General features: G+C 54.5%; 7 protein-coding genes across 8 annotated transcripts in view; 3 read left to right on the top strand and 4 right to left on the bottom strand.

Annotated features, from left to right (window-relative positions):
- The first annotated feature begins 2,559 nt into the window (after window positions 1-2,559).
- Window positions 2,560-30,889, top strand: LOC116789679 (1-phosphatidylinositol 4,5-bisphosphate phosphodiesterase gamma-1-like). The gene is made up of 32 exons (XM_032693790.1): window positions 2,560-3,229; window positions 12,552-12,701; window positions 12,787-12,880; window positions 12,994-13,041; window positions 13,843-13,927; window positions 14,060-14,140; window positions 14,235-14,269; window positions 15,308-15,380; window positions 15,466-15,567; window positions 15,660-15,778; window positions 16,573-16,658; window positions 17,249-17,369; window positions 17,447-17,615; window positions 17,877-17,996; window positions 18,176-18,283; window positions 18,377-18,564; window positions 18,728-18,928; window positions 19,048-19,167; window positions 19,381-19,564; window positions 20,025-20,102; window positions 21,795-21,898; window positions 22,122-22,218; window positions 23,199-23,265; window positions 23,776-23,939; window positions 25,533-25,629; window positions 25,729-25,953; window positions 26,865-27,013; window positions 27,177-27,291; window positions 28,038-28,199; window positions 29,276-29,364; window positions 29,477-29,661; window positions 30,202-30,889. Exons 1-32 carry the CDS (start codon window positions 3,010-3,012, stop codon window positions 30,251-30,253), a joined length of 3,888 nt encoding a protein of 1,295 aa, XP_032549681.1. The 5' UTR covers window positions 2,560-3,009; the 3' UTR covers window positions 30,254-30,889.
- Window positions 30,890-32,561: 1,672 nt separating this feature from the next.
- Window positions 32,562-48,943, top strand: LOC116789388 (ubiquitin carboxyl-terminal hydrolase CYLD-like). Its single transcript, XM_032693179.1, has 15 exons — window positions 32,562-32,602; window positions 34,872-35,339; window positions 36,604-36,885; window positions 38,019-38,088; window positions 39,937-40,157; window positions 40,611-40,764; window positions 41,118-41,259; window positions 41,817-41,927; window positions 42,814-42,905; window positions 43,596-43,662; window positions 44,597-44,726; window positions 44,948-45,056; window positions 45,203-45,321; window positions 46,582-46,801; window positions 48,522-48,943. Exons 2-15 carry the CDS (start codon window positions 34,884-34,886, stop codon window positions 48,704-48,706), a joined length of 2,358 nt encoding a protein of 785 aa, XP_032549070.1. The 5' UTR covers window positions 32,562-32,602; window positions 34,872-34,883; the 3' UTR covers window positions 48,707-48,943.
- Window positions 48,944-54,514: 5,571 nt separating this feature from the next.
- On the bottom strand, window positions 54,515-81,775 carry LOC116789412. 2 transcript variants are annotated; one of them, XM_032693217.1, is made up of 12 exons: window positions 81,693-81,775; window positions 78,059-78,086; window positions 76,197-76,209; window positions 72,937-74,012; window positions 68,091-68,214; window positions 63,663-63,734; window positions 60,156-60,260; window positions 59,015-59,105; window positions 58,813-58,919; window positions 56,854-57,096; window positions 55,269-55,463; window positions 54,515-54,616 (listed from the first exon to the last, which is right to left on the bottom strand). In XM_032693217.1, the coding sequence occupies exons 4-12, from the start codon at window positions 74,010-74,012 to the stop codon at window positions 54,578-54,580; spliced, it is 2,052 nt and encodes a 683-aa protein (XP_032549108.1). In that variant the 5' UTR covers window positions 76,197-76,209; window positions 78,059-78,086; window positions 81,693-81,775; the 3' UTR covers window positions 54,515-54,577. The 2 variants fall into 2 exon arrangements, with proteins under 2 accessions (XP_032549108.1, XP_032549118.1); XM_032693227.1 differs by lacking the exon at window positions 60,156-60,260 and having other exon boundaries at window positions 81,693-81,774.
- Window positions 81,776-82,548: 773 nt separating this feature from the next.
- LOC116789514 (tigger transposable element-derived protein 5-like) lies at window positions 82,549-85,194 on the top strand. Its single transcript, XM_032693419.1, has one exon. The coding sequence runs from the start codon at window positions 82,589-82,591 to the stop codon at window positions 84,236-84,238; it is 1,650 nt and encodes a 549-aa protein (XP_032549310.1). The 5' UTR covers window positions 82,549-82,588; the 3' UTR covers window positions 84,239-85,194.
- Window positions 85,195-86,806: 1,612 nt separating this feature from the next.
- LOC116789552 (pyrroline-5-carboxylate reductase 3-like) lies at window positions 86,807-96,277 on the bottom strand. The gene is made up of 6 exons (XM_032693501.1): window positions 96,173-96,277; window positions 93,454-93,518; window positions 90,780-90,959; window positions 90,259-90,471; window positions 90,072-90,164; window positions 86,807-87,151 (listed from the first exon to the last, which is right to left on the bottom strand). The coding sequence occupies exons 1-6, from the start codon at window positions 96,252-96,254 to the stop codon at window positions 86,969-86,971; spliced, it is 816 nt and encodes a 271-aa protein (XP_032549392.1). The 5' UTR covers window positions 96,255-96,277; the 3' UTR covers window positions 86,807-86,968.
- A 6,353-nt stretch (window positions 96,278-102,630) lies between these two features.
- Window positions 102,631-110,643, bottom strand: LOC116789535 (GDP-L-fucose synthase-like). The gene is made up of 11 exons (XM_032693461.1): window positions 110,542-110,643; window positions 108,834-108,983; window positions 107,952-108,066; window positions 107,624-107,752; window positions 107,476-107,549; window positions 107,132-107,265; window positions 106,943-107,007; window positions 105,738-105,804; window positions 105,579-105,658; window positions 105,375-105,474; window positions 102,631-103,152 (listed from the first exon to the last, which is right to left on the bottom strand). The coding sequence occupies exons 2-11, from the start codon at window positions 108,971-108,973 to the stop codon at window positions 103,097-103,099; spliced, it is 960 nt and encodes a 319-aa protein (XP_032549352.1). The 5' UTR covers window positions 108,974-108,983; window positions 110,542-110,643; the 3' UTR covers window positions 102,631-103,096.
- Window positions 110,538-111,552, bottom strand: part of LOC116794938 (zinc finger CCCH domain-containing protein 3-like) — a 51,327-nt gene continuing 50,312 nt past the window's right edge. The window contains 1 exon segment of the mRNA XM_032704170.1: window positions 110,538-110,766. Within this exon segment, the coding sequence (XP_032560061.1) occupies window positions 110,538-110,766 (229 nt within the window).

Below are 111,552 nucleotides of genomic sequence, written 5' to 3'. Positions count from 1 at the left end.
CTTTTCCCCGCTTGGAAAGGTTGAGAAACAAATCCATGCACTGATAAACACTTGGATTAGGAATGTGGTTTGGATGTTCAGCTGGACCGGCACCGCTCGGCAGAGCTTTTCCTGGATTCCGTGTTGATCCAGGGATCTGGATTTGTCCCAGTTTAGTGCAGTTACAGCTCCAACATTCCCACCTTGCAGGACCTGGGGAATCCATGGCTCCTCCACGATGTCCCAACACCTCCTCTGACCTCCATGGAAGAGTCATCCCAGAGTTTTCCAGAAGAACCATGAATTTTGGGACACCGGTATTCCTGGAGGCCCCAGGGGAGTCTCCAGTTCCTCTGCCCCTTCCAGGGACCCACAGGAAGTTTTCCTTTGGGTTATCAGAGGTCACAGAGGAAATTAAACTTCCTTAATTCCTCCTGGGATCAATTTTTCCAGTTGAAGCTCCTCCATGTTTATTGGCACCTCCAGATGGATACAGGTGAATCCATGACTCTTCCTTCCCAGCAGCTCCAATGTCCTAACCCTTCCTCTGACCTCCATGGAAGAGTCATCCCAGAGTTTTCCAGAAAAACCATGAATTTTGGGACACCGGTATTCCTGGAGGCCCCAGGGGAGTCTCCATTTCCTCTGCCCCTTCCAGGGATCCATAGGATTTTGTCCTTTGGGTTATCAGAGGTCACAGAGGAAATTAAACTTCCTTAATTCCTCCTGGGATCAATTTTTCCAGTTGAAGGTCCTCTGTGTTTATTGGCACCTCCTGATGGATCCATGACTCTTCCTTCCCAGCAGCTCCACGATGTCCCAACACCTCCTCTGACCTCCATGGAAGAGTCATCCCAGGGTTTTCCAGGACCACCACAAATTTTGGGTCCTTTGGGGAACACCTGGAGGCCCCAGGGAGTCTCCAGTTCCTCTGCCCCTTCCAAGGATCCACAGGAAGTTTTCCTCTGGGTTATCAGAGGTCACAGAGGAAATTAAACTTCCTTAATTCCTCCTGGGATCAATTTTTCCAGCTGAAGCTCCTCTGTGTTTATTGGCACCTCCCGATGGATCCATGACTCTTCCTTCCCAGCAGCTCCACGATGTCCCAACACCTCCTCTGACCTCCATGGAAAAGTCATTCCAGAGTTTTCCAGGATCACCATGAATTTTGGGTCCTTTGGGGAACACCTGGAGGCCCCAGGGAGTCTCCAGTTCCTCTGCCCCTTCCAGGGATCCGTAGCGTGCTTTACTTTGGGAATTCCTTCCTTACGGCTTCGCTCCGGAGACGCTCAAACCGGTGACACTTAAAACAGAACATTCCTTCTCCTCCCACAGGTTTTGGATGGACATGAGGAGCCAAAACCCAGTTCCCTGTGGAAAAACCACCTCCTATTCCGATGCTCCCTCAGGATGTTCAGTTCCCAGATGGAACAGGGGGCTCCAAAACGGGATTTGCCTGGACATGGAAAACCCAAACACAAGAAGGCACCACCTCTGCTGCTTCTGACCTTGACCCAAAGCTCCTTCTGCTCCAGAGGAGCGGGAAAACAGAAAGGAATTCATGGATAAAACAAGGAAAACAAAACCCCCTTCCCAAGCTCGTTTTCACCTCTGCGTATCCCCGGATTCTTTCGGAAAGGGGAGGTTCGCAGGCAGTGGAAAGGTGGGATCTCTCCCTGCTTCCCAGCCCAGACCCTCAGGGGGTAAAAGCTGTGACGCCGATCCCTATTCCCTTTTTTTCCCCCTCTCTCCAGGTGTTTTTTTCCCCCCACGGCGCTTCCCAACCCTTTTCTCCCCCCCCCCCCAGCTGAGGCGGGACAAACTCATTACAGCGGTGACTCCGCTCCGGCTCCTTCCCGGCGCTTCATTCCCAGATGGGCGGCACGGCGAGGACAACCAGGAGTTATCCCGCTTTCCAGCTGCTTTCCTTTAACCCTTTTATCCCCCCAAAAACCCCAAACCCAACCGCTTTTCCACGCAGGCAGCCCCATCCCGGGGTTGGATGGGGGTGTTGGATCCCCCCCCAAATCCTGTTCCCACGCGGAATTCCTCTAGATGTCACCCTCGGCCGCCTTTTTTTTCCTCTCCTCTCTCGCTCGGGGTTTGCCTTTCTCCAAGATCCTGCTTTTTTTTTTTTTTTTCGAAATTCCTTTCTGAGCTCTTTCCGGCCATGTGTGATTGCCGTTTCCTCCGGGCCTCCATTTCATCCGCCCGAAATTAGGGAGCCGCCAGGGAAAAGGGGGGGCGGCGGCGGGAGGACGGTGGGACAACTCCCCCCTCCACCACCACCACCACCCCCACCCCCGGCACCTCCTTCCCAACCCCGCATCCCGCATCCCAAGCGCCCATCCCGCTGCTCCCAAAGCCGCCCCACCTCCCCTCGACAACCCCTTTCCCACCCCCTTTTCCCCAACCCCGGCCCCGCACTTTTTGGGCTGATTTGGCCTTTTTTTTTGGGGGGGGGGGGTGTGTGATTTTTTTTTTGGGAGGTGATTTGGCTTTTTCGGGGGAATGGGGGTTTTTTAGGGGTTTGGGGGTTTTTTTTGGGGGGAATGGTTTTTTTTTAGGGATTGGGTTTTTTTGGAGGTGGGAGGTTTTTTTTTAGGGTTGAGGGGTTTATTTTTTGGGGGGGGAGGGTTGGGTTTTTTGGGGGGCTGGGTTTTCCCACGGAGGTTCTCCCACCGCCACCATCCAGCGGATGCTTTTCCGCCCTCCCGACGCTCCCGACGTTCCAACGCGAGGCCATCCCGGCGTTGCCCATCTCTTCCCACCGCCGCCACCGCTGGATGCCAACACCGGATCCAGAGCCAGCCTTGGCGAGAAGGTCACGGTGCCTCCAGCCCAGCCTTTTCCTCCTCCTCCTCCTCCTCCTCCTCCTCCTCCTCCTCCTGGCCATCTCCAATCCCGGCCGCCGTCCTTAGAGGAAAAACCCAGGGCAAATCCCAAAATCCCCGGGGAGGTCTCGGCCCTTCGGATCCGTCCCCTCCTGCATGAGCCACCCGCGTTCCCGGCGATGGCCCAGCGCTGAAGATGTCCATGGCCAGGCTCGGCAGCGTCAATGGATTCCTGGAGGACGGCAGGATGGAGGCGGGAGACATGGGCAGGATCCTGCGCTGCCTGGAGATGGGCACCGTCCTCACCTTGTTCTACCAGAAGAAGTCCCAGAGGCCGGAGAGAAGGACCTTCCAGGTGAAGCTGGAGACGCGGCAGATCATCTGGAGCCGCACGCCCGAGAAGGTGGAGGGGGACAGTGAGTATCGGCTCGGGGGGGCCGGGGGGGCGAGGAGATGGGGTGTGGTGGCTGGTTGGGGGGTGCCTGGATGTGGTGGGATGTCCTACCATGGTGGGGTGCCCAGTTGTGGGGTGCCTGGCCATGGTGGGAAGTCCTGCTGTGGAGGGGAAACTGATTTTGGGGTGCCCGGCCATGGTGGGATGTCCTACTGCGGTGGGGTGCCCAGTTGTGGGGTACCTGGACGTGTTGGGGTGTCCTACCGTGGTGGGGTGACTGTCTCTGGGGTACATGGCCATGGTAGGATGTCCTACTATGGTGGGGTGACCGGCTGTGGGGTACCTGGAAGTGTTGGGGTGTCCTACCCGGGTGGGGTGACTGTCTGGGGGGTGCCTGGCCATGGTGGGATTGTCCTACGCTGAAGGGGAAACTGGTTGTGGGGTGCCTGAATGTGTTGGGGTGTCCTACCATGGTGGGGTGACTGTCTGTGGGGTACCTGGCCATGGTGGGATGTCCTACTCTGGAGGGAAAACTGGTTGTGGGGTGCCTGAATGTGTTGGGGTGTCCTACCATGATGGGGTGCCCACTTGTGGGGTGTCTGGTCATGGTGGGGCGGGGAAACTGGTTGTGGGGTGCTTGGGCTTGGGGGGATGTCCTGTTGTGGTGTGGTGACCGGCTGTGTGGCTGTGGTGGGATGTCCTCCTGTGGTGGGGTTGCCCAGTTGTGGGGTGCCTGGCCGTGGTGGGATGTCCTCTCCTGGTGGGGCGACTGGTTTTGGGGTGCCTGGATGTGTTGGGGTGTCCTGCCATGGTGGGGTGACTGGCTGGGGAGTTTCTGGGGCACGGTGGGATATCCTACTGTGATGGGGTGAGCGGCTGTGTGGCCGTGGTGGGATGTCCTGCCATGGTGGGGTTGAGGGGTGCCTGGCCATGATGGGATGTCCTTCTGTGGTGGGGTGGCCAGTTGTGGGGTGCCTGGACGTGTTGGGGTGTCCTACTCTGGTGGGGTGACTGTCTGTGGGGTGCCTGGCCATGGTGGGATGTCCTACGCTGGAGGGGAAACTGATTGTGGGATGCCCGGCCATGGTGGGATGTCCTCCTGTGGTGGGGTGGCCAGTTGTGGGGTACCTGGACGTGTTGGGGTGTCCTACTCTGGTGGGGTGACTGTCTGTGGGATACCCAGCCATGGTGGGGTGTCCTACTGTGGTGACTGGCTGTGGGGTGCCTGGATGTATTGGGGTGTCCTACCATGGTAGGGTACCTGTTCATGGTGTGCCTGGTCATGGTGGGATGTCCTCCTGTGGTGGGGTTGCCCAGTTGTGGGGTGCCTGGCCGTGGTGGGATGTCCTACTGTGGTGGAGTGACCGGCTGTGTGGCTGTGGTGGGATGTCCTGCCATGGTGGGGTGACTGGCTGGGGAGTTTTTGGGGTGTGGTGGGATGTCCTACTGTGGTGGGGTGACCGGCTGTGTGGCTGTGGCGGGATGTCCTACTGTGGTGGGGTGACTGGCTATGGGGTGCCTGGATATGTTGAGGTGTCCTACCATGGTGGGGTGACTGGCTGGGGAGTTTCTGGGGCACGGTGAGATGTCCTACTGTGATGGGGTGAGCGGCTGTGTGGCCGTGGTGGGATGTCCTGCCATGGTGGGGTTGGGGGGTGCCTGGCCATGGTGGGATGTCCTCCTGTGGTGGGGTGGCCAGTTGTGGGGTGCCTGGACGTGTTGGGGTGTCCTACTCTGGTGGGGTGACTGTCTGTGGGGTGCCTGGCCATGGTGGGATGTCCTACGCTGGAGGGGAAACTGATTGTGGGATGCCCGGCCATGGTGGGATGTCCTACTGTGGTGGGGTGCCCAGTTGTGGAGTGCCTGAATGTTTTGGGGTGTCTTACCATGGTGTGGGGTGACTATGGGGTGCCTGGCCATGATGGGATGTCCTGGCATGGTGGCATGACTGGCTGGGGAGTTTTTGGGGTGTGGTGGGATGTCCTGTTGTGGTGGGGTGACTGGTTGTGGGGTGCCTGGCATAATGGGGTGGGATGTCCTACCATGGTGGAGTGACTGTCTGGGGAGTTTTTGGGGTGTGGTGAGATGTCCTACTGTGGTGGGGTGACCAGTTGTGGGGTGCCTGGACGTGGTGGGATGTCCTACTGTGGTGGGGAAACTGTTTGTGGGGTGCCTGGCCATGGTGGGATGTCCTCTCATGGTGGGGTGACTGGTTGTGGGGTCCTGGTCATAGTGGGATGTCCTGCTGTGGTGGGGTGACTGGCTGAAGAGTTTTTGGGATGTGGTGGGATGTCCTACTGTGGTGGGGTGTCCTGGTGTGGTGGGGTTGCCCAGTTGTGGGGTGCCTGGATGTATTGGGGTGTCCTGCCATGGTGGGGTGATTGGCTGGGGAGTTTTTGGGGTGTGGTGGGATGTCCTGGTGTGGTGGGGTGACTGACTGTGGGGTGCCTGGATGTGTTGGGGTGTCCTACCATGGTGGGGTGCCTGGTCATGATGTGCCTGGTCATGGTGGGATGTCGTGCTGTGGTGGGGAAACTGGTTGTGGGGTGCCTGGCCGTGGTGGGATGTTCTTCCATGGTGGGGTGACAGGCTGTGGAGCTGTGGTGGGATGTCCTACTCTGGTGGGGTGACCAGCTCTGGGGTGCTTGGCCAGGGTGAGATGTCCTGTTGTGGTGGGGAAAATAATTGTTGGGTGCCTGGGTGTGGTGGGATGTCCTACTGTCGTGGGGTGACTGTTTGTGGGGTGCCTGGCCATGATGGGATGTCCTATTGTGGTGGGGAAACTGGGGGGTGCCTGACCATGGTGGGATGTCCTACCCTGGTGGGGTGACTGGCTGGGGAGTTTTTGGGGTGTGGTGGGATGTTCTGGTTTGGTGGGGTGCCGGGCCATGGTGGGGGGTCCTGGCATGATGGGATGACTGGTCTTGGGGTGCCTGGATGTGTTGGGAGGTCCTGCCGTGGTGGGGTGCCCATCTGTGGGGTGCTTGGGCATGGTGGGGTGACCGGCTGTGTGGTTGTGGTGGGATGTCCTGCCATGGTGGGGTGACTGGCTGGGGAGTTTTTGGGCATGATGGGATGTCCTAGTGTGGTGGGGTGACTGGTTGTGGGGTTCCTGGGCACGGTGGGATGTCCTACCATGGTGGGGTGACTGGTTGTGGGGTGCCTGGGGTGTCCTGGCATGGTGAGGTGACTGGTTTTGAGGTTCCTGTTCATGGTGGGATGTCCTACCATGGTGGGGTGATGGACTGTGCCAGTGTTGACCGTAGTGGGATGTCCCACTGTAGTGGGGTGTCCATTTGGGGGATGTCTGGACGTGTTGGGATGTCCTACTGTGGTGGGATGACTGGTTGTCAGGTTCCTGGACCTGTTGGGATGTCCTACCTTAGTGGGGTGACTGGTTTTGGGATGCCTGGACCTGCTGGGACATCCTACCATGGTGGGGTGACTGGTTGTGGGATTCTTGGACCTGTTGGGATGTCCTACCTCGGTGGAGTGACTGGTTGTGGGGTTCCTGGACCTGTTGTGATGTCCTACCTTGGTAAGGTGACCGGTTTTGGGGTTCCTGTTCCTGGTGGGATGTCCTACCTTGATGGGGTGACTGGTTGTGGGGTTCCTGGACCTGTTGGGATGTCCTGCCTTGGTGGGGTGACCAGTTTTGGGGTTCCTGTTCATGGTGGGATGTCCTACCGTGGTGGGGTGACTGGTTGTGGGGTTCCTGGACCTGTTGGGATGCCCCGCCATGGTGGCATCTCCATCCCCTATGGAACGTCCTACCATGGGGTGATTCCCATAAAAGCAGGAGCTGCTGGGCTGGGCAACCCTTGCCTCCTCCTTCCCGCCTTGTCCTGGGGGTGAAGCCGCTTCCGTGTGATCCCAAGGGATTTATATCCTCCCTGGCAAGGAGGTAAAGGAGTGGCCGTCACTGTGCCTGCTCACAGTGCTTTTAACCCCAAAACTGGGCTGTTCCCACTGGAGCATCCCTAAAAACCGTCCATACTTGTGGATTCACCGGGCTCTTGGGACGTTCTCCCGCCACTGGGAATTGGTGGAATTCCATGTCTTGGTGCTCGCTACCTCCAGGCTTCAAATGGAGCTTAAAAGAGCCATGGGATGAAAACTTGGGATTGGGGTGACCTGGAGCTCCACCCTCACCTCATCCCACATCCCGTGCAGGGAAGGAACTTGGTTTTGGGATATCACCTCCCCTGGATGATGGCAAAGCCCACCCTGGAGATCTGGGAGGTGCCTTTTCCCTGGAGGGGCTCAGAGGGGCTGATCCCAAGCCGGATTCCGGCCATGGAAAGGCTTTGAGCTGGGAAGGAGGGTGGCAGCAGGAGGAGTGGGATGAGCGATGGGAGGAAGGACACTCGTTCTTGGAAAGGTGGTTTAGATCCTCATGGAGAAGAGCTCGTTATCCAGTCATGGAAATAAGGCATTCCCAGGTCCTTGTTTTTTCTGGGAGCGCCACACACTGCCGGGTTGGGACGTTATGGAAGTGCCGGGATCTCCCGGACCTCACGCCTGCCAGGACCATTTCAAATCCCCCCTTCCAGCCGACATCCCACTGGGAGAGGGATTAGTGGGAAGGGCTGATGTCTCTGTTAGGAATTGTCAGGGCCAGGACATGGATCCAGGCTCTCCCCTGGACTCCCAGGATAATTACATGCTTCGTTAAGTGGCTGATGAACGCGTGTCCAGGCCCAGGATCCATGGCCAGGCCTGAGATCTGTGTCTGGACCTGGAATCTGTGTCCAGACCTGAGATTCGTGTCCAGGCCTGAGATTCGTGTCCAGGCCTGGGATTCGTGTCCAGGCCTGGGATTCGTGTCCAGGCCTGGGATTCATGTCCAGGCCTGGAATCTGTGTCCAGGCCTGGAATCCGTGTCCAGGCCTGGGATGCATGTCGAGGCCTGGGATCTGTGTCCAGGCCTGGAATCCGTATCCAGGCCTGGGATACGTGTCGAGGCCCAGGATCCATGTCTGGGCCCAGAGTCTGTGTCCAGGCCTGAGATACATGTCGAGGCCTGTGATCCATGTCCGGGCCCGGAATCCAGGTCTGGACCCAGAATCCGTGTCCAGGCCCGGGATCCATGTCAAGGACTGGGATCCATGTCAAGGACTGGGATCCATGTCCAGGCCTGGGATCCGTGTCCAGGCCTGGGATCCGTGTCCAGGCCTGGGATCCGTGTCTGGACCCGGAATCTGTGTCTGGACCCAGAATCTGTGTCTGGACCTGGAATCTGTGTCCAGGCCCAGGATCCATGTCCAGACCTGGGATCATGTCCAGTCCTGGAATCCATGTCCAGGCCTGGGATCTGTGCTCAGGCCCAGGATCCGTGTCGGGACCTGGAATCCGTATCCAGGCCTGGGATCTGTATCCGGACCCGGGATCTGTGTCAGGGCCTGGGATCCATGTCCATGGCTGGGATTCCTCTCCATACCTGGGATCTTTGTCTGGACCTGGAATCTGTGTCCAGGCCAGGGATTCATGTCCAGACCTGGGATTTGTGTCCAGGCCTGGGATCTCTGTTCATACCTTTGATCCATGTCTGTTCCTTTATTCTGTGTCTAGGCCTGGGATCTGTGCTCAGGCCCAGGATCCATGTCCAGGCCCGGGATCCATGTCCAGACCTGAGATCACCTGGAACATCACCTCCAAAATTAACCTCATCCTGGAGGTCTCCCAGCTCCTCACCCTCAGCAAATCCCAATTCCCAGCACGGGGAATCTGGCAGAAAACAACCCAAAGAGGATCTTTATAAGAAATTAAAAACAACAGGGGTGAAGGCAGCGTGGAAAATCCAAGAGGATTTTGGAGACGTGACACTTCCAGCCTCCTTAATGCCAAAGAATTAGAAATGGGATTTTTTGGGGGGAGGAGAAAATCCAGGTGGGATTTATCACTGCTGGAGCAGGAGGGATATTTTCTTTCAGGTTTTAAATCCCACCACGGGAATTCCCAGGGGGACACTGTCTCCCAAATTCCCCCCGGAGGGAATTCTGAGCTTCCAGGTGTCCTGGAAGAACGGATGACTGAGGTGGATGTGGCTTGTGCCACGAGAGCTGGGATTTCCCAGCACAACGTTCCTTCCATCCCCTTTTGCCTGAAAAAAATTTCCAGGCCTTCCCTCAGCATCCCTAAAACCCGCTGGGCAGGAGCTGCTCTTCCCACCATTCCAAATCCTCTTTGCCCCGGGAGCTGCTCGCTTTGCATTAGAAAAGAAAAAGGGATTTTCGCAGCTGGAAGCGACTTCCAGGGTGTTTTAATCCTTCCAGAGTGTTTTAATCGCCTTGGGATCCCGGGAGACAATGCTGGGAGGAGTTTGGAGACATAGTTCCGACGTGATCCCTGCAAATCCGCTGCAGATGTGGTTTCCAGGAAGCTCCCGGCTCCGGCTCCCTTGTTTTGTGCAGCCGCTCCCTCTTCCCCTGGTTCTTTGTGGGAATGGGCTCTTTGCCACGGGGAGAGGGATTTGGGGGTGTTGGTGGGTGGAAAAGCAGGAATTCCCTGTGTTCTGGGCTTGTCCCACAGCATGGGAAGCAGGAGAGGGTGGGATTCAGCCCCTCTGCCCTGCTCAGGTGAGACCCCACCTGCAGAGCTGCCTCCAGCCCGGAAATTCCCAACATTAGAAGGATGTGGAGCTGCTGGAGCGAGTCCAGAGGAGGCCACGGAGATGCTCCAAGAGCTGGAACTCTGCTCTGGAGCCAGGCTGAGAGAGCTGGGAATGTCCAGGCTGGAGAAGGAAAACTCCAGGGAGACCTGAGAGCCCCTTGCAGGGCCTAAAGGGGCTCCAGGAGAACTGGAGAGGGACTGGGGATAAGGGATGGAGGGGCAGCACACAGGGAAGGGCTTCCCACTACCAGAGTTAGATGGGATATTGGGAAGGAATTCTTGGCTGTGAGAGTGGTGAGGGGCTGGGCTGGAATTCCCAGAGAAGCTGTGGCTGCCCCGTCCCTGGAAGTGTTCCAGGCCAGGCTGGAGCAATCTGGGATAGTGGGAGGTGTCCATGCCCATGGCAGGGGGTTGGAACTGGATATCTTTCCGCTCCCTTCCCACCCAAACCATCCTGGGATTATTGGCAGCACCCAGAGGTCTGGTCCAAGGCTGGATCCTGGAGGTGTGGAATCCAAGGAATACACCTTTGTGGCCTGTTGGTATCCTCTGACTTCTCCCTTCTCCCTGTGGATGGGCAGGTTTGGGGTTGAGCAGCCATTTTTTAACCCATAAACCCATTTTTCCCCCCCCAAAAAAATCTGCCTGTTTGTCCCAAGGAGAGTTTTCTCCGAGCCCCGGGAGCCCCACGGAGACAACGGGATTTGATTTCTTGGGATCTTGTCCCAGAACAAAGCCCGTGCCGGGCTGCAGAGCCCCCATGTGCCACTTGTGCTAAAATCCCACCCTGATCCATGAAATTTGGCTTGCGATCATCCAGCAAAAAAAAAAAAAAAAACCTGGATAAAGCCTCCAGTGTTTTCTGGAGCTTTTCCGCCAAGAAAAACTCCCCGGCCCCTCTTTTCTTGCTTAATCAGCCCCCATTCCTCCCCCATCCCTTTTCCCTCCCTGCATTCAGCCTTTGCTTTTCCCGCTGTGGATCAGACTCCGTGGGCTCTTCCCCACCACCACGTCCCACATCGGAAGCGCGGCCGGGGCTGGAAATTCTCCGGGAAATGACCCATTTCCTCGGCAGGACAATGCCCAGGCTCGGGGTCCGGCCGCTCTCGGTCACACAAAACCCTTTCCGGTGTCCCTGGCTCATTCCCAGAGTCCAAACCTTTCCCGGGGGAGGGGTGATGGTTGTGGAATCAGGAACAACTTTGGGTGTTATTCCTAATAATATGTTATTATTCTGCTCCCAGTGGGACAAATCCACTGGGAAAACTGGAAGTCTCCCGTGGCGGAGGAAGAGCAGGCTCCGGAAACCCGGCCCTTCCAACGCTGCCGGAGCTTTTTTTAGCGGGATAATGAGGGAGCAGAGCAGCAGGAAAGCAACGCCCTGTGGTCTAAGCTCAAATTGCCACTTTTGGGAAGAGGCTCCAATTAAAAGCTGAGCTCAGCCCATGCCAGGGTCTGCCCTGGGATGGTTGGGATGGGGCAGGATGGACCCAGAGGACGCGTGGCAGCCACAGAGCTGGGAAAAGTGTGGGAAGCACTGTCGGGAGCCACATCCTGGGGATGGGAATCCATGGAGGACACAGGGAGTGGAGGGTCGTCAGGCACATGGAGCTGGTGCTGCAGGGATATCCCATCCTGGGGACACGATTCCTTGGAGGACACACGGCCATGGCACCCATGGTGCTGTCACACAGGCAAGGACACCCCATCCTGGGGATATCCTGGGATACAAATCCATGGAGGACACATGGCCACGGCACCCAAGGAGGGACACCCCATCCCAGGACATCCTGGGATACAAATCCCTGGAGGACACACATTCATGGACCCATGGTGCTGTCACACAGGCAAGGACACCCCATCCTGGGGATATCCTGGGATACAAATCCCTGGAGGACACACATCCATGGAACCCATGGTGCTGTCACACAGGTAGGGACACCCTATCCCAGGACATCCTGGGATACAAATCCATGGAGGACACACGGCCATGGCACCCAAGGAGGGACACCCCATCCCAGGACATCCTGGGGTACAAATCCCTGGAGGACACACATCCATGGAACCCATGGTGCTGTCACACAGGCAGGGGCACCCTATCCCAGGATATCCTGGGATACAGATCCCTGGAGGACACACAGCCATGGCTCCCAAGCAGGGACACCCCATCCCAGGACATCCTGGGATACAAATCCATGGAGGACACACGGCCATGGCACCTGTGGTGCTGTCACACAAGCAGGGACATCCCATCCTGGGGATATCCTGGGATACAAATCCATGGAGGACACACGGCCATGGCACCCGTGGTGCTGTCACACAGGCAGGGACACCCCATGCCAGGACGTCCTGGGACACAAATCCATGGAGGACACACATCCATGGCACCTGTGGTGCTGTCACACAAGCAGGGACACCCCATCCCAGGACATCCTGGGATACAAATCCATGGAGGACACACATCCATGGAACCCATGATGCCATCCCAGCCCAACGGAGACCCCCCCATTCCAGGGATACGATTCCCTGAAGGACGTACCATGCCCCTGGTGCCATCACACATCCCTGGAGGGCCCTGGGGACGTGTCTCCAGGTGGCCACAGCACCCACAATTCCATCACACATTCCCAGGAATGTCCCATCCTGGCAGTCCCACCTCCTGCAGCCTCCCTGAGTCCCTCACACGGATCCACGGCGTCAAGGGCCGCTTCCATGTTCCTCTCTCCCCGCAGTCGACATCCGGGAGATCAAGGAGATCCGCCTGGGGAAGAATTCCCGGGATTTCGAGCGCTACCCCGAGGACGCTCGGAAGTTGGACTTCACCATGTGCTTCATCATCCTCTACGGGATGGACTTTCGGCTGCGGACGCTCAGCGTGGCCGGTGCGTTGGGCTCCCTCCCCTTGGATCCCACCCCCTTCCCGGCATCCCACAGCACCCATCCCTCCTTCTCCTTCTCCTTTTCCAGCTTTCTGCGAGGAGGACATCAACCTCTGGATAACGGGGCTCAACTGGCTGGTGGCTGATACCCAGAGGGCCCAGACCCCGCTGCAGATCGAGAGGTGGGGGAAGCGCCGGCAGATCCCAATTCCCTGTCTGAGGGACAAAAATCCCCCCTGGATTTGCTCCTCCGTGGCGCTGAGCGCTGCGTGTCCGTCCCTTCCTTCTTTCCCAGGTGGCTCCGGAAGCAGTTTGACGGGATGGACCGGGCGCGGGAAGGCAGGTGAGCACCGGCATGGCCTCGAGTTGGGAAGCAGGTGGTGGGTTTGGCAGGACAGGACCAGATTCCTCCGGTTGCATCCCAAAGCTGATGGTTTCATGGGACAAGGGAGCACTGGGTTATTTGGGATACTTGGAGACACGGAAAATCAGAGATTTGGGTGTGAGGGCCACGGGGATCCCGATTTCCGTTGCTTTTCCACCAGTGGCAGGAGAGGCTGGACCGTTAATGCAGCCCAGAAACAACTTCCAAAGGCAGGGAAAACCTCAACTCAAGGGAATTTGCACTTAAATTATGATGGAGATGGGAATGGGCATCATCTCCAGGTGGGATGACGGCCTAGAGAGCCCAATTGGTTCTTGGGATGTGCTTCCTCTCTTTGGCCCTCTGCTCACACTCGTGCCAAACACCACGTGGGACAAGGGAGCACCAGGTTTTTTGGGATGCTTGGAGACACGGAAAATCAGAGATTTGGGTGTGAGGGCCACGGGGATCCCGATTTCCATTACTTTTCCACTAGTGGTCATGGAATCATGGAATGGTTTAGGTGGGAAGAGACCTAAAGGTCATGGAACTCCACTAGACCAGGTTGCTCCAAGCCCTGTCCATCCTGGCCTTCTGCACTTCCTGGGATGGGATATCCATGATTTCCCCAGGTCCTGTACCTGGAGGGTTGCACAGGCCAGGAGGAGGGTGGGATCCCTATGCCAGGCACCAGGATTTGGGGTGGGAACCTTGAGGCTGGGAGCCAAGACCCATCCAGGGGTTGGTTCTCCATCCTGACTCCGTCTCCCGCTCCGGCAGCATCACTGTGAAGGACCTGAAGGCGATGCTGCCCCAGGTGAACTACCGCGTTCCCAACATGAGATTCCTGCGGGATAAACTCGTGGTAAGGACCCCCTGAACACCCCACCCGGGAGGGAGATGGTTTTCCAGCTTTTCCAGGAGGGCTGGAGCCGTCCCGGTGTCCCTGTGTCCGGAGGGGTGGCCCCGCTCTCACCTCCGGCCCCGTCTCCCCCAGGAAGTGGAAGCCAGGAATGAAATGACCTTCTCCCACTTCATCCAGTTCTACAAAAACCTGATGTTTGACGCCCAGAAGTCGGTAAGATCCAGGGATTTGCTTCCCAAGTGTCCCCCAAACCCGTGTGATGTGTCCCCTCCCGGCTAAGCCTCGTCTCCTCCTCCCCTCTTTGCAGGTCATCGAACAGCTGGAGCTCTCCTTCCCTCTGAGGTGAGTTCCTGGGAATGCCATGGCTCCCATCCGGCCAAGATTCCAAGGGTGGGATCCACAGAGTGGGAAATGCAGGGATTGGGCAGAGCAGGGGGTGAGAGAGAGGATGGGAGAGAGGATGGGAGAGGGAAAGGGAGCAGGGATGGAAGCAGGATGGGAAGAGGGATAGGACCAGGGAGGAACAGGGATGGGAGTGGGAAAGGGAGCAGGGATGGGAGCTGGGATGGGAGTGAGGATGGGAACAGCGATAGAGCAGATGAGCAGGAATGGAAATGGGGATGGGAGTGGGAATGAGAGTGGGGATGGGAGTGGGAATGAGAGCAGGGATGAGAAGAGATGGGAGTGGAGTTGGAGTGGAGATTGGAGTGGGAAAGGGAGCAGGGATGGGAGCTGGGATGGGAGTGAGGATGGGAACAGGGATAGAGCAGATGAGCAGGAATGGAGATGGGAGTGGGAATGAGAGTGGGGATGGGAGCAGGGATGAGAAGAGATGGGAGTGGAGTTGGAGTGGAGATTGGAGTGGGAATGGGAGGGGAGCAGGATCAGAGATAGGAGAGGGGTTGAGAGCAGGGATGGGAGTGAGGATCCGAGCAAGGATGGGAGAGGGGATGACAGCGGAGATTGGAGCAGGGATGGGAGCAGGGATGGGAGATGGGATGAGCAGAGCTGAAAGTGGAGATGGGAACAGGAATATGAGGGGTGTGGGAGCAGGGATGGAAGTGGGGCTGAGAGCAGGGATGAGAGGAGGGATGAACGGACAGAGGAGTCGAGGTGGGAGTGGGAATGAGGGGAGTGAAGATGGGAGCAGGGGTAGGAACAGGGATGGACAGCCATGGAAGTGGATGAGGCTGCGAGGGATGTAGGGACATTCCGCCCTGCCCTCCCCATATCCTCGGACAACACTGCACACTCCTGGTGGGAATGGGGCAGGAATAGGGGAGATGAGCTGCAGGTGGGCTCTGGCAGCCTGGGACTCTCCCATGGGATCTATCCCAACTCCTTCTCCCGCTCCTCACTGGTGGCTGATCCGTGTCCCAGGAACGTGGATCGCCCCGAGCTGTGCCAGGTCTCCCTCTACGACTTCCAGAAGTTCCTGCTGCACGACCAGAAGGTGGGATTTCTGCCAGACCCCCGTGGTTTCGGGGCCTCCCGTGGGATGCTCCGGCCCCATAACGACATCCACGTTTGTCTCCCAGGAATCCTGGGCCAGTGACGTGGGCATGGTGCGGGAATACATGTGCACCTACCTCCGGGAGAGCTCCGGCGAGGCGTCGGATCCCTCCTTCCAGCTGGATGAGGTGGGTGCCCCCCACCCAGAACCCACCCAGGGCTGGTCTCCGTGGCCCTGCCAGGCTCTGACTTCTCTGCTTTCCACCCCCTGCTTTCCCAGTTCCTCACGTACCTCTTCTCCAAGGAAAACATGGTGATGGACGCCAAGTACGAGCGCGTGGTGCCCGAGGAGATGAACCACCCCCTGTCCCAGTACTGGATCTCCTCCTCCCACAACACGTGAGGACAGGCTGGGATTTCCTCAGGGGGCGGCCAGGCAGGAAGGGACCTGGGAGTTTGGATGGACAGGAAGCTGAACATGAGCCAGAGTGTGCCCAGGGGGCCAAAAAAGCCAATGGATCCTGGCCTGGATCAGGAAGAGTGTGGCAGCAGGAGCAGGGAAGGGATTCTGCCCCTGTGAGGCCTCACCTCGAGTGCTGTGTCCAGCTCTGGGTCCTCAGCTCAGGAAGGACATGGAGGGGCTGGAGCAGGTGCAGAGAAGAGCAACGAGGCTGGGGAAGGGTCTGGAGCACAATTCCCATGAGGAGGGAGCTGGGGGGGCTGAGCCTGGAGAGGAGGAGGCTCAGGGGAGACCTCCTCACTCTCTGCAACTCCCTGCCAGGAGGGGGGAGCCAGGGGGGGGGGTTGGGCTCTGCTCCCAGGAACCAGCAGTAGGACATGATGGCTGGGTCTTCAGCTGTGCCAGGGGAGATTTAGGTTGGATATTAGGAAGAAATTCTTTCCAGAGAGGGTAATCAGGCACTGGAATGGGCTGCCCAGGGAGGGGGTGGATTCTCCTTCCCTGGAGGTGTTTCAGGTGAGACTGGATGTGGCATCAGTGCCATGGGCTGGGAAGCACAGCGGGGTTGGATCAAGGGTTGATCTTGATGATCTCAGAGGTGCTTTCCAACCCGGCTGATTCTGTGATTCTAAGATTGATTCTGTGACATCCAGGAGTGTCCCACCCCCCCATGATTGATTCTGTGACATCCAGGAGTGTCCCACCCCCCCAACTGCTCCCTGTCTGTCCTCAGGTACCTGACAGGGGATCAGTTCTCCAGTGAGTCCTCCCTGGAAGCATACGCGAGGTGCCTGCGGATGGGCTGCCGCTGCATCGAGTGTGAGTGTCCCCAGCACTTCCCAGGGAGGCTGGAATTCCACCCCAGCACCTCACAGGGAGGCTGGAATTCCACCCCAGCACTTCCCAGGGATGCTGGAATTCCACACCAGCACTTCCCAGGGATGCTGGAATCCCCCCAGCACCTCACAGGAATGCTGGAATTCCCACCTCAGCACCTCACAGGGATGCTGGAATTCCACCCCAACACTTCCCAGGGATGCTGGAATTCCATCTCAGCACCTCACAGGGATGCTGGAAACCCCCAACACCTCACAGGGAGGCTGGAATTCCACCCCAGCGCTTCCCAGGGAGGCTGGAATTCCACCCCAGCACTTCCCAGGGATGCTGAAGCCCCCCCAGCACCTCTCAGGGATGCTAGAATTCCCCCCCCAACACCTCACAAGGATGCTGGAATTCCCACCCCAGCACTTCCCAGGGATGCTGGAACCCCCCCAGCACCTCCTGTCACATCCCTGACCACCTCCTGCTCCCATCCAATGACACCGGAGCGGGGGTCTTCCGTGTCCTTTGGGGGATCCCAGCCCTGCTCCCCAGTGCCGAGGTGTTAACCGGGGTGTCTTCCCACCCAGTGGACTGCTGGGATGGCCCGGATGATCTCCCCATCATCTACCACGGCCACACGCTCACCTCCAAGATCAAGTTCCTGGATGTGCTGCACACCATCAAGGAACACGCCTTCGTCACCTCTGAGTAAGCCCCAAATCCTCCCACGACTCCCAAATCCCACCATTCCCACCATTCCCACCATTCCCACCCGCCTCCTGCAGGTTTCCCATCATCCTGTCCATCGAAGACCACTGCAGCATCGTCCAGCAGAGGAACATGGCCTCCCACTTCAAGAAGGTCTTCGGAGACATGCTCCTCACCAAGCCCGTGGACATCAACGCCGATGAGCTACCCTCACCCACCCAGCTCAAGAAGAAGATCCTGATCAAGGTACACCCCCAAAATCCTGCTTGGCAGGAGGGATGTGAGCGGTGTCGGGCTGGGAGGGGGTGGGGATTCTCCTAAATCTTGGGATTCAGGAGTGTCATCCCTCCGTGATATCCCTCCAGACACCTCTCTGATGTTCTACACTGAGAGGTGGCCGAGGGGAACGGGGGGGGTGGTGGGAAGGGACCTGTGGGAGTTTGATCCCAAGGGTTGGGAGCTCGGTGTGCCGTGGCCGCCGTGTCCCAATCCCTGGGCACTCCCCAGCACAAGAAGCTGGTCGAAGGGAACCTGTACGAGGAGGTCTCCACCGCCAGCTACTCGGAGAACGACATCAGCAACTCCATCAAGAACGGGATCCTCTACCTCGAAGACCCCATTGACCACGTAAGGGAGGAGCTGAGCGGGGCCTGTTGGACCCCTGGGTTTGGGATGGGCATGGAATGGGCTCTCCCAAACCACCAGGATGCTCTGGGGGATGGCAGGGAGCAGAGACCCCCTGTCAAAGCTCCGTCCTTCCATGCGATCCTTCTCCTCACCCCGGGAATGCTCTTCCTCCTCCCCAGACCTGGAGCCCTCATTATTTCGTCCTGACGAGCAACAAGATCTACTACTCGGAGGAGACCTCCCGCTACCAGTTCAATGAGGACGAGGAGGAGGTGGAGCAGAAGGAGGTGTGTGAGGGGCGAGGGGAGAACTCCGTGGGGGGGGGGGAGGCAGAGGATGGCACAAAACCTGTTTTTTGGGGGGGGGGGGTGACCCCACAGGAGTTCAACAACAACGAGCTGCACTTCACGGAGAAGTGGTTCCACGGGAAGCTGGGCGGGGGCCGGGACGGGCGGCAGATCGCGGAGAAGCTGCTGCACGAGTACTGCACCGAGACGGGCGGCAAGGACGGCACCTTCCTGGTGCGCGAGAGCGAGACCTTCGTGGGTGACTACACCCTTTCCTTCTGGTAGGAGCTCCGGAGAAGCAGGATCCCGCTGTTCCCGAGCCACTCTGGCCATCCCACCTGGATAACCTTCTGGTTGATGCGTGGTTTGGTGACCGGAATGGCTTTTCCGGAGTGGGGGGGAAACGCCGCCTTTTTTTGACCCTTTCTCCCCCCGCCGCGCCAGGAGGTCCAGCCGGGTGCAGCACTGCCGGATCCACTCGCGGCAGGAGGCCGGGGCCACCAAGTTCTACCTGACGGACAACCTGGTCTTCGACAGCCTCTACAGCCTCATCTGCCACTACCGGGAGGTGCCGCTGCGCTGCAACGAGTTCGAGATGCGCCTCACCGACCCCGTCCCGCAGCCCAACGCCCACGAGAGCAAAGAGTGAGGAGCGGCCCCACCCAACCCCCACTTCCCTCAGGTCCCCCCCCCCCGGCGCCGGGTGCCCTCTGGGGCACAGGGACGCTGGTGGCAGCCCCCGTGCCCACCTTCTGCCCGGCCAGGTGGTACCACGCCAGCCTGACGCGCCTGCAGGCCGAGCACATGCTGATGCGGGTGCCGCGTGATGGAGCCTTCCTGGTGCGCAAGCGCGGCGAGCCCAACTCCTACGCCATCTCCTTCCGGTGAGCGCGGCCGCCACGAGGCCTCCCGGGCTCAACCGAGCCCTGGAGCTCTCAGGTCGAGTCTGTTGAGACCTCAGGATGTGCAAAGCCCTGCCCATGGGGACGTCCTCGGGACGGTCGCCTCGGTGGCGTCGCCGCCCGCTCGTCCCCGTGGTGGAGACGGGATCTGAGATCCGGCCCTCAAACATCCCCCACCACGTGTCCCGACTCCAGGGCAGAGGGGAAGATCAAGCACTGCCGGATCCAGCAGGAGGGGAGGCTCTTCATGCTGGGCAGCTCGGCCGAGTTCGAGAGCCTGGTGGACCTCATCAGCTACTACGAGAAGCACCCGCTGTACCGCAAGATGAAGCTGCGCTACCCCATCAACGAGGAGACCCTGGAGAAGATGGGCACCACCGTGAGTGCTGCCAGCACGGGGGGTACCAAAAGGGAAGGTTCAGTGCCCCTGTGCCCAGCTCCAGCACCCTTCAGAATTCCGGGGGAAGCCCAAGCAGAACCAGCCGAGCTCGTTCCGCCCACCCCCCATAACTCCCTTCCAACGAGTTTAGGTTGGACATGGGGAAGAAGTTCTTTACAGGGAGAGAGATCAGACCTTGGAATGGGCTGCCCAGGGAGGGGGTGGAGTCCCCATCCCTGGGGGTGTTGAAGCAGAGCCTGGACGTGGCACTCGGTGCCATGGGCTGGGTGCCAAGGTGGGGTTGGGTCTCCCAATGATCTCAGGGGTCTTTTCCAACTCAATTCATTCTGTGAGTCTCAAAGGGATTTTAGGTCCCCCCCCAACCCCCTTGTATCTAACCACACCCCCCTGTAGCCCCTGCCCGCACCCGGGTGACTCCCTTGGGAATTTCTCCCGGCAGGAGCTGGACTATGGAGCCCTGTACGAGGTGCGGACCCCCCACTTCTACGTGGAGGCCAACAAGATGCCCATGGCCAGGGTAAGGGGCCGAGGTGGGGACCTGGGAGGTGGAGGGGGGTGGGACACAATGATTCCAGAGCTGGGGTTCGGGGGTGGTCCCTCCCCAGACCTGCCACATCTCCCACCACCACCAACCAGAGACGTGGGGATGTTTTGCCACGTTTTTGGGACCCTCAAGTGATGCTGGAGCTGGAGCCCTTTCCATCGAGGAACCCCAACAAAGCAGGTTTAGGGTCAGTTCCCAGAAGATGCATTTTCCATCCTTGGAGGTTTTTGGAACTGAGTTGGTCTCAGAGTTAACCCAATCTCCACCCTTGGAGGTTTTTGAGATGAACTGGTGCTGGAGCTGACACAATCTCCATCCTTGGAGATTTTTGGGACTGGATTGGTCCTGGAGCTGACACAATCTCCATCCTTGGAGGTTTTTGAGATGAACTGGTCCTGGAGTTGACACAATCTCCACCTTTGGAGCTTTCTGAGATGAACTGATCCTGGAGTTGACACAATCTCCATCCTTGGAGATTTTTGGGACTGAACTGGTCCTGGAGCTGACACAATCTCCATCCTTGGAGGTTTTTGAGATTAACTGATCCTGGCTCTGACACAATCTCCATCCTTGGAGATTTTTGGGACTGAACTGGTCCTGGAGCTGACACAATCTCCATCCTTGGAGGTTTTTGAGATTAACTGATCCTGGCTCTGACACAATCTCCATCCTTGGAGGTTTTTGGGACTGGTCTGGCTTTGGAGTTGACCCAGTCTCTAGTCCTGGAAGTTTCTGGGACTTGAGGCTTCGTCAGGAACTGTAGTGACAGGACAAGGAATGATGGACACAAATTGAAAGCAGGGAAATTTGGATGAGATAATTGGGAAGAAATTCTTCCCTGTGAGGGTGGTGAGACACTGGAACAGGTTGTCCAGGGAGGCTGTGGATGTCCCAGCTCTGGAAGTGTTCCAAGTCAGGTTGGATGTTCAAAGCCAGGATCCTGCTCCAGCCCAGATCTTTATCCAGAGACTGGGAGATGCTCCTGGCCCCACTCCAGCTTGGACCCTTTTCTGGAAGCTGGAGGATGCTCCCAGTCCTGCTCCAACCCAGACACTTATTCCAGAGGTTGTGGGATGCTCCTGGTCCTGTTCCAGCCCAGATCCTTATCCCAAAGCTGTAGGATGCTGCCAGCCCTGTGCCAGCCCAGACCCTTATCCAGAGGCTATGGGATGTTCCTGGCCCTGCTCCAGCCCAGACCCTTATCCAGAGGCTGGAAAATGCTCCTGGTCCTGCTCCAGCCTAGACCCTTATCCAGAGTCTGTGGGATGCTCCTGGCCCTGCTCCAGCCCAGACCTTTATCCAGAGTCTGGAAAACGCTCCTGGCCCTGCTCCAGCCCAGACCCTTATCCAGAGTCTGTGGGATGCTCACAGCACTGCTCCAACCCCGATCCAGGAGCATCCCACTGTCTCTGGATACGGATCTGGGCTGGAGCAGGACAGTGGGACGCTCCTGGCCCACACCCACCCAGCCCCTTCTCCTTGAAGAACCTACTCTAGCAGGAGACATCCCTACCCATGGCGGGGTGGGCGTGGAACGGGGGCCATTCCAACCCTGTGAGATCCCACGATTTGGGGGCGTGGGACCCTCGGGAGCGCCGAGGCCGGGTCTGGAGGTGCCAGGGGTGGTGCCAGGCGGTGACCGTGTCCCTCCCCGCGGTGTCCCAGTGCACGGTGAAGGCCCTCTACGACTACAAGGCGCAGCGGGAGGATGAGCTGTCGTTCTGCAAGCAGGCCATCATCCACAACGTTGACAAGCAGGACGGCGGCTGGTGAGGACATCACACGCGCCCACGGGTGTCACCACGGGCCGGGAGGTGGAGGGGATGCCCCGGGGGGATCCCCCGGATCATCCCCCCGTGGGTTTTAACCACCTCCTCCTTTTCTGTCCCCTCCCCCAAATCCCTCCTCCGCCCGGCCCCGCACGCAGCTCGGACGCCCCCGGCCCCTTCCCCGAAATCCGTCCGCCCGCCTTGACCCTCTGACCCCTTGCAGGTGGCGCGGGGACTACGGGGGCAAGAAGCAGCTCTGGTTCCCGGCCAACTACGTGGAGGAGATCGTGGGCACCCAAGCGCCCGAGCAGGACGAGGCCGTGAGTGCCACCACCCCCACCGGGGACACCAGAGACGGTCCTGCTCCAGCTCAGATCCTTGTCCAGGGGCTGGGGGATGCTCCTAGTCTTGCTCCAGCCCAGATCCTTCTGGAGTCTGGGGGATGCTCCTGATCCTGCTCCAGCCCAGATCCTTATCTGGAGTCTGGGGGATGATCCTGGTCCTGCTCCAGCCCAGATCCTTATCCAGGGACTGGGGGATGATCCTGGTCCTACTCCAGCCCATATCCTTATCTAGAGTCTTGGGGATGATCCTAGTCCTGCTCCAGCCCAGATCCATATCCAGGGGCTGAGGGATGCTCCCAGTCCTGCTCAAACCCAGATCCATATCCATGGGCTGAGGGATGCTCCCAGTCCTGCTCAAACCCAGACACTTATCGAGAGACTATGGAATGTTCCTGATCCTGCTCCAGCCCAGATCCTTATCCAGGGACTGAGGGATTCTCCCAGCCCTGCTCAAACCCAGACCTTTCTCCAGAGGCTATGGAATGCTCCTGGTCCTACTCCAGCCCAGATCTTTATCGTGAGGCTGAGGGATGCTCATGGTCCAGCTCCAACCCAGACTCTTATCCAGAAACTGGGGGATGTTCCTGATCCTGCTCCAGCCCAGATCCTTATCCTGAGGCTGGGAGATGCTCCTGGCCCCCTTCCAGCTTGGACCCTTCTTTGGAAACTGGAGGATGCTCCCAGCCTTTTGCCAGCCCAGACCCTTTTCCTGAGGCTGGGAGATGCTCCTGGCCCTGCTCCAACCCAGACCCTTATCCAGAGTCATGGGAATGCTCCTGGTCCTGCTCCAACCCAGACCCTTATCCCGTACCCGGATGATACTCCTGGATGTTTTTTCCCATTTTTCCTCAGTTTTGGCTGACTGGGAGACCTGGGTGGTGGCTCCCAAGGGGAACTGTCACCAAGCCTGGCCCCACAGGCCTCCTCCATCTCCCTTATTCCTTCCTCTCTTCCAGTCCTCGGAAAACAGCCCCCTGGGGAACTTCCTGAAGGGATTCATCGACGTCCCGTCCTGCCACGTCGGTGAGTTCCCCTCTCCCTGATCTGGGGGGGTATTACGAGGATTTGGGACTGATTTGTGGGGAATTCTGAGGAGTTGGAACTGATTTCAGGGGAATTCTGAGGTCGGGATTGATTTGGTGGGTCTTCTGAGGAGCTGGGACTGATTTGTGGGGAATTCTGAGGAGCTGGAAATGATTTCAGGGGAATTCGGAGGTTGGGACTGATTTAGGGAATTCAGAGGTTGGGATTGATCTGGGGGGGAATTCCAAGGTTGGAGCCGATTTGGGAGGGAATTCCGAGGAGTTGGGACATCCGGATGATCCGGGGGACATTTCCCCCTGTCTCTGAGCGCGTTTCAGCGTGGAAAGCCGAATCCACACGTTAAAAAAACTCGGGATCCTCGCCGGGAGGACCCGGCCGGGCCGTGGGGGTGCCAGGAGGGGCTGGTGGGCCCGCTGAGGTTTCGTTTGCTCCACAGAGCCATCCCTTGGGAATGCCTCCGAGTAAAGCCCCCCTCTGGTGTCCTTGTAGTGATCTCCAAAGACGGGAGGAGCTCCAAACCATTTGTCTTCACCATCCATTCCCAGCAGATGTCCCACGCCGCCCAATCCCTGGACGTGGCCGCGGACACGCAGGAGGAGCTCAGCGAGTGGGTGGCCAAGATCCGGGAGGCCACGCAGAACGCGGACGCCCGGGTGAGGATGGGAATGGGAATGGGCTGGGATGGGGATGGAGGGGCCCCTTTTCCGTGGGGATTGGCCCCGATGTCTCCAAAGGAGGAGAATTTTGGCTGGGAGCAGCCGGGACTGCGGCGGGAGCGAATGGAATCCTGCTGAGAGTGACTGGGTTGGTGGTGGGAGCAACTGGAATGGTGCTGGAGATAGCTGGGATCATAGTGGGAGTGACTGGAAGTGACTGGGATCATAGTGGGAGTGGTGGGAAGTGACTGGGATCACATTGGGATCATATTGGGATCATACTGGGAGTGACTAGGAGCATACTGGGATCATACTGGGAGTGACTGGAAGTGACTGGGATCACATTGGGATCATACTGGGAGTGACTGGAAGTGACTGGGATCATATTGGGATTGTTCTGGGAGTGGTGGGAAGTGACTGGGATCATATTGGGATCATACTGAGAGTGACTAAGTGACTAGGGTCATACTGGGAGTGACTGGAAGTGACTGGGATCATACTGGAAGTGACTGGAAGTGACTGGGGTCATACTGGGATCATAGTGGGAGTGACTGGAAGGGGCTGGGATCATGCTGGGATCATGCTGGGATCATACTGGGATCATACTGGGAATGACTGTGACTGGGATCCTACTGGGATCATACTGGGAATGATGGGAAGTGACTGGGGTCATACTGGGACCATGCTGGGAGATGTATGACTGGAATTATATTGGAAGCGACTGGAGCCATACTGGGAGTAGCTGAGATCACACTGGGATTGTACTGGGATAGACTGGGATTACAGTGGATGTGACTGGAACCATACTGGGAGTTACTGGGAGCTCCTGGGCCCATGCTGGGAACCAAATGGGGACACACTGGGAGGAACTGGGATCAACTGGATGATACTGGAATGGTACTGGGATCATGATGGCATTGATGTGGAGCAACTGGGACCATGCTGGGGGCAACTGGGATCATACTGGGAGTGACTTGGATTATACTGGATGTGACTGGAATCATTCTGGGAGTAGTTGAGATCACACTGGGATTATACTGGGATTACACTGGGTGTGAATGGAACCTTACAGGGGGTTACTGGGAGCTGCAGTAACTGGGTCCATGCTGGGGGCAACTGGAATTGTACTGGGAATGACTGGGGTTATAGTGGGAGTGAGTGGGATTATACTGGAACCATACTGGGAGTAGCTGGGATCACACTGGGATCGTACTGGGATAGACCGGGATTGCAGTGGGAGTGACTGGAACCATACTGGGAGTACCTGGGATCCACTGGAAGACACTAGAACCATGCTGGGGGGACTGGGATCACAACTGGGGCAACTGGGATCACACTGGGAGTTACAGGGATTATAGTGGGAGTGACTGGAACCACACTGGGAGTAGCTGGGATCACAGTGGGAGTAACTAGGATCACACTGGGATTGTACTGGGATAGGCTGGGATTACAGTGGGTGTGACTAGAACCTTACTGGGGGTTACTGGGAGCTCCTAGGCCCGTGCTGGGAGCCAACCTGGGACACACTGAGAGCAACTGGGACCAACTGGAAGCCACTGGAAGAACCCTTGTCCCATTTTCCCCGTGCAGATGCAGGAGGGGAAGATCATGGAGCGACGGAAGAAGATCGCGCTGGAGCTCTCGGAGCTGGTCGTCTACTGCCGCCCGGTGCCGTTCGACGAGGACAGTAAGAGCCGGAAAAGCGGGATGTGGGACGGGATGAGCGCGGGACGAGGCGGGCGGTGGAACCGACGTCCTCCACCGATGGTCCCCTCGGCTCTTCCAGAGATCGGCACGGACAAGGCGTGTTACCGGGACATGTCGTCCTTCCCGGAGACCAAGGCAGAGAAATACGCCAACCGCAGCAAGGGCAAGAAATTCCTGCAGTACAACCGGCGCCAGCTGAGCCGGATCTATCCCAAGGGACAGCGCCTGGATTCCTCCAACTACGACCCGCTGCCCATGTGGATCTGCGGGAGCCAACTCGTGGCCCTCAACTTCCAGACGCCCGGTAAATCCTGAGCCCGGGGGCGGTGTTGGGATCGGCCATGTAGGTGGAACCCCAAAATTTCCATCCCCGATGGTTCCAGCCTGGGTCTTGTTGTTGGAGGTGGTTTGGGTGATCTCTCCAACCTTGGGCCTCATCCTGATGGGATCGTCATCTCCCATGGCTCTGCTCAGGGTCTTGTTGTTGGTTGGGTGATCTCTCCAACCTTGGTCCTGATGGGGACATAGGAAGTGTTTTGGATCATTCCTCCAGCCTTGGTCCTCATCCTGATGGGGACACAGGAGATGGTTTGGATGCTCTCCAGCCTTGGTCTTCATCCTGATGGGATCTTCACCCCCATGGCTCTTCCCTGGGTCTTTTTGAGGTGGTTTGGATGATTTGTCCATCCTTTGTCCTCATCCTGATGGGGACACAGGAGGTGGTTTTGGTGATCTCTCCAACCTTTGTCCTCATCCTGATGGGATCATCATCTCTGGTGACTCTGCCCCGTGTCTTGTTGGAGGCAGTTGGAATGATTTCTCCAACTTTTCCCCTCATCCTGATGGAGACAAAGGAGGTGGTTTGGATGATCTCTCCAACCTCGGTCCTGATGAGGACACAGGAGGTGGTTTGGATGATCTTTCCAACCTTGGTCCTGATGAGGACACAGGAGATGGTTTGGATGATCTTTCCAACCTTGGTCCTGATGAGGACACAGGAGATGGTTTGGATGATCTCTCCAACCTTTGCCCTCATCCCGATGGGGACATCTCCATACAATCCTTGGGCGCTTCACGCAAAACCCGGCTTAATCCCTGCTCCAGCCAGAGTTGGGGGCTCCTAGTTGGGTTTGCCAAGGCAGGACCTTCTACCCAAGGACCTCGGGGAGGTCCCAGAGCTGCAGGGCTCAGCTCTGCTCTGTCCCGTGGCCGCAGACAAACCGATGCAGCTGAACCAGGCGCTCTTCATGCTCGGGGGCCGCAGCGGGTACGTCCTGCAGCCTGACATCATGAGGGACGAGACCTTCGACCCCTTCGACAAGAACAGCCTGAAGATCGTGGAGCCCATCACGGTCCAGCTGCAGGCAAGTGGGCAAGGACCATCTCGAGGTGGCCACCGCTGAGGTGGAGACTCGTTCCTTCAGTTTTGGGTCGGCCTGGCGTGGGTGTTACGTGTTTCAACCGCGTGGGGTTGGTTACTCTTGGAGGTCCTTCCTCACCCTCCTGCTCCTCCTGTTCCTCCCACAGATCCTGGGCGCCCGGCACCTGCCCAAGAACGGGAGGAGCATCGTGTGCCCCTTCGTGGAGGTGGAGGTTTGCGGCTCCGAGTACGACAACAGCAAGAACAAGACGGATGTCGTAGGTGAGGGACCGCGGGGATGATGTTCCCACTCCCGGGAGGCCGGCGCGACCCTGACTGTGCCCTTTGAATCTGAAAAATCCGGTATAATAAACTGCCCAGAGACTTTTGATCTTTGAGCAGCAAAGGTGTTTATTAGCAGCGCTGGGAGCAAGCCAGCTATCGCTGGAAAAACTTGCTCGAAGGCTTCACACAAAATCAGCAGGTTTTATACAATTTTCATATATGATTAAGTGCATATTCATGTGATTACAACATCTATCTATGCGTATTAATTACAGGCAGAGTATGGGTGGAGCTCAGGCGGAGCTTGGGGCGTTACTTCTCTTGGCCCTCAATTTTGGTGGGAGATCCGTTCTTCCTCCCATGGGTCTGGGGGCTTATTCTCATCTTCCTCGGCTTGACCTCCCTTCTCTTCTATTGTTCTCGACCCGCTCACTGAAGCTTGGAAAAGGCCTTGGCTCCCAGCCTGTTTCTTCTATTCTTTATCTTACTGCATCTTAATTTATTACCTCTAGGCCTATTCTATGTTTCTTTTACCATTCTTTTAAGTTTTGGTCCAGTAGGTAGAACAGAACGAGTACAGATCATTTAGATGTTCATAGCTTGTTAGCAGGCCCAAATTTTGCAGTTAACTCTTTTGGGCCTGGCCTCCTGTTTCACCTTGAGGGGACATGTGGGTGCCAGTGCTGTGTGGGTGATGTCCGTGTGTCCGGCCGGGCTCCGACCCTTCCCACTCTCCCCCGCAGCTGACAATGGCTTCAACCCCGTGTGGCTCTTCAAGCAGTTCGTCTTCGATATCAACAACCCCGAGTTCGCCTTCCTGCGCTTCGTGGTGTACGAGGAGGACATGTTCAGTGACCCCAACTTCTTGGCACAGGCCACCTTCCCCGTCAAGGGCCTCAAAACAGGTATGGTCTTTCCACCATCATCGTCATCTTCTCTGGCAGAGTCACGGAATCGTAGAAGGGTTTGGGTTGGAAGGGACCTTTAAAGGTCAACTAGTCCAAACCTTTGCAATCATCTCCATCATAAAGTCATGGAATCATTGAAGGGTTTGGCTTGGAAAGGACTTTTAATGGTCAACTAGTCCAAATCCTTGCAATCATTTCCATCATCATCATCATCATCTCCATCATCAAGTCATGAAATCATAGAAGGGTTTGGGTTGGAAGGGAGCTTTGGAGGTCATCAAGTCCAACCCCCCTGCAATCATCATGTCCATCATAGAGTCATGGAGTCATAGAAGGGAATGGTTTGGAAGGGACCTTTATAGGTCAACTAGTCCAAACCCTTCCAATCACCATGTCCATCATAGAGTCATGGAGTCATAGAAGGGAATGGTTTGGAAGGGACCTTTATAGGTCAACTAGTCCAAACCCTTCCAATCACCATCATCATCATCTCCATCATAGAGTCGTGGAATCATAGAAGAGTTTGGGTTGGAAGGGACCTTCAAAGGCCAACTAGTCCAAACCCTTGCAATCATCATCATCATCTCCATCACAGTCATGGAATCATAGAAGGGTTTGGGTTGGAAGGGACCTTCAAAGGTCAACTAGTCCAAACCCTTGCAATCATCATCATCATCTCCATCACAGTCATGGAATCATAGAAGGGTTTGGGTTGGAAAGGACCTTTATAGGTCAACTAGACCAAGCCCTTGCAATCATCATCATCATCATCATCGTCATCATCATCATCATCATCATCATCATCGCCATCACAGAGTCATGGAATCATAGAAGGGTTTGGGTTGGAAAGGACCTTCAAAGGTCAACTAGTCCAAACCCTTCCAGTCATAATCATCATCACAGACCATGGAATCGTAGGACGGTTTGGGTTGGAAGGGATCTTTAAAGGTCATCAAGTCCAACTTCCCTGCAACCATCATCATCATCATCATCATCATCTCTCGGGGTGCTGGCCATGGTGAGGGGCTCGGCCCCTGCCGTGGCACTGAGCTCTGTCGTGGTCTTGTGCCCAGGCTACCGGTCGGTGCCGTTGAAGAACAGCTACACTGAGGACCTGGAACTCGCCTCCCTCCTCATCCACATCGAGATCATCAACGCCAAGGCAGGTGGTCCCGTCGCCTCCGTTTCCCCGACCCGAACGAGGAGGGTCATCTCCTCGGGGGATGGGGGTGCCCTGCCCATCCCCCCATACTCACCCCTTTGTTTTGGGGCAGGAGGAAGACGAGGAGAACCTCTACTCGTCCATCCAGCAGCTGCGGGACCGCGCCAGCGAGCTCTCCAGCCAGGTCTCCAGCTACGAGCGCACCAACGGCTGCGACTCCCGCTACCAGCAGCGCCTGGATGAGCTCCGGGCGGCCCAGGAGCGGCTCATGGAGCTCACCGAGGTCCGCAACCGCAAGTGAGTGTGTCCCCTGCCCGTGCCTTTGGGTGCTCCCTCTTGGGGTTGGAACACAGGTCCTGTGAGGGGAGGCTGAGGGAGCTCGGGGGGCTCAGCCTGGAGAAAAGGAGGCTCAGGGGAGACCTCCTCACTCTCTGCAACTCCCTGACAGGAGGGGGGAGCCGGGTGAGGGTTGGTCTCTTCTCCCAGGCAGCATCAGTAAGACAAGAGGGCTCAGCCTTGAGCTGTGACAGGGGAGTTTTAAGTTGGATATTGGGAAGAAATTCTTTCCAGAGAGGGTGGTCAGCCATTGGAATGGGCTGCCCAGGGAGGGGGTGGATTCTCCATCCTTGGAGGTTTTTAAGAGGAGACTGGATGTGGCATCAGTGCCATGGTCGGGGAACCACAGCGGGGCTGGATCAAGGGTTGGACTTGATGATCTCAGAGGTGCTTTCCAACCCGGCTGATCCTGTGATCCTGTGACTCTGTGATTCCGTGATTCTGTGATTCCATGATTCTGTGATTCCATGATTCTAAAGCCACCCCTCTGCTCCCCTCCAGGTTGATGGAGAAGAAGAAGAGGGACCGGCAGATGGTCACCAAGCGCAGCTGAGCGGGAGGGACGCGAGCGCTGGAGCTCCCCGGCCACCTCCTCTCCTGCTGCACGGGGAGATGGGGCGGCCACAGCTGGTCCCTTGCCCGTGGTCGGGACTGGGTGACCCCCAGCTTTCATCCCGCGTCCCCTGGGGCTCGTGGCCACGTCCCTGTCCCCACGGGGTGGCTGCCGTGGCTCCTCTTCCCCCTCTGTCCTCCAACGGGGAAACTGAGGCACGGGGGCCCAGCCGGGCTGGGGTGGGGCAGGACCGGCCACCTCCATCCTGGGGACGGGTGACAGGATGGGCTGGCAGTGAAACCCCAGGGTGGGGACACAGGGGACACTCTGGGGGGGGTCAGGGGGGCGTTTTGTCCCCCCTCTATAAATATCTGTATTTTCTTCTTTTATCCAGCCTGTACATACGGCGGGGGGGGGGGAGGGGTGTCTGGACCAGCCACAGTATTAGGGCACAAGGGGGGGGACCCCAAAATGTCCGGAGATGTCCCAGCAAGGGAGCAGGGGACGAATCTGGAGGTGTCCCACAGAGCAGGGTGGCAGTGACAAGGTGCCCTGAGGTAGATACGGGCACCATGGTGGCCCCGGAGGGGACAGGGATGGCACCAAGGCGACCCAGTGTTGTCACCAAACCCTGGGAATGGGGACAGATCCTGCCAGTGAAGCCCATGGAGGTGGTGGCCGGCCCAGTGGTGGCTGGGGACATCTTGGGGTGTCCCCCGGGGTCGGGGTGTCCCAGGGGGGGACCTGTGTATTCTTTGTATGAAAATAAATCTATTTAGCCAATATTTATACCTGTGACCTGCTGCCCTGACCTGGTGTCCCCTCCCCGATGTCCCTGCGGTGGGTGATGGCCCCAGGGGGGTCCCGGATCCAGGGTGTCACCCTTGTCCCCCCTGATCTGTCCTGGAAGTGGTGGGGACACTCAGGCAGGGGTGGAGCTGTGGCAGGGCCACTCAGGGAGGGGACAGGGGACACAGGACATGGGACAGAGGGCACAGGGCCAGGGAGACACAGGGGACATGGGACAGAGGGCACAGGGCACAGGGGACATGGGACAGAGGGTACAGGGCCAGGGGGACACAGGGCCCAGGGGACACGGGACACAGGACATGGGGACACAGGGCACAGGGCCAGGGGGACACAGGGCCCAGGGGACATGGGACAGAGGGCACAGGGCCAGGGAGACACAGGGGACATGGGACAGAGGGCTCAGGACCAGAGGGACACCAGCCAGGGGACACAAGGGCCATGGTGACTGAGGGCCAAGGGACACAGGACTAGGGACCATGGGGACAGGGGACATGGAGCCTGGGGACACAGGGGACATAGGACAGAGGGCACAGGGCCAGGGGGACACTAGTCAGGGGACACAAGGGCCATGGTGATAGAGGGCAAGGGGACAGAGGACTAGGGGCCATGGGGACAGGGGGCAGAGTCTGGGGACACAGGATTAGGGGACACGGGAACATTGAGACAGAAGGCTTTGGGGACACAGGGCTGTGAGGACATGGGGACACATATGGGGCCAGCCATGGGGACACCCACGGATCCATAGGGACAAGGGGACACAGGTCCATGGGGGGACACACAGATCCATGGGGACATGGAGACACCCACAGCTCCATGGGGACACCCACAACTCCATGGGGACACACATAGATCCGTTGGAATTTGTGTCCATGGGGACATCCACAGCTCCCTGGGGACACCCACTGCTCCATAGTGACACACACAGACCCATTGGAATTTGTGTCCATGGGGACATCCACTGCTCCATAGGGACACCCACAACTCCTTAGGGACACCCACAGCTCCATAGGGACACACACGGATCCATTGGAATTTGTGTCCATGGGGACACACACAGATCCACAGGAATTCGGATCCATAAAGGTACAGGTCCGTAAGGACACCCACAGCTCCATGGGGACACCCACAGATCCACAGGAATTCGGAGCCACACCCACGGATCCATAGAAATTCAGATCCATAGAATTGGGATCCACAGAGACACCCACAGCTCCACAGGGACACCCACGGAACCACAGGAATTCGGATCCACAGGATCCGGATCCATAGGAACACCCACGGATCCATAGGAATTCAGATCCATAGGAATTCGGATCCATAGGAACACCCCGTTCCCGCACCCCCCTCACGCCGCCGCCTCCTTCTCTCCCCCATCTCCGCCCAGCAGGGGGCGGGACCCGCCGCCAAACCCCGCCCCTTTCCCCTCTTGACCACGCCCCCTCTCTCCCATTGGCCGCCCGCCCCCTCCCACCGCTTCCCATTGGCTGGTGGGCCGCGCGCGCGCCCGGACGCGGAAGCGCCGTGGCCGGAGCGGCGACGGTGAGAGCGGGGGGGGGGCGGTGGAGGGGGAATGAGGGGGGGGTCGAGTCTAATCCCCGCTCAGAGACTTAAAACCGGTTTTATCCCCCGAAAGCGGACGAAACTTGGGATATTCTGGGATGAATATCCCAGAAATGTAGTGTTCGAGGGGGGAAAAGGGGTTATTCCTGTGGGTTCGTGAGGAAAAGGGTTTATTTTGGGGAGGTTGGTGAGGAAAATTGTATATTTTGGGGGGTTTTTGCATAAGGAAAACGGTTTATTGTCGGGTTTTAAGGAATGAAATAGTTTATTGTTGGGTTTCGAGGAATAAAGTAGTTTATTGTTGGGGTTTGAGGAATAAAATTGTTTATTCTTGTTTCTTTTTTGGTGAGAAACATGGTTTATTCCTGGGGTTTGCTGCGGAAAAGAAATAGTTCTTGGGGTTTTTTTTAATGAAGAACACGATTTATTAGGTTTTGATGAGGAAAATCGTGTATTTTTGTGGTTTTCGTGATAAAAAAGTTTTTATTTTTCTGCTTTTCGTGAGGAAAAGAGTTTATTTCGGTGGTTTTTGAGGAGGAAAGTCGTTTATTCCTGAGTTTTGGTGAGAAAAATCGTTTATTTTGGGGGTTTGATGAGGGAAAGAATTTAATCTTGGGGTTTTTTTAATGAGAGAAAAAAAGTGATTTGTTCTCGGGTTTTAATTAATAAAATAGTTGAATTTAGCTACTGGAATTCTTCTAGTTGAATTTTACTCCCAGGTTTTTACTTCCAGGTTTTAATTACTGGAATCCCACCACTTGAATTTAACTCTTGGAATTCTACCTGTTAATTTAACTCCTGGAATTTAACTCCCAGATTTCAACCACTGGAATTTTGGAGGTGGAATTTAACTCCCAGGTTTTAACCAGTGGAATTCCAGTAATTGAATTTAACTCCCAGGTTTTTACTCCCAGGTTTTAACTCCTGGAATTCCACCAGTTGAATTTAATTCCTGGAATTCTACCAGTGGAATTTAACTCCCAGATTTTAACCAGTGGAATTCCAGCAGTTGAATTTCAATCCCAGGTTTTTACTCCCAGGTTTTAACTCCTGGAATTCCACCAGTTGAATTTAACTCCTGGAATTCTACCTGTTGAAGTGAACTATTGGAATTTAACTCCCAGAATTTATCCAATGGAATTCTTGCAGTTGGATTAAATCCCAGGTTTTTACTCCCAGGTTTTAACTCCTGGAATTCCACCTGTTGAATTTAACTCCTGGAATTTAACTCCCAGAATTTAACCAGTGGAATTCCAGTAGTTGAATTTAACTCCCCAGTTTTTACTCCCAGGTTTTAACTCCTGGAGTTCCACCAGTTGAATTTAACTCCCAGATTTTTTTATTACCAGGTTTTAACTCCTGCAATTCTGGGAGTTAAATCTCACTCCCAAGAATTTCCCCGGAAAACAAGCATCGAAATCTCCTCATGATCCCAAACATTTGCGTTTCTTTTCCTATATTTATCCTGGAAGATGCAGATTTGGTACCTCGGGAGGTGCTTTGGATCTGCTTGGAATATTCATGAATATTCAAAATATTTGTGTTTTGAATATTCATGAACTGTAACACAAACAGAGGAGCTGGAGGGACAGACCAGGAATCCCCTTCCCAAGGAATTTTCCGAGGCAGAATTTATCCTTTGCCTCCTTCTTGTAAGCAAGGAAAGAAAACCTGGAATTTAATGAGGCTGTTCCGGCTGAACAGGTCGGATGAGCTGCAGGAGACGCCTCATCCCTGGAATTGTTCCTGTTCCAGCCTGGATGGAGCTTGGAACAACCTGGACTAGTTCAAGGTGTCCCTGCCTGGGGCAGGGGTTGGAATTAGATGATCCTTAAGGTCCCTCCCAGCCCATTCCATGATTTCCTGCTTCTCTTTCCGGGAGGGTTTAGGAGAGAAGGAAGAGCTGGATTTTTTTTTCCATGGATGCCCAGTGAGAGGCCGGGAGGAAACTGGGATGAGCAGGACCATGGAAAAGCTGGTTAGGTGGAATTCTGGATCCCCAGGGGGGTGATTAAACACTGGGAAAAGGGAGCAGGGAGGATTTGGGATCTCCGGCGTCAGAGCCGCTCCAACCCAACCAGGCGAGGCTTCGAACACCCAGCTCAGGGCTGGGACCTCTCCCGACCCGGATCCTTCTGGAATTCTGCTCCAACACCCGCGTCTCTCTCTCTCCGCGACCTCCCAGTTCCTCCCAACCCGACTCCCTCCAGAATTCCAGAAGTTGACTCCCAGTTTCTCCTCCTCCCAGGGAAGCGCTGCCATGACCAACCTCCCGCCTCCGGCGGCGTCCGGGAATTGCTTTTACATCCTGACGGAAGACTGTGCCTATGGAAGCAAATACTTCCAGGCTGGCACCATGTGCTTCTGCAGCGAGCGGAGCTACCTCCGGAATTTTTCCGAGGCCGGGCCCCCCACGTGCTTCCTGAAGGTCGTCGTGCTGGACGACGGCTCCGGCGTCACCGTCAACGTCGGGATCCTGCAACCCCTGCGGGAAGAAGCCGCCGGATTCCTGCTGGCCATCGGCAACCCCAAGGAACGCCTGAGCTTCTTCCTGGAAAGGTCGAGCTTGGAAGCGGCGCTGGGAGCCGCTCCCGGCCGGAATGTGATGGTGGAGGTCGACCGGAAGTTCTTCCCGGGGGTGATCCGGTACGTCGGGAGCATCTACAAACCCAGCTTGGCCGTGCTGGCCCCGGTGTTCTTCGGGGTGGAATTGCAGGTAATGTGGCCAGGAAGGAAAATTCCTGGGTTTTCCGGGATGTTTTTGGGTGTGACATCCTTTCTTGTTTCCAGGGAGAGGGGAAAAACAGGGAGAAGTAACAGATCCCATCACAGAACCACGTTCTTCCTGTGCAGCAGGAACTGTGGGATCTTCCTGCCGAGGAAATTCCCTGTTTTTCCATCATATTTTTGGGTGTGACATCTCTTTCCATTTCCAGGGAGAAGGGGGAAAACAGGGATAAACGATGGATCCCATCACGGCACCGAGTTCTTCCAATGCCGGAGGAACTGTGGGATCTTCCTGCCGAGGAACTGTGGGATCTCCTTCCAAGGAAATTCCTTATTTTTCCATGATATTTCTGTGTGTGTGACATCTTTTTTTGGCCTGTTTTCCAGGGAAAAGGGGAAAACAGGGAGAAGCGACGGATCCCATCATGGCACTGAGTTCTTCCAGTGCTGGAGGAACTGTGGGATGGTTTATTTTGCCAGGGAGAATTCCTCGTTTTTCCATCGTATTTTTTGGGTGTGACATCCCTTCTTGTTTCCAGGGAAAAGGGGAAAACAGGGAGAAGCAACAGATCCCATCACGGCACCGAGTTCTTCCAGTGCCGGAGGAACTGTGGGATCTTCCTGCCAGGAGGAATTCCTTATTTTTCCATGATATTTGTGTGTGTGACATCCCTTCTTGTTTCCAGGGAAAGGGGGAAAACAGGGAAAAGCAGCAGATCCCATCACGGCACTGAGTTCTTCCAATGCCAGAGGAACTGTGGGATGGTTTATTTTGCCAAGGAAATTCCCTGTTTTTCCATGATATTTTTGTGTGTGACTTCTCTTTCCATTTCCAGGGAAAGGGGGAAAACAGGGAGAAGTGACGGATCCTACCACAGGATCTTCCTGCCCAGAACAATTCCCTGTTTTTCCAGCATATTTTTGGGTGTGAAATCCCTCCTTGTTTCCAGGGAAAGGGGAAAAAACAGGGAGAAGTGACAGATCCCATCACAGAACCACGTTCTTCCCGTGCACCAGGAACTGTGGGATCTTTTTGCCAGGGAGAGTTCCTTATTTTTCCATGATATTTTTGGATGTGACATTCCTCCTTGTTTCCAGGGAAAGGGGAAAAAACAGGGAGAAGTGACGGATCCCATCACGGCACCGAGTTCTTCCAGTGCCAGAGGAACTGTGGGATCTTCCTGCTGAGGAAATTCCATATTTTTCCATGATATTTCTATGTGTGTGACATCCCTTCTCGTCCTGTTTTCCAGGGAGAGGGGGAAAACCGCGGGCGAAGCGACGGCTCCTACCACGGCACCGAGTTCTTCCAGTGCCGGAAGAACTGCGGGATCTTCCTGCCCTTCAGCAAAATCCAGTTCAATCCCGCCACGGGCAAGAATTTCGGGAATGCGACGCCCAAAGAGGCCGAGGAAGAGGCGCTTCCCGTAAAAGTGGGAGATGCCGTCAGCTTTTACGTGGATGAGATCCCGACCAAGGGAATTGCCATGGCCGTTTACCGGGAAGGGAGCCGATGGTTCGTCAGGGTTTGTCCGGTAGGAGCAGCTTTTCCAGGTTTTTTTTTTGGGGGGAACAGGACCGGGGAGGGATTTTTAAAATTTGGATTTTTCCGGCTTAAAATTCAGATTTTTTTGCTGTTTAAAATTCTCATTTTCCGGTTTGAAATTCAGATTTTCTACTTTAAAACTCAGATTTTTCCAGTTTAAAATTCAGATTTCCCAGTTTAAAATTTGGATTTTCCAGTTTAAAATTTGGATTTTCCAGTTTAAAATTCAGGTTTTAAAATTCAGGTTTTCTGGTTTAAAATTCAGATTTTCCAGTTTAAAATTCAGATTTTTCTGGTTTAAAATTCAGATTTTCTGGTTTAAATTTCAGATTTTCCAGTTTAAATTTCAGATCTTCTAGTTTAAAATTCACATTTTCCTGGTTTAAAATTTGGACTTTCCAGTCTAAACTTCAGATTTCCCGGTTTAAAATTCAGATTTCCCGTTTTAAAGTTCAGATTTTTCCAGTTTAAAATTCAGATTTTTCCAGTTTTAAATTCAGATTTTCCGGTTTAAAATTCAGATTTTCTGCTATAAAATTCAAATTTTCTGGTTTAAATTTCAGATTTTTTCGGTTTAAATTTCAGATTTTCCAGTTTAAAGTTCAAATTTTCCGGTTAAAAATTCTGATTTTCTGGGTTTAAAATTCAGATTTTCCGGTTTAAAATTCAGATTTTTCCAGTTTAAATTTCAGATTTTCTGGTTTAAATTTCTGATTTTTCGGTTTAAAATTCAGATTTTTCGGTTTAAAATTGGGATTTTACAGCTTAAAATTTAGATTTTCCAGTTTAAAATTCAGATTTTCCGGTTTAAAATTCAGATTTTCGGTTTAAAATTCAGGTTTTCCAGCTTAAAATTCAGATTTTTCCGGTTTAAGATTCAGACTTCCAGTTTAAATTTTCATCTTTCTATTTTAAATTTAAGACTTTCCACTTTAAAATTCAGATTTTACTAGTTTAAAATTCAGATTTTCCGGTTTAAAATTCAGATTTTCCAGTTTAAAATTCAGATTTTTGAATTTTCCAATGGGAAAAAAAAAATCGGGGAAAAAAATCTTAAAAAAACCCCTAGAATTCCAAAATTCCCTCCTATTCCAGCATTTTTTTTCCTTCCTCTCCTTTCAGGAAGAAGAAGGAACGACCGATATTTTCCGGGAAATCCCGATGGATTCCGTGGTGAAGGAGAGTTTGCCGAGTAGGTGATCGCCCTGTGGGAATTCCAGGGAGGGAATTTGGGATTTATTCCCTCTCTGCGGGGTCTGAAAATCCAGTAAAAGCTGAGTCGATCGGGATTTATGGAAAAATCCCCAATTTCCAGGCGGAATTCTTTGGGTGAATCCCAGGAAGAAGAGTTTTTCCTCAGGGAAGAGGCTTTAATTTAGTGGGAGACGGAGCCGGAGCTTCATCCCGGTGGGAAAAACTCCGGTGGGAGTCGTTGGGAAAGGCAAGGAATTGGTGGAATCTCTCTGTCGCCGCCAAAACCCACCAAAAAACCTTGGAATTTTCGCTGATTCATCTCGGTAAAGGCAGAAGAATTCGGGAAGAACCCTCTGCTGCCATTCCAGGAGTTTGGGAAGGGCTGGATTAGCTCCGAGGCCGGGAAACAGGAAACAGGGACATTCAAGGATCAGACCCAGCCAGGACGGGTTTAGGAAGGGCAGGGCCTGTCTGACCAACCTGAGCTCCTTTTATGACCCACCTGGGGGATGAGGGAAGGGGTGGATGTGTCTGTCTGGACTTCAGCAAAGCCTTGGGCGCCGTCTCCCGCGGGATGTTCCTGGAAAAGGCTTGGACAGGGGCGCTCTGTGCTGGGTTGGGAACTGGCCGAGGACCAGGCCCAGAGAGTGGTGGGAATGGAGCTGCATCCAGGTGGGATCCGGTCACCAGTGGTGTCCCCAGGGATCAGTGCTGGGCCCAGTCCTGTTTAATGTCTTTATTGATGATTTAGATGAGGGGATCGAGTGAACCATCAGCAAATTTGCAGATGACACCAAGCTGGGGGGAGCGTGAATCTGCTGGAAAGCAGGAGGGCTCTGCAGAGGGACCTGGACAGGCTGGATCCATGAGCTGATTCCAGCTGGATGAGGTTCAACAAGGCCAAATGCCGGGTCCTGCACTTTGGCCACAACAACCCCCGGCAGCTCCACGGGCTGGGACAGAGTGGCTGGAGAGCAACCAGGCAGGAAGGGAACTGGGAGTGTGGATGGACAGGAAGCTGAACAGGAGCCAGAGTGTGCCCAGGTGGACAAGAAGGCCAATGGATCCTGGCCTGGATCAGGAACAGTGTGGCCAACAGGTCCAGGGAAGTGATTCTGCCCCTGGACTCAGCGCTGGTGAGGCCACACCTTGAGTGCTGTGTCCAGTTCTGGGCCCTCAGTTCAGGAAGGACATGGAGGGGCTGGAGCAGGTGCAGAGAAGAGCAACGAGGCTGGGGAAGGGTCTGGAGCACAATTCCCATGAGGAGAGGCTGAGGGAGCTGGGGAGGCTCAGCCTGGAGAAGAGGAGGCTCAGGGGAGACCTCCTCGCTCTCTGCAACTCCCTGACAGGAGGTTGTAGCCAGGTGGGGGTTGGTCTCTTTTCCAAGGCAACCATCAGCAAGACAAGAGGGCTCGGTCTTCAGCTGTGCCAGGGGAGGTTTAGGTTGGATATTAGAAAGAATTTCTTTCCAGAGAAGGTGATCAGCCATTGGAATGGGCTGCCCAGGGAAGTGGTGGATTCTGCATCCTTGGAGGTTTTTAAGAAGAGACTGGATGTGGCATCAGTGCCATGGCCTGGGAACTGCAGCAGGGTTGGATCAAGGGTTGGACTTGATGATCTCAGAGGTCCCTTCCAACCCAGCTGATTCTATGATTCTATGATTCTATGATTCTATGATTCCCTGTCATCCTGTTGGACCAGCTTGGCCATCCATTGGGAATTACACCTTGTACTCATCTGTGTGGCCTGGAATTCCAAAGTAGGCCTGGAATTAGGTGAGATCCAGAGGTTCCATCCGTTTGGGATGGAATTCCCGCCTCACCCCGTGTTTTGTGTTGTCCGCCAGGTTTGTTTCCGTCCTTCGACTCCGACGTGGGTTTGGGCCCCCCAAATCCAAGAAAAGCGGAGACGAGCGAGAGCGGCGAGGAGGGCGAAGGTGGGAATTTCCCCCTGGAAGTGAACTCCATGGTCCAGATTGCCTTGGACAAGGGGAGCCAAGTGTCGGGAATCATCCGCTGGTTGGGATTCCTGCCCCAGATTACGGAGAAAATGGCGGGAGTGGAACTGGTGAGGGGCAGGTTTGGGATCTCTGGGTACGTCAAGGGGTTGGGAGCGCATCCCGGGAAGGAGACGGAGCTGGGAAGGGTTTGGAGCAGTGGGAGAGCTCATTCTGGAGAAAAGGGAGATCAGGGGGGATCCAGGGGGACAGGAAGGTGGAAATGGGTGGGATCGGGCTCTGCTCCTGGGGAACAAGGGACAGGATGAGAGGGAACGGCCTCAAGTTGCGCCAGGGGAGGTTTAGGTGGGATATTGGGAAAATTCCTTCCTGGAAAGGGCTGGAAAGCACTGGAAGGGGCTGCCCAGGGCAAGGGTGGGATCCCCATTCCTGGAGGGATTTCCCATCCCTGTGGATGTGACCCTTTGGGGGGGGACACAGTTTAGTGGTGGTGGGGTGCTCTCAGAGCTCTTTTCCAACTCCGTGATCCCATAAATCCTGCCATTCCCGGATGTCTTCTCCAGGATGAAGACAAGGGGGTCACCGGGGGCGAGTGGTTGGGCAAGTCCTACTTCCACTGCGCCCCAAAACGCGGCCTCTTCGTGAGGCTCAACTCCTGCCAGCCCGACCGGCGCTTCCAGAGCCTTCCTGACGCCCAACCCTCCCTCCTGGAATACGGTGAGTCCTCTGGGAAGCGGGAAAACCGGGAAGACTCCCCATGGAGAAGGGAGATCCTTCACCTGCTTTGAGTGTTGGGTTCTGGTGGTATCTGTGCCCCACCCCACCCTCAGCACTGTTGGCTTCAGGGCGGGACTCCAAAGTTCTCAGAGGTCTTTCCCAATCTAAAAAAATTCCGTAGGGAACATCCCCGCCGGCGCAAGGCCGTAAGCGATTCGGGAAACCGGGAAAGCCCGGATGGAGAAACCACCTTGGAGTCTTAGGCTCAGCTTAAGACTCTTGGGGGGGGATCAGGGAAGGGCCGAGCTGCCACCGAGGATTTGGGGACTCCAAGGGATTCGTTTTCCTTGCAGGAGAACGGGAAGTTCTTCCCCAGACTCCTCCGGAGAGTTTTCCTCCCCTCAGGAACGAGGTGGCTGTGCGCGTCCTGCGGGGCCGGATGAAGGGCATCCAAGGCCACTGCAATTCCTGCTACATGGATGCCGCTCTCTTCAGGTGAGGAAATGGCTTCCCTGAGCGGGGTTTTAATCCCTAAATTGCAGCACTTCCCTGGATTTCCACGTCGGCGGGATAAAACCATGGAGACAGAGCCCCGAGGCTGCTTTTCCAGCTCATTCCCAACCCTGGAAGGCTTTCCAGCCCTGAGGAACCCCCATCCTCCCCTGTTCCCATGTGTCTTGTCCTCCAGGGTGCTGAGAGCTCCCAGTTTTCCGGACTCGGACCGTGCCGGCTCTGTCCCTGGAAGTTGTGGCTGGAATCACTTCCCAAGAACCCACCCAGCAGGTCCCAGCTTGGCTGTTTGGAGAGGAAAAGACTCCCTGGGGCCTTTCCCTGAGTTTTGGCTGCCAAGTAGGAATTCCCTTCTCCCTGAGCTCTTCCCTTGCTTTCTCCCAGTGTCCATCGATCCAGCTGTGCTGTCCCTCACCTCCCTGTCATTCCATGCATGGAATCTTGAGCATCCCAGCCATCGACTGTCACCATCCACCGGCATTTTGGGTTCCGGCCGTTGCTCCCAATCCATCGGGATTAAACCCATCCCACTCTTTCCACAGCCTCTTCTCCTGCACATCTGTGCTGGACTCCATGCTCTTCATGCCCTTCCCACTGAGTGACAGGAATGTCCAGGGAATTCTGCGGGATGAGATCGTGAATCCCCTCCGGAGGTGGGTCTCTGGGAATGCCGGGAGTTTTCTGTCTGCCTTCATTCCTTCTCTGCTGGCCCTGGAGGTGGGAGCTGGCGCCGAGGGAAAGGGATTTTCCTGCCAGCCACATCCCACAGGAGGACAGGGAATGGTTTCCCACTGCCAGAGAGTAGGTTTAGATGGGATATTGGGAAGAAATTCCTCCCTGGGAGGGTGGTGAGGGGCTGGAATGGAATTCCCAGGGAAGTTGTGGCTACCCCATTCTTGGAAGTGTCCAAGTCCAGGTTGGAGCAACCTGGGATAGTGGGAGGTGTCCCTGCCCAGGACAAGGGGTTGGAATTCAACAATCCCTCCCAACCCAAACCATTCCATGATCCTGTGATGGTTCTTCCAGTTGTTCCTTTCCCTGGGATGTGAGGCTGTCCCAGCTCCTTCCATGAGAGTCTCCCGCTCTGGAGGAACCTTGGGAGCTGCACATCCCAGGGAAAGGGAAAAACGGGGATCCCTGGGGTTCCAACCACCTCCGGGTGGAATCGTGGAGTTGATGAAGCTTTGGAATCAATCCCAAAGAATTCCAAGCTGGATGAGGGGAGACCATCCACCTTCCAGAGCCTAAAGGGGCTCCCGGAGAGCTGGAGAGGGAATTCGGACGAGGGATGAAGGAACAGGACAAGGGGGAAGGAATTCTTCCCTATGAGGGTGGGGAGCAGCTGGAATAGAATTCCCAGAGAAACTGTGGCTGCCCCATCCCTGGAAGCGCCCAAGGGATGCAACTTGGAGCAACCTGGGATAGTGGGTGGCATCCCTGCAGGTTGAACGAGATGACCTTTTAAAATCCCTTCCCACCCAACCCATTCCATGATTGAAACGCCCTGGAGGGATCACCCGGAGCCGGTTGTCGTTCCAGGACTGGATTCGTCCGGGCCAGCAGCGTGATGCACCTCCGGGAGCAGCTCACGGACAAGGGACAATGTTCCAGCTTCACCAACGCTGAGAAAGGTCAGGAGGTCCCTCTGGAGCTTTTCCAGGGCTGCTTCCCTGTGTTCTGCCTCATCCAGGCACCAGCCGACCATGGAATTTTGGGCTTTTCCCGGGAATGTGCTTTAAGGAGCCGGTGATTTATGGCAAAATTCACACGGAAAATGTTTTCGGGTTTTAAAACTTTCCGTATCCGTAGAGCCCCTTCCAGAGCCTAAAGGGGCTCCAGGAGAGCTGGAGAGGGAATTGGGATGAGGGATGGAGAGACAGGACACAGGGAATGGGATTAAACTGCCAGAGGGCAGGGTTAGGTGGGATGTTGGGAAGGAATTCTTCCCTGGGAAGGTGGGGAGGGGCTGGGATGGAATTCCCAGCGAAGCTGTGGCTGCCCCATCCCTAGAAGTGTCCAAGGGGAGGTTGGAGCAACCTGGGATAGTGGGAGGTGTCCCTGCCTATGGAAGGGGGTTGGAACTGGATGATCTTTACGGTTCCTTCCCACCCAAACCATTCCAGGATTCCATGAAAGTGCAGTATCCGAAGGCTGGTTTGCCTTTTCCGTGCTCCCCTTGGGATTTGTGCCTTATCCAAGTGCTCTCAGCCTTTATCCCGGTTACCTCCTCACCTAAAAAATGAAATTCCAGGTTCATGGAATGTTGGCCTGTGTTTCCCTGGCAGCTTTTGGCTCCCATGCCTTTTCCCTCCCCTTTCCAGATCCTGAGGAATTCCTCAACCTCATAATGCAGCAGATCCTGGGAATGGAGCCACTCCTGAAACTCCAGTAGGTTTCCACAGCTAAGGGATGCAATTCCCTGGTTTTCCACCTCACATTCCCTGGGTTGAGTGGGGGGGTCACTTTTCCCTTTCCATGGAGCTTTCTGGAAGCACAGCTCTGAGTTCTGGGCAGCTCCTTCTGCTGTCCCCCGTGATCCTGCTTGTTGGGATCTTCCCAGCCAGGAAAAAACACTTCTGAGCTCTCCCTGGAAGGCGCTGCCTTCGGAAAATCGGGATAAAAATCCTTGTCCCACCCTCGGGGAGAGCTGAGAAGGGGTTTGAGGGCAGAGCCAGCGGGATCCAACAGCCTTTGGATAAATCTGGGATGCATCCAGGCTGCCGAGCTGGCTCCCATCCCAGAGCCTCTCCAACAGGCAGTCCATGGATGCCATCCCAGGGCTCCACAAAGGGGATGAGGGGCTGGAGGAAGCCAAAAGTAACAGAAGGGGATTGTTGGATCTCCGCGCTTCTTTGTGGATCCTGGAACGCAGAGATCCTGGGAAAAGGCCGAGCACAAAGGGGGCCTCTGTGCTGCAGCTCCCCTGCACGGGCTCATCCCGGGGAAATCCTTCCCCCGCTGGATGGAGGCCTTTTGGGAGCTCTCCTGGAACAGCTCAGTGATGGGAATATCAATGGATCTCCCATCGGAGCAACCGTTGGATTGTCGGGCTTAAAAGCCATTCCCAGTAATTTTTTTAATATTTATATCCAGGAATTTTACCCATGGGAGCGGGATTTGGTGCTATAAGGGGCAACGAGACTGAAAATCCTACTTATCCCCCCTTCCCATGGCACAAATGTGGGATTTCCACATGGAAAAAGGGCTGGGTGTGGCACCAAACCGCCCCTGGTGCCTGGAGCCCGGAAACTCCGGCAGGAGAATCCTTAGGGAGAATCCTCCTGCGGCACCACCTCAGCCATCCCACGACTATTCCCTGCAGGTCAGGAGGGCAGGAGCAGGATTGTTACTGCTACCAGATCTTCCTGGATAAGCAGGAGGATCTGGTGGTTCCCAACGTGCAGCAGTTGGTGGAACGTTCCTTCCTGTCCTCGGATCTGAAGCTGGTGGAGGTGAGGCCCTTCCCTTCTGCTTCCCAAAATACCTTCTAGGTCTCACATCCAACACCGAATCCAAGCCTGACTTGGGAAAAAGGGCTCAGCTTTCCCCGTTTCCCTTTTATCCTGCGAGAAACCACGGCGGGAAGTCTTCATTCCCAAATTTAGAGCGGAACCTCCGAGCTTTGGCTCTTCCGACTCCCTTTTCCCTTTCTTTTCCCCTTTCCTTTCCCCAGATCCCCTCCTGCTTCATTATCCAAATGCCACGTTTTGGGAAGGAGTACAAAATGTTCAGCAAAATCATCCCTTCCTTGGAGCTGGACATCACAGACCTGCTGCTGGACAGTGAGTTGGGAATGACGGGCCAGGAGCTCTTGGGATCAGGGTGGGATCCTCCTCCTTCCCCGAGGAAGAATTCCCCACGGTTTTGGTGGGACAAACTGGATTTTGGGGGGGATCTGGGGAAGCCCCAGCCTCTATTGTCCCTGCAGGTCCCAGGGAATGCTGCCTGTGTGGAGATGTTGCCACCCTGGAATGTTTGGAATGTTTCCAGGACCAGGTGTTCGCAGCCACGGGCCTGAAGCAGTTCTGCAGCTCCTGCTCCAGACAGGTAGTTTTCCTTGGATGCTCCCCGGAATCCCCTCTCGGCATGAGGTTGAACCCTCCCAAAATTTCCCTGGATGTTGGGCACAGAGTCATTCCCACCGGCTGTTGAACCCTCTGCTCACACAGAGCCTGAAGAATTGTGGAATCATAAAATCATGGAATGCTTCAGATTGGGAGGGAGCTTAATTATTATGGAATTCCAAGCCCCTACCACAGGCAGGGACACCTTCCACTATCCCAGGTTGCTCCAAACCCTGTCCAGCACGGCCTTGGACATTTCAGCTTCACATCCGCAGCTTCTCTGGACAACCTATCCCATAAAAAAGCACAAATCCCAACCTATTCCATAAAAACCCCTAATCCTGCACAAACTGGGTGCTGACCCCTCACCATGAGCATTCCCACAACTTCTTGGAGAGTGACAGGCTCCAGATTCAGCTTCTTCCTGCCAGGCTGTTGCCACAACAGTATTCCCAGACATCCAGGGAACACAGGAGTCAGACGATTTGGGAATAAACTGGGAATGTGACCCCTGTCCCCTCTCCCAGGGTCAGTCCTTCCCTCCCCCCCTCATGAATCCCAGCCTGTCCCCTCCCTCAGGATCATTCCCATCCCCTCCCTCAGGTTCATTCCCATCCCCTCAGGATCATTCCCATCCCTTCCCTCAGGATCATTCCCATCCCCTCCCTCAGGTTCATTCCCATGCCCTCAGGATCATTCCCATCCCCTCCCTCAGGATCATTCCCATCCCCTCCCTCAGGATCATTCCCATCCCCTCCCTCAGGTTCATTCCCATCCCCTCCCTCAGGTTCATTCCCATCCCCTCAGGATCATTCCCATCCCTTCCCTCAGGATCATTCCCATCCCCTCAGGATCATTCCCATCCCTTCCCTCAGGATCATTCCCATCCCCTCCCTCAGGATCATTCCCATCCCCTCCCTCAGGATCATTTCCATCCCCTCAGGTTCTTTCCCATCCCCTCAGGATCATTCCCATCCTCTCCCTCAGGTTCATTCCCATCCCCTCCCTCAGGTTCATTCCCATCCCCTCCCTCAGGTTCATTCCTATCCCCTCCCTCAGGATCATTCCCATCCCCTCGCTCAGGATCGTTTCCATCCCCTCAGGTTCATTCCCATCCCCTCAGGATCATTCCCATCGTCTCCCTCAGGTTCATTCCCATCCCCTCCCTCAGGATCATTCCCATCCCCTCCCTCAGGATCATTCCCATCCCCTCCCTCAGGATCATTCCCATCCCCTCCCTCAGGTTCACTCCCATCACCGACGCAAGGCGCACAAACCAACGCGGCTGCACATCCCGGAGGAATTCCAGCGGTGGAATTCCCGGCGGAGGCAGCCGATCCCTCGGGAGAAGCTGGAGCTCTTCGCCGTGCTCTGCATCGAGACCAGTCACTACGTGGCCTTCGTCAAGTACGGCCCCGGGAAGGAGCACTGGATGTTCTTTGACAGCATGGCCGACCGGCACGGTGAGCACCGGCATTCGGGAAGCTCCCAGGAGCTGCTCAGCACACCCTTTCCCTCTGGAATTCCCTGCCCAGTTTAGTCTCTCTCTGGATCTTGCTCCCATTGAATTAGACTCCAGAAAAAACAGGGCCAAGCCAAGGTGGGAGTTCTCCCAGGAGCTTCCATCCTCTGGATACGTTCAGGCAAATCCACCTTTTCCCTCTGAAATTCCCTGTCCAGTTTAGTCTCTCTCTGGATCTTGCTTCCATTGAATTAGACTCTAGAAAAAAACAGGGCCAAGCCATGGTGGGAGTTTCTTCCAGGAGCTTCCATCCATGGCCAGGCCAAGGTGGGAGTTCTTCCAGGTGCTTCCATCTCTGGATACGTTCAGACAAGTCCACCTTTTCCCTCTGAAATTCCCTGTCCAGTTTAGTCTCTCTCTGGATCTTGCTCCCATTGAATTAGACTCCAGAAAAAACAGGGCCAAGCCAAGGAGTTCTTACAGGAGATTCCATCCGTGGTCAAGCCATGGTGGGAGTTCTTCCAGGAGCTTCCATCCTCTGGATACAGTCAAGCAAATCCACCTTTTCCCTCTGAAATTCCCTGTCCAATTTAGTCTCTCTCTGGATCTTGCTCCCATTGAATTAGACTCCAGAGAAAAGTGTGGCCAAGCCAAGGAGTTCTTCCAGGAGCTTCCATCCTTGGCCAGGCCAAGGTGGGAGTTCTTCCAGGAGCTTCCATCCATGGCCAGGCCAAGGTGGGAGTTCTTCCAGGAGCTTCCATCTCTGGATACGTTCAGACAAGTCCACCTTTTCCCTCTGAAATTCCCTGTCCAGTTTAGTCTCTCTCTGGATCTTGCTTCCATTGAATTAGACTCTAGAAAAAAACAGGGCCAAGCCATGGTGGGAGTTTCTTCCAGGAGCTTCCCATGGCCAAACCATGGTGGCAGTTCTTCCAGGTGCTTCCATCTCTGGATACGTTCAGACAAATCCACCTTTTCCCTCTGAAATTCCCTGTCCAGTTTAGTCTCTCTGGATCTTGCTTCCATTGAACTGGATTCCAGAGAAAAATAGGGCCAAGCCGAGGGGGGAGTTTCTTCCAGGAGGTTCCATCCATGGCCAGGCCAAGGTGGGAATTCTTCCAGATGATTCCATCCATGGCCAGGCCATGGTGGGATTTCTTCCAGGTGATTCCATCCTCTGGATACGTTCAAAAACAGGGATTTAAACCCAGTCCCAGCTGGGCATGGATTGTTCTGCTGTCCTTCCCACTTTGTTCTTATCATGGAATCATGGAACGGTTTGGGTTGGAAGAGAATTTTGAAGGTCAAGGAATTCCAAACCCCATTTCCATGGGCAGGGACTCCTCCCACTATCCCAGGTTGGTCCAACCTGGCCTTGGACACTTCCAGGGATGGAGCAGCCACAGCTTCTCTGGGAATTCCATTCCAGCCCCTCCCCACCCTCCCAGGAAAGAATTCCTTCCCAGTATCCCATCCAACCCTCTGGCAGTGGGAAGCCATTCCCTGTGTCCTGTCCCCCCATCCCTCATCCCAATTCCCTCTCCAGCTCTCCCAGAGCCCCTTTAGGCTCCGGAATGTGGATGTTCTCCCCTCATCCAACCTCTTCCAGCGCTTTTGGCCTCTGGGTCTCTCCACTGTCGAGCGTGACGGGATCTCCTGGAGCTGCAGGAGCTCGTCCCTCGGGATCTGAGCCGGGCCTTCCCTCCTTTTCCCTGCCGTAGGTGGCGAAAGCGGCTTCAACATTCCCGCGGTGACGCTGTGCCCGGAGGTCGCCAAATACCTGGAATTGCCCTTGGCCGGGCTGGCCCTGGAGCAGCCCCGGGATATGGATGGAGTGGCCAAAAGGCTCTTCTGTGACGCCTACATGTACCTGTTCCAGAGCCGGAAAATGGCCCTGTACAAGTGACCCGGAGCGGCCTCGGGAATCCGGGATCGCTTCCCGGCCCCTCGGGAACAGCCGAGTCTGGACGCAACAAGCTGCACTTCGGAGCCTCTTCTTACCTCTCCTGGTATCCCACTATCCGTGGGGTTGGGAAATCCAGGCTTTATCCTGTGGGCACAGCTGGACTTTGGAATTGTCGACGCCCGGATCCCGTCTCATTCCGCACGTTCCCATCCCGCCCTTTTCCCTTCCCACCCTCCTTTTCTCCTGTCGCTCCGAAGCTGAGGACCAGCAGCAACCAAAGCACCGGGATTCATCCTCAGGTTTTCAGGGAGCACAAGGAATCCGCAACCTCCCCTTCCCTGAAAACATCCTCGCCTGGATTTGGGGGAGTGGGAAAACCGGGTGGGAGCCAGTTGAGATGGATCAGGAGGAGGGGTTTTCCCTCTAAATCCCTCAATTATCTGCACTTCCCTTATCCAGCACTTTTTTCCCGCCATCCCTCGGGTGTCTCGAGCTGAAAATATCCTTTAAAACCAGACATTCCTGGAAGAAGAAAACTGGGAGAAGGATGGAGCACCTGCCGCTCCCTCCCTTTGGCAAACTCTGCGCGGGATTCGGAGTTTCCACTTGACTCTTAAGCACTTCCCATCCTGTTTTTTTTCCACGTCCACTTCCAAGTTCGGTGCCAAACACCGGAATTCCAGGGGCAGAAATGGAAAAAAACCAAAAAAAACCAAAAAAAAAACCAAAAGCACTTCTGGATTTCCTGCCCCGAGTCGGGGAAAGTTTCGGGATTCGGTGGGAATTGATATTCCATGAAGTTTAATAAACTCGTGAACTGGGGGATTCATGGACATGGAATTCCAGCGGCGGGACACCCAAAACCTCGTGGGACACTTCCAGGAATCCCGGATTTGCAGCTTTAATCCCTCTCCCTGCTCTTTTTTTTCTTTTCCCTGTTTAGTGCAGGAATTTTCCCACCCGGCTTCGGATCCGTCCCGGTGGCTCGGGCCACGCGGTTTAGGATCTTCCTGGCATTCCATCCCTATGGAATCCTTCCACTTGGATAAGTCCCACTTGGAGTTGTGGGCCCAGTTTGAGCTCCCCAGTCCGGGAGAGAGGAAGAGAATCCAAGGAAGAGCCGTGAAGGGATGAAGGGATGGGATGAAGGGATTGGAGCAGGAGAGGCTGGAAGAGCTGGGATTGTCCATCCTGGAGAAGGGGAATCTCCTCAATATCCACAAATCCCTGAAGGGACCCCCGGGAGCTTCTGTGCCCGGCTCCAGGACCAAAGTGGTTTCACTTGGATTCCCTCTGGACATCGGGAATCACATCCTTGGGTGTGACAGAAGGAATTCCAGGAATTCCACTGGCACAGGTCGCTCCCCTCGTCCACCCAAGTCGTTCTTCATTCCTCTTTTCCCAAAAACTCGGGACAACCTTTACTCAGGCACAATGAACTCCGGGATTTTTTGGTGCTTTGCTCTAAAAAAAAAAAAAAAACCATGGAACTTCCGGCAAAATATTCCCGGTTTTCTTGGAGTTTCTTCCTCTCTCCAAAGGGGGATACGGCGCCCACAGCTGGAGCGTCGCCACGGGACGCTCCAGGCTGTCGGGATTTTGGGAATAGCGACCAGCAGGTTCATTAAGCTCTTAATTATTCTCTTCCCTGTCAACGGGCTGGGAAGATCCAAAGTGCGGAGGGTGGGAATGATCCCTGGGAATGGGGAGGTTCATCTTCCGGGGGAATTTTCCTCCCGGTGGAGCTGCAAAGGGGTTTTCACTGGAATTAGGGTTTGACACTGGAATTAGGGTTTGACACTGGAATTAGGGTTTTTACTGAAATTTGGGGGTTTTTACTGGAATTAGAGTTTTACAGTGGAATTAGGGTCTTTACTGGAAATAGGGTTTTTCCCTGGAATTAGGGTTTTTCAGTGGAATTAGGGTTTTCACTGGAATCAGGGTTTTTCAGTGGAATTAGGGTTTTCACTGGAATTAGGGTTTTCAGTGGAATTAGGGTTTTTCAGTGGAATTAGGGCTTTTACTGGAATTAGGATTTTTCAGTGGAATTAGGGTTTTCACTGGAATTAGGGTTTTTACTGGAAATAGGGGTTTTCACTGGAAATAAGTTTTTTTAGTGGAATTAGGGTTTTACACTGGAATTAGGGTTTTCACTGGAATTTGGGGTTTTTACTGGAATTAGGGCTTTTTACTGGAATTAGGGTTTTTACTGGAATTTGGGTTTTCACTGGAATTAGGGTTTTTACTGGAATTTGGGGTTTTTACTGGAATTGGGGTTTTACACTGGAATTAGGGTCTTTACTGGAATTAGGGTTTTTCAGTGGAATTAGGGTTTTACACTGGAATTAACTTTTTCTATGGAATTAGAGTTTTACACTGGAATTAGCGTTTTCACTGGAATTTGGGGTTTTTCAGTGGAATTAGGGTTTTTACTGGAATTAGGGTTTTCACTGGAATTTGGAGGTTTTACTGGAATTTTTTGTTTTTATTGGAATTAGGGCTTTTACTGGAATTAGGGTTTTTATTGGAATTAGGCTTTTCTCTGGATTTAGGGTTTTTCAGTGGAATTATGGCTTTTACTGGAATTAGGGTTTTTACTGGAATTAGGGTTTTCACTGGAATTAGGACTTTTTACTGGAATTAGGGTTTTTCACTGGAGCCAGGACCACCCAAGAACCAGGATCCACCTGGAGGTGGGTTCAGCCTGAATCCAGGATGAACCTGGAGCTGTGATCAACCTGAATCTGGGATCAACCTGGAACCAGCCTCCACCTTCCGGGGAATGCAAACAGAATGGGAAGAGAGGGAATGTGGCCACAGAGACCAAGCTTGGAATAGGGAAGGCAGAGTATCAGCCAGGGGTGTCCCAGGAGTGTCCCTCAGGATGTCCCAGAGATGTCCTACAGCATGTCCCACGGGATATCCCATGGGATGTCCCAGGGATGTCCCAAGGATGTCCCAGGGGTGTCCCAGGGCTGATTTGGTGGGAAGATCCCTTTCTGTGCACTCAGGATTTGGTCTCCGGGGGGGGAGTTCCCTGTCCCCAGCTCCCTCTCCCACATCCCCCTGTGTGCCACCATCCCTGGTGCCCTGTGTCTCCCCCTCCTGCCACCCCTGTGTCCCCTCTGTGTCCCGTGTCCCGGCTCTGTGGCCATCCCTGTGTCCCATGTGCTGCCATCCCTGTCCCCGTGTCCCCTGTGTCCCCATCCCCGGTGTCCCGTGTCCCCACGTGCTGCCATCCCTGTCCGTGTCCCCTGTGTCCCCCCCCTGTGCCCCATGTCCCCTGTGTGCCACCACCCCTGGTGTCCTGCATGCTGCCATCCCTGGTGCCCTGTCCCCTGTGTGCCACCATCCCTTCCCATGTGTCCCAGGTGCCACCCTCCCCTGTCTCCCCCTCTTCCCCGTGTCCCCGCTGTCCCCACGCCCCGGCGGCGGGAGGAGCCTTCGCAGGGCGGGGACACGGGGACAAGGGCGGGGACACGGGGACAAGGGCGGGGACACGGCCACGGGGGAGGGGACAGCGGGAGGGACGAGGGACGGGGGTGGGACGGGGAGGAGCGAGCGGGGAAATGGGAGGGGAACAGGGACACGGGACAGGGAGGGGGACACAGGGGACACGGAAGACGGGGATGGCAGCACAGGGGGACAGGGGACACCGGGGATGGCGACACAGCGGACACGGGACAGGGATGGCAGCACGTGGGGACACAGGGATGGCCACAGAGCCGGGACATGGGACACAGGGATACAGGGACACGGGACACAGGGACCATGGCACACGAGACACGAGGATAGTGGCACAGGGTGACGCATGGATGGTGGCACAGGGGACATAGGGACGGTGGCACAGGGGGACAGAGCGATGGTGGTACACGGGACACACAGGGGTGGCAGCACAGAGGGGACACAGGGATAGTGACACACAGGGGACATGGGGCACACAGGGATGGCAGCACACGGGGGACACGGCCAACAGCACATGGGGACACGGGGGTGGCACCACAGGGGGCGTGCAGGGACAGTGGGACACGGGGATGGCAGCACACGGGGGACAGAGGACACGGGGATAGTGGCACACAGGGGACAGGGCACATGGGATGGCAGCACACGGGGGACACAGGGATGGGGGTGGCAGCATTGGAGGGGGCACAGTGGCACATGTGACAAGGGACAAGGGCCACGGGACAAGGATGGCAATACACGGGTGACACAGGGATGGTGACAGAGCTGGGACAAGGGACACAGGGATAGCAGCACACAGGGGACACAGGTGGCACACAGGGGACACAGGGATGGCAGCACGCGGCAGACACAGGGGACAGGGCACAGGGGATGGCGGCACACAGGGGACACAGGGATGGTGGCACACAGGAGACACAGGGGACACAGGGATGGTGGCACAGGGGACACGGGGATGGGGTGGCAGCACACGGGACACAAAGAGACGGTGGCACAGGGGGACACAGGGATTGTGGCACAGGGGACACAGGAATGGTGGCACAGGGGACACGGGGATGGTGGTACAGGGGGACACAGGGATGGTGGCACAGGGGGACACAGGCACGGTGGCACACGGTGCCACCAGTGCCCGTGGGACACCGGGGACAGGGCGGGCAGAGGCGCCATCGCGGGGCGGGGACACTGTGACAGGGGAGGGGACACCGGGACAGGGGAGGGGGACACCGAGACAGGGGAGGGGACACCGGGACAGGGGAGGGGACACCGGGAGGAGCAGGCGGGGAAACGGGGGAGGGAGGGACAGGGGTGGGTGGCACCCGGGACACACGGGAATGGAGGGTGACACTCAGGGGATAGGGTACCAGGGATGGGGACACACAGGGGACACGGAACACGGGGACGGCAGCACAGGGGGACACGGGACACCGGGGACACGGGGGTGGGGACACAGGGGACACAGGAATGGCAGCATATTGGAGACACAGGGATGGTGACACAGGAATTAAGGACATTCCCAGCTCCAGGGATTTGGGACATCCCCAGCTCCAGGAATTAAGGATGTTCCCAGTTCCAGGGATTAAGGACATTCCCGGCTCCAAGGATTTGGGACATTCCCAGCTCCAGGAATTAAGGACATTCCCAGCTCCAGGGATTCGGGACACTGGGCATTCCCAGCTCCAGGGATTCGGGACACTGGGCATTCCCAGCTCCAGGGCTTTGGGACATTCCCAACTCCAGGGCTTTGGGACATTCCCAGCTCCAGGAATTAAGGATGTTCCCAGTTCCACGGATTATGGACATTCCTGGCTCCAGGGATTCAGGACACTGGACATCCCCAGCTCCAGGGATTTGGGACATTCCCAGCTCCAGGGATTTGGGACATTCCTGGGTCCAGGGATATGGGACACTGGAAATTCCTGAGACACAGCCAGGAATGTCACCTGTCCTCTCCCACCCTCGGGAATGTCACCTTTCCACAGCTCCAGCGACCTGGGCACGGAATCACTGGGAAAAGAGGGATGAAATCCATCCCAAACCACCAATTCCAGGATGTTTCTCGCTGATCCATCCTGGTTTTCTTTTTTTGTAGGGACTGCTGGGGGTCTCTCCCTTGGGAAAGGGGAGTTGGAAGCACCTTTGGCACCCCCAGACCTTCATTCCCAAAATTTCGGTCCTCCCGTATCCCAAGGTCTTTCCCAAAGGGAACGAGGAAATCATGGAATGCTTTGGGTTGGAAAGGACCTGGAAGCTGCTCAAGTTCCAACCTCCTTCCGCTAGTCCAGGTTGCTCCAATATCCCAAAATTTCCCATGGAATCCCGCTGGAGATGGGAATAAACCCCCATTCCATGTGCACTTCCAACCTTCAGCTTTATTATTCCCGTTTCAGAGGGAAAAAGATCCCAGTTTTCCATCTAAATCTTGTTGAAGGCAGCGATGTCCACGCTCTGCACCTGGAATGAGAGCAGAACCCTCCGGGTAATTCCAGGCATTCCCAAGAAAACATATCCCAGTCTAAACCCTATCTCTTTTATCCTGCTCCGACGAGTCCTCCAGGTAATTCCAGGCATTCCCAAGAAAACACATCCCGGTTTTTAAACTCTCCCTCTCTTATCCCACTCTGATGAGCCCTCCAGGTAATTCCAGGCATTCCCAAGAAAACCCATCTGGTTTTCAAACCCTCCCTCTCTTATCCTGCTCCGACAAGTCCTCCAGGTAATTCCAGGTGTTCCCAAAAAACACATCCCAGTTTTCAAACCCTCCCCCTCTTATCCTGCTCCGATGAGTCCTCCAGGTAATTCCAGGTATTCCCAAGAAAACATATCCTGGTCCAAACCCTCCCTCTTATCCCGCTCTGACGACTCCTCCAGGTAATTCCAAGCATTCCCAAGAAAACACATCCCAGTTTTCAAACCCTCCCTCTCTTATCCCACTCTGATGAGTCCCCCAAGTAATTCCTGGCATTCCCAAGAAAACACATCCCGTTTTTTAAACTCTCCCTCTCTTATCCCGCTCCGACAAGTCCTCCAGGTAATTCCAGGCATTCCCAAGAAAACACATCCCGGTTTTCAAACCCTCCCTCCCTTCTCCCAATCCCGGACTTACGTAATCCTCGAACTTGGTGATCTCCTCCTCCAGGATGTCCGTTCCCACTTTTTCGTCCTCCACCACGCACTGGATCTGCAGTTTCCTGATTCCGTATCCCACCGGGACGAGCTTGGAAGCTCCCCAGAGCAGCCCATCCATGCGGATGGAACGGACACATTCCTCCAGCTTGGCCATGTCCGTCTCGTCGTCCCACTGGGAAAAGAGGCGGGAAAAGCGGGAAGTTCAAGTGTTTTCCCGGGATTCGGCAGCGATCCTCTTTTTCCTTGATTTCCTCCCCTTTTTCCGTAGGATCTTCCCTTTTTCCTTTACACCAGGACACCTCTTGGGATCATCCAGGTGATCCAGAGAGCCCTTTCCCGGCTGGTTTCACCGGAGCTTGGGAAAGGGAAGGATCCGGGGAGAGCTGGGAGCAGCTTCCGGTGTCCAAAGGGGCTCCCGGAGAGCCGGAGAGGGAGTGGGGATAAGGGATGGAGGGACGGGACACAGGGAATGGATTCCCACTGCCAGAGGGTTAGATGGGATATTGGGAAGGAATGGGATATTGGAAGGAATGGGATATTGGGAAGGAATGGGATATTGGGAGGGAATGGGATATTGGAAGGAATGGGATATTGGGAAGGAATGGGATATTGGGAGGGAATGGGATATTGGGAAGGAATGGGATATTGGGAAAGAATGGGATATTGGGAAGGAATGGGATATTGGGAAAGAATGGGATATTGGGAAGGAATGGGATATTGGGAAGGAGTGGGATATTGGGAGGGAATGGGATATTGGGAAGGAATGGGATATTGGGAAGGAATGGGATATTGGGAAGGAATGGGATACTGGGGAGGAATGGGAGATTGGGAAGGAATGGGAGATTGGGAAGGAATGGGAGATTGGGAAGGAATGGGATATTGGGAAGGAATGGGATACTGGGAAGGAATGGGATACTGGGAAAGAATGGGATATTGGGAAGGAATGGGATATTGGGAAGGAATGGGATACTGGAAGGAATGGGATACTGGAAGGAATGGGAGATTGGGAAGGACTGGGATATTGGAACGAATGGGATATTGGGGAGGAATGGGATATTGGGAAGGAATGGGAGATTGGGAAGGAATGGGAGATTGGGAAGGAATGGGATATTGGGAAGCAATGGGATATTGGGAAGCAATGGGATATTGGGAAGCAATTCTCCCCTGAGAGGGTGGTGAGGTACTGGGATGGAATTCCCAGAGAAGCTGTCCTGCCCCATCCCTGGAAGTGTCCAAGGCCAGCTTGGAGCAACCTGGGATAGCGGGAGGTGTCCCTGCCCATGGAAGGTGATGGAATTCCATGATCCTTACGGTCCCTTCCCACCCCAAACCATCCCAGGATTTCACAGCGTGAAGGCGACGCATCCCGGTGGGAACATCCCAGCAGGAACATCCCAGCAGGAACATCCCGGCGGGAACATCCCGGCGGGAACATCCCAGCGGGAACATCCCGCCCGGCTCCAAGGTTTGGAATTCCGCTGGTCCTCCCAGCGTTCCTCTCGGAGGATGAAGGGAGAAGATTCCCAACCTCGCTCCGGAGCTCCCAAATTCCCATCGCTCACCGGCTTCACATCCAGGAGGATGGAGGACTTGGCGACGATTCCCGGTTTCTTGGCCTTCTTTTCCGCGTACTGCCGGAGCCGCTCTTCCCGAACTTTGGCGGCTTCCCGGTCTTCCTCTTCGTCGTCGCTCCCGAAAAGGTCGATGTCGTCGTCCTCCTCCTCATCCTCCTCGGCAGCCGCCGGCTCCGGTTTCTTGGCCGGGAGCTCCACTTTTTTGGAGGGAACGCTGAAAGGTTCCACTTTCTGTGGAGGGGGAGGGAAAAGGGGAGATGGGGAAGGGGAAAAGGGAGAAGGGGAAGGGAAAAAAAGGGGAGAAGATTCAAGGAAAAAGGGGAGAAGGGGAAGGGAGAAAATTAAAGGGAAAAGGGGAGAAGGGGAAGGGAAAAGGGGGAGAAGGGGAAGGAAAGGGGGAGAAGGGGAAGGAAAAGGGGAGAAGGTGAAAAGAAAGGGAGAAAATTAAAGGGAAAAGGGGAAAATTAAAGGGAAAAGGGGAAAATTAAAGGGAAAAGGGGAGAAGGGGAAGGAAAAGGGAGAAGGGGAAGGGAAAAGGGAGAAGGGAAAAAACAGGAGAAGGGGAAGGGAAAAGGGGAGAAGGGGAAGGAAAAGGGAGAAAATTGAAGGGAAAAGGGGAGAAGGGGAAGGGAAGAAAAGGGGAGAAGGGGAAAGGGGGAGAAGGTGAAGAGAAAGGGAGAAAATTAAAGGGAAAAGGGGAGAAGGGGAAGGAAAAAGGGGAGAAGGGGAAGGGAAAAGGGGGAGAAGGGGAAGGGAAAGGGGAGAAGGGGAAGGAAAAGGGAGAGAAGGTGAAAGGAAAGGGGGAAAATTAAAGGGAAAAAGGGGAGAAGGGAAAGGGAAAAGGGGAGAAGGGGAAGGGAAAAGGGAGAAAAAAAAAGAAAAAGTGGAGAAGATTAAAGGGAAAAGGGGAGAAGGTGAAGGGAAAAGGGGGAGAAGGGGAAGGAAAAGGGGGAAAATGAAAGGGAAAAGGGGAGAAGGCAAAGGGAAAAGGGGGAGAAGGGGAAGGGAAAAGGAGAGAAGGGGAAGGGAAAGGTGATAAGGTTAAAGGAAAGGGAGAAAATTGAAGGGAAAAGGGGAGAAGATGAAGGGAAAAGGGGGAGAAGGGGAAGGAAAAGGGAGAAAATTGAAGGGAAAAGGGGAGAAGGTGAAGGAAAAGGGGAGAAGGGGAAGGGAAAAGGGGGAGAAGGGGAAGGGAAAGGGAAGAAGGGGAAAGGGGAAGGAAAAGGGAAGAAGGGGAAGGAAAAAGGGGAAGAAATTTAGGAAAAAGAGGAGGAGATATTAAGGAAAAAGGGGAGGAGATGAAGGAAAAACGGAACAAGGGGAATGGAAAAGGGGATGAGGGGAAGGAAAAGGGAAAAAGAAGGGAAAAGGGAAGAAGGGGATGGGAAAAGGGGAGGAGATGAAGGAAAAAGGGAATGAGGGGAAGGAAAAGGGAAGATATTAAGGAAAAAGGGGAGGAGATAAAAGGAAAAGAGAAGAAGGTGAAGGAAAAAGGGAAGAAGGGGAAGGAAAAGGGAAGAAGGGGAAAAAAAAGGGAAGAAGGGGAAGGAAAAGGGAAGAAGGGGAAGGAAAAGGGAAGAAGGGGAAGGGAAAAGGGAACAAGGGGAAGGAAAAGGGAATGAGGGGAAGGAAAAAGGAATGAGGGGAAGGGAAAAGGGAAAAAGAAGGGAAAAAGGAAAAAGAAGGGAAAAGGGAACAAGGGGAAGGAAAAAGGGAACGAGGGGAAGGAAAAGGGAAGAAGGGGAAGGAAAACAGGAACAAAGTGAACTTGGAGTCAGAGCAGAGCAGCCCAAAAGCCCGGGAATGGCAATGGGAATGCTCAAGCCCCACCCGGTGGGATTTGAGGGGGGAGAACGGGATCCAAACCGGGATATTTGACCACCCGGACCATTGATCCCTCCGGAGTTCTATTCCCGGAGGGAATCCCGCCGCGTTCCCGAGGCTCACCTGGGTGGGAGGGACGGGCGAGGGCTGGTGGGAGCCGGAGGAGGATTTTTCCAGGGCGTTCAGGCGGCTCTCCAGCTTGAAGATGGCCATCTGCAGGTCGGAGACCACTGGGAAAAGGAGGGAAAAAACCCGGGAAAAGCCACTCAAATTTTCCCGGATCCGGGCGGGATTCCGAGCCGGGACGAGGATTTTCCCCACTCACCGCTGCGGAGGTTTTGGTTTTCCACTTCCAGGTGGGAAATCCGGGCCAGGAGCTCGTTCTGGTCGCCGGCGGCTCCGGAGGCGCTGCCGCTCTGGAAGGAGGAGGAAAAGCGGGATGAGGCGGAGCCAGTTCCGCCCCTTTTCCCGAAAATTCCATGCGGCAAAGCCCGGGGGGGAGGAAGGAATTGAAGAGCTTGAAGTAAAAAACGTGGATATTTTCCCCTCAAAGGGTTTTATAAAATCGGGATAGGGAATAAAGGGGCTCCAGGCCGGGATAAATCCCGAGGGATTCCAGCCGGCACTAAGGATAACGTGGCTTTTCCCGCTCTTTTGCCATGGAAAACAAGGAAAACTGATCCCAAATTTCACACCAAACCCCCTTAAAAATCTTGGAATCCCTCGGTCTCCTTCCTCTCCCAACAAACCCAGTCACTGGGAAAGGCGGGAAGAGATCCCAGGATTTCTACATTCCCACATTCCCGGCCCAGCTTTTCATTCCGAACAATTTAAACCCCACGAATCCCGAGGGAATAATGTGATCCCGAGGATTCCAATGGATTTTTTTGGGAGGCAATGAAGAGCTTTTTGTTTTGTTTTATTAAGGAGGTTCCTCATCCAGCGATTCCGAGGAGCAAAGGGAAGGAAAACAACGGGAGAGTTTCGTTTCCAAGGGAATTGAAAGGGGGGGAATAATTTATCCCGCACGGAATTCCAAGGAGATCTCACTTGGGATGGAGAGAGGGGAGAAGAGGAAGAATATGAGGAGCAGGGAAAGGAAAAAGCAGGGCCTGGATCCCAGAAATCCGGGAACGGTTTGGGGTTGGAAGGGACCGGAAAGATGATCCCATTCCCATGGAAAATGAAAACTTCCACCATTCCAGGCTGCTCCAGACACTTCCAGGGATGGGGCCGGAGATTCCTGGAGCGGGAAGGTCTCCAGGGAGATCCTTCTCCAGAAATTCCACCTTTTCCAGCCTCAGGAATTCCGGCGCGAATCCCCGGCCGGGGAGATCTCAAATCCCGGGATCTCAGCTCCAGGATTATCCCAGAAGGGAGGCGGGAGAGGCGGATCCATCCCCAGGGAATGGGAAGGAGCCTCCTCATCCCAACCGGATCCTGTCCCGTTCCCTTGGAAAACTTACGGAGGAGCGTCCCGGCTGCTTCCGGGCACGGCCACAGGGAACGTCCCGGCTCCGAGCAGGAGGAGCAGGAGCAGGAGCAGGAGGAGGAGGAGGAGGAGTCTTCTGCTGCAGGGAGCGGAAAAGTTTGGGAAGAGGGGAAAAGTTTGGGAAGGCGGGGAAAGTTGGGTAAAGTTTGGGAAGACGGGAAAGGTTTGGGAGGAGGGAAAAGTTTGAGAAGATGGGAAAGGTTTGGGAGAAGTTTGGGAAGACAGGAAAGGTGTGGGAGGAGGGAAAGGTTTGGGAAGAGGGAAAAGCTTGGGAAGGTGGGAAAAGTTTGGGAAGGCGGGAAAAGTTTGGGAAGATGGGAGAAGTTGGGAAAAGTTTGGGAAGACAGGAAAAGTGTGGGAAGAAGGAAAAGCTTGGGAAGATGGGAAAAGTTGGGAAAAGTTTGGGAAGACAGGGAAAAGGGAACAATGTGGGAAGATGGGAAAAGTGTAGGAAGAGGGGAAAGGTTTGGGAAGATGGGAAAGGTTTGGGAAGAGGGAAAAGTTTGGGAAGATGGGGAAAAGTTGGGAAAAGTTTGGGAAGATGGGAAAGGTTTGGGGAGAGGGAAAAAGTGTAGGAAGGCGGGAAAGGTTTGGGAAGACAGGAAAGGTTTGGGAAGAGGGGAGAAGTTGGAAAAAGTTTGGGAGGATGGGAAAAGTTTGGGAAGAAGGAAAAGTTTGGGAAGGCAGGAAAGGTTTGGGAAGAAGGGAAAAGTCTGGCAAGATGGGAAAGGTTTGGGAAGATGGGAAAAGGTTGGGAAGGCGGGAAAAGTGTGGGAAGATGGGAAAGGTTTGGGAAGAGGGGAAAAGTATGGGAAGATGGGAAAAGTCAGGAAAAGTTTGGGATGATGGGAAAAGTGTGGGAAGAGGGGAAAAGTTTGGGAAGAAGAAAAAGCTTGGGAAGGTGGGAAAAGTTTGGGAAGACAGACGGGAAAAGTTTGGGAAGAAGGGAAAAGTCTGGGAAGGTGGGAAAGGTTTGGGAAGAAAGAAAGGTTTGGGAAAAGTTTGGGAAGACGGGAAAAGTGCGGGAAGAAGGAAAAGTTTGGGAAGATGGGAAAAGTTGGGAAAAGTTTGGAAAGATGGGAAAAGTTTGGGAAGGCGGGAAAAGTTTGGGAAGACAGGAAAGGTTTGGGAAGGCAGGAAAAGTTTGGGAAAAGTTTGGAAAGGTTTAGGAAGAAGGAAAGGTTTGGGAAAAGTTGGGGAAGACGGGAGAAGTTTGGGAAGAGGGGAAAGGTTTGGGAAGGCAGGAAAAGTTTGGGAAGAAGGAAAGGTTTGGGAAAAGTTTGGAAAGAGGGGAAAAGTTTGGGAAGGCACAAAAAGTTTGGGAAGACAGACGGGAAAAGTTTGGGAAGAGGGGAAAGGTTTGGGAAGACAGGAAAGGTTTGGGAAGGCAGGAAAAGTTTGGGAAAAGTTTGGAAAGGTTTAGGAAGAAGGAAAGGTTTGGGAAAAGTTGGGGAAGACAGGAAAAGTTTGGGAAGAGGGGAAAGGTTTGGGAAGGCAGGAAAAGTTTGGGAAGAAGGAAAGGTTTGGGAAAAGTTTGGAAAGAGGGGAAAAGTTTGGGAAGGCACAAAAAGTTTGGGAAGACAGACGGGAAAAGTTTGGGAAGAGGGGAAAGGTTTGGGAAGACAGGAAAGGTTTGGGAAGGCAGGAAAAGTTTGGGAAAAGTTTGGAAAGGTTTAGGAAGAAGGAAAGGTTTGGGAAAAGTTGGGGAAGACAGGAAAAGTTTGGGAAGAGGGGAAAGGTTTGGGAAGGCAGGAAAAGTTTGGGAAGAAGGAAAGGTTTGGGAAAAGTTTGGAAAGAGGGGAAAAGTTTGGGAAGGCACAAAAAGTTTGGGAAGACAGACGGGAAAAGTTTGGGAAGAGGGGAAAGGTTTGGGAAGACAGGAAATGTTTGGGAAGATGGGAAAAATGTGGGAAAAGTTTGGGAAGATGGGAAAAGTCTGGGAAGGCAGGAAAGGTTTGGGAAAAGTTTGGGAAGGTGGGAGAAGTTTGGGAAGGCAGGAAAAGGGTTTCCCCACTCGGAGGCAGCTCAAGGGCGGGAAAGATCCACATGCAGGGAAAAGTCTTGGAAAAGTCTTGGAGCAGGGGGGATGTGGAGCACCCGGAGCACAAACATTCCTCCAGGAATTCCAGAGGCTTCTCTTGGATCTGAACTAAAGGAGCAGCTCCGGGATGGAACAAATCCCGAGGGATTCCAGCTGGCACCGAGGATAAAGTCGCTTTTCCCGCCCTTGGATCCCCAAAATGCCACGGAAAACATGGAAAACTCGACCCCAAATTTCACACCAAGTCCCTTAAAAAAATCTTGGAATGCTCTGGAATCTCTTGGAGCCTTGTGGGAAGCTCCTGCAGCACTCAGGGATCATCCCTGGGGCACCAGGGATAAAAATCATGGAATGGCAAAGGTGGGAAAAGCCTCTGGAGTCCATCCCAGTGTTCCCCAATCCCTGTCCCCTGGTGCCACATCCACGTCCCAAATCCTGGGATCCATCCCAAATCCTGGGATCCATCCCAAATCCTGGGATCCATCCCAAATCCTGGGATCCATCCCAAATCCTGGGATCCGCAGGGATCCACGATCCCACCGGGAATGGCGGTGACTCCACACTCGGGCTGGGGTGAAAATTCCAGGAAGGAATTTTCCCAATATTCCACCAGAACCTCCCCTGGAACACCACTTTTTAATTCCATATTTTGGCTTCCTCTTGGAAAAATAGGGAATTTTCAGAGTGTTGTCCCTGCTCAGCACAAAATCACATTCCTGAGGGAATTCCTGAGCTCCCACTGGATGCTCCAAACTCAGGACTGAGCAGCCAAGCTGAATTCCCTGGAAAACCCCATTCCTTTAAACAGTCCCGAAAAACTGGAAGGGAAACAGGGAAGAGAAGGTGGATCCCAAAAAAACCCACATTCCAGCACTTCCCTACTCAGCCAAGACCTGTGGGAACATCCCAGCAGGACAAAAAAAAAGGTGGGAAAAGCCCAAGTCGAGGAATTTTCACCCAAATCCAGGGATTTTTTTACCCCTCTAACACCACTTTTTAATCTGATATTTTGGCTTCCTCTTGGAAAAATTGGGAATTTTCACAGTGTTGTCCCTACTCAGCATAAAAACACCTTTCCAAAGGAATTCCTGGGCTCCCACGGGAAGCTCCAGCAGCCAAACCCAATTCCCTGGAAAACCCCATTCCTTTTAACAGCCCCTGGAAACAGGGAAGAGAAGGTGGATCCCAAAAAAACCACATTCCAGCACTTCCCTACTCAGCCAAGACCTGTGGGAACATCCCAGCAGGAAACAAAAAAAAGGCGGGAAAAGCCCAACTTGAGGAATTTCCCGCCAAATTCCAGCGGTTTGGAAGCACGAGATGGGCCGGAGCGACGCCGGTGTCGCTCCCCCTTGCTCTTCCCTGCCTTCCCAAGGAGCCAGGGAAGGTGTGGGGAGCCAGAATTCCAGGAAAAAGCGGGAAGCAGGGAGGGTTACTCACCCCTTCCAGGGATTTCTGGATATTCTCCCTGGCTCTGGCGATGTCCCGCAGGATCGTGCTGGCTCCGTTCTCCTGCAGACAGCGGGGAAAGAACCCACAGTTTCCTTGGAAAACTCATCCAAAAAAAAACTTGGAAAAGCGAGGAAAAGGACGGGAGAATCAAGGGGGGGAAGCGGGAATCGTCCCGGCCGCGATCCCAGCGGGATTTGCCGCCCGGAGTGGGTGGGAACCCCCGCAAGGATCAGCCTGGAAAAGGGGTTTGGAATTGCCCTGGAAGGTTGGGAAAGGTGCCAGAGGGTTGGAAGGACTCCAGGATTCCTTAAAAATCCAGCCCCAGCTGGATTTTTCCATAAAAATTTCCATAAAAATTTTTCCCCAGCTCTTTTCCATAAAAATCTCTGTATCCAGGCAGGAAGTGACAGCCCTGATTCCAAGTCTTGTATCCAGCACATCGGGAATTTTTTCCCTCTGCTCCTGCCTGGAAACCTTGGAAAGCTGCCAGAGGGTTGGAAATGACTCCAGAATTCCTTAAAAAGGGTTGGAGTGCCTCCAGGATTCCTTAAAAATCCAGCCCCAGGCAGCTCTTTTGGAATATTCCCTGTACTCAGGAAGTGACAACTGTGATTCCAGCCTCGTATCCAGATCCAAAATTCCAGCACACAAGGAATTTTTTTCCCTCTGCTCCTGCCTGGAAACCTTGAGAAGCTGCCAAAGGGTTGGAATAACTCCAGAATTCCTTAAAAATCCAGCCCCAGGCAGCTCTTTTCCATTAAATTCCCTGTATCCAGGCAGGAAGTGACAGCCCTGATTCCAACCTCATATCCAGACCCAAAATTCCAGCACACAAGGAATTTTTTCCCTGTCTTCCTGCCTGGAAGGTTGGAGTGACTCCAGGATTCCTTAAAAATCCAGCCCCAGGCAGTTCTTTTCCATAGGATTCCCAGAGTTCAGGCAGGAAATTCTTTTGGAATATTCCTTGGGTCCAGGAAGTGACAGCCCTGACTCCAAGTCCCAAAATTCCAGCACACAAGGAATTTTTTTCCCTCTGCTCCTGCCTGGAAATCTTGGAAAGCTGCCAGAGGGTTGGAAATGACTCCAGGATTCCTTAAAAAAGGTTGGAGTGACTCCAGGATTCCTTAAAAATCCAGCCCCAGGCAGCTCTTTTCCATAAAATTCCCTGTACTCAGGTCTTGTATCCAGACCCAAAATTCCAGCACACAAGGAATTTTTTTTTTCCCTGTTTTCCTGCTGCCAGAACTTTCCCTGGATTTAAAGATCCCCTTCCCAGAAATTCCCTGCTCCATTCACTCCTTGCCTCTTCCCAAAATTCTGACCTCCCAGGCCCGACCTGAGCCGGGAAAACTCCTCCCAAGCCCCGAATCCCGGGATAAGGAGGCAAAGAAAAGAGGGATAAGCCTGGATACATCCCAGTGGGAAGCACTTGGGAAGGTTTTAAGGAGGGTGGGGATATTTTTCCATGGGGAAAAGGGCTGGGAAACTGCTGCAGGACCTCCAGGAATCCTTCAAATCCCAGGGAAAACTCCTTCCCTGGGAACTTTGGAATAGTTGAACTCTTCCAAGAGGTTTTTCCATCCCTAAAAATCGACTCCCAGGACTCATCCAGAGCTTCCCAGTTTTTATTATTCCTGTCTCCAGTGCCAGCAGGAATAGCCAAAACCAAAATCCCTGTCAATCCATGGGGAAAAAAACCTTTGGAATTGTGTGGGAAAAAATCCCTGGAAAAACATCCCTGTCGCTCCAAGGAAGGCAAAAAGCTTCCTGAAAAATCCTTGGAAAAAGGCATTGGACACTCCCCACCCCAAGGCACGAGCGGGAAGGGGGCAGGAAAGCTCAGGAGCTTCCCAAAGGAATAATTTTGGGATAACATTTCAGCTGGATTTGCTTCCCATCCCCCAAAAACTCACCGGTTCCGTCCCGGGATTTTCCACGGGAACACCCGGAATATTCCCGGGAAATATGAAGGCAGGGATAAAAATCCTGGGGTTTTTGGGAGCCCTCCAACTTGAGGTCATGGAATATCCTTTGGGATATCCCAAGGGAAAGTTTTGCTGCTCCCAAGGGGAAGCAACCCGGGGTTTTCCCTGGAAAAAGGGGGGACAGGGAAACTCTTCCAGTGGAGAGAATTTGGGGATTTGGGGGTTTAAGGTTGAAAATGGGATCCCAAAAATCCTGGATCTGAGCCCTGGCACGGCCTGGGAAAATCAGGGATAGAGGACAACACAGGGAAAAATCCCTGGAAAAAAATCCCTGGCATTACAGGGAAAAATTCCCTATGGAAAAATCCCTGGCACTGTATGGAAAAATCCCTGTCAATCCATGGGAAAAATGTTTGCACTCCAGGGAAAAATCCCTGGGAAAAAATCTCCTGGCACTGCATGGAAAAATCCCTGGAAAAAAAATCCCCTGGCACTACAGGGAAAAACTCCCTAAGGAAAAATATCCCTGGAAAAAAAATCCCTGGCACCCCAGGGAAAAACTCTCTATGGAAAAAAAAATCCCTGGCACTACGTGGGAAAATTCCTTGAAAAAATCCCTGGCACTGCATGGAAAAATCCTTGGAAAAAATCCCTGACACCACGTGGGAAAAATCCCTGGCACTCCATGGGAAAAACCCTTGGCATTACGTGGGAAAAATCCCTGAAAAAAATCCCTATCACTCCATGAAAAATCCCTGTCATTCCATGGAAAAAATCTTTGTCATTCCATGGGAAAAATCCCTGGAAAAAAAACCCTGGCACTCCAGGGGAAAATTCCTGTCACTCCATGGGAAAAACCTGTGGCACTACAGGGGAAAATCCCCGGAAAAAAAATCCCTGGCACTCCATGGAAAAACCCCTGGCACTATGTGGGAAAATCCCTGGGAAAAAAATCTCTACAGGGAAAAATCCCTGGAAAGAAATCCCTGGCACTCCATGGAAAAATCCCTGGAAAAAAATCCCTGGCACTCCATGGGAAAAACCTGTGGCACTATATGGGAAAAATCCCTGGAAAAAAATCTTTGGCACTACAGGGAAAAACTCTCTATGGAAAAAATCCCTAGCACTACATGGAAAAATCCCTGGCACTATGTGGGAAAAATCCCTGGAAAAAATCCCTGTCACTGCATGGAAAAAATCCTTGGAAAAAATCCCTGACACCATGTGGGAAAAATCCCTGGCACTCCACGGGAAAAACCTTTGGCATTATGTGGGAAAAATCCCTGGAAAAAAATCCCTGGCACTACAGGGAAAAACTCTCTATGGAAAAAAATCCCTGGCACTACATGGAAGAATTCCTGTCACTCCACGGGAAAAATCCCTGGAAAAAATCTCTGGCACTATGTGGGAAAATCCCTGGAAAAAAATCCCTGGCACTACTTGGAGAAATCCCTGGCACTGTGGGGGAAAAATCCCTGGAAAAAAAATCCCTGGCGCTACAGGTAAAAAACTCCCTGGCAAAATTAAGGATACAGGCCACCTGACCTCCTAATTCCCTGGGATCAAATCCTTCAGGATCCATAAAAATCATGGAATTAAAAAAGTCCAACCAAAAGAGACCGAGCAGGTCGTCCTCGGGGATCGGTTCGGGAATCACCGGGAAAACTCGGGAACAAAACAGCCCCAGGAACGCAATTCCCCCCTCCCACCTCCCCCCAGATCCCCGTGGGGATTCCCGAGGCTGGGAATTCCTGAGGCTGGGAATTACCTGGGAGCGGGTGGAGGCTCCGCGGGGGCCGTTGAGGTGCTCGGAGACAGGGAAAAATCCCTGGGAAAAAATCCCTGGCACTGCAGGGGAAAAGCCCTGGGAAAACATCTCTGGCACTGCATGGAAAAATCGCTGGCACTACAGGGAAAATTCCTGTCACTCCAAGGGAAAAATCTTTGGCACTACAGGGAAAAATCCCTGGAAAAAAATCCCTGGCCCCCCATGAAAAAATCCCTGGAAAAAATCATCTGGCACTACAGGAAAAGCTCCCTAAAAAAAAATCCCTGGAAAAAAATCCCCTGGCACTACAGGGAAAATCTCCCTATAGAAAAAAATCCTTGGAAAAAAATCCCTGGCACTACAGGGAAAAATCCCTGGAAAAAAACATCTGGCACTACAGGGAAAAACTCCCTATAGAAAAAATCCCTGGCACTATGTGGCAAAAACCCCTATGGAAAAATCCCTGGCAAAATTAAGGATACAGGCCACGTGACCTCCCAGTTCCCTGGGAACAAATCCTTCTGAATCCATAAAAATCATGGAATTAAAAAAATCCCCCCAACTAATAAAAGAGACCAAATGGGTTTTAACTGAAGGTTGGCTCAGGAATCACCAGGAAAACTCGGAACAAAACAGCCCCAGGAAGGCAATTCCCCCCTCCCACCTCCCCCCAGATCCCCGTGGGGATTCCCGAGGCTGGGAATTCCCGAGGTTGGGAATTACCTGGGAGCGGGTGGAGGCTCCGCGGGGGCCGTTGAGGCGCTCGTAGAACCTGCGCTCGGCGTCGTCGTATTTGTGCTTGTCCAGCCAGACCTTGTCGTGCAGGAAATGATCCAGAGCCATTTTCCTGGGAAAAACAGCCGCCCACAGGTGAGGGAAAGAGCTTGGAAAGACGGGAAGGGGGAATGTTTGTGCCGGAAAAGGGTTGATCGGCTTCGTTAATGAATTAATGCTCTTAATTAACGAACCGGCTGCCTGAGCTGGGCATGGGCGGGATAAGCTGATCCCGACCTTATTCCATAAAAAAACCCTGCTGGGATTTGAGGGGGAGTGCCAGGGGAGGGGGGGGGAATGGGAAAGGAATGGAGACATGGAATTGTGGGATGGTTTGGAGACGTGGAATTGTGGGATGGTTTGGGATTAATTAATGAACCACCTGCCTGAGCTGGGCATGGGTGGGATAAGCTGATCCCAACCTTATTCCATAAAAACCCCGATGGGATTTGAGGGAGTGTCAGGAGAGGAGAAGGAGAATGAGAAAGGAATGGAGACATGGAATTGTGGAATAGTTTGGAGATGTGGAATTGTGGGATGGTTTGGGATTAATGAACCACCTGTCTGAGCTGGGTATGGGTGGGATAAGCTGATCCCGACCTTATTCCATAAAAAACCCCACCAGGATTTGAGGATGAGCTGCTGGCTCAGGGAAGGGGATGAGAAAGGAATGGAGACATGGAATTGTGGAAAAGTTTGGAGATGTGGAATTGTGGAATGGTTTGGGATTAATGAACCACCTGCCTGAGCTGGGCACAGTCGGGATAAGCTGATCCCGACCTTATTCCATAAAAACCCCGATGGGATTTGAGGGGGAGTGTCAGGGGAGAGGAAGGGAATGGAAAAGGAATGGAGACATGGAATTGTGGGATGGTTTGGAGACGTGGAATTGTGGGATGGTTTGGGATTAATTAATGAACCACCTGCCTGAGCTGGGCATGGGTGGGATAAATTGATCCCGACCTTATTCCATAAAAAAACCCCACTGGGATTTGAGGGGGAGTTGCTGGCTCAGGGAAGGGGAATGGGAAAGGAATGGAGACATGGAATTGTGGGATGGTTTGGGATTAATGAACCACCTGCCTGAGCTGGGCATGGGCGGGATAAGCTGATCCCGACCTTATTCCATAAAAACCCCGATGGGATTTGAGGGAGTGCCAGGGGAGGGGAGGGGAATGGGAAAGGAATGGAGACATGGAATTGTGGGATGGTTTGGAGACGTGGAATTGTGGGACGGTTTGGGATTAATGAACCACCTGCCTGAGCTGGGCATGGGTGGGATAAGCTGATCCCGACCTTATTCCATAAAAAACCCCACCAGGATTTGAGGATGAGCTGCTGGCTCAGGGAAGGGGATGAGAAAGGAATGGAGACATGGAATTGTGGAAAAGTTTGGAGATGTGGAATTGTGGAATGGTTTGGGATTAATGAACCACCTGCCTGAGCTGGGCATGGCCGGGATAAGTTGATCCCGACCTTATTCCATAAAAAACCCTGCTGGGATTTGAAGGTGAACACCAGGGGAGGGGAGGGGAATGAGAAAGGAATGGAGACATGGAATTGTGGGATGGAAATGTGGAATTTGGGGTGGAAAGGGCTGGAAAGCTGTTGTGGTTCCAACTCCGTTTTCCAGAGGGAAGGATGTGCTGGGATCAATCCAAGCTGGACTCGGACACTTCCAGGGATGGAAAATCCGTGGTTTCTCTGCGGGTAATTGGGATAATCAGCAGGAAAACTTGGAAGGGAGAGATCTGGAATTACGTGGGAAAATCCCTGGCACTACAGGGAAAAATCCTTCTAATAGATGGAAAAATCCCTGGTAATTACATGGAAAAAATCCCTGTGGAAAAATCCCCGGCACTACAGGGAAAAAAATTCCTGGCACTACATGGGAAAATCATGGAAAAATCCCTGGCTCTACATGGAAAAAACCCCTGTTCCTCCATGGAAAATTCCTGGTCACTACATGGTAAAAATTCCTGGAAAAAAATCTCTGGCACTACATGGAAAATCCTGGTAACTACATGGAAAAAATCTCCATGGAAAAATCCCTGGCACCACAAGGGAAAAATCCTTGTCAATACATGGAAAAATCCCTGGCACCACATGGAAAAATCATGGAAAAAATCCCTGGCACTACATCGAAAAATCCCTGTTCCTCCATGGAAAAATCCTGGTCACTCCATGGAAAAAATCTCCATGGAAAAATCCCTGTTCCTCCATGGAAAAACCCTGGTCACTACATGGAAAAAATCTCCATGGAAAAATCCCTGGCACTACATGGAAAAATCCTTGACAATTCATGGAAAAATCATGGAAAAATCCCTGGCACTACATGGGAAAATTATGGAAAAATCCCTGGCACTCCATGGAAAAAATCCCTGTTCCTACATGGGAAAAATCCCTGGCACTACATGGAAAAATCCTTGGAACTACACAGAAAAATTATGGAAAAATCTTTGGCACTACATGAAAAAATTATGGAAAAATCCCTGGCACCACACGGAAAAATCATGGGAAAAAATCCCTGGCACTACATGGGAAAATTATGGAAAAATCCCTGGCACTCCATGGAAAAATCATGGAAAAAAATCCCTGTCACTCCATGAAAAAATCCCTGTTCCTACATGGGAAAAATCCCTGGCACTGCATGGAAAAATCATGGAAAAGTCCTTGGAATGACACAGAAAAATTATGGAAAAATCTCTGGCACTACATGGAAAAATTATGGAAAAATCCCTGGCACCACATGGAAAAATCATGGGAAAAAATCCCTGGCACTACATGGGAAAATTATGGAAAAATCCCTGGCACTCCATGGAAAAATCATGGAAAAAAATCCCTGTCACTCCATGAAAAAATCCCTGTTCCTACATGGGAAAAATCCCTGGCACTACATGGAAAAATCATGGAAAAAAATCCCTGGCACTACATGGAGAAAAATCCCTATGGAAAAATCCCTGGCACTTCTTGGGAAAAATCCCTGGTGCTCCATGGAAAAATATCCCTGTGGAAAAATCAATGTCGCTCCCTGGAAAAATCCCTGGCACTCCATGGGAAAACCAGGATAAAAGAACCCCCGATCCTGCTGTGAAACGGTGGAATTTTTAAGGAGCAGCTTCCAAAGGATTCAGCTGAAGGGAAATGGGAAAAGAGGAGAAGAGGAGGTGGCCGGAATTCCAGCCGGGAACAGGGACAGGAGGCGGAAAACAGGGATGGAGCAGCGCAAGGAAAACGCGCCTGGATCAGGTCCCGCCACGGCCTCATCCCAAATCCCACAGTTTTCCAAGAAAACGCTGCCAGGGACGGCGAGAGACGATTTCCTTGGAAAACCATCCCCTTCCCATCTCATCCATCCGCCGGGAAGAGGCGAAATTCCAGGAGCAGCTGGAATTCCAGCCGGGATCGTCCCCAGCAAATCCCAACCCCAGACAAACTTATCCCGCGGATTCGATGGTGACACCCGGATACTTTTCCCACATATCCCAAAAATCGCTGGGAACCGTTCGAGGGAAAATTATCCCGGGAAAAAGGGGGAAAGGTGGGACCTCTAAATTCCATCTGGGATAAACCCATGGATAGAAAGACCCTAAAATTTACGACGTATCCCAAAAATCAAAGTGTTGGGAATAAAGGATTGATGCTCCAAGAGCTTTTTTTTTTCCCAGGAATATCAGGTTCTACCTCAGCTCCGAGCACCATTCCAAAAATTCCAAAAATTCCCGGGATCGTAACAACTTTTTTCCTCAATAAACCAAAGCACGGCACAATATTCCCGGAAAAATCATTCCCGAAATTGTGTCCCTGCCCTTCAAGCTGGAAAATGGGAATGACGCTCAGTTTTTCATGGAATGAGAGCATGGAAAGGATCCCAGAGCATTCCATAAATTCCCAGGAATGTAACAAACTTTTCCCTCCAAAAACCAGCACACAGCACAATATTCCCAGAAATATCATTCCCTAAATGATTCTTCAAGCTGGATCATGGGAATGACGCTCAGTTTTTCATGGAATGAGAGCATGAAAAGGATTCCAGAGCATTCCATAAATTCCTGGGAATGCAACAACCTTTTCCCTCAATAAACCAAAGCACGGCACAATATTCCTAAAAATATCATTCCCAAAATTGTGTCCCTGTTTTTCAAGCTGGATCATAGGAATGACGCTCAGTTTGACATGGAATGAGAGGATGGAAAGGATCCCAGGAAATTCCAAACATTCCCTGGAATGTCACAACCTTGTCCCTCAATAAACCAAAGCACGGCACAATATTCCCAGAGGAATCATTCCCGAAATTGTGTCCCTGTTTTTCAAGCTGGATCATAGGAATGACGCTCAGTTTGACATGGAATGAGAGGATGGAAAAGATCCCAGGGAATTCCAAAAATTCCTGGGAATGCAACAACCTTTTCCCTCCAAAACCCAAAGCACGGCACAATATTCCCAGAGGAATCATTCCCTAAATTGTGTCCCTGTCACCTCCAAACCTTTGGGAATGACGCTCAGTTTTTCATGGAATGAGGGGATGGAAAGGAGGAAGGTCCTGTATCCATGGCAAAAAAAAGAAAGGGAACACCAAGCTCAATTCCCAAATTCTGGCTCCACGCAAATCCAACCTTTATCCACCAGAATCCATCAGGAGCAGGGGGAATTCCCGCCGGGAATTCCCACCGGCAGCACTTCCAATCCACCCAGTTCTTCTCCACGTGCAAAAAATTCCTTCCGGGGCTCCTCAATCCCGGAATTTTTTGCGCCTTCCCCCCCCCCCCACCCCACGAACGGAAACTTTTCCTACTTCGTTCCCGGAGCCGGGACGGGCGGATTTTCCAGAGGTGATTCCCGAATCCCTGAGGCTCTGGAAGCTTCCAGGGCGAAGAACCGGGATTCGGCTCGGTCGTAGGACGACTTGTGGAGCCACCCGGCTTCGCTGTCCCGGTGCAGGAAAAAACAGGCGGGAATATCCTCGGGAACGCCGGGAATCGCCGGCTCGGCGCCGCTTCCCGGCCGATTCCCGGCTTTCCGGTTCTTCTCCGGGATTTTCTCCGGGATGTTCCCGGAAAACATCCTCTCGTAGAAGTTCTTCTCGGCGGCGTCGTAGCGGGGCTTTTCCAGCCACACTTCCGACGCCAGCGCTTCCCGGTTGGAAAACTGCGGTTTGCCGTTCACCGGCGGCCGCTCTTCCGAGCCCGCAAAACCGGGAACGCCGGAATCGGGAATAACCGGAGCCAGGCCGGGCGTGGCCGGAGTGGGCAGGGCGGTGCCGTAACCTTCGTCCGGCGTTCCCAGCCCGGAATTCCGGGACGGGACGGTCAAGACGTCGGGAGGAAGGAAAAACTGGGATTTCTCCATGAATTTTCCCTCGGCTTTGTCGAAGTCCGGCTTGTTGAGCCAAACCCCTCGGACAACGTGGTGACAGGCGGCCAGATTCCCGTGGGAGCAGATTCCCTTGGGAACATCCGGGCTGGATTTGGCCTCGGGAGCCGGCGGGAATTCCTCCGGGATTCGTCGAGTCTCCGGCGCTTCCCCGCTCCAAGAATCCACGAGTTTTTCCCGGTAGACGTTCTCGGCCCGGTCGTACAAGGGCTTGTCGAACCACACGCGCTCGGCCGACATTCCCAGCAGGAATTCCAGCTTGGAATCGCCACTTTTGGCCTTGGGCGAGCGTTTCCTTTTCCGCTGCTTTTTGCCATTCCGGGATTTCTTGAGGTCTCCCTTGAGCTCCCCGTCCGCGGATTCCTCGGGGCAGAGCCCGTTGATTTGGGAGCCGTCGGGATCCGGAGCCGCCGTCGCCGCTTCCCGCTCGGAGTCCTCGGCTTTGTGCTTTTCCGGCCAAACTTTGTCTCCCGGGCAGGGATTTTTCCGTGTCCTCATCTTCCCCAAAAAAATAAAAATAAACCGGGAAGAGCATGGAAAGAACAAGCACAACAAATGTAGCGGCAGCAACGGGAAAAGCGGGAAGTTTTATCCGTTAAAATTCCTCGGGGGGAAAAAAAACCACCGAAACGTGGGATTCATTTTTCCCTCTTTTTGGCCTAAATGGGAATTCCGAGGAAGGCCAAACCACCTCCTCCCTGAAATACTCCGAATATTCTTCCCGGGATTTAAAACTCCAAATTTCCCATTGCCATAAAAAAGAAAACCCCACCGGGATTTTGTTGAAATCCTCGGGAATTCCACGAGATTATCCCAAGTTTTAAGGGATCGGCTCGTTAGTTATTCCCAACAAAGCCCAATTTGGGGAAAACCGAGCCCAAAATTGATCCCAAAATTCCCGATTTTGGGAGTTTTCCGAGGTCGTTTCTCGCCCTCGGTCGGATTTTCCCAGGAAAAGGCGGCTGCTGAAAAACCGGGATTTCAGTCGGGATTCAAAATCCCAAATATTGGTAAATTCAAGCAAGCCAAGAGTTGGGAATTTGGAGGTTAACGCCCTAATTAATTCTTCTGTTAATTATCCCAACAACCCTGAAATAGAAATTAATATAAATCTGTTCCTTTAACGTTGAAATAAATAGAAAATATTTTTAATTATGATTTTGCACAAGACCCTTAAAATCTAAATTATTAATACAAAATAGTAGTTCTATTAATACAAAATGAAATTAATTAAAATATTGTTAAAAGATTAATAGCAAATTTTACTAAAATAAAAACCACAAATAAAAAAAATCAAAATATTAATATTAATATAAAGCAACATTTCTAGAAACAGGAAATAAAATGAAATTAAAATATTGTTAAAATATTAATAGCAAATATTACTAAAATAAAAATCAATTTCTTATTTCCAGCTGATTTTCCAGCCAAAAAAACCCCTAAAATTTGGGATTTAACACATTTTAAAATTATTTATTTTTTAATTAGATGTCATTTTGCACAAGCCTAAAGTCGAAATTAATATTGAAATAAATAGAAAATATTTTCAATAATAATTATAACAATAATAATTATTATTATAATATAAAATAACATTTCTAGAAATAAAAAATAAAAATTCCTTTCTTATTTCCAGCTGATTTTCCACTCAAAAACCCCCCTAAAATTTGGGATTTAACACATTTTTAAATTATTTAATACGCTTTTTAGAGGTCATTTTGCACAATCCTCATCCAAAAATATAAATTATTATTGAAATAAATAGAAAACATTTTTAATTATAATTACAGTAATAACAATTACAATAATAATTATAATTATAATATAAAATAACATTTCTAGAAATAAAAAATAAAAATTAATTTCTTATTTCCAGCTGATTTTCCAGCCAAAAAAACCCCTAAAATTTGGGATTTAACACATTTTTAAATTATTTAATACGCTTTTTAGAGGTCATTTTGCACAATCCTCACCCAAAAATATAAATTATTATTGAAATAAATAGAAAATATTTTTAATTACAACAATAATAATTATAATATAAAAAAACATTTCTAGAAATAAAAAATAAAAATTCATTTCTTATTTTCAGTTCATTTTTCCACCCCAAAAAAACCCCTGAAATTTGGGATTTAACACATCAATTTTTTGGAAATTAAAGTCACTTTGCTCCAGTTTTTCAGCAGCCCTGGAATTGCAGCCCCTCGGGATGAATCCCTGAGGAATTCCCCGGAAATTCCCTCCAAAGAGCTGAAATAATTGGGAAAAAAAAACCCCAAAACCACCTTTAAAAATTCCTTAATTCCAGGAAAAAAAAACCCTTTAAAATTCCTTAATCCCAAGAAAAAAAACCCTTTAAAATTCCTTAATTCCAATAAAAAAGACCCTTTAAAATTCCTTAATTCCAATAAAAAAGACCCTTTAAAATTCCTTAATTCCAAGAAAAAAAGACCCTTTAAAATTCCTTAATTCCAAGAAAAAAAACCCTTTAAAATTCCTTAATTCCAAGAAAAAAAGACCCTTTAAAATTCCTTAATCCCCCCAAAAAACCCCTTTAAAATTCCTTAATTCCAAGAAAATTCCATGAAAATTCCCCAATATTTCATCCCATAAATATCCCCCCGGCGCCGACATTCCCGGATTTTCCGGGATCCCGAAAAAAGCCAAACGGAGGGTACTTACTTTGTCTTAATTCCTAGGAAAGCGTTAAAAAAACAGGGAGAACATCAGAGAAAATTCCCAATTTTTTTTTTTTAGGGAATCACCAGGACCGACAAGAACCAAATTAACTAATAATTATAATTAATAATTAATACAGTCGTTAATTAACACGATTAATTCGACGCAGAGCTCGGGAGCTTCCCAGAATTCCCGGGAAGTCAGGAACAAACATCACAAAACCCGTTTTTCCACCCAGAATTCCACCCAAAAAGCAGATTTTTAAGGAATGAGAAGTTTAAAAACAAGGAAAAATCAGAAATAATAAAGTCATTTCTATTCCACATCCATCGGTTTTCCCAAAATAATCCAGGAAAAAGGGATTTGAACCACCCAAACCAGTACTTTTCCACGTTTTTCCACCCAGAATTCCACCCAAAAAGCAGATTTTTAAGGAATGAAAAGCTTAGAAATGAGGAAAAATCGGGAAAAATCGAGTCATTTCTATTCCATGCCCATCGGTTTTCCCAAAATAATCCGGGAAAAAGGGATTTGAACCACACAAACCAGCACTTTTCCAGGTTTTTCCCACCCCAAATTCCAACCCAAAAGGGAAACCAAAAGAATTCCAAAGAAATCCCGACAAAACCTTCGACCTCTTTGTGTCCAAGAGTTATTGTTCATCCCAAAGCGGCTCTTCCGCAGGTTCATTCCCGAAAATCGGCTCTTTTCCAGCTCCCACTGGTTTAATTCCCGAAAATTCCCTAAAATCGGCTCTTTTCCAGGTCCTGCTGCTTTAATTCCCTAAAATTCCCTAAAATTCCCGGAAATCAGCTCTTTCCCAACTCCTGCTGGTTTCATTCCCTAAAATTCCCAAAAATCCCTAAAATTCCCAAAAATCAGCTCTTTTCCCAACTCCTGCTGGTTTAATTCCCCAAAATTCCCTAGAATTCCCTAAAATCGGCTCTTTTCCAGCTCCTGCTGGTTTAATTCCTGAAAATTCCGAAAATTCCCAAAAATTCCTGAAAATTCCCGAAAATCGGTTCTTTTCCAGCTCCCACTGGTTTAATTCCCGAAAATTCCCTAAAATCGGCTCTTTTCCAGGTCCTGCTGCTTTAATTCCCTAAAATTCCTGAAAATTCCCAAAAATTCCCTAAAATCTCTCTTTCCCAACTCCTGCTGGTTTAATTCCCGAAAATTCCCTAAAATTCCCTAAAATCAGCTCTTTTCCAGCTCCCACTGGTTTAATTCCCTAAAATCAGCTCTTTTCCAGGTCCTGCTGCTTTAATTCCCAAAAATTCCCTAAAATTCCTGAAAATTTCCTAAAATTCCCAAAATCGGCTCTTTTCCAGCTCCCGCTGGTTTAATTCCCTAAAATTCCCCAAAATTCCCCAAAATTCCCCAAAATTGGCTCTTTTCCAGTTCCTACTGGTTTCAGTCCCCAAAATTCCCTAAAATTCCCGAAAATCAGCTCTTTCCCAACTCCTTCTGGTTTAATTCCATAAAATTCCAAAAAATTCCCAAAAATCGGCTCTTTCCCAACTCCTGCTGGTTCAATTCCCAAAAATTCCCCAAAAATCCTGAAAATTCCCGAAAATCGGCTCTTCTCCAGCTCCTGCTGGTTTAATTCCCTAAAATTCCCCAAAATTCCCTGAAATTCCCGAAAATCTGCTCTTTCCCAGCTCAGGACACGAGCGGTTCTTTCACCATTCCCTTGGCAAAGCTCCAGAATTCCAAGGAAAAGGCAATTCCCAACCTTCAAAACTGCTCCTCACTAAGGGGAAAACTCAAGGATTCGGGAATTCCGAGGGAAAGGGAAGGCAGGGAATGTGTCACCTTGGAAAACGGTCGGGAATGAACAGCTCCAGGGGAGGGAAAAATCCTACCTGAAGGTCCGGGAGAAACGGGAAACACCTGGAAAAAAAAGGGAATGATGGAATCACAAACAATTCCAAACCATCCACATGGATTTCAGGGAATGCCAAGGACGGATTTCAGGGAATGCCGAGGACGGAATTCAGGGAATGCCAAGGACGGAGTTCAGGGAATGCCAAGGACGGATTTCAGGGAATGCCAAGGACGGAGTTCAGGGAATGCCAAGGATGGAGTTCAGAGAATGTCAAGGACGGATTTCAGGGAATGTCAAGGATGGAGTTCAGGGAATGCCAAGGACGGAGTTCAGGGAATGTCAAGGATGGAGTTCAGGGAACGTCAAGGACGGAGTTCAGGGAATGCCAAGGATGGATTTCTGGGAATGCCAAGGACGGAGTTCAGGGAATGCCAAGGACGGAGTTCAGGGAATGCCGAGGATGGAGTTCAGGGAATGCCAAGGACGGAGTTCAGGGAATGCCAAGGATGGAGTTCAGGGAATGTCAAGGACGGATTTCAGGGAATGTCAAGGATGGAGTTCAGGGAATGTCAAGGACGGAGTTCAGAGAATGCTAAGGATGGAGTTCAGGGAATGCCAAGGATGGATTTCAGGGAATGTCAAGGACAGACTTCAGGGAATGCCAAGGATGGAGTTCAGGGAATGCCAAGGATGGAGTTCAGGGAATGCCGAGGATGGATTTCAGGGAATGTCAAGGATGGAATTCAGGGAATGCCGAGGATGGAGTTCAGGGAATGCCGAGGATGGAGTTCAGGGAATGTCAAGGACGGAGTTCAGGGAATGCCGAGGACGGAGTTCAGGGAATGCCAAGGATGGAGTTCAGGGAATGCCAAGGATGGATTTCAGGGAATGTCAAGGACAGAGTTCAGGGAATGCCAAGGATGGAGTTCAGGGAATGCCGAGGATGGAGTTCAGGGAATGCTGAGGATGGATTTCTGGGAATGCCAAGGATGGGCTCAGCAAGTTCAGCCCTGGATTTAATCCCTCATTTCCATGGAAAACAGCAGCAGGCTCTGCCCATTCCCAAAAATAGTTGGGAAAAGGATCCCTCCCTCCTGAGCTCGGAGCCAACAAAAAAAAAAAAACCAGGGAGAGGACAAATCCCACCCAGGTTCTGGAAGTTTGGGAATGGCAGCACATGGAAAGAGGGAGAGGGAAGAGAAGCAGAATTCCAGGAGCTGATTTTTCCAAGGCTCCCAACTCCCAAAAAAACCTTTGGAGAGGCAGCCAAAGGGGGCTGGGATTGGGATGGATCCGGGCCAGGCCACGGAGCAGCTGCAGATTCCCTTTGGAAAGGGAAGGAATCCAAGGAATCAGGAGGGAAGAGAAGATCCTGGAGGCTCCTGGAGGTGTCAGGGAGGGGGAGGATTCCCGAAATTTCCCTCTTTTCCAGGTGGGAATTAACACTGAATTCCCTGGCAATCCAGAGGGGGGGATTTACACGGCAGGAATATTCCCGAAAAAAAGGGAATCTGCTCCCCCAAATTATGGAAATCCACAGAAATTTAGGGAGATTTCCACGCCTTAGACCTGGAAAAGGGGGCTCTTAAATCCTGGGAATGGGAAGGGATTCCAAAGAGAGGGAGATTCCCAAAAAAAAAACCCATTCCCTGTGGCTGGAAGAGGGAAAAGGGATCTCCCAGAAAATGAGGGAATTCCCAACATCTTCCTTTTTGGGAAAAGAGGGGAAAAGAGATCCCACAGGGAATGTGGGGAAGGGTTTCCACACCCCCCTTTCCCAGAATTATTAGGGAAAAGGGATTTAAAACATCGGGAAGGGGGATCACCCCAATATTCCCGGGGATTTTGAGTGGGGAAAAGTGATCCCAAAAAACAAGGACATCCCAAATCCCTTCCCTAAGGACTCTGAGAGGAAGGAGAGGATTCCCACAATTCCCTTTCCCAGAATTATTAAGGGAAAAGGAACCTAAAACACTGGGAAGGGGGGTCACTCCAATATTCCCAGGGATTTTAATTAGGGAAAAGTGATCCCAAAAAACAAGGGCATCCCAAATCCTCTCCCTCAGGACTCTGAGAGGAAGGGGAGGGTTCCCACAATTCCCATTCCCAGAATTATTAGGGAAAAAGGGACCTAAAACATTGGGAAGGGGGGTCACCCCAGTATTTTCTGGGATTTTGAGTGGGGAAAAGTGATCCCAAAAAACAAGGGCATCCCAAATCCTCTCCCTTGGGACTTTGGGAGGAAGGGGAAAGATCCCACAATTCTCATTCCCAGAATTAATAGGGAAAAGGGACCTAAAACATTGGGAAGGGGGGTCACCCCAATATTTTCTGGGATTTTGAGTGAGGAAAAGTGATCCCAAAAAACAAGGACATCCCAAATCCTTTCCCTTGGGACTTTGGGAGGAAGGGGAAAGATCCCACAATTCTCATTCCCAGAATTAATGGGAAAAGGGACCTAAAACATTGGGAAGGGGGATCACCTCAGTATTCCCTGGGATTCTGAGTAGGGAAAAGTGATCCCAAAAAACAAGGGCATCCCAAATCCTTTCCCTCGGGACTCTGGGAGGAAGGGGAAGGTTCCCACAATTCCCTTTCCCAGAATTATTAGGGAAAAGGGATCTAAAACATTGGGAAAGGAGGTCACTCCAGTATTCCCGGGGATTTTAAGTACAGAAAAGTGATCCCAAAAAACAAGGACATCCCAAATCCTCTCCCTTGGGACTTTGGGAGGAAGGGGAAAGATCCCACAATTCCCTTTCCCAGAATTATTAAGGGAAAAGGGATTTAAAACATTGGGAAAGGGAGTCACCCCAATATTCCCGGGGATTTTGAGTAGGGAAAAGTGATCCTAAAAAACAAGGGTATCCCAAATCCTCTCCCTCAGGACTCTGGGAGGAAGGGGAAAGATCCCACAATTCTCATTCCCAGAATTAATAGGGAAAAGGGACCTAAAACATTGGAAAAGGGGATCAATCCTGTATTCCTTGGGATTTTGAGTGGGGAAAATAATCCCAAAAAACAAGGGCATCCCAAATCCTTTCCCTCAGGACTCTGGGAGGAAGGAGAGAGCTCCCACAATTCCCTTCCCAGAATTATTAAGGGAAAAGGGATCTAAAACATTGGGAAAAGGGGTCACTCCAGTATTCCTAAGGATTTTGAGTGGGGAAAAGTGATTCCAAAAAACAAGGGCACCTCAAACCCTTTCATTCCGGACTTTGAGTGGAAAGGATTCCCAAAATCCCCTTCCCAGAACTATTGAGGGAAAAAGGGATCTAAAACATTGGGAAAGGGGGTCACCCCAATATTCCCTGGAATTTTGAGTGGGGAAAAGTAATCCCAAAATTCAAGGGCACCTGAAACCCTCTCATTGACGGCTTTGGGGAACTCCCACAACCCCCTTCCCAGAACTATTAAGGGAACAGGGACCTAAAACATTGGGAATGGGAAGGGATCGCCACCTTTCCCTTGGGAATTCTCACACGATAAAGGCCCCCCCCCACCCCACCCGGGAGGTGGCAAAGGACGCTCCGGAGAGCCCCGAAAGCGCCATTACGGAGGCTCAGGAAAGGGGACGAAGGATCCCAAGAGCGGGATAAGGATCCCGGGATACGGATTCCCGGGGCTGGGAAAAGGAGAGCGGGGGGTGGGGGGTGGAAATCGGGACTCACGGGAAGGGCGCGATCCCTGAGGCGCCGCCGCTCCTTTCGGCCGCCGCCGGGGTAAAGGGGGGCCGCGCGCGCCGCGCGGAGGGTTATGGGGGCGGCGCGTACCATGTGGAGGGGGGGAAAAGGGGGTTCAGAGAGGGGAGACAGCGCGCTGAACACATATTTCTGGGATTATCCCACTCCACGTGGAAATGAATATGTGGACTATCCCCGCGGGGCAAGCGGAATGCGCGCAGACCCCCTTCTGGTAGACGGTAGGTTGCGCAGTCCCCCCCCTTCTCTTTGCCGAGTTGGATTCGTCCTCGCGCCGCTGGGGCGCCGGCGGGTTGTACCACTCCGCGGAAAATGGGGGTGCGCCGCCTCGCTTCACCTCACACCCCCCCTACACACACTGACACACACACGGCTTCCCTGCTTCTCCCGGGATGTTCCTCATGTTTTGGAAGGGAACGGGAAAAGGGGGAGGCCCCGCGCTGCGCGTGAGGCGCGCCGTCTCCCCCCGCTCGGTGGAACAGCCCTTGAGGGGGGCAAGCGGCGCGGGGGGGGGGGGAATGCAGCGATGCGTTTCGCACCCCCCTTTTCACAGAGTGGTACAACCCGCGGGCGCTGGCGGGGCTACGAGGACGAAACCAACTCGGCAAAGAAATAGGGGGGGGGGGGGTGAGCGGAGCTACTCGGTGGGTATGGGGGGGGGGAGGCAGCGCATGCGGGGGAGCGGAGCGGGGACAAAGGCGCCCCATCCTCGCGTCCCTCCCCGGTTATAACGCGCCCCCCATTCCCATGGACGCGGCGGCCGCTCCATGCCCGGGGGGGAGCCGGAGGAGGGCGGGGGAATGGCGGGAGGGCGGCGGGGAGGAGGAGGAGGCAGCAGCGCATCCCCCGGGGGGGTGTCGGCGAAGATGTCGCTTCGCCGCGCCTACTCCATCAAGGACAAGCTCCAGGCCATCGAGCGGGTGAAGAAGGGCGAGCGCCAGGCGTCGGTGTGCCGGGCCTTCGGGGTGCCGGGGGGCACCCTCCGGGGGTGGCTGAAGGACGAGGCGAAGCTGCGCTGGTTCCTGGAGCAGCTCGGGGGCGAGGTGGGCACCCAGCGCAAGAAGATGCGCTTGGCCAACGAGGAGGAGATCGACCGCGCCGTCTACGCCTGGTTCCTGGCGCTGCGCCAGCACGGCATCCCGCTCTCCGGGCCCCTCATCCAGGCGCAGGCGGAAGCCTTCGCCCGCCAGATCTACGGGCCGGAATGTACCTTCAAGGCGAGCCACGGCTGGTTCTGGCGCTGGCAGAAGCGCCACGGCATCTCCAGCCAGCGCATCTACGGCGAGGGCGGCGCGGCCGCCGAGCCCGAGCGTGCCCCGGCCGCCCGCGCCGAGGCTCTACCTGACGCCGGGGGCTACGGCGACGAGCAGATCTACAACGCCAACGTCACCCGGCTCTTCTGGAAGCTTCTCCCCGGCGGCGTCCCAGCGGGTTCGGCGCGGCCGCGGCGGCGCGGCGAGCGCGTCACGGTGCTGCTGGCCGCCAACTTGACCGGCGCCCACAAGCTCAAGCCGTTGGTGGTCGGGGGGCTCCGGGATCCCGCCAGCCTCCGGCATCACAATCAGGAGAAGTTCCCGGCGTGTTACCGCTACAGCCGCGAGGCCGCGCTGGCGCCGGCGCTGCTCCGGGCGTGGTTCTTCGAGGACTTCGTGCCGGGGGTCAAGCGGTACCTGCGGCGGAGCTGCCTCCAGCAGAAGGCCGTGCTGCTGCTCAGCTCGGCGCCGGCCCGCTGCGGCTCGGGCCGGGAGGATTCTCCGCCTCTGCAGACGCCCGACGGGTCCATCCGCGCGCTCTTCCTCTCCAAGGCTCCCGCCGGGAGCGGCTCTGCCGGAGCGGGAGGCCGGATCCCGGTGCCGCTGGAGCAGGGCGTGGTGTTGGCCTTCAAGCAGCTCTACAAGCGGGAGTTGCTGCGCTTGGCCGTGTCCTGCGGCGGCCCCGGCGGCCCCGGCGACTTCGTGAGGTCCTTCCTCCTCAAGGACATGCTGTACCTCGCCGGGCTCTCCTGGGATCTCATCCCGCCGGGATCCATCGAGAAGTGCTGGCTCCTGGGGCTGCGCGCGGCCTTCGAGCCGCATCCCGGCGAGGAGGAGCGCGGAGAACCCCCAGGAGCGGGGCAGGAAGGAGGAGGAGGGGACAGCAAAGTCTTCAGCGACCTGACCCACCTGGCAGCACTGGCCTTCAAGCGCTTGGCTCCCGAGGAAGTGTCCGACTGGCTGCACTTGGATGACGCCGCTCCGGGCACGGAGGAGGATGAGGAGGACGGAGAAGAGGATGCGGACGAGGAAGGCGCCGAGGAAGACGAGGAGGAGGAGGAAGCAGCTGGCGGCAGAGGCGGCGGGGAAGGAGGAGACCCGTTGCTTCCCACGGCTCGGGAAGCCATCCAGGGCCTGGAGACGGCGCTGCGGTGGCTGGAGGGGCAGGACCCCCGGGAAGTGGGGCCGCTGAAGCTGCTGCAGCTCCGCTCCCTCATCTCCACGGCCCAGCGGCTGCGCCGCGGCCGCAGCCCCCCCGCCTAGGCCGGGGGCTACCGCTGCCCACATCTGGGCTACCGACCGCCCCCACTTGGCCACGGGGCCGGGAACGCCCCGTTATCCGGAGGTGCCGCCCGTCCCCGCCAGGATTCCTCCTGGGGATCAGGAGGCTGTGGGTCGCAGTTTCGGGGATTGCCGGGCGCCGGCTCGCGTTCCGGGGTTGTCCCTCGCCTCAGCGTGGTGAGGAGGTGCTATTTTTTACACCCCTGGTCGCTGGTGCTGCCAGAAGGGGGGGTGAGTGCCCCCCCCAAAATTCCCCGGTCGCCCCAATCCCATGGGAAGAAGGGGCACCTTCTTGGTGTCACCGGGATTATTGGGGATAATATCTCGGAGCAGGGCCCAGCCAGCTGGACAGGGACCACTCCCAAGGTGCTGTAGGGCAAATATTCCACCCTGGAAGAGGTTGGTGATGCCCTTCCCACTGCTGAAACAAAAGCCAGGATGGTTTGGGGCCGGTTGAAGGCAACTCCGTGCATTGGATTGGGAAAGGGACGCTTGAGTGGCATCCAAGAAGCTGCAGCTCCCTGGAAAAGGTCACCACCACCACTCCCACCACGGCTGGCAACACCTGGACCACGGAGAGCTGCCGAACCAGGTACCTCATCCCGGCATCCCCGCGGAGCCGAAGGCTCCGGGAACGGGCCGTTCCTTCCCGTTGAGGTTTTGTGGGGTGGTTGGGGCTGGACGACACGTCTGGGGAGTTGAGGTTGGAGCAGGGAGAGCCACCTTGGAATTCTGGAGGCCTCAAGAGAAGAATTTGGCAGCTCTTGGCCCGACCTGGATGAAATTTGAGCCGGTTTAAGCCAACGACTGAAGGGAGGGGGGAGGAATGAGATGAGCTCCTCGGAGCTGCCCCGTGTCAGCCGGAGGGGTGGAGGTTTCTCCGTGTCTTGGTCTCCTCACTGCAGAGTTTATGGAAATTAAATGGATTTTTATTCCCACACGGAGCCTGTTGTTTGTGAACAGCCACACGGAGCCATCCCAGGGGGGTTTGGGGTGGCCCGAGGGGGACCTCGGCGTGGTTGTGTCCCCTGGGTGTGGTTTTCTCCCCCCCAAAAAAAAAGACCCCACAAAAATGTTTCGGGAGCTTGAGATGTGGCTGGTTTCGAGCAGGAGTTTGGGAATTCAAGGAGTCCTCGGTTGCATGACAGGAACGTCGCCGAGCTCGGCAGAAGGTGCTTGGCCTGATCCGGGGGGTGAGACCTTCAAAGCATGGAATGGGTTGGGTTGGAAGGGACCGTGGAATTCCAACCCCCTGCCATGGGCAGGGACACCTCCCGCTATCCCAGGTTGCTCCAACCCGGCCTTGGGCACTTCCACAGCTTCTCTGGGAATTCCATCCCAGCCCCTCCCCACCCTCCCAGCCAAGAATTCCTTCCCGATATCCCATCTAACCCTCTGGCAAGTGGGAAGCCATTCCCTGTGTCCTATCCCTGCATCCTTCATCCCAAGTCCCTCTCCAGCTCTCCTGGAGTCTCTTTAGGCCCTGGAAGGGGCTCCAAGGTCTCCCTGGAGCCTTCCCTTCTCCAGGCCGGCTCCAGCTCCATTTCTGGCTCCTGTGGAGCTCTGCTAATTAATTAATTGGGTGCCTGGAGAAGGTTCCCACTGAGGTCATGCCTTGGCAGCACCATAAATTGGGAATCTGTGGAATCTCTCTTGGCTCGGTGCCACCGGCCTCTGGAGCAACCAAATCCTGGGGAACGGGGTCAAAGCCACGGGATCCGGAGGCTCAGCATCCAGATGTTTTCCCCAAAACCCACGTTTTGCCCAGAAAAGGCTTTTTCATCCTCAAAGCAGTTCCCAAATCAGCTGGAATGCTGATTGTATCCGTGCAGGTGCCGACGGGAAAAGGGAGCTGAATTAGGGCATGGAAAAGGTTTGGATCCTCGCTGGATAGTTCGAGTTTCCACTCCCTGGAGCTGGGAGTGGGTCTAGGCCTCCATCCCATTCCCGTGGAGCCAGAGAGGGACCCGTCTGTGGGATCATGCTGGAGGTTTTTAGGTTGGGTAACTTCATCCCTGTATTTTTGGGCACAAAACTCTCGCGGCGCCCGGCATGGTCCCTCGTCTCCCACCGCAGGGACGTGGCCGCTCTCCCAGCTCCGGGAGGCTTCAGTTGGGATCAGCCCATCCCCAAAACCCCGGCCCTGGTGCCACACAGAGGGCACGGCGCCCGTGAGGGCGGGTGGCACCTTCATCCTCAGCGATGGCAGCACCAACTCCATCCCCAGGGATCCCGGGGGAGCGGAGCCAGCGTGGCACCGGCACCATCCCAGGCACCCACCGCTGGGCGGTGACCCCGTGGTGGCTCCCACACCCCCCAGGGACCGAAGGCACCTGGAGGAGTCACCCATGGCTGGGTGGTGACCCCGTGGTGGCTCCCACACCCCCCAGGGACCGAAGGCACCATGAGGAGTCACCCATGGCTGGGTGGTGACCCCGTGGTGGCTCCCACACCTCCCAGGACCAAAGGCACCATGAGGAGTCACCCATGGCTGGGTGGTGACCCCGTGGCGGCTCCCACACCCTTCAGGGACCGAAGGCACCCGGAGGAGCCATGCGTGCCCACGTTTATTTGGTCGCGGCCCCTCTGAGGTAACGCGCGCCCGACGCCACCTTCCCACCCCCCTCCAGCTTCTCCCGTGGGCATCAGGATCTCCTGGAAGAGGCCGGTTTTGGTCCCCATCACCCCTTCCTGGGACAAGAGCCGGGCCAGCTACTCCTTGGCCATGTCCCAGGCGCGGATGGTGGCCGCCTCCACGGCGTTCATGACGGTGGCCCGGAGCGCTCCCTTCTCCAGCTGGTGCAGCGCGTGGATGGTGGTGCCCCCGGGGGTGCAGACGTCCCCCCTTAGCTTTGCCGGGTGTTCCCCGGTCTCCAGCAGCATCTTGGCAGCGCCCTACGGAAAAAAGGGCACCTCCCAAAACATCTGACCCCTCCGGGAAGCGTCGTCCCGACGCCCCCGTGGTGAGGGATCGGCCTTCGCCGCCTTCTGAGGGTGGCCTCGTTTTTTGGGGGGCCAAGAAGGGGAAGGGAGGCAGGAGGGGAGTCAGAACCTCCTCCATCGCACCGAGGGGTGTCCCGAAACCAGCAGCCCTAAAATCAGCATCCTCAAAACCAGCAATCCCAAAACCAGCATCCCTAAAATCAGCAACCCCAAAACCATCATCCCTAAAATCAGCATCCTCAAAACCAGCATCCCTAAAACCAGCAAACCAAAAAAGAAAAAACAGCACCTCCAAAACCAACACCCTCAACCCCCAGCAACCCCAAACCTAGTGACCCCAAAACCAGGACCCCAAACTCAGCACCCTAAAAACCAGTAACCACAAAACCAGCAACCCCTAAACCCAGCAACCCGTAAAACCAGCACCCAAAAACAACAACCCCAAAATCAGCACCCCTAAACCCCAGCACCCCAAAACCAACACCATCAAAACCCAGCACCCCCAAACCCAGCCCCCCCAAAATCCAGCACCCCAAAACCAGCAACCCCAAAACCAGCAACCCCTAAAAGCAGCACCCCCAAAAACAGCAACCCCAAAACCAGCAACCCCAAAACCACTACCCTCAAAACCAGCACCCTATAAAACAGCAACCAGAAAACCCATCCACCCCAAAACCCAACATCCCAAAACCAACACCCTCAAAACCCAGCACTCTCATAACCAGCAACCCCAAAACCAGCACCCCTTAACCAACACCATCAAACCCCAACACCCCAAACCCAGCACCCCCAAACCAAAAGCCCCAATACCAGCAACCCCCAAACCAGCTAAACCAAAACCAGCACCCCCATAACCAGCAACCCCCAAACCAGCAACCCCAAACCCAGTACCCCCAAAACCAGCAACCCCAAAACCATCATTCCCAAAACGAGCACCCCCAAAACCCAGGAACCCCAAAACCAAAAGCCCCAAGGCCAGCAACCCCAAAACCAACATGCCAAAACCAGCACCCCCTAAAACCAGCAACCCCTAAAACCAGCAACCCCAAAACCAGCAACCCCTAAAACCAGCACCCCAAAACCAGCAACCCCAAAACCAGCAACCCCAAAACCAGCATCCTCAAACCCAACACCCTCAAAACCCACCACCCCAAACCCAGCACCCCAAACCCAACATCCTCAAAACCCAGCACCCCAAAACCAGCACCCCAAAACCAGCAACCCCAAAACCAGCACCCTAAAAAACCCAGGAACCCCAAAATCAGCAACTCCCAAACCAACACCCCAAAACCAACACCCTCAAAACCCAGCACCCCAAAACCAGCACCCTCAAAACCCACCACCCCAAAACCAACACCCCAAACCCAGCACCCCCAAAACCAGCAACCCCAAAACCATCATTCCCAAAACGAGCACCCCCAAAACCCAGGAACCCCAAAAGCCCCAAGGCCAGCAACCCCAAAACCAACACCCCAAAACCAGCACCCTGAGAAACAGCAACCCCAAAACCAGCACCCCTTAACCAACACCCTCAAAACTAGCAACCCCCAAACCAACACCCTCAAAACCAGCACCTCAAAATCAGCACCCCCAACACCAGCAACCCCAAAACCAAAAGCTCCAAGACCAGCAACCCCAAAACCAGCAACCTTTAAAACCAGCACCCCAAAACCAGCACTCCTTAACCAACACGATCAAAACCCAGCACCCCAAACCAAGCACCCTAAAAACCCCAGGAACCCCAAACCCAGCACCCCAAACCAAGCACCCTAAAAAACCCAGGAACCCCAAACCCAGCACCCCAAAACCAGCACCCTAAAAACCCCAGGAACCCCAAACCCAGCACCCCAAACCATGCACCCTAAAAAACCCAGGAACCCCAAACCCAGCACCCCAAACCCAGCACCTCAAACCCAGCACCCCCAACACCAGCAACCCCAAAACCTAAAGCCCCAAGACCAGCAACCCCAAAACCAGCATCTCAAACCCAACACCCCCAAACCCAGCACCCCAAAACCAGCAACCCCAAACCCAGCAACCCCAAACCCAGCAACCCCAAACCCAGCAACCCCAAACCCAGCAACCCCAAAACCAGCATCCCAGAACCAACACCCTCAAAACCAACACCCTCAAAACCCAGCACCCCAACCCAGCACCCCCAAACCCAGCACCCCCAAAACCAGCACCCCCAAAACCAGCACCCCCAAAACAAACACCCTCAAAACCAACACCATCAAAACCAGCAACCCCATAACCAGCAACCCCAAAACCAGCAACCCCAAACCAACACCCTCAAAACCAGCAACCCCAAAAGCAGCACCTCCTCCCTCGCCCCGACGACCGTCGTGGAGCCCAGAGCCGGGCGGGAAAAGTGGGAAAGGCGGGAAGGGAACGGGAAAGGCAGGAAGAGCGGGAAAGGCGGGAAGGGAGCGGGAAAGGCAGGAAAAGCGGGAAAGGCGGGAAGGGAGCGGGAAAGGCGGGAAGGGAGCGGGAAAGGCGGGAAGGGAGCAGGAAAGGCGGGAAGGGAGCAGGAAAGGCGGGAAGGGAACGGGAAAGGCGGGAAGGGAGCGGGAAAGGTGGGAAGGGAACGGGAAAGGTGGGAAGGGAGCGGGAAAGGTGGGAAGGGAGCGGGAAAGGTGGGAAGGGAGCGGGAAAGGCGGGAAGGGAACAGGAAAGGTGGGAAGGGAGTGGGAAAGGTGGGAAGGGAGAGGGACAGGTGGGAAGGGAACGGGAAAGGCGGGAAGGGAATGGGAAAGGTGGGAAGGGAGCGGGAAAGGTGGGAAGGGAACGGGAAAGGCGGGAAGGTAGTGGGAAAGGCGGGAAGGGAACGGGAAAGGCGGGAAGGGAACGATGCTGCACGTTCCCAACTCACCAGCAGCGTCTGTGCCGCGATCCTGCCGGCCAAGGCTCCCGGCATTCCCATCTTCACCGCGCCCTCGGCCAAGGCTTCGGCGAACAGGTACACCTGGGGGGGGACAACGGGGACATCTGGGGTGAGCTAGGGGGGCGAGGAGAGCCCCCACATCCCACTGGGGTGGGAATTCCACCCCGGCGCTCACGTAGGCCACGCCGCTGCCGCTGAGGCCGGTGTGGATGTCGATGTAGGATTCGGGAACCTCCTCACAGAGCCCGCAGGACGACAGGAGGTTCTTCAGGAGAGCAGATTCCTTGTCGCCGGCGCTGCTGCCCCGGGAGAAGACCATGGCGCCCGCCTGCACCACGCACGGCAGGTTGGGCATCAGCCGCAGAACCTTTGTCCAGGGTGGGAGCAGCTGCGGAGAGACGGGATGGGAGAAGGGGAGATGGCGCCGGGAAGGACCCAAAGGTGTCCCAAACACCGGGGGGGGTCACCCTGAGGGGCTGGGGGAGAAGTGGGGGAGGTGGGGAAGGAGCTGGAGGGGAGGGGAACCGGGTGGGGACAAGGCCATGGGGGTGTGTCCTCTGTGGGGCCGGGGGGAAAAGGGAGGAGGAGAAGAAGGAGGAGAAGGAGAAGGAGAAGGAGAAGGAGAAGGAGAAGGAGAAGGAGAAGGAGAAGGAGAAGGAGAAGGAGAAGGAGAAGGAGAAGGAGAAGGAGGCTCACCCTCTGCAGTGTCTGGATGGTGACTCCGGCCACCAGGGAGACCACGATGTGGTGGGTGCCCACAGCAGGCCGGATCTCCTCCAGGACCCCCGGCAGCACATGGGGTTTGGTGGCCAGGAAGACCAGGGTGCTCCTCTGCACCACCTCCAGGTTGCAGTGCGTGGTCCTGCACCCCAACTCCTGCCCACGGGACAGGGAGAGGTGTCACAGCCCCAAAAGCAGCACCTCAAAACTCATCAACCCCAAAAACCAGCAACCCCTTAACCAGCACCCTAAAACCCAGCAGCCTCAAAACTGGCACCCTAAAAACCAGCATCCCCCAAACTATCAACCCCAAAACCAGCACCCTAAAACCCAGCATCCCCCAAAACAGCAATCCCAAAATCAGCAACCCCAAACCATCAGCCAAAAAATCAGCAACCCCAAAACCAGCACCCTAAAAACCAGCATCCCCCAAAACAGCAATCCCAAAATCAGCAACCTCAAAAACAGCATTCCTAAAATCAGCAACCCCAAAAACAGCACCTCAAAACCCATCAACCTCAAAACCCATCAACCCCTTAACCAGCACCCTAAAAACCATCAAACCCAAAATCAGCAACCCCAAAGCCAGCATCCCAAAACCCATCAGCCCCAAAACCCATCAACCCCTTAACCAGCACCCTGAAAACCAGCATCCCCAAAATCAGCACCCTAAAAACCAGCATCCCCAAAATCAGCACCCTAAAAACCAGCATCTCCAAAATCAGCACCCTAAAAACCAGCATCTCCAAAATCAGCACCCTAAAAACCAGCATCTCCAAAATCAGCACCCTAAAAACCAGCATCTCCAAAATCAGCACCCTAAAACCAGCATCCCCAAACCAGCAATCACAAAATCAGCAACCTCAAAAACAGCATTCCTAAAATCAACATCCCTAAAACCCAGCACCCCAAACCAGGATCCTAAAAATCAGCAACCCCAAAACCAGCACCCTAAAAACCAGCATCCCCAAAATCAGCACCCTAAAAACCAGCATCTCCAAAATCAGCACCCTAAAAACCAGCATCCCCAAACCAGCAATCACAAAATCAGCAACCTCAAAAACAGCATTCCTAAAATCAACATCCCTAAAACCCAGCACCCCCAAACCAGGATCCTAAAAATCAGCAACCCCAAAACCAGCACCCTAAAAACCAGCATCCCCCAAAACAGCAATCCCAAAATCAGCAACCCCAAAACCAGCACCCTAAACCCAGCAACCCCAAAACCCAGTAACCCCAAAATCAGCAACCCCAAAACCCAGAAACCCCAAAACTCAGTAACCCCAAAATCAGCAACCCCAAAACCCATTAACCTCAAAATCAGCACCCCCAAACCAGCATCCTAAACCCAGCAACCCCAAAACCCAGTAACCCCAAAATCAGCAACCCTACCTATAACCCAGTAACCCCAAAACCCAGTAACCCCAAAATCAGCAACCCCAAAACCCCGCACCCCCCAAAACCCCAAAGCCAGCAATCCCAAAATCAGCACCCACAAAACCAGCATCCTAAAAATCAGCAACCCCAAAAACCGGCACCCCCAAAATCAGCAACCCTACCTATACCCCGTAACCCCAAAGCCCAGTACCCCAAAATCAGCAACCCCAAAACCAGCACCCTAAAAATCAGTAACCCCAAAACCGGTACCCTAAACCCAGCAACCCCAAAACCCAGTAACCCCAAAATCAGCAACCCTACCTATAACCCAGAAACCCCAAAACTCAGTAACCCCAAAATCAGCAACCCCAAAACCCACTAACCCCAAACCAGCATCCTAAAAATCAGCAACCCCAAAACCAGCACCCGAAACCCAGCAACCCCAAAACCCAGTAACTCCAAAATCAGCAACCCCAAAACCCAGGAACCCCAAAACCCCAAAACCAGCAATCCCAAAATCATCACCCACAAAACCAGCACCCTAAAAAACAGTAACCCCAAACCCAGCAACCCCAAAACCCAGGAACCCCAAAACCCCAAAACCAGCAATCCCAAAATCATCACCCACAAAACCAGCACCCTAAAAAACAGTAACCCCAAACCCAGCACCCCCAAAACCCAGTAACTCCAAAATCAGCAACCCCAAAACCCCAAAACCAGCAATCCCAAAATCGGCACCCTCAAAACCAGCACCCTAAACCACAACAACCCAAAAAAACAGCACCCTAAACCCAGCAACCTCAAAACCCAGTAATCCCAAAACTCAGTAACCCCAAAATCAGCAACCCCAAAACCAGGAACCCCAAAATCCAGGAACCCCAAAATCAGCAACCTTGAAACCCAGGAACCCCAAAACCCAGGAACCCCAAAATCAGTAACCCCATCAAACCCAGTAACCCCCAAACCAAAACCTGGAAACCCCAAAAACCAGCAATCCCAAAATCAGCAACCCCAAAACCCAGCAACCCCAAAATCAGCAACCCCAAAACCCAGCAACCCCAAAATCAGCAACCCCAAAACCCAGAAACCCCAAAACCAGCAATCCCAAAATCAGCACCCACAAAACCAGCACCCTAAACCACAACAACCCCAAAACCCAGCCCCCCTGGACACGGATGTAGGGACACAGCTCGGGGTCCTGGGCCTGGATCTCATCCAGACCTGGGAAGGATGAGCCAAAGGGGTGGGAAAAGGGGGAAAAGGCCCCACTCACCCTCCAAGCTTCCAGGTTTTTATCCGAGGGAGCGCTGGCCAGGATGTTGCCGGCCGGGACCTTCCCTTGGGATACGCAGGGACAGGGTCAGGATTAGGGGCCTCAGCACCCAGGGCGGTCCCAGGGTGGGGGGGACCCCCCTGAGCTCCACAGGGATGTGATTCCCTCCCCCAGTCCCTGCAGGATCCCAGTGGGACTAAAGGGGGATGGGGATGGATCCTGCTGGGAACAGCACGGGGACAATTAGGGACACCCGGGGAGGAGGGAAGGGCCCCACTGTCTGTGGGGCAGGGACACCAGGGAGGGGGCAGGACAGGGATGTCCCCATGTCCCCATTGATCTGTGGGACAGGGATCCCAGGAAGAGCAGGGATCCCGGGAGAGGGACAGGGCAGGGATGTCCCCATGTCTCCACTGATCTGTGGGACAGGGAAAGCAGGGATTCCAGGGGAATAGGGCAGGACAGGACTGTCCCCATGTCCCCACACTGATCTGTGGGACAGGGATCCCAGGAAGAGCAGGGATCCTGGGAGAGGGACAGGACAGGGATGTCCCCATGTCCCCACTGATCTGTGGGACAGGGAAAGCAGGGATTCCAGGGGAATAGGACAGGACAGGGATGTCCCCATGTCCCTGCACTGATCTGTGGGACAGGGAAAGCAGGGATTCCAAGGGAATAGGACAGGACAGGATTGTCCCCATGTCCCCACACTGTTTTATAGGACAAGGACACCAGGGAGGGGGCAAGACTGTCCCCATGTCCCTGCACTGATGTGTGGGACAGGGAAAGCAGGGATTCCAGGGGAATAGGGCAGGACAGGACTGTCCCCATGTCCCTGCACTGATCTGTGGGACAGGGATCCCAGGAAGAGCAGGGATCCCGGGAGAGGGACAGGACAGGGATGTCCCCATGTCCCCACACTGATCTGTGGGACAGGGACACCAGGGAGGGGGCAAGACTGTCCCCATGTCCCTGCACTGATCTGTGGGACAGGGAAAGCAGGGATTCCAGGGGAATAGGACAGGACAGGACTGTCCCCATGTCCCCACACTGATCTGTGGGACAGGGATCCCAGGAAGAGCAGGGATCCTGGGAGAGGGGCAGGACAGGGATGTCCCCATGTCCCCACTGATCTGTGGGACAGGGAAAGCAGGGATTCCAGGGGAATAGGACAGGACAGGGATGTCCCCATGTCCCCACAGTTTTATAGGACAGGGACACCAGGGAGGGGGCAGGCCAGGGATGTCCCCATGTCCCTGCACTGATCTGTGGGACAGGGAAAGCAGGGATTCCAAGGGAATAGGACAGGACAGGATTGTCCCCATGTCCCCACACTGTTTTATAGGACAAGGACACCAGGGAGGGGGCAAGACTGTCCCCATGTCCCTGCACTGATGTGTGGGACAGGGAAAGCAGGGATTCCAGGGGAACAGGGCAGGACAGGACTGTCCCCATGTCCCTGCACTGATCTGTGGGACAGGGATCCCAGGAAGAGCAGGGATCCCGGGAGAGGGACAGGACAGGGATGTCCCCATGTCCCCACACTGATCTGTGGGACAGGGACACCAGGGAGGGGGCAAGACTGTCCCCATGTCCCTGCACTGATCTGTGGGACAGGGATCCCAGGAAGACCAGGGACCCTGGAGAGGGGCAGGACAGGGATGTCCCCATGTCCCCACTGATCTGTGGGGCAGGGACACCAGGAAGAGCAGGGACCCCAGGAGAGGGACAGGTCGGGGCTGTCCCCATGTCCCTCCACTGGAGGTCAGGGACACGGGGGAGGGACCACGAGCGGGTTGTCCCCCTGTCCCTGAACGAGGGAGGGCAGGGACTCTAGTGAGGGGGACAGGGCTGTCTCCATGTCCCCTCCCCTCCCTATGGGACAGGGACGCCGCAGATCCCAGACCAGGACCGTCCCCATGTCCCTGTACTGGAGGGCAGGGACCCCGAGGGAGGGGCCAGACCAGGTCTGTCCCCATGTCCCCTCCCCTCTCAGTGGATCAGGGACCACCCAGATCCCCCAGGCAGGAGCCAGACCAGGATTGTCCCCATGTCCCTGTACTGAAGGTCGGAGACCCTGGGGATGGCAGGGACCCCGAGGGAGGGGCCAGACCAGGTCTGTCCTCATGTCCCCATGTCCCCTCCCCTCCCCGGGGATCAGGGACCCCCCAAATCCCCCGGGGAGGTTCCAGATCGGGATTGTCCCCATGTCCCTGTACTGAAGGTCGGAGACCCTGGGGGGATGGCAGGGACCCCGAGGGAGGGGCCAGACCAGGACTTGTCCCCATGTCCCCTCTCAGCGTGTCACGGACCCCTCAGGCCCCCGGGGAGGTTCCAGCCCAGGCCTGTCCCCGTGTCCCCTCCCACCCTCCGCGCATGAGAGACCCTCCAGATCCCCCGTGGAGGTGCCAGATCAGGACTGGGGAGAGGGACCCCGGGGAGGGGGACAGGACAGGGCTGTCCCCATGTCCCCTCCCATTTCCGTGGGAGGGGACCCCCCCCAGTTGCCCCCGGGTGAGGGACCAGTCCAGGACTCTCCCCACGTCCCCACGTCCCCTCCCCGTGGGTCAGTGACCCGTCACATCCCCAGACCGGCACTGTCCCCATGTCCCCTCCCGTGTGACAGTGACACGCGGAGGCAAGACGAGGGAGGGTCTGTCCCCACGCCCCCTCCCCTCCCCGTGGCTGAGGGTCCCCTCTGACCCCCCCCGGGCCGTACCCGCCTGCAGGAGCCCCCGGGCGAGCCCCCCGGCCATCCTCCCCGCGCCCACGAACCCGACCCACAGCGGCGGCTCCTCCATCGCTCCCGGGCCCGCCGCGGGGACACGCCCCCTCGTAGAGGCCACGCCCACATCGACACGCCCACTCCATGACCTGTCCACCCCGCCCCCCTCCCTCCTATTGGTGGAGCCACCTATAAAGGGGCGGGCTTAGCCGGAGGCGGGATCTGCGCAGGCGCGCGGCCGCCAACGTGGTTGGTTGGGGGGGGTCCTGAGGGGGGGTCCCCGACGGGTCGCGATATGTTGTCCCCCCCCCCCCCAGGGTGCTCGGCGGAGCCTCGGGACATCTGGGAATAGCGGGGGGGGGGGTCGCCTCGGTGGGGTGGGACGCCCAGATTTGTCCGTGGGGCTCGGGGGGTTTCCCGCCCTCTCTTCTCCCCCCGGGACCCCGCGGGGCACCCCTGGGACTATGGGGGGTCCCCCAAATTTGGGACGGGGGTCCCACAGTTTGTCCGTGGGCGCAGGGCGGGTTCCCACCCACTTCTCCCTATAGGACCCTCTATGGGCACCCCTGGGACTATGGGGGGGTCCCCTCAGTGGGGTGGGTCCATCGATTTGAGGGGGTGTTTTCCATCCTCTTCTCCCCACGGAACCCCGCCGGCACCCCTGGGACTATGGGGGATCCCCCAAATTTGGGACGGTGGTCCCACAGTTTGTCCGTGGGCGTGGGAGGAGTTTCCCACCCTCTTCTCCCTATAGGACCCCCCTTGGGCACCCCTGGGACTGTGGGGAGGTCCTCCAAATTGGGGTGGGTGTGTCTCACCCTTCTTCCCCCATAGGCACCCCTGGGGACTATGGGGGATCCCCCAAATTTGGGGAGGGTCCCACAGTTCGTCCTGTGGGCATTGGGGGGGTGTTTCCCACCCTCTTCTCCCATAGGACCCCCATGGGCACCCCTGGACTGTGGGGAGGTCCCCCAAATTTGAGGAGGGTCCACAGTTTGGGCATGGACGTGTGGGGGGGGCGTTTTCCACCCTCTTCTCCCATAGGACCCCCACGGGCACCCTGACTATGGGGGGGTCCTCCAAATTGGGGTGGGGGGTTCCACAGTTTGTCCGTGGGCATGCGGGGGTTTCCCACCCTCTTCTTCCCATTGGACCCTCATGGGCACCCCCTGGACTACGGGGGGTCCCCCAAATTTGGGACGGGGGTCCCACTATTTGTCTGTGGGTGTGGGGGGTGTCTCCACCCTCTCCTCCCCACAGGACCCCCATGGGCACCCCTGGGACTATGGGATGGTCCCCTCAGTGGGATTGGTCCCCAGATTTGGGGGGGGGGGGTGTCCCAAATTTGTCCATAGATTTTGGGGGGGGTTCCCACCCTCTTCTCCTTATAGGACACCCTTGGTCATCCCTGGGACTATGGGGATCCCCCAAATTTAGGGCACCGCCTTTCTCGGTGTGGGGGTGGTTTTTGGGGCATGAAGGTCAAGTTCTGGGGGGGTTCTCACACTCTTTTTTCATCCCTTTCACCCCAAATTCTCCCCTCTCTGGGCCCCCACCCTGCACTGGGAGCACCCCAGGGGCTGAGGGCTCGTTTTGGGGTGTCTGTGGGCACCTCCATAGGGGACGAGGAGGGGGTTTGGGGCCACCCTCCATCACCAACCTCCCGAATATTTCCCACAGGAGGAGCTGTGGGAGACCTGGATGAGGCTGGCACTGGATGAGACCCCCGTGGTCCACCTCCTGGAGGACGTTGCCCACCGGATGGGTACGAGCCGGCTCTGGAATGCTGGGACATCCCCCACCTTGGGATTGATCCAGGGATGCTGAGAATTCCCCGTATCCCACCTTGGGATCGATCCAAGGTGCTGAGAATTCCCCATATCCCACCTTGGGATTGATCCAAGGATGCTGAGACATCCCCATATCCCACCTTGGGATTGATCCAAGCCTGCTGAGAATCCCCCTGTCCCACTTTGGGATCGATCCAAGGATGCTGAAACATCCCCATATCCCACCTTGGGATCGATCCAAGGATGCTGAGACATCCCCATATCCCACTTTGGGATAATCCAGGCTGCTGAGACATCCCCCCTGTCCCACTTTGGGATTGATCCAAGGATGCTGAGACATCCCCTGCTTTGGGATTCATCCAAGGAATGCTGAGACATCCCCCTGTCCCACCTTAGGATTGATCAAGGATGCTGAGACATCCCCCTGGGTTGGGATTGATCCAAGGATGCTGAGAATCCCCCTGTCTCACCTTGGGGTCGATCCAACCTCTTATCCCTCCTCCACAGGGAATGGGAGAAGCCGGGGGGCCGCAGAGCTCCGGGAAGGACACCAGGTTTTCCCATCCCACCTCCCTCAGGAGCAGGAAAGACCTCGGGATGTTTATCCCCAACGAGGTGGGAACCCAGCAAACCCCATTCCCAGCTTTTTTCACTTCCCAGGCTCATCCCACCTCCGTATCCATCTTTCCACCCGCAGAGAGTGCCCTGGCCTTCAAGAGGTGATGGAGAAGCTGCAGAGGCTCAACCAGAGCCTGGAGCTGACGCTGGAGGCCTTGGAGGACTCACGAAGCTGGCTGGAAACCACCTGGAGCACCTCAAGGCCGTTCCCAACCCGGATGGTGAGCGGGAATAGGGGCTGGAGCGCGGATGGGAGCCGGGTGGGTGCCAATTCCAGGTTTTTCCACCCCATCCCACAGGTCAGAGCCTCAAGTGCCACCTCCAACCTCATCCCACCCGGCTCCTACTCGGCGCTGCTGGTTCTCTTCTGGTGCTGGCGCTGCTCTGGGTGATCCTCCTCCTCCTCCTCCTCCTCCTTTTTCCTGGCTTCCAGCGCCTTCGAATCCCGGAGCTCTCCGTCTCCGGGTCCTTGCTGTGCAGGTGGGGACAGGGTGGGGGAGCCTGGATGGGGACACAACCACCCTGGGGGTGCTCTGCTCTCTCCCACCCTCCTTTGTCCTGCAGGACAATGGATGGTGGCATCCAGAGGGATCCGGCCGGTGGTTTCCCGGGAAAAACCCCCTCACCGGCACACCTCCACCCCCAGAGAGGTAGGAGAGGGTTTGAGGGGGTGGGCGTGGCACCCTTGGGAGCTGGTGGGACCTGTCCTGGGCATCCCATCCTGGATGTCCCGTCCTGGAAAGTCCCATCCTTGGTATTCCATCCTGGATGTCCCATCCTGGAGCCACCTGGCAGAGGTTCCCAGGAAGGGACAGGACACACCTTAATGGCTTTCCTATGGATTTGGGGCACCTCATCCCAGCTCCCTGCCCTGTTTTCTGCTCAGATGTCCCATCCTTGGTATCCCATCCTGGAAGTCCCATCCTGGAGCCACCTGGCAAGAGGTTCCCGGGAAGGGACAGGACACATCCGAGTGGCTTTCCCATGGATTTGAGCACCTCACCTGAGCTCCCTGCTCTATTTCGCTCAGAAATCCCATCCTTGGTGTTCCATTCTGGATATTCCATCCTGGAGACATCTGGCAGAGGTTCCTGGGAAGGGACAGGACACACCTTGATGGCTTTCCTATGGATCTTGGGCAACCTCATCCCAGCTCCCTACCCTGTTTCTGCTTGGATGTCTCCTCCAGATGTCCCATCCTGGAGCCATCTGGCAGAGATTCCCGGGAAGGGACAGGACACATCCTGGTGCTTTCCTATGGATTTTTGGGCACCTATTTCTGCTTGGGTGTCCCCATCTTTGGTGTCTCATCCTTGGTGTCCCATCCTGGAGACATCTGGCAGATGTTCCTGGGGAAAGGACACACCTTGATGGCTTTCCTATGGATTTTGGGCACCTATTTCTGCTTGGGTGTCCCATCGTTGGTGTCTTGTCCTTGGTGTCCCATCCTGGAGCCACCTGGCAGAGGTTTCCTGGGAAGGGACAGGACACACCGTGATGGCTTTCCTATGGATTTTGGGCACCTGTTTCTGCTTGGTGGTGTCCCACCCTGGTGTCCCACCCTGGATGTTCCATCCCTGGTGTCCCATCCTGGATGCCCCATCCTGGAGGCTTCCTGGCAGAGTTCCCAGGAAGGGACAGGACACACCTCTATTGTTCCACCTTGATGGACATCTTGGTGGCTTCCCTACAGATTTGAGGCACCTCATCCCAGCTCCCTGCCCTGTTCTCTGCTCGGAGAAGGGGTTGGAGAGATGGAGAGCTGCTCACAGACCATCGTGGTGGGACACAGGAGCCGATTTTCATTCTTCCAACGCAGGGAATGCGACCTGGAAGCTGCTGCAGGAGGAGCTGGACAGGATGGAGGATGCTGCGTGCGAGGGTGACCAACGCTGTGGGAGGTGTGGGGGATCCAGGACCACTGGATCCAAAGCCCTGGCATGTCCCCCCCATCCACTGTCCCCATACCAGTGTCATCCCAGAGAGTCCCCAAGCTCTGCCAGGGCACGTGGCACCATTCCAAGTGTCCCCAACCTCCGCTAGGAGCACTGGGAGGTGTCTCCATGTCCTTCCAGAGCCCTCGTACCCAGAGCAGCCCCAGGACATTCCCGGCTCCATAGGATGGGTGTCACCTGTTCCTGGTGGCCGGAGGGCAACGCGGAGCTCGTGTGGGGTAAGTGGTGCTGGATGGGATGTCCCCAAATTGGGGTTGTCCCTCAAAAACCTGCTCTTTGGGAATGGGTTTTGGTTATGGAATCATGGGATGGGTTTGAGGATTTGGGAATGGATTTTGGTCAGGTAATTAGGGGATGGGATTGGGGATTTGGGAGTGGATTTTAGTCATGGAATCATGGGATAGGTTTGGGGAGTGGGAATGGATTTCAGTCACAGAATCATGGGATGGGACTGGGGATTCGGAATGGATTTTGGTCACAGAATCATGGGATGGATTTGAGAATGGATTTGGTCATAAAATCAGGATGAGTTTGGGGATTTGGGAATGGATTTTGGTCATAAAATCATGGGATGAGTTTGGGGATTTGGGAATGGATTTTGGTCATAAAATCATGGGATGAGTTTGGGGATTTGGGAATGGATTTTGGTAATAAAATCATGGGATGAGTTTGGGGATTTGGGAATGGATTTTGGTCATAAAATCATGGGATGAGTTTGGGGATTTGGGAATGGATTTTGGTCAGGGAATCAGGGGATGGGATTGGGGATTTGGGAGTAGATTTGGGAATTTGGGAATGGATTTTGGTCATAAAGTCATAGGATGGGTTTGGGGATTTGGGAATGGATTTTGGTCAGGGAATCAGGGGATGGGATTGAGGATTTGGGAATGGATTTTGGTCAGGGAATCAGGGGATGGGATTGAGGATTTGGGAATGGATTTGGTCAGGGAATCAGGGGATGGGATTGGGGATTTGGGAGTGGATTTTAGTCATAGAATCAGGGGATGTATTTGGGAATGGATTTTGGTCATAAAATCATAGGGGGTTTGGGGATTTGGGAATGGATTTTGGTTAGGGAATTGGGATGGGATTGGGGATTTGGGAATGGATTTGGTCATAAATCATAGGATGAGTTTGGGGATTTGGGAATGGATTTTGATCAGGGAATCATGGGATAGATTTGGGGATTTGGGAATGGATTTTGGTCATAAAGTCATAGGATGGGTTTGGGGATTTGGGAATGGATTTTGGTCAGGGAATCGGGATGGGATTGGGGATTTGGGAATGGATTTTGGTCAGGGAATCATGGGATGGGTTTGGGGATTTGGGAATGGATTTTGGTCATAAAATAATGGGATGGGTTTGAGGATTTGGGAATGGATTTTGATCAGGGAATCAGGGGATGAGTTTGGGAATTTGGGAATGGATTTTGGTCATAAAATCATAGGATGGATTTAGGGATTTGGGAATGGATTTTGGTCAGGGAATCATGAGATAGATTTAGGGATTTGGGAGTGCGTTTTGCTCAGGGAATCATGGGATAGATTTGGAGATTTGGGAGTGGATTTTGGCCACAGAACCACAGGATGCGTTGGAAGGGCCTCTTAAACCCCTTCTTCCCCAACCAGGCGACGCCAGAGCCGGTCACGGACGCCGGGAAGCGCCGGGAGCCCAATCCTTGCATCCCAAGGGCCACCACGTGAGCTCCGACCACCCAGCTCCTTCCCCAGGCCTGGTGTCACCCCAGCGTGGGCTGTGGCCTCCTGGGGGTCTGACGGGCGTGTCCCCTGCAGGTCCCTGCTGTCCCCACGCTCCCTGTGCCGGGCGCTCACCAGGGCCGGGCAGCGATGCCGGAAGAAAGCCATTCCGGGAAGGACTGTGCCACATCCACGCCTCTGGCAGCAGCTTGGCCACGGATTCACCCCTGGTTTTGACCCTCCACCCCCTCCCTGAGGGCTTTTAAACCCCTTTTTTTAATTTTTTTTTGGCTCTCCCAGATCCCGGTGGAGAACACATGGATGCCGTTGGATGTGGGTTCAGGGCAGAGGCTCCTCGTCCCGCCAGTTTTAGGTTATTTGCATATATTTGGTTATTTGCATATATTTTAATAAACGCCACATTTCCAGCTGGAGTCTTTCCCACTCTGGTCCCCCCTTATCCCGTGGGATCATCCCCATGTGCCAAGAGCCAGCAGCGAATCCCTTGGCTGCCGTCCCTGTGCCGTGGAATCCCGATGCCCTTCCCGTTATTAGGCCTAATTCCAGGTAATTAGCACAGCTCATTAACAGCTCACCTTCCTCTTGGACACCACCACGGTGGCTCCTTCCTACCACCTAATTTGGGATCCCTTTGGGATACTCCGACCTTCCCGCCCCTCCCTGCCCTGGGCGTCCCGCGCCGCTCCCGGCACGGGGCAGGAATGTGGGAGCTGCTCCCTGGGCTCCTGGTTTTTTTTCCCTTTGGAATTGTCCCTGTCACCCCCCCAGCCCCGCCCTCTGCCCCAGCAAAGGACAACCCTGAGTTGGAAGAGGATGATCCCGGTGATCCCGGTGCCGTCACTTCCTGGCGTCGGCGTAGTTGGCGTCGAACCAGGCACAGGTTTCCTTCACGGCTGCGGAGGGAGAGAAGGTGGGATTGGGAATGGATTTTTGGGTCATAAAATGGGATGGGGTTGGGGGTTTGGAAAGGGATTTTGGTCCCAGAATTATGGGACGGGACTGGGGATTTGAGAAGGGATTTTGGTCAGAGAATCATGAGATGGGTTTGGGATGGATTTTGGTCATGGAATCGTGGGATGGGTTTGGGGAATGGGACGGATTTTGGTCATAAAATCATGGGATGAGTTTGGGATTTGGGACTGGATTTGGTCACAGAATCATGGGATGGATTTGGGAACTTGGGAGTGGCTTTGGTCACAGAATCGTGGGATGGGTTTGGGAACTTGGGAGTGGCTTTTGGTCATAAAATCATGGGATGGGTTTGGGATGGATTTTTGGTCATGGAATCATGGGATGGGTTTGGAAATTTGGGAGTGGGTTTTTGTCCCAGAATCATGGGATGGATTGGGAATGGATTTTGGTCAGAGAACCATGGGATAGGTTGGGGATTTGGGAATGGATTTTGGTCACAGAATCATGGGATCGATTTTGGGAATGGGACTGGATTTTGGTCATGGAATCATGGGATGGGTTTGGGGCTTTGGGAGTGGATTTGGTTGTAAAATCAGGGATGGGTTTGGGGATTGGGAATGGATTTTGGTCATGGAATCATGGGATGGGATTGGGGAATGGGACTGGATTTCATATAATTGTGGGATGGGTTTTGGGAAAGGGACTGGATTTTGGTCATAAAATCATGGGATGGGTTTGGAGATTTGGGTACAGATTTTGTTTGTAAAATCATGGGATGGGTTTGAGGATTTGGGACAGATTTTGGTCAGAATCATGGAATGGGTTGGGGTTTGGGATGGATTTTGGTCACAGAATCATGGGATGGGTTTGGGGATTTGGGAGCAGATTTTGGTCCAGAATCATGGGATGGGACTGGGAATAGATTTGGTCATAAAATCATGGGATGAGTTGGGGGATTTAGGAATGGATTTTAGTCACAGAATCAAGGGATGGGTTTGGAGATTTGAGAATGGATTTTGGTCATGGAATCATGGATGGGATTGGGAATGGGACTGGATTTTCATCATGTAATTGTGGGATGGGTTTTGGGAATGGGACTGGATTTTGGTCATAAAATCATGGGATGGGTTTGAGGATTTGGGGACAGATTTTGTTCAGAATCATGGAATGGGTTTGGGGATTTGGGAATGGATTTTGGTCAGAATCATGGGATGGATTTGGGGATTGGGAATGGATTTTGGTCACAGAATCATGGGATGGGATTTGGGAATGGATTTTGGTCATAGAATCATGAAATCGGTTTGGGGATTTGGGATGGATTTTGGTCATAGAATCATGGGATGGGTTTGGGGATTTGGGGATGGATTTTGGTCAGAGAATCATGGGATGGGTTTGGGGATTTGGGAATGGATTTTGGTCAGAGAATCATGGGATGGGTTTGGGAATTTAGGAATGGATTTTGGTTGTAAAATCATGGGCTGGGATTGGGGATCTGGGAGCAGATTTTGGTCATAAAATTATGGAATGGGTTTGGGGGTTTGGGATGGATTTTGGTCACAGAATCATGGGATGGGATTTGGGGATTAGGAAGGGATTTTGGTCAGAGAACCACAGGATGGGATTTGGGATGGATTTTGGTCATGGAATCATGGGATGGGTTTGGGGATTTGGGAGTAGATTTTGGTCACAGAATCATGGGATGGGTTTGGGGGTTTGGGATGGATTTTGGTCACAGAATCATGGGATGGGATTTGGGGATTAGGAAGGGATTTTGGTCAGAGAACCACGGGATGGGATTTGGGATGGATTTTGGTCATGGAATCATGGGATGGGTTTGGGGATTTGGGAGCAGATTTTGGTCACAGAATCATGGGATGGGACTGGGAATAGATTTTGGTCATAAAATCATGGGATGGGTTTGGGGATTTGGGAACGGATTTTCTTCACAGAATCATGGAATGAGTTGGGTTGGAAGGGACTCTTTCAGGTCATTTCATCCAACCATCGTGCAAGGAGACACCTCCTACTATCCCAGCTTGCTCCAAGCCCATCCAACCTGACCTTGGACACTTCCCAGGGACGGAGAAACCACCAACCTCCCTGGACACCCCGTGCCAGTGTTCCACCACCATCATCCCAAAGGATGGACCACCCTGATGCCCCCAAGGCTGGCAGAGGCAGGACCTCCATGTCCCCACCTCACCTTTCCTGAAGGGAGTGAACTGGAAGCCGGGCAGGTACCGCCGGAGTTTGGCGTTGCTGGCCGTCTTCTTGAACTGCCCGTCGGCCTTGCTGGGGTCAAACTGGGATGGCAGGGATTAAGGAGGGAAAACGGGCGTTGCTTTGCCGCCACCGTGTCCCGGTGGAGCGTGGGATCCCCCCTGGAGCCCTCCCGGGTGAAGGATACAAGGAGCTCTCCCCGGAAATCCATGGCCTCCGCCACGGCCTCCGCCGCCTCCCGGATGGACACCTCGTCTTCTTCTCCCACTGCGGGGAAGGACGGGATCGTGGCTGTTCCCTCGTGGAGAGGGGATGGACAGGGGGAGGTCTGGGGGGGGGGGTTCACCTGACAAAATGATGGGCTCCACCTCGTCGTATTCCCGCAGGACCCAAAGGAAGAGCCGGGCCAGGTCCTGGGGGAAGAGCAGACAACCCCTGGGGGGGTCACTGCTGTTCCCAGCGTTCCCATTCCCAAGGAACCCAACCCAGGACAAACCAGGTGGGCTCAGACTCCTCTGGGGTCCCATTCCAGCCTTTCCAGCCCCATTCCCTGCTTCCCAAGGCCCCACCCACCAGGGAGTAGATGAGGAACTGTCTCCTGGCTTTGCCCTCCCATCCCAAGGGAACCAACCCCGAGAATGGCCCAGGACAAGCCAGGCAGGCTCAGACCCCTCTGAGGTCCCATTCCAGCCTTTCCAGCCCCATTCCCTGCTTCCCAAGGCCACACACCCCAGGGGATAGATGCACTTTTGGGTTTGCCTTCCCATCCCAAGCGAATCCAACCCCAAGGATGGCCCAGGCAGGCTCAGACCCTTCGGGGTCCCACCACAAGTCTTTCCAGCCCCATTCCCTGCTTCCCAAGGCCCCACCCACCAGGGAGCAGATGATGAACTCTCTCCTGGCTTTGTCCTCCCATCCCAAGGGAAACAAACCCTGAGGATGGCCCAGGACAAGCCAGGCAGACTCAGACCCCTCTGGATCCCCTTCCAGCCTTTCCAGCCCCATTCCCTGCTTCCCAAGGCCCCACACCCCAGGGAGCAGATGATGAACTGTCTCCTGGCTTTGCCCTCCCAGCCCCATTCCCTGCTTCCCAAACCAGGGAATAGTAGATGAACTCTCTCCTGGCTTTGCCCTCCCATCCCAAGGGAAACAAACCCCGAGGATGGCCCAGGACAAACCGGGAGGACTCAGACCCCTCTGGGTCGCTTCCAGCCCTTCCAGCCCCATTCCCTGCTTCCCAAGGCCACACACCCAGGGGTAGATGCACTTTTGGGTTTGCCTTCCCATCCCAAGCGAACCCAACCCCAAGGATGTCCCAGCAGGCTCAGACCCCTCTGGGGTCCCACCACAAGTCTTTCCAGCCCCATTCCCTGCTTCCCAAGGCCCCACCCACCAGGGAGTAGATGAGGAACTGTCTCCTGGCTTTGCCCTCCCATCCCAAGGGAACCACCCCTGAGAATGGCCCAGGACAAGCCAGGCAGGCTCAGACCCCTCTGAGGTCCCATTCCAGCCTTTCCAGCCCCATTCTCTGCTTCCCAAGGCCCCACCCACCAGGGAGTAGATGAACTGCCTCCTGGGCTTTCCTGTTCCCCACACGGTCAGAGCGGAGCCAGACTCTGTGGGAGGAAGGAGCGCGGCTGTCACCACCTCGCGGAGCAGGTGGAGAGTTGGAAAACCCCTCCCAATCCCTCTCCCTTCGCAAAACCACCCCCCCCCCCCCAGGAGTCCTGCCACCCTCACGTTTGGCCAGGTGGACCTTGTGGATGAGCCCCGGCAGGACGTGGCCGTCCTCGATGTTGAAGTTGTCGTGCGGCCCGAAGACGTTGGTGGGAATGACGGCGGTGAAGCGCCGGCCGTGCTGCTCGGAATAACCCCTGGATGGCAGCAGGGACGGGATATCAGCCACTGGAACGGCCCCACAAGACCCCAGCCAGCAGCACCTTCACCCGCTGATCCCAGGTATCTCTCCCCAGCTTCCACCCCAGCGCCGTTTAAATCCCGGGAATCCCACGGGATTCCTGCTGCCTTGATAACCAAGGGGTGCTTCTACCCTGGGAAGGGGCTCCTGCGTGTCCCTCCCTCACCTGTTCTGGATGTCAATCATCCTCTTGGCGTAGGAGTAGCCGAAGTTGGAGCTGTGAGGGGGCCCGTTGTGGATCTGGGAATACGGGAGCGGAGCGTTAAGGGGAAGGGACGTTCCCTGGAATGTCGTGCGGGGACGGGAGCGCTCACCATGGTCTCGTCAATGGGATATGTGGTCTTGTCTGGGAAGATGCAGGTGGAGAGGCAGGAGACCACCTTCTCCACCCCCATCTCGTGGGCCGAGTGCAGGACGTTGTCGTTGATGTGGATGTTTGTCCTCTGGGAAAAGGAGAGATTTGTCGGGATCATGGGATGGAGATTCCCCAAATCCCTTCGTTGCCCGGTGAGCGATGGCTCGTTAATAATTCCCAGAGCCACCAAAACTCTTGGCTGTGGAATCAGAACAAGCCCCCTATCCCTGCGTCCCCATAGCCCCCATCCCAGGGATCCCGACGGTGCCAGTTTTCTGTGTGCTCACCCAGAAATCCAGGTTGGAGCGGATGTTCTTGAAGAGGCCCCCGACCATGGCGGCCAAGTGGATGACGTGGGTGGGCCTGTGCCTCTCAAACAGGGCCTTGGTCTCGGAGCTGCTCCTGGAATGGGAAATTTGGGGCTCTGGGGGGGTCAACAGAGCAGGTCAGGGCGTTTCCGAGGGAAAAATCCAATCCTGGGATGGGAATCCAAGGAAAAACCCAATCCTGGGAGGGGAATCTGAGGAAAAACCCAATCCTGGGAGGGGAATCCAAGGAAAAACCCAATCCTGGGAGGGGAATCCAAGGAAAAACCCAATCCTGGGAGGGGAATCCAAGGAAAAACCCAAGCCTGGGAGGGGAATCCGAGGAAAAACCCAAGCCTGGGAGGGGAATCCGAGGAAAACCCAATCCTGGGCTGGGATATTTTGGGATTCAGTGAAGTCAACAGAGCAGATTAGGACTTTTCCAATGAAAATCTCAGTCCTGGGAGGAAAAATTTGGGGGTTTGGTGGCAGACTGGGGGGTTTCCAAGAAAAGAGCCAATCCTGGGATGGGAAATTTTGGGATCAGTGGCAGACCTGGGGGGTTCCAAGGCAAAACCCAATCCTGGGATGGGAAATTTGGAGGGTTGGTGGGGTCAACAGAGCAGATTGTGGGATTTCCAAAGAAAAACCCAATCCTGGGATGGGAAATTTAGGGGGTTCTGTGGGGTCAACAGAGCAGACTGTGGGGTTTCTGAGAAAAAATCCAATCCTGGTGTAGGAAATTTGGGAGGTTTGATGGCAGAATGGGGGGGTTTCCAAGGCAAAACCCAATCCTGGGATGGGATATTTTGGGGTTTACCAGAGCAGGTTGTGGGGGATCCCGAGGAAAATATCCCGACTCACGTCAGGTCGGCGTCCCGGGAGGACACGAAGATCCAGCGCTCGTCCGGCCGCCCCTCCCCATCTTCCACCACCTTCTGGATGGCCTTTCCCACCAAGCCGGTGCCCCCCGTCACCAGGATGCGCTTGGTCACCTCTGTCATGGCCCAGGTCCTGCGGGGGGGACACGGGGGGGGGGGCATTTTCTGGGGGAGTTTTTGGGTGTTTGTGGGAGAAGGGAAGCGGGAGGGGAGGGGAGAGGAGGGGAGGGGCGGGTTCTGACGTGGCACCCGCAGTCAGCAGGTGGGGACAGCAGAGGTGGCACCCGGGTGGTGGCACCCGGGCCCGGGGCCAGACCTGCCACGTGGGGACACCTGGGACGAGTGGGAGGGGCGGCTGCAGCCTCAGGGCTGGGCCCCAAATCACCCCCAAATCAACCCCTGCACCCCAAAATCACCCCCAAATCACCTTCGGCACCCCAAAATCACCCCCAAATCTCCCTCTGCACCCCCAAATCACCCCAGGGCTGGGCCCCAAATCACCCCCTGCACCCCCAAATCACCCCGGGGTGGACTCCAAATCAACCCCTGCACCCCTAAATCACCCCCATCACCCTCAAATCAACCCCTGCACCCCCACATCACCCCCAGGGCTGGACCTCAAACCACCTCTGCCATCCCAAATCACCCTCTGTACCCCCAAATCACCCTCTGTACCCCCAAATCTCCCCCTGCACCCCCAAATCACCCCCAGGGCTGGGCCCCAAATCACCTCTGCATCCCCAAATCACCCCCAGGGCTGGGCCCTAAATCTCCCCTTGCACCCTCAAATCACCCCTGTGCTCCCAAATCACCCCCATGCCTGGGCCCCAAATCAACCCTGTACCCCCAAATCACCCCCTGCATCCTCAATCTCCTCCTGCACTCCCAGGGGTCTGCCCCAAATCGTCTCCTGCACCCCTAAATCATCTCCTGTACCCCAAATCTCCCCTTGCACCCCCAGGGCTGCCCCCACAAATCCCTCCCTGCACCCCAAGTCTTCTCCTGCACCCCCAGGGCTGCACCTCAAATAACTCCCTGCACCCACCCCAAATCCCTCCCTGCACCCCAGGTCTCCTCCTGCACCCCAAGTCCCAGTTCTGCTCCTCATGCCTCCCCTGCACCCCCAAATCCCAGGTCTACATGCAGACCTCACCCCTTAAGCCGAGCCCAAGATCGGCACCCCACACTAAGCCCGGCACCCCAAATCCCAGGTGTGCACTTCAAAACTCCCCCGCACCCCAAACCCCAGCTCTGCACCCACGCGTGCACCCCAAACCGCCCCTGCACCCCAAACCCCAGGTTTCCACCCCAAAAACCAAGCCTGCACCCAGGTGCGCTCCCTGTATCCCAAATCCCATCTGTGCACCCACGCCCGCACCCCAAACCTCCCCTGCACCCCAAACCCCAGGTTTCCACCCCAAAAACCAAGTCTGCACCCAGGTGTGCGCCCTGCACCCCAAATCCCAGCTCTGCACCCTGTCCTGATCCCCTCTGCCCCCCAAATCCCACTCCTGCACCCCCCTCCTCCCGCTGCGCCCCCCCCCCCCCCCCAACCCCGAACCTCCCACCCCCCTGCCCTCCTGCCCCCCCACTTTGGGGACCCCTCCCGCTTCTATTCCCCCCCGACCCCCCAGTTTGGGGTGCTCCTAAACCCCCAAATGGCCCTTTAATGGGCGGGGGGCGCGTCTCACCCTCGGCTGCGCTCGGGGCCGCTCGGCTGCGCTCGGAACCGCTCGGGAGGTGCTCGGCTGCGCTCGGGACTACTCGGGTTGGCTCGGAGGGGGTTCGGCTGCGCTCGGGTGAGTTCGGGTGCGCTCGGCTGGGTTCGGGTCGGCTCGGAGGGTGCTCGGCTGGGTTCGTCCTCTTCCGCTGCCGTCACCGGGCTCTGCCGCGTGGCTTGTCGGGAAATGTAGTCCCTGCCCGGGTACAGGAGCAGGGAATGGGGTGCAAGGACAGGGAATAGGGTGCAGGGAAGGGAAGAGGGCTAAGGGGAGGAGGTGTAAGGAAGGAAGGGTGCAGGGGAAAAAAGCGGGGAAAAGGAGAGGGAAGGTTTGGGAAGGGAAGGTTTGGGAAGGGAAGGTTTGGGAAGGGAAGGTTTGAGAAGGGAAGGGAAGGTTTGAGAAGGGAAGGGAAGGTTTGGGAAGGTTAGGGAAGGTTTGGCAAGGTTAGGGAAGGTTTGGCAAGGTTAGGGAAGGTTTGGCAAGGTTAGGGAAGGTTTGGCAAGGTTAGGGAAGGTTTGGCAAGGTTAGGGAAGGTTTGGCAAGGTTAGGGAAGGTTTGGGAAGGGAAGGTTTGGGAAGGGAAGGTTTGGGAAGGGAAGGTTTGGGAAGGGAAGGTTTGGGAAGGGAAGGGAAGGGAAGGGAAGGGTGGGCAATGAACATGGAATGGGGAAGGGAACGAGGTGCAGGGGCAGGGAAGGGGATGCAAGAGAGGGAAGGGGAGTGCAGGGAAGTGGGAAGAGAAGGGGTGCAGGGGAAGGAAAAGGGGGTGAGAGGACAGGGAAGGGGAGATGGGAAGGGGCTACAAGGGGGTGTAGGGACAGGTAAAGGGACTCAGGGCAGGAGGTGCAGGGAAGGGAAGGGATTCAAGGAAGGAACAGGAAGGGAGCAGAGGCAGGAAGGGGGTGCAGGGGCAGAAAAGGGAGCTCAGGGAAGGGAAAAGGGGTGCCCAGTTTCCCCCCTTCCCAAAGGGGCTCGTCAAAGG

The sequence above is a fragment of the Chiroxiphia lanceolata genome, chromosome 1 (assembly GCF_009829145.1).
Source record: "Chiroxiphia lanceolata isolate bChiLan1 chromosome 1, bChiLan1.pri, whole genome shotgun sequence".
Taxonomy (NCBI): Eukaryota; Metazoa; Chordata; class Aves; order Passeriformes; family Pipridae; genus Chiroxiphia; species Chiroxiphia lanceolata.
The sequence above is the reverse complement of the archived record's forward strand: the minus strand, read 5'-3'. Positions and strand labels throughout refer to the sequence as shown.

Coding starts and splice junctions, on each gene's coding strand:
- LOC116789679 (XM_032693790.1), top strand. CDS start 3,010: ATGTCCATGGCCAGGCTCGGCAGCGTCAATGGATTCCTGGAGGACGGC. Junction 23,940..25,532: donor CGCAGAACGCGGACGCCCGG/GTGAGGATGGGA, acceptor TTCCCCGTGCAG/ATGCAGGAGGGGAAGATCAT. Junction 25,630..25,728: donor GGTGCCGTTCGACGAGGACA/GTAAGAGCCGGA, acceptor CGGCTCTTCCAG/AGATCGGCACGGACAAGGCG.
- LOC116789514 (XM_032693419.1), top strand. CDS start 82,589: ATGTCGCTTCGCCGCGCCTACTCCATCAAGGACAAGCTCCAGGCCATC.
- LOC116789388 (XM_032693179.1), top strand. CDS start 34,884: ATGACCAACCTCCCGCCTCCGGCGGCGTCCGGGAATTGCTTTTACATC. Junction 40,158..40,610: donor AAATGGCGGGAGTGGAACTG/GTGAGGGGCAGG, acceptor TGTCTTCTCCAG/GATGAAGACAAGGGGGTCAC. Junction 42,906..43,595: donor CTTCACCAACGCTGAGAAAG/GTCAGGAGGTCC, acceptor TCCCCTTTCCAG/ATCCTGAGGAATTCCTCAAC.
- LOC116789552 (XM_032693501.1), bottom strand. CDS start 96,254: ATGGAGGAGCCGCCGCTGTGGGTCGGGTTCGTGGGCGCGGGGAGGATG. Junction 90,472..90,779: donor CCATCCAGACACTGCAGAGG/GTGAGCCTCCTT, acceptor GTCTCTCCGCAG/CTGCTCCCACCCTGGACAAA. Junction 87,152..90,071: donor TCGCGGCACAGACGCTGCTG/GTGAGTTGGGAA, acceptor TTTTTTCCGTAG/GGCGCTGCCAAGATGCTGCT.
- LOC116789412 (XM_032693217.1), bottom strand. CDS start 74,012: ATGAGGACACGGAAAAATCCCTGCCCGGGAGACAAAGTTTGGCCGGAA. Junction 63,735..68,090: donor GAGCCTCCACCCGCTCCCAG/GTAATTCCCAAC, acceptor CGCTGTCTGCAG/GAGAACGGAGCCAGCACGAT. Junction 54,617..55,268: donor TCACCAAGTTCGAGGATTAC/GTAAGTCCGGGA, acceptor CTCTCATTCCAG/GTGCAGAGCGTGGACATCGC.
- LOC116789535 (XM_032693461.1), bottom strand. CDS start 108,973: ATGACAGAGGTGACCAAGCGCATCCTGGTGACGGGGGGCACCGGCTTG. Junction 107,753..107,951: donor GCTCCAACCTGGATTTCTGG/GTGAGCACACAG, acceptor TCCTTTTCCCAG/AGGACAAACATCCACATCAA. Junction 107,550..107,623: donor ATCCCATTGACGAGACCATG/GTGAGCGCTCCC, acceptor CCGTATTCCCAG/ATCCACAACGGGCCCCCTCA.